The 144,179-nt window shown below is 39.8% G+C and overlaps 6 protein-coding genes and 1 non-coding gene across 11 annotated transcripts; 3 read left to right on the forward strand and 4 right to left on the reverse strand.

Annotated features, from left to right (window-relative positions):
• Positions 1-35,043: 35,043 nt before the first annotated feature.
• armc1 (armadillo repeat containing 1) lies at positions 35,044-47,662 on the reverse strand. Its single transcript, XM_066662423.1, has 7 exons — positions 47,456-47,662; positions 44,262-44,470; positions 42,771-42,862; positions 40,572-40,761; positions 39,576-39,692; positions 39,417-39,491; positions 35,044-38,396 (listed from the first exon to the last, which is right to left on the reverse strand). The coding sequence occupies exons 2-7, from the start codon at positions 44,421-44,423 to the stop codon at positions 38,205-38,207; spliced, it is 828 nt and encodes a 275-aa protein (XP_066518520.1). The 5' UTR covers positions 44,424-44,470; positions 47,456-47,662; the 3' UTR covers positions 35,044-38,204.
• A 395-nt stretch (positions 47,663-48,057) lies between these two features.
• mtfr1 (mitochondrial fission regulator 1) lies at positions 48,058-55,842 on the forward strand. Of its 3 annotated transcripts, none has more exons than XM_066678080.1 (8): positions 48,058-48,119; positions 50,009-50,112; positions 50,650-50,748; positions 52,609-52,727; positions 52,800-53,038; positions 53,334-53,586; positions 54,220-54,388; positions 54,638-55,842. In XM_066678080.1, exons 2-8 carry the CDS (start codon positions 50,077-50,079, stop codon positions 54,683-54,685), a joined length of 963 nt encoding a protein of 320 aa, XP_066534177.1. In that variant the 5' UTR covers positions 48,058-48,119; positions 50,009-50,076; the 3' UTR covers positions 54,686-55,842. The 3 variants fall into 3 exon arrangements, with proteins under 3 accessions (XP_066534177.1, XP_066534176.1, XP_066534178.1); XM_066678079.1 differs by lacking the exon at positions 48,058-48,119 and adding an exon at positions 49,460-49,594; XM_066678081.1 differs by lacking the exon at positions 48,058-48,119 and adding an exon at positions 49,460-49,594 and having other exon boundaries at positions 52,812-53,038.
• An 866-nt stretch (positions 55,843-56,708) lies between these two features.
• On the reverse strand, positions 56,709-89,799 carry pde7a (phosphodiesterase 7A). Of its 3 annotated transcripts, XM_066662431.1 has the most exons (14): positions 88,586-89,799; positions 69,336-69,396; positions 66,619-66,651; positions 65,918-66,007; positions 63,860-64,011; positions 62,854-62,917; positions 62,101-62,196; positions 61,152-61,252; positions 60,931-61,062; positions 60,726-60,817; positions 60,347-60,491; positions 60,111-60,207; positions 59,491-59,571; positions 56,709-58,695 (listed from the first exon to the last, which is right to left on the reverse strand). In XM_066662431.1, the coding sequence occupies exons 1-14, from the start codon at positions 88,721-88,723 to the stop codon at positions 58,487-58,489; spliced, it is 1,491 nt and encodes a 496-aa protein (XP_066518528.1). In that variant the 5' UTR covers positions 88,724-89,799; the 3' UTR covers positions 56,709-58,486. The 3 variants fall into 3 exon arrangements, with proteins under 3 accessions (XP_066518528.1, XP_066518538.1, XP_066518533.1); XM_066662441.1 differs by lacking the exon at positions 66,619-66,651 and having other exon boundaries at positions 65,918-66,004; XM_066662436.1 differs by lacking the exon at positions 66,619-66,651 and having other exon boundaries at positions 88,586-89,798.
• A 5,609-nt stretch (positions 89,800-95,408) lies between these two features.
• dnajc5b (DnaJ (Hsp40) homolog, subfamily C, member 5 beta) lies at positions 95,409-101,143 on the forward strand. The gene is made up of 5 exons (XM_066683109.1): positions 95,409-95,901; positions 96,584-96,706; positions 98,932-99,145; positions 99,439-99,613; positions 100,689-101,143. Exons 2-5 carry the CDS (start codon positions 96,600-96,602, stop codon positions 100,772-100,774), a joined length of 582 nt encoding a protein of 193 aa, XP_066539206.1. The 5' UTR covers positions 95,409-95,901; positions 96,584-96,599; the 3' UTR covers positions 100,775-101,143.
• Positions 101,144-101,576: 433 nt separating this feature from the next.
• trnay-gua (transfer RNA tyrosine (anticodon GUA)) lies at positions 101,577-101,664 on the reverse strand. The gene is given in 2 exon segments: positions 101,577-101,612; positions 101,628-101,664. It is a non-coding gene; the product is annotated as a tRNA-Tyr (tRNA).
• Positions 101,665-104,275: 2,611 nt separating this feature from the next.
• Positions 104,276-112,648, forward strand: trim55b (tripartite motif containing 55b). Its single transcript, XM_066680353.1, has 8 exons — positions 104,276-104,395; positions 105,456-105,625; positions 107,705-107,882; positions 109,375-109,470; positions 111,011-111,244; positions 111,385-111,407; positions 112,109-112,233; positions 112,378-112,648. The coding sequence occupies exons 1-8, from the start codon at positions 104,276-104,278 to the stop codon at positions 112,539-112,541; spliced, it is 1,110 nt and encodes a 369-aa protein (XP_066536450.1). The 3' UTR covers positions 112,542-112,648.
• A 3,541-nt stretch (positions 112,649-116,189) lies between these two features.
• crhb (corticotropin releasing hormone b) lies at positions 116,190-118,826 on the reverse strand. The gene is made up of 3 exons (XM_066641183.1): positions 118,735-118,826; positions 117,894-118,169; positions 116,190-116,945 (listed from the first exon to the last, which is right to left on the reverse strand). The coding sequence occupies exons 2-3, from the start codon at positions 118,126-118,128 to the stop codon at positions 116,692-116,694; spliced, it is 489 nt and encodes a 162-aa protein (XP_066497280.1). The 5' UTR covers positions 118,129-118,169; positions 118,735-118,826; the 3' UTR covers positions 116,190-116,691.
• Positions 118,827-144,179: the final 25,353 nt, after the last annotated feature.

Raw genomic sequence — 144,179 nt, forward strand, 5'->3', positions numbered from 1 at the left:
CTCAGCTCATCTGAGCAACACTCATAGCCATATGTGGAGCTGCAGGAAAACAGATGCTGTTTTTCCATTTGTGAAATCGAGTTGTTGGACCGCGGTCAGCTGTATGGGCAGCATGAGGAGAGAGGGGGCATTAAAAGGGACAGTGTTGTTTATGCGCAGCTTTTCTATCAGAGCAGAGGAGCAGGCGGACCCTCACAGGCCTCAGTGTCCAGCGTCCAGCAGTGAAACAGCACTGTGACCGGACGCTGGCAGCCATCTGCTCCAAGCTGCTGTCTGTACATGCCACTACACATCAATACACCAGCCTGAGATGGTCAACAGCAACTCATTTAGACTCTGACGGGGGTCCGAATATTTTCAGTGCAATTATGCTCATGATATTATGTTATTTTAATATGGAATGCATGCACCCACTGCTCAATGTGGGTTCAATGTTAATTATTTTTAAAAAGCACTGACCAATAGAATGAGACACAAGATAGAGCAGGCAAATGTAAGCCTAAGGTCTCCATGCACAATGTCAGGAGTGTGCCAGAGGGGTATACCCCCCCCCAGCATTGGCCTGTGGATGAATGTTCTCTGGTGTGAAGGAGCGCCATCATATGTTTTCAGTGTTTCTTCATTATGTCCTTGTTTATGAAAATACAAATACTCATTTTGCACTCTTCAGTCAACAGTGTGTAAATATTTGCTGCCCCTCTCCTTGTGTCAGATGCCACTAAATCAAGCCCCTGGTCCAGGGCTACCATGCTGTCTGGAGTGGAGCGGCTCTTTTGTCAGTCATCTGCTGATTCTGATGGACAATACGGGGCACCGCTGTCAGGTGAAGCCAAGCCAGACACGAGTGGGACGAGTCCTCACTGTCCCACCACATCCCCTCACACACTCCAGACCACCCGCTTTGAGCTGACACCTGTCATTCACACACATGCAGTGAGGTCAAAGTGAGTGGGTGAAAAGAGCCTGACAGAGTGCACCACACAGATTTATATGAGATTTGCTCACTGACACGACTTTTAACCATGCCCCACATAAAGAAATAGTCAATGACTGCGCATTTAATACAATTATATTACCACCACTGGCCATCATGCTGAATCAATCACAATATACTATGGTTGTCAGGTAACATTTTGTTTCCTATATATATGGCTATATTATCACATATTATTATGGGAAACCCACACAGATACAGGTAGGACACATCAAATTCCTTATAGACAGTGACCCAGATTGACCCTGGATTTGTGGCAGTGAACTAACTGCATCACCACATAACAGCCATCTTACAATGCCTTCAAACACGGACTGAACCTATCAGATTTCAGAAGTAGGAACTACCAGTTGGAATCGAATAATAAGGTTGGAAATGAGCACTTACAGTAAGGAGAATCACGGCCAACAGACCTGAGCCACCCATTTCCTTCTGGCGACAAAATTCATTTACACACAGCGTAGAGTACAAAGCTGCAGTTCTTATGATGAACATAAATTTTAGGCCGCGTGTGCCTGTGGTCATGTCCGACTAATTACAGCTGGCTTTCCTGACTCCTTTTTCCAGACTCTTCCACTCTTGGAGGAGGGGAAGCGGGGATAAGGAGAAGCTACGATGTTTTATTACTAATCGGTATAAATTACACCCATCAATCTGCAGAGGCTGGAATTAAAAATCTCATCTGACAATGCGATGTGAGCTCATATATGAATCAAAATGATTTAACACAATCACCCAGGCGCCCTAAAGCAAACATTAACATCCAGATCAACTGGTTTACCCCCACCACACCACCAGCAGCAGCTTTGGGTAATTCTGGAAAAGAAAAAATTGGTTAAAGCCTTTAAATTAAATTTAGGTGCTTTCATTTCACATCTCCATATTATGATCAGAGGCCAAGCCTGCTATTGCTGCAAATGAATTCCTTTGTGTCTATTTCCTATTTCCAGTTCCACGTCCTTACAGACCCATAGCATTCAGGTATGGACTTTAAAAATGGACTTTATACTGTGTCTCAAATATTAAAGGTACAACAAATTTTTTCTTTGACAGTAATTCTGAAAGTGAGGGCAAGGAGGTGTGGCGCTATTGCTGGGCCAGGGTGTAGTGAGACTATACATGTCACATGTTATAATTCCACAAAAAAGGGGGCACAGCAGAAAAAGTTTGAGAACCACTGCCCTTTCATTCATTCATTCATTGATTCATTGTCTGTAACTGCTTATCCAGTTCAAGGTGAACTATTGCTCTATGACATGAATATACTTAAACCTGATATCTAACAAATGCCTTCCACACTCTCAAGGCAGAGCTGAGTGCCCCGGTGTGCGGCAGATGGCCGTGGCCTCACTGCCTCGAACTAAAACACAATTAGCAGCAGCTACAGCTCTGCAGCTCTCAGCACTGAGTGAAATGTCATACACTACACTTTCACCGCTGTCTCCGTCATGTCAAATAAAGAGATGCAGCAGAGAACTCTGACAAGCAAAACAAACAGGTGACCTAGCTAGCATAACTAGCAACATGTTTGACAGCTGCTTGTGCTCTAAAGGGGGTACATCTATTGATGTACTGTATCTACTGTATAGTACTGTATAGTATGATCATTTTGTACTTTCCTGACTAGTTTTCTAATACTTCCATTCTACTCAAGCTTACTCAGGAGTAAAGTAATTAGATTTTAGTCAGTTAGATTTTAGCAGAGGTATGTACATTAGCCTAACCACATACTCCACGAAAAAGATGGTTACTGACCTACTCAGACCTAGTAAAAGGAAACCTTCACTACACAATCAAGTTTGTAGAAAGCTGCTCATTCATAATTATTTTCAGTGCTCTGACACTGTAAAGAACGCAACTCTGCTCCACAACTCAGCGCATGGTGTAAAGGGCTTTATACTTATTTTATAGCCAACACTTGACTTTGAATTTTATCCATGTAAGCATACTTTTGTTGGAGTATGGATTAAAGCTGGTCTACCCTCTGCTGGAGCCTCAGTTTGGCCTTCACCTGTGATTAAAGGAAGACCTGGCAGTGATTGATGAAGGCCATGAATAAAAATATAGTTCATAACGATCAAACAAGCTGTTATTCTATGAGTGGTTTTACAGAGTGTGGCGTTGGATCTGTGCTGTAAAACGAAGGCCTGAAAGTGACAGTGTTTAAGAGCCCTGCCGCATTCCACTGTCGACAGCAGCTCTACTTCTTTTTACGTACCTCATGTTCTCAATTAGCTTAATTAATCTAATTATTGGTTCAAGTGCACATATTTAACATTTGTAAAAAACGTTTAAGAGCCGATGATTAAGAGGACGCTGGGACCACCTCAGTAAAACACAGCGGCTGAGAGTACAATGGAATTTGTCCAATTAATCAAATAAGTGCAGCAATTACATAAATGAGCACTCAGAGGAGCAGGGTGAAAGGACAAAGGGGCTTTCAATAAGCAGCCCACTCTTTACATCAGCTCTGAACAGCAGTATATACCACAGAGAGCAGCAGACCAGTAATGGCAGCCCTCACCTTTTAGTTAAAGTCTTTACATACATTAAAATGAAGGTTTGACAAAGTGTAAAATGTAAGTGAGTTGTCACCAGTTAAACATGTCACACTACACCCAAACATTCATTCATTCATCTTCTGAAACTCTTTCATCGTGTTCAGGCTCATGGTTCCGAATCCAGAGCCTAGCTGTAATCATTATCAGCACAGGACAGGAACACACCCTGCACAGTGGGTCAGTCCATCACAGGGCATCACGCACTCACACAGTCATTTACACACCTGTGTCTGTGTAATCACACACAGACAATCCACATACCAGCCTGTGTTTTTGCACTGTAGGAGGAAATAAGAGCACCTGTGCAGACACACCAAACTCTTCATAGAGAGAGAACAAAGGTGGGGACTGAACTGATCCTGAAGATGTGTGGCAGTGGTACACAGAATCTTCCAATTACATCAACAAATCTCTTTTATTTTAATGAATGGCTCATTTGTAATGGCAGGTGGTTTATGATACATTCAGTGTCTTTATATTAATATCGTGCTGAAAGGTTTTATTGACCTTTTTTATATAATGTATATGTAACTGTTTGAATGCTGCCTAGAAAAATCTCCTTTTTTACTATATTTTTTCAGGTGACATTTACTTGAAGACATACACAACAGTAACCTCTGATCATTAGGAACCTGTCAGAGAGTGGTTCTCAGAGTCAGAACCAAATCGAGTGAGGCAGTGATATAACTCCCACCTGATGTAGTAAACACTACAATTTAGCCATCTTTGTTCAGCACCACATTTTTAATAGAAATAAAGTATGCTTAATCTCTGCATAGTTTATCTCTGCTAATTGTAGTATGTTAATTATAGTAAGGGCATAGAATAAGCATGGACAGAAGTGACGTGTCCCCACTAATATTCAGTGATTATTGAATTGTCCCCACCAATAATTTGATCCCCTCCAAAAATAAAAACCTGTCAGTGTATCATTAACCAAAAGTTGCAGAAAGGGTTAAATCACGTTTTTACTCGAGTCCTACCTCCCCGTTACACATATGACCAGTGTGATTGGCTGTGCCTTTCCCTGCTGTCATCTGAGTCTCTGTAGTTTGGTTGTTAGCAGCGCCAAAACTGGAAAACTTTCCAGTTATAAGCAAGTATTTACTCTGTAAGATTCATGTGCAATGTGAGTGACACATGAGTGTCAAAAGTAAGTGAGAATGGCAGCAAAAAAGAAGACTTTTTTAAGTCACTTAAAGTCAAGTTCTCTAATGAAATGAGTTCATCATAATAACAGCAGGCTAAAATCATCTTTAGCATAAAATAACATAGTTTGGAAATGAAATGCACAACAAACTGCTAATTGTATGTTCTCTTACATTGCTGTTTTATCACAAAACAAAGGAAAAATACAAATATATATATTTATTTATATATCAGAGGCACTTACTCTAAGACTGCAAGGGAAGCTCAGCCTCCCCTAAAATGTCAAAAAATATGTGATCAAATATATACTGTTGTGTGTACATGTCATTGAATAAATATGCACTACAGCGCGCTCAACTTTTGTTCAGAATCAGCTTCTTATCACTGGTAAAGACGCGGCTTTCCTCTCAATCATTCCTGCAGCTTCACAGTGCTCTAAACAGTGTGGACACTATATATTATATATATATAAACAGGCAAGGGGGTGGGGGGCGGTGGGTTCATAGGTCCCCACCAATGTCAAGAGCAAATCTACGCCATTGAATTGTAGAAATACTGAGTGCATCTGTATGGCCAATGGATCTGATAAAATGGGCAATAAGTGTTTTTTTGGCCAGGCAGTGTATACAGATGTGGATAACATACAGCTCTAATCAAGTGTGCTAGCAGATTGTAGCATGTAGCAATTGTAGGATTTTTTTCCCATGTTTCATATTTGTTTATTGACCATGTTTTGAAATGTATACGCTGATCTCAAAGCTCTACTTGCTCTACCACTCACAGTTCCCTATATTCAGTGTCAGCAACTAGTGACCAGTTAGTCTGTTTGATGATTTCTTCTGATTTCATCATCAAATATTGAATCAGAATCTCCCAGCCTGTAGTCAACCGGGAAAAAAAAAAAGTAAAAATCATGATGATTCCCAGTCATGAAGAATTCACTCAACTGGCGTTTGCCTGGATTTAAAAGATGGTGCTTCCATTTTGAACTTTAGCAGTGGAGCAAAAAAAAAAAAAACAACAAGCCAGTCAGGCTGCTTTATTTTCACACATCGCTGACATGAGCTGTACCTCAGATATAGTAGATATGTGAGAAAATTCTCCCTTGCACATTTCCTCTAACACACACAGCCCTGAGAAACACAAGGCTCCAATGCAGGGTACAGCCACCACAAGTAATTATTCAGCAGACCTCACAAGCCGAGCCCAGATCAGCAGAAGAAACAAAAAAAACCCACACTTGATAAATTAGACAGCTCCAGGTCTAGAACTGGGGCAGAGCCTGGGTACACATTATATGAGCTAAGGTAATATTATGCCTGTTTTGCGATATATAGCATATGAACAAATGTTTGTAAACACCCCTTATAATTACAATTACCCCTTCAACGCTGCAAATTTCCCCATTGTAGTTTCGATATATTGTCAGTCAGCATAAAACATTTAGCTGAAACCACAGACAACACATGAAGGCCAGCAAAGGACACAGAAGTTCAGGAACTCAGAATTGCATAAAATATATTTTTCATCTTTTAATACCAGAAATATGCACTATTTCCTTTTTAAAGACAAAAAAAATCTTCTACATTGTGTAGCACTGCTGCCAAATGCTCTGAAGTATCAGCACTGGGCTGTGAGTCAGTAATATAGCAATGTCTGGACTGGTAGAGACCATACTTGAATGACCTCAGTAATGCAAATGTAGCTGAATTCAATCAAATGCTCACAGCAGTGTGTAAAGCCTACCTAGCAGACTGAAGGCTGTTAATGCAGTAAAGCAACAAAGAGAATATGAATGTCTTTCATTTCAGGAAAAAAAATAATGTACCACTTTTAGTAGCTAATTTTAGTGATTAGATTGAGGATGGTGTTTGTTACATAAGCCTCATTGCTGTGACTACATATTTGTTTTTCATCCACTTGGGTGTCCCGGACACCAGCAGTCACCAGTGCCCCCACATTAGTGACATCATGTTCCTCATTTTCCCCCAAACAACTTGACGGACCTGGCCCAGTACGAGCGGCTGGGACGAGGAGACAGAAAGAAAAAAAATCACAGTTCAAAAGCAGTCAGATGGAAAATATGGAAAACAGGGGCGCCTGGCCACGGCAGTGTGTCTTACCCCCAGTCCCCCTCCCCCAAATGTCACCCCCCCAAACAACCCCAACATCCCCCACCTCAAAAATACCCCCCAACAACCCTGAAATTCAGCAAGCTGCCACAGTTTGACTGACAAACTGACTTTTGGAGGGGCCCGTGCCCATTCCAGTCAGAGTTTATTGAAGGTGATTTTGATCTCCTCCATGAGGCCACAGCAGTAGCCATGCCATCTGTCACCTTGATTGCATGGCCGACTCTCTGGGGGGGGTGCTATGGCTCCTGATCGTTTACAGATTGCACTGCTTTCGCCTCCATAAGGACCACATGCACAGAGCCAGATGGTGAGCATACACGCTTATTATGAGTCTTTATCTCTGTGCAGGAAGGAGTGGAACCATTAGGTCTCCCTCAGGAACTCCGCTCGGCTCTGCAGCCATGCTGTTCTTCCACAAATACAGTCTTCTTCAGCTGTCACGGCCCTAATAAAAGAAAAACAACAACCACAACAAACAAAAAAACAAACAATCATCCATTCTGAGCACCTCGCACGCAGGTAAACATAAGCGAGCCGTTTCCGTGGCAAAGCAAGGATTAGTGTTGATGTCCGTCTCCATAGTAACCCTTCCGTGACATCAAAAGCTTGGCATAACAAGCCAGTCATTTATTATGTGAATTAGGGCCTGAGCGTCTCTAGGGCCGCCTAGAGTAATGAGGGAAATGCATGGGTGCACGACTACACAACAGTATCCTTTCTTACACCATCACTCCTGAGCTGCTTACCATCAACTGCTACCTGGGATCAAAACATTATTTAACCCTCGCAAACTGAATAATGGCACTCTTAACCTGTCTAAATCCACCATGTCTGCCTTTGTCATAGTACAATGCATTTGCATTCAGAATTGGAGCTACATATCCATGTATTCTATCTCTGTATCTCTGTGCTCTATTTTGAAATGTTTCTGGGACAAGTAGCCTCATGCCTTTCTCTTACAACACAGACAACATCTGATACGCAACCATCACAGACAGCATGCTCCAACCCTTGGCATATGTGCAATATGACCTGAAGGGTGAGAGAGGATGTGCAGCGAGAAAAGAAAAGACCATCAACACACATTTTTCATGCTTGTTTAGAGCTCAGTCCATTTGTTTCAGAGTTGAGTGAGGCAAATCATACCATTTGGTCATAAGAAATACTAATTAAAGGCAAAGCCTTGAAGTCTAATTGCAGTCCAACTGCATAACTGATCATTTGCAAACAGTCTGTTGCTAGTGTGTTAGTGCTACCACATATCAAACATTACCCCCTTCAGATGATCAGGAAAATGAGGGTCTGAATTAAATATGGCCCAGCTACATGTTTTCATGTCTTTTAGCTAATCATTTTGACTAACTTCCTGCCACCGCCCTTCTTACGGCATGAGGTCTTCTGTTTGTTCTTGTAATGAAATCACTCAACACAGTTTATAAAGCAATGCTGTAAAAGCTGTGTTTTAACTGATTCATTCTGCTCTCAAGGAAAGTCATATCTGCTACAAGGGGTCAGAGCAGTGTGAAGCCTGGTGTACATCTCTGTTCTTTACCATTCCTGACTCTGCAGCCTGGGGGCAACATGGCAATGTGCTGCATTTTTAGGACAACAGCCGGCGATCATCACAAGCCTGTGGTCACAAATGTGCTTACGGCACACAGAAACCCCTTTACAGCTCCCTATGTCCAACACTGACCTCTCACGGACCGGCTCTTCAAAACTGTCCACTTTATCTAGAGTCATACTTAAAATACAGCCACCGTTGGTCAAATGTTGTGTTTTGTTGATTTTCTAAGATAAACAATTTAAACAATTTAAGCACAAATGACCGTTTAACCCAACCATCAAACAAAAATAGCTCCCAAGGAAAGAAGGTCAACTGCCCCTTTAGGGCGCCATATTTACCTGAACAGAGACCAAGTGCAGATCCATGGGAGGCTGTGGAAACTGCCCCAGGCCTGACGCTACAGAGCCATAATGGAGCAAAGGTGTCGCCCAGAAAACAGCAGTTAGATTAACCTCAGAACACACTGCCTACAGCATGCCAACCTCCGCCCGGATACACACACATACTGCCTCCAGAATGCCAGCCTCCAGTCAGGCACTGACTTCAGTATGCCAGCCTCCAACTGTACTGCTGTGTGGAGCCCATACCTTTCATTTCCTGAATACATTATTATTTCATAAATAGGTCTATTTAATGGCTTTTAATTAAGAAAAAAAAAGTTACTTTAAAAAAGGTACTTTGTAGCTAGTGAACATAGTGATTAATATTTGTGGAGGAATTGTGTTAAAATAATGTAAAATATAGGGTAGATGTCATTGAGGATGTGCACATTTGATGTGCAGGTTTGATTGTTAGCATGAAAGCCAATTTTGGACCAAAGTACATTGCACTGCTAAACACAATAGTAGCTTAGATTCTGACAGGTATCTGACCTTTTATCTATGTTTACAGAAAACTGTCTGATATAAGCAAGTCTATTTGAGATTAGCAAACAACTTGATGGGGTTTGAGCCAAGCATGTGATGATTTGGGCATAATTCCATTACTGTTAGCAATGTTAGCCTTGTGGTTAATGAAAGAATCATGTAAGGTATGGGGGAAAGTTGAGTCAATTTTTGGCCAAGTCCATGTTTCTGACTGAATACAGAAGGCTATCAGTTTGTAATGACTGGAGTCGTTAGCTGGTGCTGGTTCGCGATGTACATACAGTCGTTAATCCACTTATCCTTTGTGCTGTGGTGGATTTGGAGCCCAAACCTGCTGGTAATTGCATCAGGCCAACAAGGGCCACTCAGGACCCTCCAGTCGAAAGATTGCGAGAAGAGCCTTAGCGGAGAGGAGCCGAGTTACTTAGGAGAAGCTTTTGCGTGTGTTTGCTCTGGAATGGGCCAACAGTGCAGACACTCCTCAGCCTCTCTCACCCCACTGCATCAATCTGTTCCCAAGCTGTTCCCACATTTTGGTGAATTTCCCAGGCTAATTCTTTGGCACAGACGGAGCGGCGAGCCTGATTACTTCAGTGTGAACCCCACAAGCCTTTCCAAGCCTCTCCATTCCGAGGACCAGAATCTTTCCTTTGTCTGAGGCCACTCGAATGTGCAGACTCTGATTTCGGCAAATTGTAATTACGGCCGACTATAAACAGAAAAGAATCTTGTTTTGCCCTGCCTTTAATTACTAACACATATTCAGTTTAAAACAAAGGTGTAGAGGTGCACTACAACATAAAATCATGACCAGCTGATGCCTTTGTAGCTTTCAGACACCAGCAATCACAAAGGAACCCAACGTCAAGATCATAAAAACCTACTGTTTCAAGGGCAGCCACACAGACGTTTTATAGAGTGCAACCAGACACAAATCCAAAAGCTCATTATAGGATATGAATTTGAAATCTTTTCTGGCAATACATCCACACCCCCCAGCCACCCACCCCCTTCTCTTTCTCACAAATGGCTCCCTGCAAATATAACTAAGCTGTAAGACAGCTGTGTCCCATTAAAAATGTGTGATGGTTGCTGATTTCCTACAGCACATGGTCATCAGGCCAAATCTACAGCCAGTAATTAGGGAGATGAAATGTTTAATTGTGCTTTGATTCTGATCAAAATTTATCTGTCATCCATCCTGTAATCAGATATTACACTCCCAAATCAATGTCAGCAGAATCTCGGCAGCGCGACAGCGGCCACCATGACAGACAGACAGACAGACAGAGTCTGAGTGTTACAGAACTGCTCCAGCTGCCTCTGGCTCATTTTTTAATAAAAGTTAAATAAACAAACCCATTGGTTGTGTTTCTGTTTTTGCTATTATTCTTTAAACATAAAGTGCTCATCCCTTACATTTTTCTTTAATTTTTTTTCCTTATTTGATTATTTCCTACCTGTATTTAACCCTTAGAAATGCACAGGCTTTACCTATTGATGCAGGTACATGTAAATAAGCTGTGCTGCAGTTGGTTGCCCCTTTATTGTGCCTCTTTCAATGCTGAAACTCTCCTTATATCTCCAAAACAGAACTGGCAAATATGAATGAATAGCAGCTATATATGAATGTGTACATGTCTGTATATACGAATGGGTTGGGTTTTGTGACATCACAAAAACAATTAATTCAAAATGGTTTGCTTTTGCTTCATCTATGCTAATCTAAAAGTATGCAAACCTGTTAGCGAGCAGCTTATTGTGCTATGCACCATACAGGCCTGGTCTCTCTTCTGTCCACTACAACTCGGACAGATGGACGGCGAAGGCAGATGAGTGGGAGAAGGTCAAGAGGAGAAAAACAAAGCTTTTCATGCCGCATGATGGAGTGTGATATCTCTAAGCAAATGCTGCCAAGAGCCCACAGCCGTTATCAATGACAACATGCTCGAGGGGGCACCCCGAACCCGACGGGAGGAGAGGGGAGGGCTCACTTAATGCCATCAGCTCCAGTCGCACGAAAAACAGCACGGTGCATGGGATGGAGAGCTTGTTACTGCTGCCTGCTCCAATCCAGGGAAATCAATTACGAAGCACTGCATCGGCAAGTCAGCCAAGTAAACACCGTGTTTTACACGCCACGTACTTTCAGCACAAACTGTACTGTACACTACCCCAACCATGGCAAATGATGAAGCGCTAATCCTGCACACTTTGCCAATCTTCAGTGAACTGGGACAAATTCTTGACTCTGGCACAAAGAACTCCACTTTGAACAAAGAGATCACTTAGCATTGTGTTAGAGATGGAATTACATTCTTATATTGAATGAATTACGTAGCTATCATTTGTTTGAAGTAAAATAAAAGGGTATATGCATGTGATCTTCTATTGCAAGGATGTAGCTACAAAGGTTTGGGGCCCCTGGGATGCCAGGAAAACCCAGAAATTTCTCAAAACCTTGAATAATTCAACCCTGAAAATATTATAAAAGATTTGTCACATGCAAAATCTTCTTCGTTTCTTGAAGGAGACTGATTCCACTGTTTTTCCACAAGTGAGCACAGTTCTGAGTCTTAATGAAATGTCTGTGATCTGCTTATGTCAAAATACTACAAGGATCAAACAGCACAGCAGTGCCAGCGTGTCAGCACAGAGTTAGCTTGCTCCACTGCTCATTCCTGAGTAGCACATCAGTAGCACCTGATCAAGATAAAACAGTAAAATCCAGTAGTGTGAAACAGGGGCTAGATCATCACAAAATTTGACAGTTCACACTGGACACCCTAGAAAATTCAAGTCATCACTGGACATCCATGGAATCACACAACCCCATAATGAAATGGAGGCTAAATCACTGTATTCTTTATCATGTGTGACTCTGGATTCGTTAATAAGCATTTTAGGAACCAGGTAATCAAGTGAACTTTATTAATTGGGAAAAACTTCTAAATACACCTTCAATGTTTCTTGATCAACAGCAACAAAAATATACCATACTTCATAATAGTGAATCAAAACAATGACAGTAAATTGTTTGGCGATACAGACACTGCTCCGTTACTCCTTAAAATCCCTGCACTCCTACAGTTAACACAAAAGACTTGAGATCATTTATCTCTGTATCAGCTGAGTAAATTGACAGCTAAACGGAAAGCATACAAAACGGCTCAATCGACGGCAGATGAGGACTGTGGGCGTCCGCATATTAATGATTTGTGCTGTCCCCAGGAGGGGCCGCCTCATCCCTGGAGCATTATGGGTGATTATTGTCAATTCAGTGCTGCCAGTTTATTCACCCACACGCGCCGCATGATGCACATTATTACAAAGAAAATACGAGGAATCAGAGTCGGGGCAAGGCTCCAGCAGCAGTTCTTTATAATCACAGAGTCCAACTGTTCCCTGCTGCATTCACTCACCCATAATCATCTGTGTGGAGCTGTTTTTTTGTTTTTTTTCTTACTTTCCAGACAAGCCCCAGCAGCAGAGCATTCTGCTTAACATGTGGCACCCATAATAATCTCCCAAAAAATGAGCACACATAATTTTATCGTCCTTCTGCCACTGATCACTGCCAAAAAGGCCCTTCCTGTTTGTGTAACCAACCTTGGAACGCTCCATTACGCCCACTGTTCTTTAACGTGTCTTTCTTCAACAACTGTTGCATGAGATTTGTCTTCATTGGATCTTTCCTCAGGAAGTCTTTGTACTCAACACATTCACTGTGCCCAAGAACACTGGTGTACAATGGTGGAGCAATTTTTTCCAGTGTTTTTCATATAAATATCTGTCAGTATCAATGTAAATACATACACCTGTATAATATGTAGAAATTATGACATTAACCTGGATTAACCTTTTACAAGATGTATATATAAACATATAACAAATGTAGTGAAATAAATAAAATGCGTAAATTAATTCTACCCTCAGTTTTATACAGTATTTATACAATATGTCATATTATTATTTAATGAAAGTAAATAAAATGAAATGAGCAATGGCCTTATAAGGGAACCTTGTGACACACCACACTACATTCCTATAGACCTCCTGTTTACAGTAATTAATTGGTTATTTCCTTTAAATAAAGCAACCAGGAAATGATTAATCACTGTTGCCAAGACTGAAAATGCCATACAGCATAGCCATACACAGCTAGAAGCTAATTCTAAATGCTTTTACAAATAAATATTATTGATGACCAGTAAAGACAAATATTCTAATCTAATTTCTCATATTGATTATCATATATCACATATTTGGGGAGAGATATGTCCAGGATTAAAGCTGAACTAGCAAAGTGGACAATCACCTCTGTTTCTCAAGGTGTGCACCTTCAAATGTTCTAAAGTGTTCACATTTGAATCTGCAAAAGTGTTCCTGATGTCCTATCACAGGTGGGTGCCAATCAATGCAGCCCTGAGTTCTCTGATTAATTCTATTATCGTATCTTACCTCTCTGATACCAACAATATGGCCGTTATAATTAAAACCATGATAGTAACAGCAGGAAGTCTTTTTTTGGAATTAACAGAGAGTGGCAGTGTTTTCGTGCTGTCTGGTCGACTGAGCAGTGGCACAGCGTATGCCAGGCCTTTGTGCTTCTCACCCAGGCTATTGATGGCAGGAACTTAAAGGCAGGGAGCCTTGATAAAGGGAACAAATCCCCCTCCTGTCCTTGATTTTTGTTCTTTAAGGAAGAACATTTGTGATTTGCATTTTAAACCACGGTGATCAAAAACAATTATCAGCCCCTTCTGCAATGTTTCTTACAACAAATGAATTGGATTACAGGCCTTCATGAGCACAAGCTTCTTCGAGCCTTGTTGCACTGACAGTATTTGAAGTTTCCGTCGGTAACTTCATTACCCGTATTTTGTCCAGAATTAGTGGAGCGTGCTGAAAATTGCTAATGACAGATGTTTCTCCACTCTGTCACACTCCTTGTATCATTTGATTTGGAAAGCAACATACGGTGTTCTGCTCTATCAGTATGTCACAGACTGTCTGCAAACAGCTGGTCATAACTCAGTTCAGTGAAAACCATTACTTTCCAATGAAGTGCTGGACACTTTCCAAATTGTGTTTTGGCTTGGCCTCAGCCCCGGTAATGCAGCCAGTCTGATGCTGCAGGTAGCGAGGACCACACAGAGAGCCAGGATCTTCAGCTGAACAAAGCACATGGCTATGGATGGTAAAATGATGCACAAACCAAAGTGACAAAGTGACAAAAATACAAGAGTTATTTCAAGTCCAATTCCAAACAGACTAGCAGTAGAATTTGCTCTGTGCTATTCTGTATGCTAGTACACTCAATATCACAGATATATAGCAAACCGACCTGAAGGATGTCACAGTTAGCCTGCTGGCAGCACACCGTTAGTGTTGGGACATACAGCAGAAGTTGTCATTGTCAAGAACTTCGTGCCATGACGAGGTGACGACAACTGACTTCCGCACTTACTCTGTTGAAGGAACAACACGACAAATACACTCAATGCTGACCTCCATCATCTGAAAGAAAATAAAATATAAAGCAATTCCTGAATGTTTCCTTATAATATCATACCAATAATTATACAGCAACATTAAACAAAATTAATTTAAAAACATTTTAAAAAAGAAAAATGTTTCCATGACAACAAAAATGCAGAAAACCTTTACCAAGGCCACTATCACCACCAATCACGGCATAGTAAATTAATAACTGACAATATAGGAACAGATTTCTTCTTTTGTTCTCTATCCTGAAGTCATTAATGCATTTCTGGAAATGAGTTGATATATATATTATATTTAAACAATCAAATAAAATATTTTACTCATAACTCATCATTTTAACTTGAATACTGTTGCCTGTGTGTTTTGAATATTGTGACTGCATTGAGCTGCTAGTGAGCAATGAAACATAAAAACAATTCACATCTCTCAAAACAAATACAACACAGTGATTAAACAGACACAACTGAAGTTTCTTATTAAAAGGCCATATACAATGGATTCATTTCTAAAGATTTTAACTAGATCTAACGTTAGCTTGATAGTTTAATTATAGCATGTTTTCACAGGCATCTCTACTTTATGATATTTAGTCCTTAATATTCCATGCCTCAATGGGAATAGCAGCAGATTTGTCACTTTCATGTTTAGTAGTTTCTTGTGTCTGGGTTCTTTGAATTTCAGGAGACTGTCTACATCCCTATTGTAAACACAGCTTCAGTAAATCCCTGCATTTGGACTCTGCACTGAGTCTACAGTGCTCTGACAGATTGCACATCAGTGAGGGCTGCTTAATCCAAATAATTAAGACACACCATGTGCAAAACCTCCAAAGGCATGTGTTGTTTTAGTAGAGACTTAACACCTTTAGAAGAACATTTTCCTTGCCTTCAGGGTACCCACAAGCTACACTCAGATCCTTCTGACTGCTTCTTGTGAATGATCTAAATGTTTAAATATCTCAATGGAGAATCCAATTTATTTCCATTCAAGTTAAAACAGTCCATGGACATATTTACCACTCAATTAGCAATAGAAGAATAAAGATTTATAGCAATAGTGTGCAGTAACTTGGCTTTAACTAATACATGAAAACCCATATTCCTGCTGCAGTATAAGAAATGGTGTATTGGCATTTGCTGTTTCGATCTGGGTGTTTAAAGATTAATGGTGCCTTACCAAAACCTGCTACCAACAATGCTAAAAATATGCTAAAGCCATTAGACCTAGCATGAGGGAAAAGTACATACCTGAAATGTTTTTACTGCTGTTGTGTTCATAGAATGTTCCCCATTGAAATACACTCAAGTGTGGTTTCTTAATGTTTTGTGGTATATAACATATGCATTTTAATCCTGTTTTACTTTAACAACTACTGTTGATTAGCTTAGCTAACTATAGCCAAGGACATTCTATGATCGAATCTTCTTGTTCAGATAAATGAGTGGAGAACAGCTGCAGTAAACAGTTAAACCAGGACATGGACTGGAGGATGGAACAGTGTAGTGAATGTCTTACAGACTTCATTTTCTAATGCCACGGTGCTTGTAGCTGTTTAGCCTGATGCAGTTTGCCCTAGGCTGTTTCACTTGATGTAGAATTGTACAACAGTTCAGACATTTTGTTTCCTGAAGCCTGAAGCTGTTTTGTCGAATGCATGGAACCTGCCCCTGCAGTGTTTAGATGTCCAAAAATATTCATTCATTCATTCATTGTCCTACATAGCCTATATAGCCTACCAAGAATCACTGGGCACAAGGTGGGAACACACCCTGGAGGGGGCACCAGTCCTTCGCTGGGTGACACACACACACTCACACGTTCAATCATACTTATGGACACGTTTGAGTCACCAATCCACCTAACAGTGTGTGTTTTGGACCGTGGGAGAAAACACACGCAGTCACGGGGAGAACACACCAAACTCCTCACAGACAGTCACCCCGAGTGGGACTTGATCCCACAACCTCCAGGTCCCTGGAGCTGTGTGACTGCGACACTACCTGCTGCCCTATACCAAAATAGGCATCATATAAATCCCAGTGCCTTTTTATCCAGGTATTACATCTACCTTCTAGAGTGGCACATTTCCTCCCTCCAATCTTTATTCTAAGAGAATTCAACCAGCACCAGTCAAGACCCATGGTCATGCCATCCACATTATGTACAATAAAAATGGTATTAATGTAGAATTTCAAATCACTTGTTTAAATGTTCAGTCATGTTCAGATATGAGAATATTAGCGTTGTCACAGATTGTTTATGAGCTTTTATCACCACTATGGGTTAACTATCTGGTCTATGGCCTACTTTATTGCCATTGGATTTTAGCTGCCCATATATTACAACCAATAAAGTGTTAAGAATAAACATATAAGAGTAAAAATCACTCATCCACTTATAAAAGGTCTAGCTTATTATTAGGAGAATTGAATTATCTGGGAAAGTGATCTTTGAAAATTTGACCAAAATGTATCCAGTAGGATTACAGACGAAACTGGCTGGATGGAAGTTAAATAACACTGCCCATGAGAGAGATAATATTTTGAACCCCTACAGTATAATCCTCCAATAGATTTCAGGTCAGTTGTGATGATGTGGTGTGTACCTAGCTGAAGAAAACACATCATGAGCTTTCAAATGGAAAGGCTAATGGGCTCCATTTATATCAGGTATCACCACATGGACACGGATATTGTTGGTGTAGAAGTATATTTTTACACATTATGAAGTGTAAGAGCTGAACGTCATGTTTTAATGTCAATGGCATTTTTAGAGCCAAGCTCTTCTAGACTCCTGTGGTCTCATCAAAAGTAATAGAATCTGATAATGTCACTTACCATAAATTTGTGGTCTTATTAAAATCTCAATTAACAGTGGGAGTAATGGCTTTTAAATGAACGTTAATAGCAATTAGTTGTGGGATTCACTGAGGTCTGGCTTGAGTGTAGTGTGTTCCACAATTGCTTGTTGTTTTCTTGTTGTTCACGCTCAAAGGACAATCTTATCGCTCAAAATTGCTCATTGATGACTCAGTTAATGGTGATTTTCCAAATATTCCTTAGGAGGCAAAATGACATGAGGAAAGTCTGATCTGGATTTTAAAGTGAGCTTTTAGTGAGGTCTCCGCTTAAACTCAATAGGAGAAAGATGTGTGAAAACCCTGGGCACGTTTTCTCTTTTTTTTCAGAGGAGAAATATTTGAGCAGGACACAGCAACATCTTCATCTGATTGCTTTGTTATGAGACACTACTGAGAAAAAAGTAGGTCTTATTCTGTCCCTCCACTGGATTTTATTTGACCTTACAGTGCTTATATAGAACCACCACCTCTTGCTCATCACAGTGGTCTGCCTCAGAGATCTCCCTTTATTTCAAACTGAGGATCCTCCACCAAACACAGCTGATCAGGAGTAAAAGTCACATTTATCTCCATCACAGTATCAGAGTGGATAATGTGCTTATTGTAATCATGTTCCTTTCTCACTACTTTGCACTCTGCTCTCTCTCTCTCTCTCTCTCTCTCTCTCTCTCTGAATCTGAATCTGAAGACTGGTCTGGAGTGTGTGTACGTCCACTACCGAGACACGTAAGCGCTGTGGAAAGGTAATTTAAAAGCGAGTTGAGCCATGACAAATGGGGACAGCTGGCCTAATTGAATCATTTGAGCTAAGACAGCTCAACTTGGTTATCCTCTCTGCAGCCCACAGTGATATTAGTGTGGGAATCATTAGCCATGAAATCATGTCTGCTCTCTCCCACTGCAGCCTTTTTACGACATGACAGCCAGCAAAGAGCCTGCCTTTCATTTTAACACCAATCACAGGCTTTCCTCACAGTCGTGCTGGAGAGTTTAAGGGCTTCAGTATCAGAGTTCTGGTACTAGATATGCATTGTTTACATTTACATTTATTTAGAAAAAACCCTGCTCTTCCATTAAAGTTATTTGATGAGATTTAATTTTGCACAGTTTTGCCATATTGCAGCTATCAGCCAATTATTTAAGCCCTGCTACATGTCTAGTAGGTATTCTAGGTCAAAATCCACATTTTTTAATTTAAAAATGGAGAGAGTGATTTTTATTTCTTTGTAATTTTATTTTTGCATTATGACAAATCTCTAAAAATCTCTAGTAAGCTCCTGTGAAACCTAGTGTCTACCGTGACAGAAAAGGTGCTCTCAGGGAATGCATTCTGTTATTTGTTAGTAATGCCTTGCACTTCTGCATTGTTGTTTATTAATATATTCATAATTTCTAAAACTGGCGTCCAGGGAGTTCATTCAGTTTTAAATCATTATATTTCATTTTTATTTACATTCTAAATATTTCTTTAGAAATAAACTTGTTGTAGACCTACTTTTTCTTTTGTGAGTCTTTTTGGACAAAATATGTATTGTCCGTAAATTTCACTACAGCTACAGGGTCTCAGGATCCTAGGCTCAAACCCCAAAGAGTGTGGGTTTCCTCCCACAGTCCAAAAATACATGCCTGAAAATGTGAGTGTGAGTGATTGGGTGAGTGTGTGATGCCCTGTGACAGACGGGTGCCCTATCCAGGGCGTGTGGATCCATTGCAACCCTGAACGGGACGAAGCGGTTACAGAAAATGAATAATGTGTCAACTTGAAGGAAGTTTAAAAAAGGGTTGCGATGATTCTGAATGACATATCTAAAATAAAACAATCTTTTAATGATTTCATGATAAATTCATTACAATAAAAATACTTATTAAATGATCTAAGAATGTTGCTTAGTAAAAAAAATGTTATTCTGAAGTTAGAATTTCATCCATGAACCATTCTTCCACAGTTATGCTTCACTGTGCATCTATTTACATTACCATATTTACGTTTTTTACCAGCCTGCTAATGGAACGTGCTCTGATCAGTTTTCTTCTCATATGTTTAATATAAAGAGGCTCCAAGGCGCTGGGAAGCGTAGCCTCTTTATAGTTTTGAGGCAGGAAAAGCAATCTCTGTTTTAGGCATTGTCACACTTCAGAGCTCATAATGAGCTGCAATTACACTCCTTCTCGCAGACCGCTCGCCAGTAATGCAATCAGGTGCGCATGATGGGCTCCTCCACATCTCTGAGGAAACGCTCCACGACAGGGTGGCAGAGCAACCCCTAACACCCTCCGGCACCCCCCACCATCCTCAGCATCCCCTAACACAGGCATGCTGCCATACCACCTCCAAACACCCCCGCACACAAGCTGGAGGGTCTGCCATGGAGACATACAACACAATGTTAGACGATGACAGTTAAAACCGCGGTTCAACAAATAAATTCTAATACACACTTACGCAAATACGTACGCAAATATCCTTTACATTTTGTGGAGGTTTGTGATGAACAGATCAATACAACTGATCTTAAACTGTTTTAATTTAATTACAATTTAAAGGGGACATATTATGAAAAATCACATTCTGATTTCGTGCTGGATATTAGAGCGTAGAGCGTAGACACATTAGATTTATACCTAAATAACCCTAGAAAATATGTGAGAGTGCAAAGATGAGGTTAAATGGAACAAAACCGAGAATCATACCGCTGAGTAAAAAGGGATAAAACAAGAATGGAGACAAAAGACAACAAAGATAATGACTAAAAAAAACAGTGTTTCTGCTCCTCACTTATTCACTCCTGGGCACCTCGCTTCTGGAGTAAAGAGAGGCTCATTCTCAGCAGGAGATGATACAAATCGTTCTGAACAGGGCTGTTTAGACAGGGGGAGAACAGAGTTGTGGTGATTGATCCTTGTGGTATTTTGAACAAAACATGCCTGTCACAGATGTTTCATTAAGACCCCAACTGTGTTCACCTCTGGAAAAAGGTGTGTATTATGCCCCATTTACAACAGGTTTTTCCTTGTCCAGAACTGTCACCATTTCACCAAGGATTTGGTCTGAGATCACTTAACAGCTTTAACCCATATGTTCAAGCCTAAAGGAGAACTGCATTCAGAGATCAATGCTGGTATGAGTCCAGTCACTGAGGGCAGCATTTGGCTGAGATGAGCTGGCTTCTGCTGGAGGAGCAGCATCTAAACTTAGCGCCAGCCATCTTCACAGAATTTGTTTGTGTCCGCAAACAGATACGCTACAATTTCAGGCATCAGACATCCTCTCAGCTGATCGCCTACATTTGAGCTGAAGGGGAAAATTACATGCCCTTAATTTTTACACCAAACTGAAAGAGAGTCTTTCCTACAGTGTTTGGGTCCATTTGGTTTGGATGGGGTGCCGCATGACCCCAATGAGACGCCTGCTTTAGTTCTGTGGCATTGAGTGATTCCCCGGAGTTCATGAAGCAAGCTGTGTAAAGAGTTCTATTCACTGGATGAGCATGAAGGAACTCAGAGAGGCGCGTACAGACATACACACACACACACACGCACACACACACCCACCCACCCCCAGGCCCTTAGTAAAATTTGACATGAGCAATTATTGGGACTTTTATGATGACAGGTCTATTCCAGGTCTGAGCCCTGAGAACGAGGAAGAGAAGCGTGCTGACAATTGAGTGGAAAGATGGAATTACCGCTGCTCCTGACTGCTCTCTCTCTCTCTCTCTCTCTCTCTCTCTCTCTCCCCTGAGGGCTGCTCCCCGGATGTTTACACATCATTAATGGCCTCTCTGCGACTCTCCTTAGGAAATATGGATGTGTCTCAGCGCTGGGTGAGAGAGGGAGGAAGCGAGAGCGAGACAGAGAGAGAGGCAGTCTCAGATGAGTGAGACGGAGAGAGAGAGAGACAGAGAGAGAGAGAGGCAGTCTCAGATGAGTGAGAGGGAGAGAGAGAGAGGTGTAAGATTTGATTACTGAGGAGATGATACGCTCCTGTGACAGCGCCACAGAGGGACATTCAATGTCAAAGAGCCGATGAAGTGCAGTTTCACTCCCAGGGTCATGTTTCAGATCACTGTATCTTAAAGATGATAAGGTTAAGACATTTGTCTTATTTTAACCGAGGCTGTTCTTTTTTTAGATAATAACGTGGTTACGGGGCTCTGCGGGGTACCTCAACATAATCCAGTGATTGCTGTTCTCCTCCTCGTGTTGTGGACTACCGTGAGACTGTGTTAGCAGTAGATCCAACAGAGACTGTGGTCGCATCATGTGATTGGGGGTGGTCCTTTGTAAAGAGTGAGATTGGGAATTACTAGATTGAAAAGTACCTTGGGTACAAATGGGGTATTTACTGTAGGAATGCAGCAGAACCTAACCTAAACATAGGAAATATAATTGATTCTTCTATCAGATTCTAACCCTTTCAATATCAAATGGATATTCCTTTATTCTGTAGCTGTTATTCAGTAAAATAACATTTAATTTAAAAATACATCAAACACCAAACTGCAGTATTAGCTTAGGCTTGTATCACAGTACAAACTGTAAATCACTGCATTGGTCGCCTTCTATATAAACAAAATGATATGCTTAAGTAACAAAGTGTCAATTCATGAGGAATATCACCTGGTGAGATTCAGTCTCTTTTCAGGAGGAGGCTGGTGGCAGAGCGGGAGAAAGTGTGGTGTGCCATAGCCACATTAGACGGCAGTGGTAATGAAGCATTGGCAGAAAGTGATAATTATTTTAATTAATGATAATGGTTTTAATGATTCAACATTTTGGCTAATTGATTATGATTGATTGCACATTACCAAACATGGAAAGTGAATCAGGGGGGTAATCAGGGAGATGACAGCACGGGTCAACACTGCAGCAGAACGGGACATACAGTACACATGCTAATCAGCCCAGAGAGATAGAGAAAGAGAGAGAGAGAGAGAGAGAGAGAGAGAGAGAGAGAGAGAGAGAAAGGTTTTGACCAACTTAACGTGTGCAAGGCCATCAATGGTTTTATCTGAAATGCAAAGTTGTGGGTTTGTAATTGTATTAATGTAAATATCAGACGGCCTGAAAGTAGCTCCGTGTTTGTACTTTGGTATTTTTAGAGGCTAACAAGTTGGCTTTGCAAATGAGATGCTCAGTATGAAATATCTGATTCTGCAGCCAAATTTCCCTAGGTGTTAGTATTTGGACGGTTACTACATTTACATGTTTCAGACCAAATCAGTGTGAGTACTCCAAAAAAGATTAGGCAAAATCTCAGTATTATATGTTCAGCTTCTACAATGCCCTGTTTTGCACAACTGATTGTGACGAGGGTTGTGAAATGCAAGTGCAAATTTGGGCATGTTAGCTTAATTTGTTATTGATCACATCACATGTGTGTACTTACATTTAAAACATTTACAAAACTGAGGTTGGGTCTACTTCTGGTACTCATATTCAGTCAGGGGACCTAATCATAGTGAACAGATTATCATCCATTCAAGACACAGGAGTCTGACTACACTTGACCTTTGTGTGCGCAGAGCACACCTGAAACTAAACTTGAAATGGGCATTGGTGAAATCTGAGAAGGAGAGGAGTTCTGGGAGGCTTCGTTTTGGGTTTGGAACCCAGACCCCGCCTTCACTCAGTAGGAGAAACAGCCATGGACCTCTGTCACTTACATAACACTGTACAGCTCAACATGCTTGGAGGAGAACACTAACTGCCAGCTAAATTAACCTAATTGTTGGCAGCAGGGTTGGCAGTGATCACAAGCACCATATATGGACTATTAATAACAGGGTACATAATCTTTTTGCTAGATGTCACTTTTAAAATTATTATATATATATATATATATATATATATATATATATATATATATATATATATATATATATATATATATATGCTTTCATAAATAGCAAGTCACTATATCTGTGAGGAGTTGGTGTGTTGTCCGTGTGGGTTTCCTCCGGGTGCTCTGGATGGATGGATGAAAGTCACTATATTTCATACACTCTACAACCTGATTTTTCAGGTGTATTATTAAGCTGTAATAAAATTAATTTAATGTAATATACTTATTTCTCAGTATCAGAGCAGCTTTATTCTCTTTCTACCAAACATACGTCACCCGTAGCCTCTTCAGTGGTGGAGTGAGGTGTTATCAGCTCATGGTAATTGCTCTTGGTGCCGTGCACTTGGGGTAATGGTGGGCTCGTTGCCATAAGTGGGGGCTCAGAGAGTGCTCCCATTTACACACACTTTTAAGATTCATCACAAGGGTGTCCATGACAGGCGCCACTCATCTGGGCCACTCCAGTGTTACGTGTTCAGCCAATGAGAAGCAGCAGTATTTCCCCAGCCTTGTTGACCTCTGACGGGCCAGACCTGGGATCTAATTGTCCGTTCACCCTTCTCACACGTCCAAGGTGTTTACAGCACCGAGAGGACACTCGTCCACCAATAGGCTCCATCATAGACACCCTGCCCCAAACCATGCAAATGCACTCTCCTTTTTATTTCACTTTGGAGAGAGACAGAGAGAGATAAGGGGAAAGAGAGTGACCCTGCCCTCTGCCTTCTAACCCCTCTCACTACCACTCATCCCTCCGTCCTTCCAGCTTTTAGCCCCTCAGAGGTGGCCCTCCTCTGAGTGGATTGACTGGGTGAGACTTTAATTAATGAAATGTATGATAATGTGATTTCTTTAATAGAATGACATAGTCTAATGGTGTTGTGGGATTATGATTAATACAGTGCTTTACAACATGAAACCCTCAGCCAAAGGCTAAATGAAGTCCCCTTCCCTCCCTGGTCCCCAACCCTGGGCACAATTCATCCTGTCTACAGATCTGTATCAGTGAGGAATCTCAAACACATTGAGATCGTTCAGATCACTGATGACAAAGATCATGAAATCAGAAAATTGACTTGGTGCGAATTCAGGAATCATCAAATTGTTTCTTAAGGATTTTAATTCAAATTAAACACTGTAAGGTCCATGAAGCGGATAAAAACCCCAAACTTTTGAGTAATGAAAGCATCATTCCACAAAGATGGCTTCATTTCCGACTCCAGATTTTTGAGGGTCATATCAAGGAGGAATGAAGCATCCTCAAGATGAGCGGGTGGCTTCTGTGAGGCGTTAGTCACTCAGATAGCTGGCGAATTTGATAATTAATACCGTAATTCAACTAAATCCACTCGCTGAGAGCTGTAATGAAAACTGATGTAGCTACTTAGCACACTGAGCATCACAGGTGGGCCCAAATTAATGCGCAAATAGAGCTAAATTGCCTGTGCTCAGTGTTTTCGTCAGCGTCATTTAGGTTCGGGCGAAGTATCAGTAATTAATTCTGATATAACAGAGTCATAAATTTAAGGTTAAACGCATGTGTTACCTCCAGACGTGGTGACGGGGGGGGGGGGAAACCTCATTGAGGAGTCCCAGCTGGGACCCACCGCTCTACTGTTTTAGCTAAAGCTCAGTTGAGCCCACAGAGACACAGCTAGCACACCAAAGGCCGTCAACTCCAGTTAGTCATCCAAAGGAGAGGCCAGGGATACCTATATACCAAAACACTACTCAGAATCTATTAGTGTACCTTTCCCCATCATCATAAGATAAGTGCATATGATTACGAAGTTAACACAAAGTGACACTCTCTCTAATTGTGGCTTGAACTCTCAAAAATGAGCCCAATGGGATTAGACAGTAAGTTTAAGGCAGAGAGTATTTAGGAGCTCATGACAGTCCAAATAGGGCACACTAAAAGAGATCAATGTGCCGTAGCAGTCAGTTGGAATCAGCTCTGTCGGGGCTGTGTGAATCCGCAGTGATGCCGTTCCGTACCACACACACACAACACAGTAAATCAGAACGTCTCATTTAAGCCTGTTGTGTTGTTTCTCGCCGCACACTGTGCCTGACTCGCTCTCCATTAATGAACACGGTGCTGAGACCAAACCCCAGACAAATCAGAGAAATAATCACACATTTATGAATATTTAATATCATAGTCATGGCAAATAAGGAGAGTAATTAGTGGGTTCCATAAATTTGCAAATTGTTATTTCATGTTAATGAAAGAGCTGCCGTTTTGCTCATGAATTATGCATGTGTCAACAAAAGTTTGACTGAAAGAAACAAAAAAAAAAGGAATGAAAAGTGTAAATGGAGAGCCACATAAACAACGTAGATTTTTAATCTACATACAAAGACCCTCTTGAGTAGATTTACTATAAAAATACACAAAACCAAGTAAACAGTGTGGCATGAACAATTAAATGTGCAACCAGCTAAATGAATGGGAGGTGCTGTAAAACAAATGTATATCTAGGAACCATTTTCTTTTGCTGTAGTGACGAATGTACTAAGCGCATATAGATCTGGATGCACCTCAACATCTGTGTTATGAGGTGTCTGGTTGTAAAATGTGATTCTGGATGGCTAACCGCTAACCGCTAAACGCTAAACACTGCATCTGTTATCATTACTGTGGTCTCTCTCCTACACAGTGGCCGTAAGTCAACTCAAACCTGAGGGCATTACTGAATGCAATGTGTGAGTGGTGAGGTGGGGCGAAGTGGCGACGGGACAGCAAAGGGTTTGAGAGCAGGGGGTTAACGTAAGAGCGAAGGAGGGGTGGGGAGAGTTACTGAGTCAGAAAACAGGGCAAAACAAATCTGTGATCTGGAACTTCCTAAGCACCCACTCAGGGGGGATTAATGAGGAGTACACTGGTGTGAAATTACGTGCCCTTTGAGTCAAGAAAATGGTCCTAGTGGTGCATGACCTTGAAATGAGGTGAAACAAACTTCACCTGATCCACAATTAGCAGGGTTACACAGGGAGGGTGCGACAAGAAGAGGCAGAGAAATTGCAATGCTTGGCGTAGCTAATCAGCAGCCGAGAAAAAAAACCAGCAATTTTTCTCGCAAGAAAAAGAAGCTAAATTTTATCATTTATTTGTTTTCTTGTTTGCTGTTTATTCACATTTAGTTTGTGGTAAATTTCTGTGAAAGTGCTCCCTCAGAACGCCTGATTGAAAGGTGTCTCAGTCACGGCGCGCTCGCCAATCTTTGTGTGCCTTTGTTGTCTGGTGGCCGCCTTCATCTTTGTGTAATTCTCTGTCTGATGAAATGTGTTTAAAGAGATGAATTGGGATCGGAGGAGCCGTCCTGACATGATTATGAAGGATTCATCGGGAGCCATCTGCCATCGTTATGAAAGGGGGTGAGGGTGGGTTAGCTGCGAGAGCGCAGAGACAGCAGACCTTCTGTTCAGCAGCCCTGCCACTAGCACACAATAGACCGGCCTGCATTACAGCACTATTCCAGCAAAAAGTCAAATTCACACACTTTTACACAACACTGCTGAGACGGACATGGTATCAGAAGCTTGCTTCTTTTGTTTTACACTACCGCTAAGCAGCTAATGAAGCTAAAGGCTAAAAGAAGCCTGCACCTATATTATATAGCTTTTAATACTACCAAAATAATTTTATTATCCAATTGTCATTTTATTAAAAAAAAAAAAAGATGAAACTAAAAATGAAGCATTAATACGCTACATTCACTAGGCTAACATCAAAATCCCTCTCTTTAAATCATCTAAACCAAAACTCACACATACTTTTGGATACAATATTATCCCCAAGAACAGAGCAAATTGATGGACTTTCTATTGTGGCGCTGTTTCCTGATGGAATTTAAAAAGAATGCAGTCAAGAATAAATTCTTCTCACTTCCCATTTACTTCAATTTTATTTAATTAATCATTTATACTTTTAAATAAAATTACAATTGTTATTTTTAATACTATGTAACAGTTTCGATAAAATGACAAAAATGGCTAACATGAGGTAAAATGTATCTTAGATATTTTCAGTTCAAATTTTTTGGTCACCTCATATTCCATAGAAACATCTGTAAATATTTATCATAATCACACCTATATTTCTCCACAACTTTGTAGTATAATTGTGGCTTCTAAAACACAGTTATGATCTGAGCATATGTTTCTAAATTCATACAGCTACAAGTTCATTTGTTTTGACAGGGAGGGTATCAATAAAGAGTTGAATTGCCATTAGTGAATCCGAGTACTGGTGTTGGATGCTTAGATATGGATCACCAACACCACTACAACTCGTCCCAAAAGTACTGAATGGAGCTCAAACACTCCAAAAAATGCAGCTGTCTAAGGAACAATGCTAGGGGCTTTATACTCTACTAGCTGACACATGGCATTGGGCATGGGGCCTGCTCCAGAGTCCCACTTAATTTCATGATTTCCTATGGAAAATAAACAAGTAGACTGCACAGAGTTGAACACATTTTTTAGCAAGAAGTTTATATAAAAGTAGCTGAATTCATGAATTATCAGAGCTCTCTGTAAACAGAACTACAGTAAGGTTAAGAGGTGCGCTTTGTTTCTTTCCTGAACTATTCTCACCATATCCACTCTCTGGGAACTGACCCAGGTCTCTGTAACACTGCTGTAGTGTGAGGGGGTGGAGATTGAGAGTGGAAAGCAAGTTCAGGTAGAGCCAGGGTTAGGAACAAATTGAATATACACTCTATACGTCATATTCACACTCCAGTTGGAGAAATGCAGGCGGCAGATGGGCGACATTGCTCATCAAAATGTCCAGTTGCCGTTAGAGAGGAAGGGACCGGAAATGAAGCCAGAACTCTCCCCCTCCGGCACCATGGACTTGGTATCGAGTGAGAATATCAAACATTGTTTTGCTCACACTCATGCTTTCAGCACAACAGTGCTTTGTGTGTGTGTGTGTGTGTGCGTGTGTGTGTGTGTGTATGTGTGTGTGTGTGTGTGTGTGTATGTGTGTGTGTGTGGGTGCTGTGCCTCAGCTCCAGCCAGCGAGTCATCACACAGAGGGATTAATGTAACTGAGGAATGCATTACACAACAGGAGATCACCCTTTTGATTGCATTAAGTCTATTTAGGAGCAGGATACAAGCAGAGCCATATTCAGACTGTGTTAAACAATACCCCCCCCCCCCCCCCCCCCCACACACACACACACACACACTGCTGCGTCTTACATGTACAGAAAGAGAATCAGATGCCGTCTATAAACACTCTGAATCTCCATACAAAGACCCTATGTCCAAAAAGGGCCTGGTGCATTCAGCTGAGGTGCACTCATTGTAGACACAGATGTTCAGCTACATGCTCAGCTTTATTAATCTTCAAAATAAAATAAAAACAAGACCCTCTGGAGCAACTGAACACCAGCTTAAAGGCAGCACAAACAATTCTGGAGAACTACAGTTCTTACTCCCCCTTCCCATATGTGTTCATTCAGAAGAGAGAGAGAGAGAGAGAGAGAGAGAGAAAGAGAGAGAGAAAGAGAGAGAGAAAGAGAGAGAGAGAGAGAGAGAGAGAGAGAGAGAGAGAGAGAGAGAGAGAGAGAGAGAGAGAGAGAGAGAGACTGTTTTTTTTTTCATTTACGGAGCCGGGGCTGTGTTCAAACACCGGACCTCTTTTCCAGCATGCAAACAGACCACAGAGATAGCAAATGGCGAGGAAACCTTCTCTAAAACAAACAAACAAACAAATAAATAAATAAAGCTTATTGGATTGAAATTGTTAAGTACCAAGTATTTATTAGAGAGGTTTAAATCACATTTGGCATCATGCTGAGTCAGTTTGTGGTTCATAGCTCACTGCTTGACCTTACTAGAGGTTTTATGACCAAATGGCATCAAATCCTCACACACACGTTTCAACATCTAGGGTAACGCTTTCCCAGAAAGCTATTTTATCTCACCTTCAAGAACCAAACTGCATAACGGCGCTGAAAGATGTCGTGATCCACCCAAGCTTTGACCCTATCAAATCTCAGCACAGTCTTAATATCTTTATGACAAGCCGTTACAAAGATAAACCCGGAGACAGTCTGCACAAAATAGTCCCCTCAGATGGCAGAGGAGCTCCCCTCGCCCCTATGTCTGTCTCATTCCTCTTCACCATTACAATCCTGCCACCGCTTCCCAGCGCAGGTCAAAGTTATGGGGCTTAATTATATGCCGCCTGCTCTCCGCTTCTAATAACCTGTCATTTGGGGGAATTTGAATGTCACACCATATTGTGGAGCCTTAATGGTGTCCGGCAGATCCACTGATGGGACGTTTTAGGACAATTATAGCGGATATTCAAATCGCAGGTGGGATATTGAGTGGCCCGCTCCCTCCCCCTTCTCCCTCTCTATGAAATGCCCAGGCAGCTCTTGACCCCTTTAATCCAGCGTGCTTGACTTTGACAAAATGAACGTCTCCGCTGCCGAAAGAGTGGAACTGTAGCTCTGATCGCTTTTATTATCCGCCTTAATCCAGATACCAGCTATTTCATCAGGGGCAAGGAAGATATGCATATCATGAATTATTTTGACACGGGGACCTTTTAATTTTCGCCGGCGATATGTCATCCCACCAATCAGCGCTTGAGAGTTGGAGGGGCCGTGCAGCCAGGCTGCAGAGGTGGCATGGAACATCGTTCCCTCCATGCGCACCCCCCCACCCCGTACCCCTCGCAACCACCCCCCCACCCCCCCATGGCTGCAAATCATCCAGGAGCCATAATGAGCTACAGTCACAATTATTATCAGCTCCTGTGCTCACGCATTTCATCAGCACAGTTGGGGGAGGTGGAGGGGGGGCAAAGGGGAGGAGCTTGAAACACATCCACACATCAATACACAGCATCCTAATAACACTGTAGAAGAGCTTGGAGGTGGAGGAGGAGATTCTGAAGTCTGGACTTCAGAGGTGGTCAGTCTGAAGGTCAGCAGCAGATTTGTGTTTTATTCTTTTCATATCTATCTGTCTGTATGCCTATGTATATATCTGAACAAACAAACGATTAAGAACACCTACCTTGTATTTACATCCATTGTCCATTTAAATGAGCACTTTGTAGTTCTCCAATTACAGAGTGTAGTTACTTTCTTATCCCCATTTCACCCTCTTCTTCAATGGTCAGGACCCCCAGAGGACCACCACTGAGCAGGTATGGTTTGTGTGGTGGATCATTGTCAGCACTACAGTGAAACTGATGTGTGTTGGCGTGTTAATGTTATGCTGGTATGAGTGGATCAGACACAGCAATGCTCACTGGAGTTTTTAAACACCTTAGTGTCACTGCTGAATAGTCCACCAACCAAAAATATTCAGCTGATAGCATCTACAAGGTGGACCAATGAGGTAGGTGTCTCCTCTTTGTTGTCAGAGCACATCCCTGTCTCCATGGCCAGCTACACGAGAACAAGCTGACCTTCTCTCATCCCCGGTGCTGACCCCTGCTCTAAAGAGCATCATTAGAGCACATTACACAACAGCAGCGGCTCTATCATAGCACGGCATAAAGAAAAATGTTTCAATTAAATGCCCCCGGGGCCGCGGCTCTGCAGACTGATTGCGTCCGCTCTCGCCACTTTTACGTCCTCAAAAGTTATTTGACATAAATTACAGGTGTCACATCATTTCCCCCGCCAGCACTGGATGTAATTTACTGCTGATCCCATTGACTGCGAGCTGAACTTCCAATAAAATGCTGCCACTGCCCAGGACGCACCTACCTCTCTCTCTATCAGTCCACCATCAGCCCCGGCATTAACCATGCAAATAGTGGCCGCTGTGCACATGACACTTTTATGCACAAATATGCAAGACTCTGGTATCTCCGAGAGCCAGAGAGACTCTTTATCAGCTCCCCGGATCCAGCCCAGGAGATGGAAGGCAAAACACAGAGGATATGGTCACAATAAACAATAAATTAAAGCATGTTATTGTGGGTTGTATGAAGCTGTTTTGTTTGTAGAAGAGGGTTTGAGGGGATCGGTGAAAGTAGCAGTGAAGTCCTGAGAAGAGATAGTCTGTCAAAAGGATTGTCAATTCAGTTACATTATGGCGCAGCTGGTTACATTCTAGAGCATATGAGCCACTTAAAGGCAATGTTCACAGTTTTAATAAAGTAAACTTTTTTATAAAATTCAGAGAATGAATGCTCACCCCTTGCTAGTTCTCTGGTCTGTTTGGCGCACTGGAAAACGTCCTGGTTTTTGTATGCAGCCCTGTGTCCATCAACCGAAATGGCTCAGGAGCTCTCTCTCTGCATTACTGGTTAAGGTGCAGCATCTGTAGGGGCTTGGATGGTGTAGAGACCTCCAGACATTGAAAAGTATGAAAAGAGATGAGAATGTTGCTCTATTCCTGCTCCATAAGTGTGTAGCATTGTCTTACTTTTGCTGTTAGATACAGTATGTAAGAGGAAATGGACACCAAATTCAAGAGACTGCTAACTGCAAGAACGTAAACACAGAACCACAGTGCTACAAAACTAAACAGTTTGAATAAAAGACGAGTTTCTGTGGTAATTCCAACAGAGACTAAAAAGGTACAGACAAGTTAAACAGCCATGAACAAGCTACAGTCAGACTCTTACCCAAACATACCGTTCCATGGGTATGTTTTTTGCTGAGAAAACAGTAGATCTCCAGAATCATCAGTGCTGCCTTTAAGAGGCTTAAGGTCACCAGTGTTAGCCCTGAGAATTATTTACAGTAATACTGATTAATATTCTTTAATGCATATATGGTTACAAACTTTTGGCCAAGGAATGAATGACTTGCATCACAAATAAACAATAAATGACTGCAGTGGAATGTACAGTAAACCAGAGCTTATAGTCTATTTGAAATATGACCTCAAGCCATCCACTTACATTGTACATCTGGGAATTTCATAGCTGACTATCGACCCCTAGTGGTGGCAAGTGTCTAGCATCCACTTTGCACTTAGCATTGACAGCAAGCTTTATTTTGATGAGGGCTTCCCTGACAAAAGGTCACTACATGCCCAGATACCCACATATTTTGGATACTCTTGTCATTAATGAATTTAAGCTTTTTGGCCAGCAACTGACCGCATGCTACAGACACAGTAGATAAAGATCGTATTGTTAAACTCTGGGCTACTCCTTTAACACTGTCAGCCAGTAACTGACTGCTCCTACTGTACTGGGCATATGGGCCCTGACTCCATATGGGCCCTGCATTCCAGCCATGAGTGGGTCTTCCAGGAGGCTGACCTACTTCTCTCGCTGCTGGTGGGGCCGGTCAGTCACTTCCAGGCAGAGAAGAGGTGAAGGTTCATCTCTGCTGGATGCCAAGTTGGTGTGGTGCAAGGAGAAGATTGATGGACTTCCCTCCAGCTGTAGGACCTGTTCTTGGTCGGAGTTTCTTCTGAACCTTCAGCAAAGAGGACATTAAAGCAACTTAAAACTTCAGTAAGTGATTATATTTTTACCACCACAGTGTAGCAAAGAATATAATAAAGAAAAACATGAAAATCAGTGACTGTATACACACTTGCATTAGGAGCTACTGCAGTTGCTGCTCCAATTGAAGGGAAGGCCAGTCGCGAGACGTTCACCTACAGCCACAACAAAGCAAATTAGGGTCAAGCCGACTGGTGTGGTCACTGCTGAAGAAAATGAACAATGACCCAACCCGGCTGTAACTGTACTAATATGGCTGAGCTTGTTTTCCCAGGAAGATGCCGTAAGGCAGACAGCAGTGGTGTGCTTTGAGGCCTGCAGTGACCGTGGCTCCTGGTGGACTCACCAGCCAAAGAGCAGTGATCTGACCGATGTTTTCTGCTGCACACAGCTGGCCTCCTGTCTGGCTCTGTGCTAAGTAAGTGGGCTGGATTGGGTGAGTAGTGCCCTATGGCTGTTTACAATCATCCTGATGAGGAAAACATGCCCTCCCCCTCCCACTATGAGCATGTGCATGCTGTAGGCTGCAATGTTTTGGTTGGTGTGTGGTGAAGCCGACTAGACCAGATGCCCCTGTCCCCGGGCCCTTAGTACCAGGCTGAGAGAGTCCACACACACACACACTCCTCCAGCAGATCACACCCAGGGCTAAACACTGCAGGTCATTACACATCAAACCCACTGAATTTAGACCCTCAGCAACACATGACTAAAGCATCATAGATTTATAGCCTGTTTCCTTGCCCACTGTTCAGAAATGAGATGAGCGCATGATATTCTAAGGCAGTTTAAAGGGGAATTATTATGAAAACAAAGTCACTTGCTCAGTGAATGTACACGTTAATATGGGAATCTGGAGCCCACCAGCACACATACTGTAAAACAGGGCCACCCAATCAGTTTTTTGTGAGCTGCTTAAGCCTGAAAATATGTGATAAAACGAGACGTTCTGATTCTGTGCTGCTTCTTACAGAGGGCAGACATTTTCTGAGTCTCTCCAGTCATATAAGGAGAACGGAGTGAAACCAGCTAAAGTCCAGGGCTTCTGCTGCTCGCTCCTCGACTTTCAGGCTGAAAGGAGCTGGGGCTCATTCTTATTTAAAGGAACAGGTGCTAAAACCTGTCATTCTGAACAGGGCTGTTTAGACAGGGGAGAACACTGCTGCGTTTTTTATCCTTGTGGTAACTTTAACCAAAGCATATCACAGAGCCAGAACTGTGTGGAGAATATGTCCCTTTTAATTACAGTGAAACGCATCTGACTTATTCATATATAAAAATCTGATTGAAAAACTAGCATATATATTGATATACCTGAAAACACACACACACACACACGTAAAAACATAAGAACAGTTAGCTGCAATGTAAAAAGACTCATTACTAACAACTAGTGCTCAAAGTATATCAGTTATTCTGTTAAATTGGGATTGGGGGGGGGGGGGCATGAGAACAGATGGTAATGATTGAAACGGATTTTCTACTGTTCAAGAGTTTATAAAAATAATTTCATGTTTTTGTTTGTTTGTTTTGGGGTTTTTTTCTTGTCTCGTTGTAAGTGAAGTAACTTTTGTGATGAAATGGGTAAAAGTAATTAAATCTATCCCCAGATCCCCTGCTGCTTACAAGGCAGCATGTCAAGGGAACATGTCAGACTCTGATTAAAAAATGTATTTTTAAAAAATATCAAGAACTTTATATATAATATAAAGTTTAATAAAAAAAGTGTATATATTTATATCAGTACTTTTCACATTTTATCAAGTATTCTTCTTTAAGACCAGCCGCATTCCAGCCTTGATGTGATATATGCTGCTGTTTCATATTTTCCCACACATATATAATGTAATGCTGACACTAACATTACAATCAAATATGAAAAGAACCATAAATGTTACACCACAGGAAAATGCATTTATTCCTGCAGGCTTAAGGGTTGTCGTAATATGTAAGTAATCAAATGCTGCTTTAAAACATCAGTGAAATCAAAAGCAAGTATCTATATATATATATATATATATATCTATACCTATTTATTTCTATATTATAGAGTATCGTGTGGGGAAAGCCATTTCACTCCAAAATTGTTTTAATACATTTATTGCACAAGAAGAAAAAAAGAAAAGAGATCAATGAATTTGTTCAAAAAGAACACACTTTTGAGAGTGGCTCGTGGTATTTTTAAGAGAAATGGGTTTAATATTAATGTTTAAAACTTGGGGGAGGGGAAGAAAACAAATAAACAAAAAAAAAAAAACACAGTGAACATATTCTTTAATCTATTTAATAACTGCCATTAATGTGAACAGGCAATCAGTCCATGTGACCTGATATTTTACACATATAAACAGCAGATATGCACTATACAGGAGAAGCTACTACATCTACAAGGTTTGCTACAGTCTAACAGTCTTCCTGATGATGTCATAGAAGATACCCAGGGTCAATCTAAAAGCAATGAACATTAATCCACTAGAAGAAATTATGGGATTTAAAAACAACTCAAGCACAACAGTGTGAAAAATGTAACAAAATTAGCCAATGCAGGACTTGTGCGTAAGAACAAAAATGACCTAGATGTTCTACTTTATTATAATACTGTTGAGCTCTTCCTCTTTTCTTTGTACATAATCTCATTTATCAAGGGATGGTGATCAAATTTACAGACAATTTACGTCCGCATAAAGACTTTGGAACACTTCAATGCCAATCCACATGGATAGACTGTGATTTACAGTAAATGGGTTCAAAATAAACGTCATGGAAGTAATAAAATGCAAGAAATATCATTTAAAAGAGACTTACTGCTAAGACCTTTCTAAATAATATTGAGCTAACCTAAAGGAAGGCCTGGCGGTGGCAAGACTACACTCGTATCCAAAAGTGTCTGAAGGTTGTTTTTGTTGCTTTTTGAAGGATGCCAGAAAAGAACCACTCTTTGTTCCCTGAAGAACTTGGTAGTGATTGGTCCTTTAAGAGAACAACTCTATTTATCACCTAAATCCTTATCTAATCTGTCTGTAGCACACAGCTGAGTACCAATGGGTGGACCACCAGCTTGAACCTTTATAATTCCAGACACAAATAGCAAAAAACCTAAGTGAATATATATATTTTTTTTTTAATAATCAGCCAATATGCGCTTCAAATATTAGGTGACTGCCATATTGGGAAATAGAACTAGGAGAGAAACAAATGGCGAATTAAATTCAAACAGCTGAAATAATAGCAAACGTAAAATATTGTTTTATTGACTTTTACTGTTAAAACAATGTATTATTTACGTTTCACTATAAATTCCCCGTCTCTTCTTTGAGGTTCCCCAGGGTGTGACATACCATCTGAGAAAAATTCTCAACACTTTGTGTACAGCTTCACTATACTGATATAGAAGAGTTGAAAAAAAATGTAATACTTCATAGTGTTTATATATAGTTCATATTCAATGTTGGCCCACAGTTATTCATTCAGACCATAAACAAAACGGCCATTTCTAACAGTTTAAGGATTAGAATCTTTGGTGGGTTAAATTTCTGTGCACAGCTATGGTAGTATCCACAGTAAAATCAAACACATTCTACACTTACAGAAAACAGAGCTTAGGTTTAAAAATGCTAGCATATTCAATTAAAAGAACCAGTGAAAGTTTCTTGAGGGACCAGCGGTTTTTCTGTGAACCCTTTTGGCCCCTTTAAACGTGTCAGATAATTTGGAGCTTTTCTTTCTCTTTCGTGCAAATACCAAAACCAAGTGACACTTCCAGTAAAGACAATCATAAATATAAATGTACTTGGAACCGTTTTGTCATGCTGAGATAAGCAGGGTCTTGAGCTTTAATGCAATGTACAGGACTCTGATCCCTGATCCAGTCTGCACACCTCTGAGCGGAAACACCTCTCCTCCACTTACGAGAACGCTGAGAGACATGCGGACAGTTCATGAGCTACTTCTAGATTTAAAAGACACTGTTGGCTGGAGAGATAAATAGAGGACACCGAGTTGCTGTAGCATGCAGAAATGACAGGCACCAACCATGCATTTGGCAAATGGGGTGGCATACATGCTCAAAAACGAGCCCTGAATAAAGTCTGTACCCATACAAATTTAAATATTATTTCTAGAACTAAGAAGACCAGACCTGACCAGGATTAATGCTATAGGATTTGATGAAGGAAATCATAAGACATGGGCAAGAACAAAACAAAAAGCCACACAGGAGAGTTAAGCCATCAGCTTCAAAGTTATTGGTGGATAGAAACTCGAATATGTCTCTACAGGTGACTCATTAGATATGTTACTATAGTGCTTGGCACATAACCTAACGAGAGATTACATTAGAATCCCAAACAGTCCAACAGCATGTAGGGATTTCCCTTTTTCTGCACATAAGCTTTCTCACTGATACACTAGACCAGCCATCGCTGGTGGTTCTCCCATTCATTCATTCAGTTTTTGTATGATTAAAAACTCAGGAGCAAGAAACCGATGGCAAGTGATTGCACATCTCAATGTGAAAAAGTACAGGGAGTGCCAGAACTTTCAAGACTTTCAAGAACAGAAGTGAGAACCTTTGAACTGATCTCGAAACGAATCACAAACTGCAAAGCAAAGGCACACACGCCAAAAAAGGATAAGGACTCAAAGAGAATGGAAGAAAAAGGCATCAAAGTTAGAGCATGCTTTGAAACGTCCCCAAAGGGGTAAAGTGAATTTAAAAGGATTATCAAATTATTGGCAAAAAGAGAATAAAGATGATAAAAACACCCAAGGGTTGAGATGTAAGGAAAGTACACAAAAAAATAATAATAATCACCCAAACCTCATGCAAAGGAAGAGTTCCATCATACAAAACTGACCCATCCCCAGAATGTTTCAGCAATCTGACAGAGCACCACAAAATTCCCCAACAAGAAAAAAAGCACAAATGCGGTTTGGTTTCAGAAACGTGGACCCATGACGAGGAACTGAAGCAAACCGTCTTATACACATTGGCCTTCTGACCAAAACCAAAAATGAAACCAAAAAAAAAAAAAGTTTAAGAGAGCGAAGCTACAGAGGAGACTCTCGTTCTGAACCCGTCTTTGTTGCTCTATGGCTTAGTGTCTTTTGTGTTGTGAGCACTAGATTGAAGTTTTGCAGCAGCCTGCAGTAGTGTTACTGAGCCGGTTATTGCAAGATAAACGTGGCGATCCGGCACGCGGGGACTGGGGGGCAGCAGCAGCGGGAGCAGAGCTGGGTTTATTAGGGGTGGTTATGTACAGCTGTGGGTCACCAGTAGAAGGAGCGAGTGAGGAAGTTAGCAGCCGTGCTCAGCCAGCCAACGCCGTCCTGCATGGAGCCCAGTCTGGACACGGCCTTGTGCTGCTCCTGAGCTGGACTCTCGTCCTCTGGCAGGTAGTCTGGCAAGTCCATGTTCTCCTCCACCACCACGCTAGAATCTTCTTGGAATGGCATAATCACCTGCAAAGACCGCGAGAAAATAAGCATGATAATGAGGAATAGGAATGAATACAATTTAATGGGTGCTTAATATGGTTTCAAAAGGAAAAAGCATGGTGTCTAAGAGTTAGAGAGTGACCATAAAAAAGACGGCACTGGCCACTGGGGCCACTACATCAATGAGTGAAGTGGCCAAAATTGGGAATTTTATTTCACTAAAATATATAATCATCAAACAGATATGATACTGATAAAAAAAAAGTCACTAAATAAATCAAAATTTGAGGTACATATCAACGCTTGTGCTAGCTAAACGAAGTAAAGAATTATTAAACCTTCTATATTTTTTGGATAGCAATATTTTCTACAAATTCCTCATAGTATATTATGGACTAGCCATTATGAGATCTATTAAACCTGTCCACTGTATTTTTCAGTAATCATCAGAACTCAAGACCCAATGATGTGACACGCAGGGACATCACGAAATCAATGATGCCATCTGCTGTAGAGCAGGGGAACAACACACAGGCCAGTGGACACTGCTGCCACAATCAAGGCAGTAGTTCATGATTGTGTAGCTGCAAGTAACAAATGCCCTTCCAGTTCTGCTGGAAAGGACATGTCTCTTAATTACCACAGAGTGTTTTAACTCTGTGTGAGCGTTTTACAGACCTCCCTCTTTGCACTGCTGAAGGTGCAGATTTCACTATTATTAGGATATATATCCTTATGTAATATATATGCTATAATTGTGACAACCACAATACATTTATTTGGTTAATGTAAAATTCTGGGATGGTATAAAATAAAATGTTATAATGTCTACTGCAATCACACTTCTTTTCTCTTTGACTTGGGGGGGGGGGGTATATACATAAATAAAAAAGATGCACAATGGCACCTTATTATTTATTTTAATATATCGACAAAGGTTTTCTTCCCATGGGCCCTTTAGGAAGCAATAGTCTTTTCATCTCCTCATAGCACGATTTCTGCCTGCTGAAGACTGATCCACAAAGCAATCCTGTGTTTGCTCACCTCAGAGCCATCTTCTCCCTTCACCACCTGCTGTGCTTTCATCACTTTGGTTGATGCTATGGCTGAGCCCAGAGCCTGCAGAAGGAAAGGCAGGGGTCAATATGATGCTATAAATTCAACATAGTCACGTAAGCAAGTTTTAAAATAAAGGGAGCTCACCTCTGCCTTCAGGTCAGAGCGGATCCTGACCACACACCTCTTAACAGCCATCTGGAAGGTAAAGCTGATGACTCCACGGATTTTCAGCAAAGCCTCCTCGCAGAGACTTCGTCGACTCTGAGACACAGACACACACAAATATTGAAACTGAGATCTTCACAGAAAACACAAATATTGAAAATGAGGCTTAAAATCAAGCTTGCAAAATGTGAGGTCAACAAATCCAACTCATCCACATGTTCGACAAAATGAAACCATCAATTATGGCTTCTCCTACAGCCTCGTGACATGATAAACCACTGGTCAGCAAACAGATTTGACCTTGGGCCAAATATTATTCCATCATAAATACTGGGATTACCCCACACTGGGGCAGGCAAAAGGACTTCAGAATTGCATTGAAAATGTCTCTTACATGTCCAACTTACAGTAAAACTTTATTGATCCCAGAGGGAAATTCAAGAATTATGGTATTAAGCAAAACTACAGTTATCCTGTTTTCATGTAAATACCACAGATCTGTCAGCAGGTATTAGCATGAGCTTTGTAGGCAAAACTACAGATGTAATCATGTGTCAAAATGATCACATCTCAAAACTTCTAAACAGGCAAATGTGTGCATTATTTTTGCTGTCTTTAAAAGAGCTTCCCCTACATGTGCTTTTGAAATTGTGAAGGATATTCAAACTATATATTACTTATAGCTTCCACATAATTTTACCAGAGTTGAAAAAAAATGTTAAGTGGGCAGGAGGTTGCTTGTGGGCTGGATATGAACACTTATTCTGATGGTAAAATGCTCTGATGGAATCAGATCTGTGTAGATCCAGTTGACCTGTGGTAGCCTGCTCAGACTCAATCTGCACTCCATGCTATTTGACTGACATTTTTAGCAGGGGTCTTCTGCTCACATAGCTGTTCTAAATGACGGCAGACCCCAGGGTAAGAAGTTGATATAGAGAAAGGCTTTCGTCTGCTACAGTTGTCTGTCCTTACCGAGTCGTCCAATCCGTCGATCTGCAGCACCACTGTCTTAGCTCGCTTGTTGGAGGAGCCCAGGAAGAACTGGGCCTTACGACGGCAGGAGGCAGCTGCTTCTGCTTTCTCTGCTTCAGCACTGCTGGAGTTCTGCAGGATCTCGTAGATCTCGGAGGCCAACAGCTTGGTCTCCCCTGGAGATGTTCCCCTAGGGAAACAGAGATATTTTTAGAAGAGATCAATAGATATATGTTTTTTTGTTTTCTAATTTAAGGTCATTTTAATTGTTTGGCTTTTATAAAAACCCAGATTGTTCAACTTCAAATATAATAGTGACAGTCCTGTTAAAAGAGTATTAGCTTTCATTATGATACATGTCTGCTCCAGAAAGCTAAAAAGGTCATTAATCCAGTACATGGACAGTCAGTGTACATTCAAACAGCATGAAATCTATAAATAAAATCAATGTTATCAAGCCATGCTTAGTTGATGGCAAATTCAATTTAAGAAGGGATTGTTAATTTTAAATTTAAGTGGCACTTGGGTATCACTAAAAGTCTTAGCCTAGCAATGCTTACTGCCTCCTCAGCCTTTTGTCCCACTGATCAAATGACAGCTACTTTGACAGAGACAAATTGAAATCGTGCAGTTAATTTACACTGCACTGTGTCAAAGCCCTTACGCCAGTGAAACCTGGTCATTGACCTAAGGTTCCTGAGATGCCCTGAATGTGTGGAAAATGGACATGGTGTCAAGGCTGTGCTGCCTAGGATGCCCATGATCTGCTCTACTCTGTTTATCCATACCAGAAAAATTCAGGTCACACTGCCACATAAAGACTTAAATGCATCAACCTTATATCAACCTAGAAATAAAATCAAGTAAAACCATTGCTCAGTCTGTCTTTGTGATTATTAAAGGGAAATCTACGATTGTGGGGAAACACAGTTCTCTCTGATTGTTTATATTCAGAAGCTCTGTCTTTTAAAGTGGGACAGTGTGTTTAAGAGGAAAAAAATGACTGTTTTTGGTAAGCGGCTGAAGTAGAGCTTGTCTGCAAGTTTTAATTAACTGTTTAAATTACCACAGAAACATATTTGTAACTCAAGCCATTTAGTTTTTTAGCACTCTGCAGTAATGCAGTTAGCCATATCCCGAGATTGGAAACATTTGCACCTTAAGTGATCTGAAAAAGCATAAATAAGTCTATATTACCCACCTATGGAGCCAGAATAAAGTAATATCCTCATCTCGGTTCATGCTTTTCAACGTTTGGAGTTTTCTCTGTTGTCTAAGACTAACATATCGGACCTCAACTGTTTTTTTTGGGTTTTTTTTTTTTTTAAGTGTTTTTTATATATAATCGTGAACGTCACCTTTAAAGATCACTGTGCTTTAAAACACATATACATACAATATGTAACAATTTGTTATTGACAAAACATGAGGATGCTTCATGCATTAAAGACAGGAAAAAAACACTTAAAACACAATCTCTGAAACTTTTCAGCATTGTCCTTTTGTTGACTGGGCCACAGATGACCTCTAGCCAAAGACACCAACTTCCAATTTGGGAACATGGAGCCTATGAACCTGCAGGCAGACCTTGACAAGTCCCACTCTAACTGAAGTGACTGGTGGATCACAGGACCAGGAGAGGGGCTGCCCTTAGAGCAGGAAAAACGCAGTACTCTGCCAACTGCTGGCACTTGTGTCTGTGAAGCTCGATGATAAACAGCAGTCACTAACTGTCAAAGGGCCTACAGACAATTGCACTTGCTCAAAACAACTTGAATGCAGCACCAAAAATACCAACCAATGGACTTTGTCCCTCTTTAGAGCTGAACCACTTGTTTCTCACACTGCATTCTGAGAGTCAAAAAGAATTTGCTGATATCTGATTTTCTTAGAAATATTCTAAGCCAAATAAGGGTAATATTTTCTCCTGGAAACACAAATCCTAAGAGCATGTCCCATTGTTCATTAAAGTAGGACACAACTCTGAATTGCATTTTGCCGTAGGCTTCAACAGCATTTTTTCATCATCATATTCATTTAGGTTCAAAGCAAATAATGCTCGTTATGACAGGGCCACATTACAAGTGCAAAGATATTATGCAAAGCACACACTTTTTGTCAGAACAAAAGGAGGGGGATCATGTTTTCTGTGGTAATTGCATTCTCCCTTTTTTTTTAAACAGATAAGAAAGGACTTACTTCTGCATGACATTCTGCAGGCTCAGCATCATGCCCAATTCGCCCTTCAGCTTCTCCCTGTTGGCACGGCATTCTGCCAGGTAGCGCACCGCCTGGTAGGACACAGACATTCAGCAACGGTCACACAGAGCCACACCACTGTAGACCCAGTCACCACTGTGTTTACATACACAGTAAAGCAACACTGAAAACTACTTGTTTTGGGAGAACTGAAAGCGCATGCCAATAGGTGACAGTTTACAATCCTGTACTTGAAGGACCTCCCAGTTATTGATTCCAGGGACCATATCACAAATCAATATCATTATGAAGCAAATGTTTAAAGTGCAGACAAACAGGACACTTTAAAATATAGAATGATCTACGCAAACTGTGGGACAATTTAGTTATAAGGGCTGCAAAAGAAGCAAATTAAATAAAATGCAGATAATTGATAAGAAAAAATATACTGTACCACTATTCAAAAACTGATAAATCAAAGAATTTATGTAAATCCAGGCAAACATGTGGCTGTCCCTAACTTTATACAATAAATATGAATCATTTTGATCATTTTGCTTCTTGTATTCCTCATAATTATAACAATTCCCAGCATCAACCACAATCTAGCATTAAATGCAAGCTATACAATCTTTATTCAATTATCCATATCATGATACACCATAAAAAGAAATGTGTATGCTGTTTATTTAGACATACTAGTAGATATTTGAGTAATTATGTATTAAAATATTGCAGTTTATGAATAAATTTAATTAGTATTTTTTTCTACAACCAGCAGTATTTTTAGTATAATACCTAATTAGTATCTAATTAATAGTATTTTTTCTACCATTTTGTAATGGAGGAATTAATCAGATTTAAAACATCAAAACTTCTAAAATGACCAGAGGTATTTGGGCTTAAAAGAGTGATAACATATTGCTACTTTTCTTTATGAAGTAGCTGCAGCATCACACTCTCAGACAACTCTTTTTATGTTAAAAGGAAAAAAACCTCTCCCACAGTAGTATTTTCATGGGATTGTGGCAGGATCCACAGGAGTGATGTTTGGCAGCATTAAAGAGATTTGGTGCCAATTAGAAAAACAGATCTAACACCATTGTTCACACCGCCTGGATGAAGAGAACAGAGCAGACGCCAGCTGTTCCCAGTCTGAGTCTTATGGAAGAGGCTTGGTAAATGCCACTAGATGGCTGAACTGCACACTCAGAGGGAGGGGTCTCTCTCTCCAGCAAAATTCACTGGAAAATGTAAACTATTCTGACAGCACTGGACAGCAGGAGACAATCATGTGACAAGATGACATTCTCTACTGGGGAGGGCTTTGACCCCTTTGAGCTGAGCTGGGTTGTTTTCAGTGTGATACAATGAACTCAATGTACCTACAGGATACATCTAGATTACTTCAGCTACACTGCTGAAACATGGGAGCACTGCTTTATGACAAATGAAAAGAGAAATTTAAATGATAATCCAAGATGTTCTCACCAATAGTGCAGAGTAGACTACTTGCGGGTTGGGGTGGTCAAGGAAGAGGATAAGGCCTGGTAAACAACCTTGGTCTTCTACAATGGCTCGTCGATTCATGGGGTCAGCAGCTAAGTCCCTTAGCTGATTGACCACAGCCAAGGCATCTGGCTCCCCACTCATGGTGTGACCACTATCAGTGCCATGTACACCCAGAGTTTCTCTTAAAGCTACAGTTAAACACAAATAAACAGAAATGAAACTGCAGTCTTCTTCAAGGAAACTAAGTGCTTTTTGGTGATTACAGGAGGACAGACTTTTTGAAAGACTTATTTGAAAGACATAATGATACATAATGTCAGGGCTCGCTCTCAAACGAGATTCACCAGAAAATGTGAGCTATCCTGATAGCAGTAGACAACAGGAGACAATCATTACGAACTAGAAAGACACAGGGGGAAGTTATTTAACCCACTAATCAAATATCAATATATATATATATATATATATATTCAACAAAACTGCAACTATGTGCAACATCAATCGCTGTGAGTTACTTTTCTATTTTAACATTTTGTGGTTTCCACAATACGCATTGACGAATGAAAAAAATCCATGGAAATAAAGTTTTTTTTTTCTCCTTACATGGTTTCCAATATTTTTTTTTTTTGTTTTGTTTGATACTGACTGACACTTTACTGACTACATCAATCTAGTAACCTACAACAGTCACATACAACAAACATTACAGCATGTCAGCAGCCCTGGATCAAAAGCAAACAAACAGCAATGTACACAAACTGATAACACCACAACCAAATAAAGGGGTTAAATAGAAAAGCTGCCCTCAGACCAACAGAGCGATGTAAATGTGGTTGTTATTTTTATGAAACTGTATTGACGAGTATGAAATGAGCTTTCAAAATATTAGAGTATTAAATTAATAAGACAAAAAGCATAATGAAAACTACTGTGTACCCCACTGTAACATCTATTTATCATGGCAATTCCTCTCATTTACTTTTGGTCTACCCTTGTCTTTTTATATTGGTAAAGGGTGCTATTGCTTCAGTGTGGCGTCACTTGTTATTTATGCATACCACATATTTTGTACCTGTTAGATAAAATAAATAATACAGATTATGATAATGAAATATTCAAACAAAGATGTTAGGCATATAGGCTCACAATAATACAAGACTATTTGCCTTCATAAAGACAAAAAGACTCATGTTTTAGAATAACAATGACAAAGGTTGTTTGTGGAAAGCAGCTACACTGCCTGGCTGCAAGAGTGTGTGTGTCTGTGTTGCCCTGTGAAGAACTGACGCCCCCTGTAGGTTGTATTCCTGCCTTGCTCCCAATGATTCCAGGTAGGCTCTGGACCCACCGTGACCCTGAACTGGATAAGCGCTTACAGATAATGAATGAATGAATGAATGAATGCCTGGCTGCAAAATATCAACTTTCCGATTTAAATAAACTGATATTTCAGCTGGAAACAATTATTTTAACCCTAACTAATGACTATCGGTTGCTTCTGATTTCTCTAACACCCAGGTTGGTAAAGGTATACTATGGTCATGGAAAAGACGTTACTGTGTTTCAGAGGAGTCAGTTTACACACTGGTGTGAACCTTCATCTTTGCTGAAAATAAATGGTTGTTAAAACATTTAGGAACAACCGTGACGGCAGACAACTTAAATGTTTAATGAAAAACAGTAGAACTTTGGGTAATGACTAATATGTTTAATAATGAAAGCAAGAGCATTCCCAAAAACACACTGCAACAAGAATTCAAAGGATTGGGACTAAACTGCAATTTGGCTGTAAGAGAACCTACTTGTTAGAGAGTCTAATTGGAAAAAGTTCATGTGCTCCTATGAGTCTTGATGGTCCCTCTATTCCAGAGTAGTAGGTGCATCAGAAAAAAAGGGAAGTGTATGAAACAATGTTCCCAACATGATTAATGGCCACTATACAAGCCTCTGGCATAATGATCTGGGTTGCTTCAGCTGGTCACGTCCAGGCTCAGCAATATTATGTAGCAACAAATTTAATTCAGCTGAGTAATTGAATATATGGGACGAATATTCAGGTTATCCCATTAACGGGATAACCCATTAATCCTTCCCTGATGGGACAGGGATATTCCAGGGTGACAATGCCAAGATTCATCAGATCAAATTGTGAAAAAGTGGTAATAATTTTTGCCCTGGAATTGGCCCCTAGAGTATCCTGACCTTAAAGTTGCCCTTGGTAAATTAATTTTATTTATTTATTTTTAATCTAGGGCAAACTATAAAATATTAAGAACAAGCTTTAAAAATTATTTTAGTATTGGCATGAAAAAGTGCTGTCTGAAACGATTTAAAATAAAAGTATTCCAGACTGGAGTGTGTGACTTTGTTGTGGTGGTTTGCCTGCCTGGCCACCGGAGGTCGCCTAACTAATGTAATTTCTGGAATTCTGGTTGCTTGACCTCTGGCAGAAAGGTTGGTGAACTACAATAACACAGACGGGCACTTCAGTAAATTTGCCTAAAGCACCTTTAACACCGTTGCGATATGCTGGACAAGATTTTACGCGAGTTGTTTAACTCTCCCTTCATCAATACAAGATCTAATCCAAAAACGTATGCACCTTTAAATGGAAACGGCTGTGGAGACAATGTCACTGTGGATTATTCTTGGTATTAATTAACATCAGTGTGTGACTTTGTTTTGGTCTACGTGGACTCTGGGAAAGGGAGGAGGCTAGCTCACGTCTTCAGCTGAGCATTAGTCAGAGCTTGCCCTTAGTTTTTAGCTGACTAATGTTAGTTTGAAAAATAAACAGAATTGATCAGCATCGCTTAAACTTTAATTATATCCGCATTTCGCTTAAAAACATATTTAAGAGACAGCAGGACGACTTGACAGTTAACCTTGGACACTTTTCAGACTCTTGTCCAAGAATAACTTGCCCGTAGGTTCTTGTTGGAATGTTCAGTTCTATCATAAATGTGATAATGTATATGCTTCAACTTAAGATGGAATGGAAATTTAAACTAAGGGTTAGACTAAAAGCTTCTTTCAACACACCCGGGAGAAAAGCTGTTCTTTACAACGTTAACAAGCAACAGAGCTAAGCTAGTCAAAGCTATCGAAACTAAACGAAGAATGGCTAAGCTACAGCTTCCCCATGTTAGTGCTAACACACTCCAACAAATTACCTCGTTGCTCCGCGCTGTTGACGGTCCCAAACACTCCAAAGTACCGTTGATTATGATCTACGGTTGTGTCTGCGATAATGCACGCATTCCAAAAAAAACCGTGACAGCGCAAGAAGAAGAAAATGAACCAGCGTTAAAGAGAAAACCTTCGTTTGTCCATGTCCAGCCCCACTTCCATGAAACACTGTCGGCACCTCCTGAATTGGGCAAAACTGATTGGACAATAACCATGCAACACGGGCTTTGTCCAATAGCAGGTGCTTTTATTAAAAACATCAAAGAAGAACTTCTGAAATGTTATCTGTTATACACAAAATCGCGCTTTAAAATTTCTGACAGAGTTTTGACTGCTTTTTGAACGTAGTGTAAACGCTTTTTTTACAGTGACAAAACACTATGCGACGTAAGAAGCACAACAAATATGTTAAGTAGATCTAGACAATATGATTGGTCTATTCTGCCTCTCGTCACTCCAATAACATTGAGTATATGTTTTAAACCCCGCCCACTTTGAAGATTGTAGAAACCAATTGGCTAGAAACCGCAGTTCCCGCCGCAAAGCACACGACACAGTTGTTCGATTCTAGAACATTTGGAGTCGACTCCGACGCTAATTCAGGAGGAAGGGATTCAGTTGTGTCGATTCCACACTTGCCTACTAAAGGTATTTAGCTAAATAAATACTGACTTCTATGCAACTATAATGTATTATATTCAGTATGCAGTTGACTTATCTATATGTGAGTAAAACACAATATGCTCTTTGGTAACCACATTACACACTGTTTGACTATATATATTATATATATAAATGTCAGTACTGTAGTTTCTACGTAGTTCACTATGCAGGGCCAATTAAGCAATTTGAGATTAAAACTAACGCTGTGTCCGAAGCTGTGCCACTCACTGTATAGTGCACTATTTTGGGGTTCCGCCATTTTGTAGTAGTGTCCGAAAAACATAGTGGACAATTTTCAGTGCACTCAAACAATCCCAAAATGCACTGCAAAAAAAAAAAAAAACATGTACACTACCTGACACTAGCGGATAGAGGATAGCCATAATGCACTGCGTTGTTTGGTAAAAACCTGCATGAGTTAGTGTTAGTAATCGTTCACTATCCCCCTGAACTCAGTTTCCTATAATAGTGCACTTATATAGTGATTTAACATAGGAAATTGGGAATAGGGAGCCGTTTTGAACACAACACGACATCTAGAAAAGGCATGTGACATAAATGAAAACGCAAATGTATTTGCTAATTAGTTAACAAAAGTGAATAAAACTGAAAAAGCTCATTCATATGAGAGGGAAATATAAACAAGCCATTGGTTACAGATATTACGTTTACTTTGTTATCCACATTGTCTGAAGTAAATTAGCTAGATCTTTAATGTGTTGTGGAAGAATTATGTTTGAGAAAGTCTAGCCCCATCCCAATTGACAGTTCACAAAGTGCACACAAGGACTGCAAGGATATAGCGTTTCTCCTTTCTCATTTTGCCAAAGCACCCTCTATGCGCCATTACTATAACTTTTGACAAAGACCACAATAATGCAGGTTCAGCACAAGCATGTATTAATTATTTTCTTGAAAAAAAGACGAGGACAAATCAGAACCAACACTTGTGTACATCTGTATGTCCAACCTGGCAGAGACAGAGAAAATGATTGATATATGAATACAAATGCATTCGTTTATTAATTGAACTGAGGTGTATTCCGCTTGTAATCTAAAATGAGAGTCTGCATTTTTATAGACCATACAATTCTGTCTGAAACACACGCGACTGAATGAAGCACCCTCCGGGCTTTTGCACTGTAGGTCTGTAAGTTGTTGACGTTAATAAAGTGTACACTTTGAGGAGAAGAGCAGGACTTAAGTCCCTAGTTGGGACAGGGCCTTTGTCACCTGAACGCTTCTGTCTGGAATCGAGTTCCAAAAACATCTAGGGGTCGATTCTCTAAAGCCAGTAAGGAGGAACCGATTCTTTTTGGGATTATCTCCTAGCCGAAGGAAAAGTTCGTTAGCAAAGTTTATAACGGAGCTAAGTGGAAAATGCTAGTACTTTGGCGATAACAGATTTTATAAGTCTCCAGCAACGAGTTAATATGAAAACTAGATGAGTTACTTTGTCGGTAAGTTCATTTTCAGCATAAATATCTCACTGTTACGCTATTTTTAAGTTTTGTTTTTAGTTTGTTACAGAGCTCGCCCGTTGTAGCCGGGTTGGGCTGTATTCTGAGGTTTGGAGAAATGTCTGTCGTTGCTGACCTCATGGGGCTAACCTAACAAACGCTTTTGTTCCTATTTCAGTATCTGAATCTTTCACAATACCTTGAATAAAATGAATTTGTTAAACGTTGCCCTCTCCTGCTTTTCTGAGATTAGTTAGAGTGGGACACGAAGACCTTGAACCAAAGAAAACCCAACTTATCTTGACATGTTCATGTTTATTATCCCATGATTTATCCAGACATGTCGAATATCATATTTTTATGTCTTCCAGGTGAGTGAGGATAAACGTATATTTTCTGCGATTCTGTTTACAGGTTTTCAAGTAAAAATGATCATGAACAAGAGCAGGTCTGAAAGTCCCTGTAACTGACTCAGTCTGAGAATGAACAACAATCATGCAAGGATAGAAATGGACCTGGTAAGTTACACTTATTTTAGTTCTAGGTTAGTTGTATAGTTTTATTCAGCCTTTTTTTGGCTTGGTGTAAAAAGTCATAGACCTCACATTCTGGCTGGCTGATCAGTGAGTCGGTTTAAAGAATTCTACCTGGGTATTTTTCCACTCCTTCAAAGTTCAGTCTTTGAAATTTGTTGCCATTTCTGCGTCTCAGGATCCAAGATGTCTCAAACATTTAACTGTGGGGTGGCTATTTCCCATTGTTCTAAGTACATCGGCAGCTAATTGGTTTGATTTTCAAAATTTCCTTTCCATAAAAATTGCTTCTTTAAGGTTACACACCCTTTCAGACCCACAGTATTGAACTGTCTTCAGCAGAAGGAATGGCAGTAACACTTATAATATTTATACAAACCTGAAGCAAGAGTGGAGCTTGGTTTACTCTTAACCCCACTGTAAATGATGTAAATAAAAGGTGGTCTGTGGCTGCTTTTTTTACTGTATATGCTGTGATTAAAATTGTGATGTGTGGATCTGATCATGACTCCCAACTTCCAGGCTTTTGGATCAGCAAAGCCTTATGGACCCTCTAGGAGCATTGTTAGAAGAATTGCCACAAACCTCCCTCTGGCACCCTGCCCTCGTGTCCACTTTCAGGTATAGCCGAAAATTCCCTCGTCTTGGTGTAATGTAGTGTAACCTAGAAATGGCAGTGTAATGGTGAATTGCCTGTGAATATCAAGTGTATTTATTCAGCAAACACACAGACAGACAGACAGACTTTTGCTAATTTAGTTTCCACCTATTGTGAAAACAAAAGACCAGTTGCACATACACAGCATATATATTCTCTGTAAAAATGGTATGCTGTGGACCAGCAGGGAGTGCAAGTTCACCATATTTAATGGCAAAATTATACAGGAGAAGCGTAAGGCAACCCAGCAATGGATGGCGCTCTATCACTAGAGAGAGACTGCAGTTCCAATACAAGTCAATATTCTAACATTTATGGAATGTTTTATAGCATTTAATATGGAGCTGCAGCATTTAACTAAGATCCTACTCGGCGTGTTGTCCTTTCTGAGGTGTACTTTAGAAGCACACAAAGCGCACACTTATTCTTATAATTTTAATAAATATTCTGCGCTTTTTGTATGTATTTTCAAACCTAATACATTTCTTCCTGTCGTCTCTTAATCTGGCCTATTATCCTGACATAACCTTTCTGTGTTCTGTTTTAATGTTCCATGTTCTTTGCTGACCATAAACAGAAGTGAATCATGGTTGTGGGGTTGATTTATATGCACAGAAAATAATCTCTTAGTGCCTAACATTTAAATACAAATGAATTTATAAATCTGTCACCTTTGTTTTTTTTTCAATCTCTTTTTCTCTCTTCTCTCTTTTTCCTGTATTTCCAGCTGTCCCCTCTCTATGGAATGCAGCTTGTCTGCTGTAGGTCAGTTTATTGCCTACCCGTCTGACATCACATTGTGCTGAACTTAGGTTTGCTGGATTTGCAAAATCTGAGGCTATTTGCACTTCTGAAATTGCTTGAATGTCAGCATCAAGTGTTTATGAACAATGGGGGAAATAACAAATGTTAGAGGGTAATGTTCCCCGCCTGGAGCTAGTTGTTTGTGGCTTCATGTGGTCTATTTAATTATGCTAATGAAAAGCTGACAGTATAGGTATACACCTATTCTCTGTTATAGTACATACAGCTTGTGGTGTAGATGAGTTAAAAGCTTCTGTGGTTTTTGGGAAATAGCTTCCAGATCTGCATAGTCTGTGCCTACACCTGGAATTCTTTTTGTTTGGGGTGGAGCTTTACAAAAACATTGGTGTTCATCATTTCTGAGTTGAGCAAATCCTCACATTATCCATGAGTCATTTTAGCTCCTCCCTCGTGAATGTATGAAACACTCAGCCCTCAACAATTTGTTGAAGAGTAAAAAAAATTGAGCATATTATTCATCAAGCAGCATTACTAATACACTGTGTTCCTTAGTTCCAGCTCTAGGGGGCGCCAAACTAACACTAATGATTTCTCAGGCACAACGCTATTCAACTCAGACTTAGTTAAATAGGGGATTTAGAGCAGAGAATATGGTGCTGAGGATGGGCTGGGATTAAAGAGTATTTAATACTTAAATAGGAGACACTGCATAAATGTTTACAAATACAATATTAACATGTGGCCACTTTTTAAACAAAATCTATGTAGTTAATTTCCTAGAGGTCAAACCTTCATATCTAGAAATGTAATGGTTGTGTGGTTAATAATTTTTTTTTATCTCTACTTGATTCAGCAAGGATGTTTGTTGGGCTTCAAGGTGAACCCCTGGCTCTGTTACTGTTATATGCGCTTTGCTTTGCTAACTAAAAGCAACATTATTCTAGATTGGCTTTTGCAGTTTTGATTCTACTAAAATTTTTTGTGTTGTTTTTCTTCCGTTAGTTGCTCTTCTGTTTCTGTGCAATTGAAAATCTAACTGATTGTGTTTAAATATGTAGCTCCACCCTTTCACTGTTGGAGCTGGATCAGGCATCCTAGGCACTTCAGGAAGGCTTGTAGCATCGCTGGCTGATGTAGGCTGGATCGACCAGGAGAACGATGTGTCTGGCAGCAATGGGTAAGTCTCAGTTTTAACATGAGCATCACTGTAATTAATGACTTCCCGTCTGAGGACTTGTCTGATGTTTAGTTTACTCTCCAGTTGGGAAGCGTGCTCAGGGCTGGCTTTCCGCACTCAACAGAGGCCAACTCTCCGCCGGCAGCGCTCTTTACCCAGCATTCACCGGGTACAGCCTTCCCCACAGAGCCAGACCGTGGTCAATGATGAGGCCATTCAGAAGATCAGTGTTCTGGAGAGTGAACTAGCCAAGCTGCGAGCCCAAATCGCTCAGATTGTCCAGGCCCAGGAGCTGAGCACACATGCTGCAGGTATGAGGGATTTTTCTTTTATTTATTTTATGTTTCCTCCCCTCACTGAATGTTCTGTCTCAACAGTGGTACGGCTTTTGATTTTGCATAACTTGCTATTTAAGAAAACCCAAACCATTCCATACTACATACAAAATCATTGTGTTCAGTGTTTTTTGAGGGGAATATTTTTGTGGGCCTCTTAAATAACTGTGTTTATAAACTAGACTTAATCCTTTAATTGTATCAGTGTTCACAAGCCTGATTGTCCATTCATGAGGTTTTAAGGTTGTCTTCCATATTTTTATGATCCTAGCTTCAGCTCCAGGTTGTTCTCCTGCACCTTCGGCACCTCCTCCTCCACCCCCTCCTCCTCCACCACCACCACCTCCACCTCCAGGCCCCGGCATGCAGAGAAGCATCTCTGCTATTGACCTCATCAAAGAACGGCGCAATAAGAGGGCTGACCAGCAGACAGATTTGGACCCAGGGCCGAAGCAGGCAGAGATGCCCAATATGTTAGATGTGCTGAAGGACATCGGAAAAGTGAAGCTGCGCTCTGTTAAGAAGTTCGTATGAATGTAACTTTTTATACCAGCTCAGCTCTCATTAAGATATGAGGACTTGTATAATCATAAACTCAGAGAAGGTTTCCAGTGTCAGTTTACGCAGTAATAACTTCAGCTCTTTGTATTAGCAATTTTTTGAACACTATTATTATTATTATTATTGTAAAATTGACCTTAGGAGTGTAAATGTACTTTTCAGCCATTTTGAATTTATTATAAGTTGTACTTCTGCCCCACAAACTGCACACCAATAAGGTCATCGAGTCCTTGAGTTAGTAGATTATGCCAGTTAAACTGGTTTGCTGATGTAAGGTGAAATCATTGAACTGACATCTTCCACGTACGTTGTGAGAAATTTATCACAATCCACAATTTGAGCACATTAACTATGAAAATGTATTTCTTTTCTTCATATTTCCATGTAAGTTGGCTGAACTAGATAATTATTTCCTTCCTTTATTAACTGCGAGTAAATAGCATGCCCTACATAAGTACACGTACAGCTCAGATTAAAAAAAAAAGAAATTACTTAATGCTGCCCTCTAGAGGCTACAGGGAGAGCTGTCCTTTAAAACAATTCTAGTGTTCACCTAGCTGCAGAAACTCATCAATGTGTTTGGATCTCTGCTGCAGACGCCCAGAGGAAATCCACTCTAAACCCAGTGAACCTGCCGACCCGGCTGCTCTCATTGCTGAAGCACTCAAGCGCAAATTTGCCCATCGTTACCGCAGCGACAGTGAGTGTGAGAGCAACTTCAGCCCCCCACCTCGGGAGTCAAAGCCCCACTCAGAGACTGCTGTGGTAAGAACACCCTTCCAGATCCCAGCTCCACTTTAAATATCTCAACCTCAGAGAGAGGCAGAAAGAGGTTTTGGTTTTACTTTTTTTATTCTTCTTTAAAACACCATCATTTGTGTGTGTCTCTCCCACACACCCACAATTATACAGAATATATCATCAAGCACTACTGTTTACTACACTAATCTGTTTAATTTTCTTGAGCAGTATTTGCGTTTCTGCTCACATGCCATTGTTCTTTTGTCTCTGCAGTTTGGACAACACATGTTAAGATCAACTGGAAAGAGAACCCTCTTCTGATGGTCAGTTTTGTAAGCTGTTATACTGGATGCCAGTGTTGCTCATCAAGATGCCTTATCCTTTGAACTGTAGAGTATTTGCTGTGTTCCTAGGAACGGAAACACTGGTGTAATAACACTTAGCATTCTGTCTGTTTTTTATGTTTAGTACAAACAGAATTATATATCAGTGTGTATTACACCTTCAAAAGGGTTATATCAGTTTGTACTGGTTAATTGTTGTGCATTTCCTTATTTATGCCAAGTTTCTCCAAACGTTGGAGCATAAACCAAGAGTGTTAAGATTTAGAATTTGATTTTATGATTTGGAAAGATTGAGTTCTGCTTGAATTCATAGCTGCAGGAAAGTATAAGGGCTAATGCTAAGAACAGCTACCTGAGTGTGTGGACTGTTAATGGACATGCTTGGTATATTTTACTACACTAACACTACAGAAGCTGTCATTTCTGGATTTAAATACGTGGTAAAGAATGAGCACTTTCTACAGATGTCAGAGCTGTTTTTAAGCTTGTGAGAGTCTTAATTTATAAAGTTGGGGGGTTATTTATAGTGGTTTTAGATGTTAATCATTTAGTATTTTATTACGATGTCACTTGAATGATGTAGCTGCTTCTTTCAAGTTTGGGAAACGTTCCCTACATGCCATGAGTCATGAGGATAATATCTTACAATGTTTTTCCTAAAGTCGGTAACATCTGCTAATACCTCAACAACAAAATTTGCCTGGGATTGGTTTGTTACTGTTTGTTAATACAGACAGAATGCTCATAATAATCTATATAAAATTAAGTTCAGTTGTTGTGTCAGAATTATGTTGGTGCTCATCATGTACACCTTAAAGTGGTGTTCAGCTGACCAACAAGCTAGTTATTTATACCCTGTTGGCATTAGTTGTTTTCCGCATTGTTTAACTGTTGCCATACAAGGGAATAAAGTGCAGTTGGATGATGAGCAGTATAAGATCGTGTAGCTGATGTATTCTTGAATGTGTTCATGCTTAACTGAAAAGACTAACACAGGATCATCAAGGGAATCATAAGTTTGGAATGAATGTATGTTAAATGTGTATAAATGATATTGACTGCCACATCTTGTTCAATGTGCTGTTGAACTGGAAGGAATTTCATGTTCACTCAAACCTAATAAATGTTTGTGAGCTACACCTTTTAAAAATGTTCGTGTTTATTGGAAGAGACCGTGTGTGTGTGTGTGTGTGTATACACGTCTCGATGGACCAGGATTTTGAACAATCCAAAGATTCTTTTCACAATTCTAACAAAATTTTGAAGAAAAAAAGGCAAATTCCTTTAAACTCCACTGTTCACAATGGTGTGTCGACAAGAGATTACCAACTGTAGTGACTTTAGTGAGAGTTTGAACACGATTAACATACAAAGCCACATTTTGTTTATTCATTGAATGTTGCCTTTTGTAATGTCCGCTTCCTGCTGGGCACATTTGTGTTTTCCCTGCTCAGGCCGGAAGGTTTGTTAATTAGGAGTTGGAACATGCTGTGAGCAATGTACTGCTGGGAAATATTGAGTCCTGGTGTTGCAGTGTAGATGGTGTGGTGACATGTACCACCTACCTGAATACTGCTACAGACCATGTATATCACTTCATGGTAACTGACAGGCTTTTACGTGAAAGCAAAAAGGTTAAACGCCCAAAAACTGCAAGTGTGAGTGAGAAAAATAACTGACCAAAATAGGTTGGAATGAGCAGAGAAAGTAGAGAGCTTGCACAGTAAAAATAAATAGAAATTTACAGTTCCCACAGTTGCTTGGGGTGTAATGAAAAAATGAGCTAAAATTAGCTCAGTCATTTAGATTGGTTAAAACACCACTGAAACAACACCCCCCCACCCCACAACGGATGGCACAGAAGATTCATTTACATTCCAGTAAAACGGGTGATGTAGGGGTGGCATCACAGATGTCTTCAACTACTGATGGCAACAACTCCCACAGGGCTACATATGTTCTAGTCGTAAAAGAACTCGTCAGATCGCTTGAAACATGGTGTCGATTTTTATTCATCAAAAATGCAACTGAAACGAGCACGTATCAAAATTCTGTACGACAAAAGCCTTTACAAAATGGCTTGACACTGAAGTCTTCTCCCCAAAATGGCTGTTACAACAAATTGTAAACAGTTTTGAATCAACAGTCTTACAGCACTTACAACAAAAAAAAAAAATACAAATCAGCTAAAATAAGAGGAAAAAAAAGAAAACAAAAGCACCCGCTCTCTTTCAAACCAGAAAGAGGAGCACAAAAACAACTGCGCCATCTGTACATAGTTTAAAAAAAAAAAGAAATATGCCAAAACAAATAACGATGGAATGTTCAATGTTAAAAAACTGAAATCAACTTATTATCCATATATTAAAAAACAACCTTCTGTCTTTTTTCTTCTTCCACAACAAAAGGCAAAGGGCTGAACAATGCACTGAACAGACATGATGCACTTCAATGAAAAATACAAGCTGGTTTGGTCACTTAGCTTTGTGCATAGTTTTAAGGCATCTTTTTTTAGCAGTCTTCTGGATAGAGAGAAAAGATAGATAGATAGAGAGAGAGAGAGAGAGACTGTGGTTGAGAGACATTCTGAAAGGGAGTCTACAGACTATCTTTTACAAAATGGTAGGGAAGGGGACAGCTACCTATGAAAGGCACCTTTAAGCTTCCTCTGTTTTCTCCCAGCTGATAGATAAGCAGGTTGGCGAGACCCTGAGCGAAATCCATGGAGATTCTTGTCAGCTACATGTCCTGTGTCAGGATGTTTGTTCCAGGGTTTTGGGGTGGTGGGTCGGGGTGGTCTTCCCATTGCGGTGGTGTCGAGTGGGGAGATGAAGGGAAGCTGGACCCTGGTCCTTTCACAGCTGGAGCTGCATGTCCGAGTGGCACCTTTTTATTCCCTCTGGAGTACAGGGAGAGATACACAACGGAGCACAAAATGGCATTTCATATGGCATCTGGCGCATCAGACTGACTTGAGGTGGAGTCTCATTGTTTTGTTTGTTTTTGAAGTTTTTCTTTTGTTCAGTACATCAGCAGTAGGACAACAGTTCAAAAAACATGTAAAAGTGGTTCTTCACATCTGTGCTTAAAGGCAAAAAAAAAAAAAAAAAATCACAGAACCAACATGATTCATTTATAACAATGACGACAAAAAAGACATCTGTAAACAGTCTTGGTAGAGGCAGCAAAATGACTGGGCTCTTCACATTTGTCTTTTTTCAGTTGTGTACACAAGGAGGAAGATTCATTTGCAAAGAAGAATAACAAAGAAAAACACTGACGCGCGAACACACACACACCCACCCACCCACACACGTGCGCACGCACACACATACACACCCACCCACACAAACAAGCTTGCATGCACGCCATCTGTTGGTGCAGTCGTTTAAAAGAAAACAACATCCTCTCATGAATACTCTCGGTGTTTTCGTCTCACTTGCGAAGCGGTTCAACATGTACCCACCCCCCAGTCTCTAGCAAAATGACCAAGCTCAGTTCTCAAATTCGTAACGCACCCCCAAATAGTTTAATAAATAAAAATATAATGACTTTAAAAGATAGAGAATGAAAGTGTGGGGAACAACGCAGCAGTAGCCGAATGAGGTATCCATGTATTGCTCTATGTCAAAGGGAAAACAAGGGGTTAAAATTAAATAAATTAAATAAATCAAAGGATTCAGTGGTTGGTTTGAGATGGGAGGCGAGCAACTTGTGATGTGGTTTAAGGGTCTGGGATAGGGGTCCTGGCCCACAGCTGGGGGTGCAGAGCAGGGCATCAGGAGTGGGGTCTTCCCTGAGGTAAGGCTCTGGAGCTGGGCTCCAGCTCGCTCTCCGGCTCCTCCGAGCTCCCGGATGCCTCCGGCTGCAGGGCATTCCAGCTGGCTTTGTTCAGGCACAAGTGGCCCAGCATCGTCTGAGAGAGCCGTGTGTCTGAGAAACGAGCCCACTCAGCAAACAGGGGCTCGACTACATAGGTCATGAAACCTGCAGAGAATAAGGATATGGGGAGGGAAATAGGGAAGAAAGGAAAGAAAGAAAAAGAAAAAGTAGGGATGAGAAAGATAAGATGGATTAGGGTTAGAGAGAAAGAAAAACATAATTTCAGAGGAAAATTATATTGCAATTTCACACAACAGTCCTCCTCCCAAGAAAGTAATATGGAAGCATCTGGAGGAAACCCACGCAGACACTGGGAGAACACACCATACTATTTGCACACTAATCTTCCCTGTAATAAATCGGAAAGCTCTCCCACTGCCCATGCTTTTTATCTCAACATTTTCAGTGACATTTTCTCTCTTATCATTGTTGTGCTTGTACTTTTTTTGCACCTCCCATTCCATGCTAAATTTTTGGACTTCATGTAAGCCTTGATTCAAAAGGGTCCACCCATAAAAATGACTTATATTTCCCACAGCCTGTCAGAAAACTGGATTTTACTATTAAAGGACAAGAGGTTTCAGATTGTTAGTGTAGGAGCCAACAGCCGGATAAACAGGCCACTGAAGTGGATGGATCATAGGAGATATACTCAGTGTGAAAGACAATGCACCAGTGTTTTCATGGCCCTTTAAATAAGTCTCTTTATTATCAGCTCTCTGCTGTTCGTCTCTCAGCGTAACCTTGTTTTGCAGAAAGTGTTTGCTCCAGTTTACGCCACTGTTCTCTCATGATTCTTGAGCTCATCAAGTGAAAACTTCTAACACATTGCCAAGAACACTGTGCTTGTCCTGAATGTGCGAGAGCTGACAGCAGTAGTCCAGGATACCAGAGTCTTACCAATCTGAACATCGGCTATGGAGTTAGTCTCGCTGTCGCACAGTGGGCTGACTTCAAGTTTGTGCTTCTTCTCAATGTCTCCTGAACAGATGGAGGGGGAAAAACAAAATTCATTATTTCAAACTAAGGTTTGTGAGGGTTTTGATGGTACATTTTAGTTTAAAAACAAATGAGCAACTTATGTTTAAAAGCTTGAGTGAAAACTAGAGACTTAAGAGAATCTGATAATGAGTTATTAGCATATTACAAGGTTAACATAATGTTATTTTACTTTCATAAAAAATCATTGTACAGTCAGTAGCACTTATAATGTCAGACCTGCCGTTTGATACTATATCAAAAGAAAACAGTTCTAAAAGGGGTTTACTTTAGTGCAAGGTAATGTTTGCAGCTTATAAAGAGCGTACATTACATTAAAATTTATATTATTAAAGGCTCTATATTTAAAGCTGTGTACAAAATGACACTACAGGGGTATAGCACTGCAATAATTGCTATGCATGGTCATGAAAAAAAAAAAAAAACACAAGTGCTGACTCCAATGTGACCCTCTCTAAAGCTACTGAGAACAGATGGCCTAAATATAGTGTAACCATTTATTTGAAAGAGAGTGAATGTACCTTGGTGGAAGAACTCCTCTGTCACCTTTTCACTCCATTGTTTGCTGAGTTCCCATGGTCTACAAGGGTTACAAATATCCGCACACTTCAGGGCCATCTACACCCACACACACACACACACACACACACACAGAGAAAGACAGAGACACACACATTCAGGAGCCCTAGATTGTAAAGTGCAGAAAATATCTGTGCAGCATGCAAGTTTTTCTTCTGTACGGCTGGCGTCCCCTCACCTGTAGGATAAAGTGACGATGTGAGGGGTTCCCCAAGCACAGGTCCTCCTGGTCCAGGTGTGTCCTGAATTTGGACAGGTATTCATTCTGCCTGCTGATGTCCGTAGCCAGGATCAGAGAACCCAACTGCCTCTCCATGTTCAAACTGAGCAGAGGAAAAAAAAAAAAAAACTCATTAGGTTGCACACCCTTTAATGGGAATGGGCTAGTAATACCCTAAAGCGTGATCACTAGTGAGAGCAGGAGAGTAAATCTCTTATCTCAAATTTCACTACAGTTCAATTCAAACGTTTATGGCACAAACAGTTTAGCTGAGAATCAGTCAAATTCGTCACCACCTAATGTCTTGTTTTATACCCCAAGTAGCATGAGAAGTTACCTGTCCTCTGCTGGAAGATGAGAGAAGAGCTCGGTTTCTCGGAGCAAACCCACTGCAGATTTCCAGTGGTGGTTTTCCAGAACTGAGGTATTCTATACAGTCAGAGACAGTCACTAAGACAGTGCTAAGACGGTGACAGTGGATTTCTGTATAGTTGCTTTCTGATATTTGACATCCTGCAAAGTGAATAGAGTGCTCTTCTCACCCTGTACAATGTGGCTAGGTAATGGTTGGTTTTAATGAGGAAAGGCTGATTGACTCCTGGGTGGTCCAGATCATGAGTGGCCGCTGCCAAAAGGCCCAAGAGGATATCACAGGAAGTGAGGGACTTGGCAAGCTGCAGAGAAAACAAACACAAGTAAGATCAGATGAAAGCTTGGTGAGATCATGCAGAAGACATTTACACTATTTCTCCTGTGATCATACCTTGGGCTCTTTCAGGTAACAGTGCATCGCCTGGGTTACATCTGCGGCGTGAACTGCGTTGTGGTAAGGATTATGATTGTGGTAGTCCTCTTGTACCAGAACTGCAAACAACAAAGAAATCATAAGATGCAGTAAATTCAGGTAAAATTAATTCACTTGGAAGCAAGAGAATACTGAATAATGTACTGGGCTTGTCTCTTAGCTCTTGGCTCTCAGTCAGGCTGTATATAACTGATATGTTTTAACAATCACAAGAGGGTATCCCTCCACCTCCTTTCATAGTTAAATTAACAAAACAACAAACAAAATCTTTCTAGACATTCATTACAAGTTTACTTTTCCACAGTTTTCCACTTTTCTTAGTTGTAGTTGCTAACGCACTTTGCTACGGTTCTCTACAAGTCATTTCTCATATTCTTTGTATAAATATAACACAACTGCCTCAAACTCCATCTTCAGTAAGGTCACACTGACTTGCTGATGTGGTATACATTATTGTGAATAATGAAAAAATGTCTATATATAAACAATCACTATGATTGTTTTAAAATTAATTTATTAATAAAAATAAACAAAAGTTAATGTAAATTATAATCTTTTTTTGTTGCTAGAATGTGAAAAGAATTCAGACATAAGCTCTAAATTTGTTCAGCTACAAAATGAACAATAATGCATCCAAACCAAACTAAACAAGCCTGTGTGCCCTTCACGAATCACTGGATATGATCTGAATAACCTCAGAAAAATCCTGTGAACGTGTTTACAGAAAACATTGACTACCAACTTCTAGTTTCAGAATTGTAGTTTCAATGCTAAACTACAGAAGCAACGTTTGGACACCAAATACGTCTTGGTTCATCAACTACATCTGAGGGAAGTGGAAAATGGTGTAACATATGCTGGTCTATAAAGACATTTCTGTTGAATGTGATCATATAGAAAAACTTACCTAAAAAGCGATGCACTTTAACCATGTCTAACTGAAAGAGCTCAATTAAACCATAATGACTCAGCAGATACAACGTCAAATTTACAAGACTGTTTCCTGAAATCAAAGAAGAGATATAAAATGTTTCATATATATTTAATGACAGACTCTCATCATCTGAATACACTATACATTATATATTAAAATGTAACCTGTAGAATGATATTATTTTCAATTATTTTGACATATTAGTGTGCAGAGTAGTATGCTCAGTGTCATTGACTGACCACAGTACGAGGAACAGTTTATCGTGGTCTGTTATCTTATTAGTTTGCTAGTTTTCAAAATACCATTGATGTTTTAAGCTAAAAAAAGGTTATATACTTAAGTTGATTTGGTTTATTGGCATTGCTCAGCTCTAACATACACCATATACAGTGACACCTTATGTACAATCGCTTGGAACGATCTAAAGAGATTTAAGTTCCGTGCTCAAAACTGAACAATTGTGTCTACGGTGGGTGTGGCTTAAAATGGGTGAATTTAGTTCATAATAGGTGTCCAAAAACGTAAAGGTAAGGTCACACACTCAAACATGCGTTTCCTGACCAGTAGATGGCAGAGCTGACCAAACATAGTGCAGGAAGACAAGCTCATACACTGCGACTCTTAAGGGGAATACCAGCATGATGCATGGAACACACACAAACACACACAGATTCACTCTGCCGTGACAGACCTGAATGCTCTTCAGAGACATTTTAAAGCATTTACCATTCGTCAGTCTGTCGAAGAGGAAAATGTCAAAATTCCAGCTTCCAACCTTTTCCAGCATACACTGAAAAAAGATACAAGAAGCAAACTATGAAACGCACAGGAGACATGATTTTCACAAATAATTTAACATACAGTTTTTGGTCAAAGTCAGGGACAACGTCCTATTATTTAATTTCCAATCCAAACAGATTTTAGATAAAAACTTTTCCAGTGTCAATAAAAAAGCCTCATATTTAAGCATAATGTTTTAATTGAAAACTTGCATGTTTATTAGGCACACACGGACTCTAAAATAAATAAACCAATGAACACTCTCTCCTAGAGTATATTGTGAGCAGTAGTAAACAGCCAAATGTGTGATAGCAAACAAGCCTACTCAACATAATCAACGGTTTCAGAAGGATTCTTAGAATTGACCCATGGCACTTGTAACTGTAAATGATTCTATTAGAAGTGACTTTCTCACTTTTCCTTGAAGTTGGAAGCAGATCAGCGTTTCAGGAACGGGTGAAAAGATCTTACAATAATGAACTTCAACACTCTGTCATCTTTTAAAATGCAAATGATACTTTTTCTATCAATTTTGCAGGCCATTTATATTTCAGAAAACAAACAAGTGTAAGACTATATAGTTCAATGACTATTCCTCAACATTTTGGAACAAAAACCCATCTGTTGTAAACTCAGTGACTACCAGTTTCTCATTAGAAATGCATCTGCAAAGGCACTGCTGAATCAACTCATTCCCACAGAAAATGTGTCAGAGACCATTAAAAAGGGCGGACAATGTGTTAGAACTCACAAGCCAACACATCCTTTGAGAGAACATGAAAATACATAGAAACGGCTGTGTTTATCAGCTTTGATTTCTTACATCAGAATACTTTCAATGTGCATCAGCTCTGCACAAACTCACTGCCTATGTAATAACAAAGAAAATCGGGAAATGATATCTGAACTAAAATTAAATAGGTTAACCATGACAGCTCTTGACTGAAATCACCTTGGCTTGACCGCAGTAGTCCTCGTCCAGGATGTGAAGGGGGTTGAGGTGTGGCACTCCACGGAGAAAGCGCGAGGACAGCAGGTGCCGCTGGAAACTGAAAAGTCTCCGGATCCTCCGAACTGGAATCGATCCCGCCGACTCAGCACGGGCTGGACACACAGACGAGGACAATCATGACATGACATCCCAATAGGACAGATGCAATGTCCTGAACTTCACCATATGACTTTACAGGAGTTTTCCTTTAAAAACAACTACAGGGTTGGACAATGAAACTGAAACACCTGGTTTTAGACCACAATAATTTATTAGTATGACGTAGGGCCTCCTTTTGCGGCCAATACAGCGTCAGTTCGTCTTGGGAATGACATATACAAGTCCTGCACAGTGGTCAGAGGGATTTTAAGCCATTCTTCTTGCAGGATAGTGGCCAGGTCTCTACGTGATGCTACGTTTCCTGACTCGCTCCTCCAAAACACCCCAAAGTGGCTCAATAATATTCAGATCTAGTGACTGTGCAGGTCATGGGAGATGTTCAACTTCACTTTCATGTTCATCAAACCAATCTTTCACCAGTCTTGCTGTGTGTATTGGTGCATTGTCGTCCTGATACACAGCACCGCCTTCAGGACACAATGTTTGAACCATTGGATGCACATGGTCTTACTGGTGCAATGTGCAATTAATGAAGATTGGCCACCAGGCTGGTCCAATTTAACCATGAAACCTCCCACACTAAAAGGACAGGTGTTTCAGTTTCATTGTCTAACCCCTGTAGTTCCTATCAAAAAGTCTATAGAAAATTTTCTATAGCAGTGACTCTCTCAGATTGACATCATCTGTTATAATCAGGCCACAATGATTCAGTCAGTATCTACCCACAACCATATGAATCTATGAACAGCTTTTAGTTCTTCCACCAAAAAAAAAAAAGAAAAAGAAAAAAAGAAAACCCTGCTCATGTCTCTCATTCCAGAGACTGGAAGACTGAAAGCAGTCATAAAAAGCTGTTATGGTAAATAACCTGCAACTGCCTGAAAGGAATTAAAGTGGATTAAAGTGACTGTGAAAAGTGATTGATTAACAGTGCATTCTCATGAAGACAGAAATGTGGTTGCCAGTGCCAGAACGCTGACGCAGCAAGTTTCTCTAATGCTCTGCTGCCAGGGCACTGAAGTTAAAACCTCTATGCCTGCTGGAGCATCCAGGCTGAAACAGTCCAGTCAGGGAACAAGGCCCTTAACTCTTGAAAACTATGTGGTGTTGCTGGAAATAACTGCACAACTATTTGAGGCATTAAAACCCTTTAAATCAAAGTTAATTTATAGAGACTGAGCTTTCTGACAATATGCCACATGCAACACTGGGTGTTGTTCAAATCACTGCATGCAGAGAGTGGCAATTTTCTCTTGCCAGTATTGTACACTGCCATTTTTATCATTGATTTGTAGCCAATCAGATGATTAACAGGATGTTTATTTAATTCCAACAAATACAAATTATATAACATGACCAGACATGCTAACAACTTTTACACACGAGTGTAGCTTACTCCATCTGAAATCAGCCTCCTCTAAATTACCCTACATTGCAGTGCAGAGTTCAGTATTAACACTGGACCAAAAAATTAAGCAAGCAAAGCATTCTTTTGGGACAACGGTACTAAAACTACAAACCCAGTCTTTTTGAACTGCTGCCAATACACTGTCATCAGACAGCTCAACACGCTTGGAGGAGAACATTAACTACACAGTTTTGTTGTTTTAGCTTACAGATGTTTGCACTCATTTGTAGCAGTGGGTATTAGACAAAATGTTGGTGAAAATGAAGGATCTGGTGATTGAAGTATGCTAAAACTTTTATTATACTACTACTAATAATAATAATAATAATAATAATAATAATAATAAATTAAATTAAATAAAAATTTATATTAAGTATAAACAAAAATATCTATCTATCTATCTATGTTCCTATATAATGAACATATAAAACCATCATTTGATTGGGGTAGGATACAAAAGTGTTACAAAAGTACCTAGCTTTGGTACTTACAGTGCAGGGTCCGGAAATCAACCCCCAGGTACGGGTGCGAGCCTCTTCGTTCAGGTTCAAAGCCTACCTGGCTTCTCACTCTCACATCTCCTAGAAGGAATTAACAAAAAGGCCCTCAAGAGATCTGTTAGCTTGATCAACTTGCACTTTCTGTTGCTGACCCAAGGAGCAGGGCCCGAGCCTGGCAGTGGAGGTACAGAAGGCACACACAAACACATGCACGCAGCCAAAATGAGAAGGTGGTGGGGGTGGGGGGTGGTCTCTGAGGCAGAGGGAAGTGAGCATGCAGCTCCATGCCAGGAAGAGAAGGCATTAGTATTCAGACTGCCATGAGCGAGGTGGACACAGGGAAAGAAAGACAAGCTTGTGCCTCAGTCCAGGTCAGAATGGAGAGGAAATCAGAGGGACTTCAAATGAGGCAGGCCAAAGCTCTCAGGTCACATCTGTTAATTTTCATTCAATAGGCCTTTTCACGATACTGTTTTTAGGCAAGAGATAGAAAATATTGAAATAAAAAGAAAATAATAAATAAATAACTAAAAATAACTTGTATAGACTTCTACTGAGTAATGGCAGCCTCCAACATGTCAGTCACTACTGATTATTTTACATGTGCAGTAAATAAGTGAATAAACAAATAAATTCAAATAGGAGAAATCAAAATAAAATAAGGACAGCCTCCCACCAGTACATTTACTTACTTGATAACAGCTGTTTGAATATTACACAAGCCCCTATCAAAATACCAAAACTGTGAATTACAATTACATAAAAAAAACACTATCAAAAAAAGAAAAAAATCAGTCAAACAAAGACAGACATGAGTGTAAAAAACAGCATTCAAAGTTTTGACAGAATGTACAAAAATGTAGTAGCACAACATCACACATGCAAACAGGAAGTACCACACATTAAAAACCAGACTAAAGCTCCTTGAACATGCAGTAGGAGGGAAGCTGCTGAGGTGGAGAAGCAAAAGGGGAGGAGGCACATCCCAATTACAGAACCAAAGCAACATTTTTGCTGTTCTCCAGCAGCCCACTGGGGGAAGTTTCGCTAGTTTCTGACCACCTCCTTGATCACAGAGGACATGCTGTCATTTTGTAGTTAGCAACAAGATAAACCATGATTCAAAGTACTTTGTTTTGTTCCACTATGGGAAAAATTAACTCTATTTTCTTGTGTGCTGTGTTGAATCTGTGAAGTTATTGGATGCATGCTTTACTAACCCCAATTTTACACTGAAAAATGTTTACATACAGGCTAAAAGTCTGATTGAGAACATTCAATATAAAAGATTTTAAAATAATTAGCTAAGTATTATATAATATATATTATATATATAAACAAACAGACCTGGCATAATTGGGGTAAATCCCCACCCCCATTGTTAACATACCCATACAAAGTAGAAAACTGTGTTGGCTCTGATCCAAAACTTTACATAGTGTCATATTCTGTCCGTTTATGGACTGGATGTACAAGACAGCATAAATATGCCTGTGTTCTTATAATCACACTTGACACATTTCTGAAAAGGTCCCTATTTTCAGCTGAAGGAGCTTTTCCCTGGTCGTCAATTAAATGACGTCAATGATATGTGAAGAAGCTTTGCTTATTTGTAGTATGACTGCAGCGATATTCCGATTGCTTTAAATGACGTCATAGTTTAGATGACTGCAATAGAGGGAACATGTTAACAAAAAAATATATTTTTGTTGACTTTAAGGTTCAATAGCAGTAATTTTCTACAACAGCATCTTTCCCCATAGAGAAAAACAAAATAGATGTGGGTGCCTCTTCAAGACATGTTGCAGACTACAAAATGGCACAATCTCATTGGTCTATTACTGTATATTTACAACTTTAGGAAATGCTGACTTTTTGAGAATGCTGATGTCTGGTTGCTTGTGAGTGTTATATGTTTACTCTCTGTTCCTCTTATGAGCAACATTGCTTGCTGGTTTTAGCTGCATACTTCACTCTGAATCAGAGAGCACTATTTATCAAACTTTTAAAGAGTTTATTACACTTTTCTTTTAAAATGTAAGGTATACAGTACTGTTGGTGCAGCTGAGAATGAAGAGCTTAAACTGAGCAATGACACAAAAACCGAAACTAAATTTAGCAAAAATACAAAATAACTTTGATCTTCATGCAATTGTTTCTGAACTGAGGTGGGGTTCAAATTTGATATGTAATACTATAGCATTCTTATTAATAGACAGACATATTAATGCTGGTGAATCCCCAATAACATAAGCTACAATTAAGCACGGGCCAGAAAAAATCACTTAACTGTTTTCCACTGAGCTTAGTGTAGATGTGGAAATGAGTAACTAGAACAATACCAGGTCGAAAGAGAATCTACTGCAAATAGGGTCCCATTTAGATACACGATAAACTTGGCCTTGAAGTAATAGCATTAACTAGAACAGCATCTCTAGATGGCAACTGTAGTTGCCATCACGACAAGTATGCATTTTCCTATCTGGCACAATACAGATTTGAATCTATCACCACTGCACCATTCTAAGAGGTCAAAAGACCACTGAAAATCTGGAGAGGTTCCAGGCTAGAGTGGGTGGTTTCTATGTTAATCAAATCCATGCTAATCAAATCACAAACTTTCAGACTAAAGCAAAATAATTCTGAGTAGACTTAAACTGGATTCTGAGGAAAACATAGGCTATGAGGATTTGTAATCGGCAAAAGGGCTTTATGGCAATAGACTGTTAATATTCGTGCAACTTAATATAATTTACATATGAAATGTTTCAGAATGAGAGTGTGCTGTCCTGTGAAGGACTGGCGCCCCCTCCAGGCTGTGTTCCTGCCTTGCAGCCAAAGATTCCGGAAAGGCTCCGGACCCATGTGACCTTGAACCGGGTAGGTGGTTACAGACAATGAATTAATGAAATTTTTTAGTTGGGTATTGTGAGTCAAATTCTGATTGTACTGTACATTAGTTAAAGTAAATATTTGACAGTATTAACTAAACTTATAGAACTTATAGAACAATAGAAATATATATATATACACATACATACACACACGATAACATATATATATATATATATATATATATATATATATATATATATATAAGATTACATTCAGCCACAAATAACATTTTAAACTTGATATTTGCTCTACCGTGTCTTTTTGAACTGCTGCCAATACACTGTCATTAGACAGCTTATATATATATATATTTTTTATTTATTTTTTTAAACAACGTTGAACATTTTTAAATATGTACTATACCGCACTGTGAAGCTTTTATATCCTACATTCAGGGTCCCCTTCAACAGTGATTCAATGCCCAGTGAGATATATATGTTAAATAGCTTGTTTTGGATGACTGTTTGTGTAGGCTGATATGTGAATGTGCAAGAGCAGTAGAAATAGTGCTTACCTAGCATACGAATGTAAAGAGCGGTTTGATCTGAACTGTCATAGGAGATTGCGCCACGTCTCTGTAGAACAACAAAAGGATTGGGTTAACAGGGATGTATTTACAGAAAATTGCAGCAAAGACATTTTAATGGTTAGATTTGATTTCACACTTCAATGATTAAAATACGCTAAATAGCACAAGTGGATTTGTGGACAACAACACATAATGAATGCTCAGTCAGCCACTGACCAGAAACGTAAACAAAAGGATGATCATTTTCTAAATTATCTCTAAAGGTGCTGTTCATTGGGGCAATAGCATGTGTGCCTTTCTCACGAGTACACTCCAGTAGATTGACTGATTAACAGTCAAGGATTGGCCATCACCTTGCAAGCAATCCAGCTTTCAATGTGTATATACACACATATACAAACAATTTTGTGTTCATACACTGTCAATGTTCCAAATGGGGGAAAAAAAAATCCACAATTGGTTTGATGGAACTGTGTAATAAGTGTGAACTTTTGAAATTGTGAAAAAAATGTGTTTTTTCAGTGTCCTGAAAGAAAAAGAAAAAAAGAAAGAAAAAAAAAGTTGTCTTTATTAATGAACTAATAATCTAATTTATCAATGAATAAATATTTAATAATAAAGGAGGCATAAATAATGATTTTCTAGGTCTAAACATAAACACACTCTTAACCCTAACAGCCCCAAAGAATTAGGAGAATTAGCAGCTGAACTCATACAGGGCCATTGTGGCCTGTAATGTAATAATGCTGTTCAATGGTGTCCTAAAAATATCGGGAAATTTTGTCTGGAAATGTGTTTGAAAACAAACAAACAACACACAAGCCACCTTTAACCCAACAGGAGCACACACTGATTGCTGAATTAAACACGCCTCATCTCTCCCATTTAATCTGCGCTCTTCTTTCTTGCCCTGCTACACTGAGCCATTCAGTGATTAACACAAAAACAGCAACTCACACCTCCGCTGATGAAGAGCAAAGCACGCGACAGAGGATGAGAGAAACGAGAGAGAGAGAGAGAGAGAGAGAGAGAGAGAGAGACACTGACTGGGGGAGTGAGTGTGTGTGTGTAAGAGATAGCGCAATAGAGAAAGGAAACAGTTTTACGTTTTATGAACAGCACTGGCAGAAAGACGCCTGGAGTGGGTTACGAAAGACAGGGCTGGTTACGAAATCATGCTTGAGAGAGAGAGAGAGCGAGAGAGAGAGAAAAAAGCGATTGTGCTTACACTTGTACTGCTTTATTTTCTTATCCGTTTAAATACACACATCTGTCCTAATATGGATTATTTCTGTTGATACTAAATACAAAGACTGACCTGGTTTTTGGATGTTTTGCTATGGCAATGGTCATCAGCACAAGTATCCAATATAATTATGACCATAATAAGAGCCACAGTGACATCAGCATGGGAAACTGACCAGTTGTGTCACTAAAACATTGTATTATTTTAAAACAGAATGGTAGGTTTTGATGGACACGAGTCTAGACTGGCAGGGTATAGTGAACATGGAAACATTCACAGCTTTCATTTTAATCAAATGAACAAGAAAATATTGCAAATTTTCAGGTTGATTAACTGATTAAAAATTATTCAAAACATTTTAGATAAAATATGTAAAATTACAAAGAAAAGCCTACTATAGAAATACAAGACTCCCCAGCCCAAAAAAAATCCTTCAGTTCTATGTACCAACTGCTGTTGGGTTGAATATATTGAAAGACACTTTTAATTATGAATTCTCTAAGATACACGTCACGTGTTGTATTACACATTTCTAACTCGCAATGGGCAGGAGCATATGCAAAAAGTCATTTTTATTTCTAACAGCTGTTAACAATATCAAACTTTTTAAAACAAAGAGAAAAAAACCTTTCTAACGACTATAAAATCCCACTGTACAGTGAGAGAGAAAAATAGACGAGGATGGAGCTCTTCAATGAATCACTCCAAGCTCAAGATTGGGCTTGCCTTGTGCTGGCTTACCTCTCCATCTACAAATCACACACTCTTTCTTTCTTTGTTTCTCTCTCACTCACACACACACACACACACACACACACACACACACACTTCAGTACAGCGTTTAGATGGCTCGCCGTGGTGTCCCCAGATGGCATACAATTCAGCATTTGACGTCAATGGACTGAACCAATTTGCATACTTGATTTATAGCCATTATCAGTCCTCCTCTTGCTGCAGGTTTCTTTTGAATAAAATCACAGAACCCTTTAAAGAAATGCACCCATTTTTCTGCCACAAAATACAACATTGAGTTTAACATAAGGTGTAAGTATTATGCAACAATTATATGAATAATACACTATATGCATAATACCATTCTGTTCTACACAGGCTTGCTAATTGTTATAACTCAAACTCTCATTAATTCTTCTTACAGTCTTTTCAATTACATATGAAGCAAGAATTTGGCTAGTGTTCTAACAATACCAGCAACAGACATATGCAAACAAGAATCATTGTAAAAATAATGTCTTATTAGCCTTTTCTGGCGTTTTTTCTACATCCCTCTCAGTCCCATGAAGTCCCATGGAGCAAGATTTGCAGTTCTATTTGCACTTTTTAATTTTGGGGATTGCTGCAACAAAATTTGTCCCAAAGTATATAGGAGAGTGGCCTCAAATGGTTGCGTCATCTCCAGGGATCAAACCAATGATTTCCTGATGAAAAAGCCAACAATTCAAATTATGCACCACTGGGGAGTTCCCGGTGGTCTATATTCTATATTTGGGCATCTTTGCCATCTATGGCTTTTTGTGAAGTTGCACAAAACAGGCACTCAACTGTGAAAGCACTCATTTGCCTATTTAATGTTTCAATGTACTAAGTGTGTGAATTCAAGTATGGGGACTCTGCATTCATTCTTTAATGCCCACCCATACCCCACGGATTAGAATCAGGTCAGAAGTTTTAAAGTGGTTTGGTTTCAGTCTGAGAGGCCCCTGGTCTGTTTGCGACTCCATTTAATTACCAATACAACAGATAAACCCTAACAAAAATTGCTTGCCAGAGATTAACGGCAGTGGGCCCACTCCCTGCCAACACAAACTCAGTAATAACCTCATGTGACATGTGACATCAGCACCTATAAGCGACAGACTTCATCTGCCATGGGAAGCACACGTTGAGTCAGTCGTTAGGCAGTCACCCGTGTTTCTCCATCAGCGAGAGCAGTGTTTACACACATCCCTTGGCGTTGGGTGTGTGAGTAATCACTCACAGGAGGCCAGGGAGAGGAGCACCGTCCATATGGCCTCTGCTCCCGACTGGCAAGGGTGCAATAGGGTGGCAAGAGCTGAGTGCTGAAGGTCTGTGGCCAACTAGAAAGAGCTCCGCAATAACACAAATGTTCTCAGCAGGTTGGACACCAGCTGACGACGACACACCTGTGACTTTCAGGATGACTAGTGCAGCAGAGGGGGAAAAGTTGCAAAATAAACCAAATTATTGTGCACATGCCTCAAAGATCTGACTGATATATGTTTATACTAACATCAGCACGGGGGCCAGACAACCATAGCAGATTTTTAGATTTAGCAAAGCACTTAACTGCACAGCCCAAGTGTATTCAAAGTTTTAGACACTTCTCTTTGGTTGCTATTCTGTAACATGGAAATGAAAACAACAGAACATGTAATTTAACAAGCTACTGCATACTATGCATCTCCAAAATAATCAAAATAAGCTGTCACAATTGCAGCAACATGTATAAGTGAGGAAAGAGCAATGTGACGCTCAGTGACCGAGAGCTACAAAAGGAAAGCATGGGCGCAAACTTTTATAAAGTACATGGGGAATTTCTGCACTGCTTTGAGGACTCTATTTGAACAGGTTAACCCAGCGCTACTTTATAGACCCACATGCCAATTGCTACACAACATTTGGATGTGAAGCATGTTGGAGGCTCTTGTGAAGAGTTGTACGTAGAGGGTTTATACTCTGGCCAATCAAGAAGTACTAATCGGAGTCCACCATAGCAATGCTGCTGAAACTAAACACACTAACGTTACATCTGCTCATATTCATTTAAACATGTGTATGTGTGTGGGGGGGGGCAATAACAATGATACTTAAAAACACACATACAGTAAAGCCAGATTTATACGTTTGTGATGCTCTGCAATTACACCAACACTGAATCTCAAACATCTTCCAACACACTATGTAGCTAGTACACTGTAGTAGTATAGTAGAATTACCTTTATAAATCTTTAAAGCACACTATTTAGGGAGTATGTTGTTTGGGACAGAGCAGATTACATGAGGTGCCAGGAAAGTAACACATACAAAGCCGGCGCATTTTCCCCACGTTGATATCGCAGCTCGTTGTGTTATTTTTTCCCCCCGGAGACCTCCATATTTGCCCTTTGTTCAACAATTTTATTCATCCCTGAAGCAAGGGTGACCATATTTGAGTTTTCAAAAAAGTCGATACGGGGGCAGGTTGGCAGCACAAATGTTTCCATAACCATGCATATTTAATACATAAACAGATACTCTTCAACAAGATAAATAGCAAATGCCTTTTTGGACAGATTCCTTTCCATTAAAGTTTTTGCCCTAAGCAAAAATAATAATATTATTGTCATTTCTTGACAGTTTATTATCATTGAACCTGTTATTTTCTGCTCATATCAATCTTCAAAACTGAAGCCCTGTATAAAGCGAGTTGTTTACACCAGAAAACTCAAACTGATGAGTTTACCTTTTAACTGTGTTTTTTGAATGTTACTAAAAGCACGACATCTTATCAACCTGAAGTAATACAGACTTGATAAATGATCAGAGCATCACTAGGATCCAGACATATGTAAAAATACTTTTCATATTTTAAAAGGTCTGGCTGATAAAACGTGCTGTATGTGATTACTATAATTCAGTCTGTCCCCTGTTCTCACTTTAATGATCCAGAGAGTTGGCCTTCTGAACTAACTTTCTTCAAAGTTAATGTTAAACAGAAAAGCTGCGCAGATGTAACTTGATTAACTCATCAGAAAGTCTGTAACGTTCAGGTGTGTATTTGTGTCGTGACAGAAGTGACGACTTTCAGTTTTGTAAAATATAGAGCAGAAAGTGAAAGGCTGACACAGAAAAGCTTCCAAATACGAAGAGGAGACTATGATAAATTACCTTTACAACTTTCAACAAATTTCTGTTCGAGGCTCCAGTAAAACAGTGTTGTGGAGTGGAGCTCAGCTGAAAGTGATGTAAACACAAGAAGGTGCGATCCCTTGAACACTTGATACCAGCACGCCCCTTTCCCTCACCTAAAACAATGTGATCATACAACAATGAAGTGCACACTTCAAGAAAGGGATTAGGGCTTAATGTATTGTAAGAATTGGGATGAGAATTGTGGATGGCAAAATCCTGAACAGTTTTGGAGATTTAGATTTTTTTAGGTCACGAAAAGAGGACGTATGGTAACCCTACTGAAGCCCACATCATGTGTAAGGAAATATCTTGCTATGAACTTGCTTCTGTGTGTGTCTCTGTGTATGGAGGACAGAAGTTCATGTTTCTGTACTTCTTCAGTTCTGCATAAACAATGTCCGTCTGACTTCTGAACAATCGCAGTCGACGCGACGAATAGTTACATTTCTGGAGAGGTGCGCGTGAGGCTACACCGTAGGCTACAGTGTAGGGTTCGCATCGACACGTAAGTATAAATTTGTCTTAATAATTAGAATCTCTGCTGTCTTGTAACACTGAAACGATGCTATTTTCTGCAAAGTCAATGGTAAACACAGCTATTCAAATTGTAACTGTTGTTTACCGTAAATGGAAAAAAAAAATGTATCTGTCTATAGTTAATCCTTTGTATTTCTAAACGTGAAATTGTAGTTCAGTCATGATCCTCAGCCCTTTGTCAAGCAAAGCTTCTGTTTTGTACCCTTCTATGTCATACTAACTTCAGGACTACTTTGCAGTTTCACTTAAGGAAGATGCGGTAAGCCTCCTACTTCACCCTTCTTCTACAAGCCACTGACCACAATCAGTTGGCTTAGAATATCAATGCTATAAACAAGGCTGTCTGATCGTAAATCTGGGCTGAGATACACAAACATTTGTTTTGCATTTATGAGATTGCATTTTCTACCATTAGTATAAGCACTATAATTCACACTGTTTATATGCTTATATACATGTAAATCATTTACAACATGGACAAACAGGAATCTTTGTAGTAAAGGTTAAAAAGCAATAGCATAATCAAAATTCAAATAAACTTTTCCTCAAATATACAGATATCAGCGGCCATAAGAAGGGTTAAAAGCTCTTGTCTATCTGAGTAAGTAAACCCAGTAGCATTTGCTATTCCAAGGTGACTACAATGGTTGAAGCCGAGCTGGAACAAAGACAACAGTGTCGCTATTAAACCATGTGATTTCTGCCATTTAATTACAGGTATTAGCCCAAAGCTCTTCACGAGTTACCATTTTGGGAGAGCTAACCTTAAGACCCAATACATACAAAAGTATGACCTATATAAAAGTGAAAAAAAAAAAAAAAAAATGTATACAACTCCAGTATATTCATATATAAAATTGTGGCAAAAGACCTATATGTTTATTCTGGTCAACTGTTGTAATAACAACAACTCAGTTTTTATATTATTTGAAAAATATAGCTGTACTTTTTATCTATATATAGCAACGATCCTAAATTACTTCCAGCTAAGGAATAAATCTAATGCAGCTATATCCAAAGTAAAAAAAAATATTTCCCTGAGTGGATTAAAAAAAAGTCTTCTCAAAACATTAAAAATTAAGACAATATATTTCTTCTGTAAAACGTTCATCTCAGAGATACAGGCTTTGCTAAAACTGCTACATTCAGTTACCTGTTTAAACCTACCTTCGAGAAAATCCATCTGACAAGAATGGCAATTACAGACCAGATTACAGCTATTCCCATTGGACCTTATAGACACTGTGGATCATAGTCTTGGTCGGTTTGACTGCGAGTGTTACTGTCTGTGTCCGTGTGTGTGTGTGTGTGTGTAAAAAATATTGAGAGAGATTCTGGGCAGCCAAAGCTGAGCTCAAGGCCCAGACAGTGTGCACGCTGAGCTTAGTGCAGCTGTCTTAGCCATGTTGCTGTCACCTGACCACACAATCATGGGATAGGCGCCATGGATGGACACAGACATACACAAACCAGTTGCCCATGATAGCCTGAAAGCAGCCCATACTCTCCTGTTCTCTTGTTTAAAAACACACAAATCCCCTCAATAAAGCTATCATTATGGAGATTTCCACTAACTTATGTACTACTGTAAAGTATCAGGTCAAAACTCAAAAATGGATCAGGTAAAGAATGCTTCCAATATGTACTCATTTGACGTGTGTCATAAGATGCTGTGCAAGAGACACCTTCATTCATTTTGTGAAAAATGCACAAAACGTTGAATAAAACCATTCTTTTAAAATCTAATTTTTGAGTATTTTGCTTCTTATGTCCTGCTGTTGCCATTCTTTACACTTAAGTGTGGAAGTTGTGTATGGAAAATGCTTCTGCTAATTTAAGTTCAGTTCTTGAAGTTGGTTAACATTAATATTCTGCTTCTCACAAAAAATATATATAAAATTTCAAACGCATTCAGTGATACAGAATTCAGTCTATTGTGATTTACTAATTTCCATTTCTCCTTGGCGGCTTCTTGAGAGCTACACATACTCAGAAACCACAATGTAAAGTTTTGGCTATGTTAGACATGCTAAATGATTACTTTTATGTAATCAAACAAAAAAGCTGCAGTTCCTTTCAGAGGGTGCAGCCAAATGTTGCCACAATGGCAAAATGCACCTATACTTATTATGCTAGTGACAGTTGTTTCCCACAGAGAGCTAAATACATAGACTCACAGATACATGCACACACACTCACCCCCTCCAAAACCCCCCACAGCCGCCTAGCGACAGCCAACCACATCAGCAGTCCCATTGACGCACGAGGTGGGAGGGACTGGCAGAGAGAGAGAGAGCGAGCATGCTAGGGTCTCCTTATCAGCACAGCGAGAGTGCAGACTGTACACTCTATTTAGTAAATAAAAGACTGCCGGCACCTCAAGGCTTCATAATGAAAGATTTAGGCTCAAGAACATGGAGCATATTTATTTTTCATTTACCGTGCTGTGACTGTAGGGACCCATATCGATACACTCCAGGTCTACAGCAGCAAGACATTACTGTACCATTTTAAAAATACACACAAACATATCAGTAAGACATTAATAGAATTATCCACAATATTCAAACCCAAGTCCTGTAACAATCATACACATATCCTAATAAAACCATGAATCACCTTGGCCCAATTTCCACTTTTGTCATCACGGTTTCTTAGTTGAAGATTTCAGAGTTCAACTAAAGGTCGAACCGAGTATAAGTCCAAAATCATTTGCAAGCAACAGCCTTGGCCTTGTAAAAGCAGCCTGTCCCAATAACAGGTGTGCTACAAACACACCGACCAAATTAGGCCCCTGCGCAACCCTGACATCACCACATACATCTGTGGAGGAGCATTTCCACAAATAGCCCCAAGGCAAGTTAAGCGAACATGCCTCTGAACACCACTGCACGAGCCTATGACTACGACTCAGGCCTTCACTTACTGCTTCTATCAGCCCACAAAGCCAGCTGATTCATTTAAAGCAAGGAAGGTTGATGTGAACACTAAACTGTCATCTATCTGAAAATACTTTTTTTTTTTTATTATTAAATTTAAAAAACCCACACCCATTCACCCACCTACCCACTACTATTTACGTTACACAGACATGTTCTTTGCTGAGCATGTATTCCCATCAATGTCTAAAAAACAGAAGCCCATTTGCTGTATTCACATGCTTAAAGACACGAGGTACATCACATACAAATAAGTGATATGATGCTGTACACCAATACTGCAATTACTCTTTATAAAAGAAAGTCCAGATCTGTTTTAGTAATTCAGATTTTGTAACTCTGATTTAGAAGCAAATTGCCACCATTTAAAAGTTGGAAAGACATTGTTCTGAATAATGTAGACTATCATTAAATGATGTAGAACAAAAATGTAATCTTTCAGATGGTGATTTTATAATAAAAACAGACCTCAAAATAAAATGTGGCCTTTTTGCCCTAGTGAAACACTACCTATTTTCCCAATGTTTGGCATCTGCCACAACTGATTTAGCAATGCAGTAAAATGACTTTATTCGCATATGCACGCAACCATTTTGTAGGACTACTTTTTGTCTCATTATAATTAAATAAACTTGCTCAGTGTCTTTAAAGCACAGATGATGTCCTGAAATGTTCAGTAAAGCAGATTGTGGCTCGGATTATTACATATACCCAGTCATGGCCTTTACCAACTGTTGTGTATCATTGTTAAATTTAACAATGTATACATGAACTGAAGATGAACTGCAAACCACAAGTGTGTACTTTTGGAAAAGGTACTGAAGAACACAGCTGCAGACTCCCCCAGCTGAACAGAGGACGTAAGAGTGTCAGGTGCGTCCCTATACCTCCAAACCTAGGCCAAACCAAACCCCTGACAATGATCAACTGAGACAAGTCATCAGTCACAAGCCATTCCAGAAGTTTTGCCTCTCTCCTGGAGGCCCTCAATAAGTCCAGGATGTCTGCTGGTCATTAACAGCAACATAAAAAAAAGAGGGGCTGCAGCTGTGGTCAGAAGATAAAGTCACTGGTTAGTGCTTGCTGCTTAGGAAGCCCCTGACTGCAATTCAAATAGACCAACACACTTCATTACAACAGAAAACACTAATCATCAAAGCACTTCTGAGTGAATGAGTAAGCTGTTTAAAATAAGCCCAGTGCCCATCACATGGATCACACTACTGATTACAGCCGTACAGCAGACTTCTGTGCCAGGTGTGACAGATCCAGCCACAAGTCTGGATTTTCTACTATCCAGTGCCAAGTTTGCAACCTTATAAGTAAAGTACAATGCTAAAGCTGAGTAGTGTTAAATTGTGGCCCTGTCAACGATGGAAGGCTGAAAGATATATTCTTCTTATACATACAACTTAACATTTGAGTGCATTTTTATAAATACATGAACTGCATTTGCATTATAACTTATATTATAATAACAAGTGCCATTACAAGCATTAATGCATATTAATGCAATCCTACAAAAAGACACTTGTCCACAGTTCTCAGCACTCTGCTCTTTGAACTGTGCTACATTCACCTTGTATGGCTCTACAGAAAAGCTAGCAGTGCCATGCTAAGGTCATCTGGGGCGGGTCACGTCCTTTCCTTCAAGTCAGTCCACCCCCCCCCCCCCCCCCTTAGACCGATAATGGTCAGAAAAATATCAAGTTGTTATATCTTGTTTCTTCCTCACGTCTAATTGCAGGCACGCTAAAAAGGGAAAGCGTCCACGACAGTACAGGCAAACAAAAGAGGAAGCCCATCCGATTCCCATTCATTCTTATCCTTAAACTGCAAAGATTAAAGTGGTAGAGCTCAGCATGGCCTCATAAATTCAGAGCTTCCTCATGAGTTATAGCACGGCGCTGCGAGATGCTGCACAGCACCACTGCACATTCCTGTAAGCTGCAGGGCAGAAAAGCTGCTTTTGCTGTGCAGGTTTATACGGTCAAGCAGGTCACACTACTCACAAACCTACTGACTGAGAGTAACCCTCAAACTCAGTAGTTTTTAAAACCAAACACAGAGCACATTCTGTGAGAAATTAGTGGACTTCACTAACAGTCGACTCTGGAGAGAAAATACTCAAGAGAAGTGGCATGCCAGTTCTCTGTCAAAACACCATCTATTAATATCAGCACCTTGAAAACATCTACAAACACTGAACTGTCAAACATGTTTGCAAACTTTACAATATCTAGAGACATCTGTCTAATGCAACGTTTAAGACATGCTACAGATATCTTGCAATCCTAGCAGCTGTGAAATTAATTGCTTGTCACATCCTGCAGCCATCGTAGTCCAGAAACTAAACGTCCCCACTGATACAACTGAATCTTCCAAGTCAGTGTCATCACTGGAGAATTTCAACAGTTTTGTTGTAGCAATAAACACATGCAGGACTGCCTCAGCTTTTACTGGTTGTAATAGAAGTGGCAGTTAATTTGGTCTATGGACATATAATAAATAGCAGTCCAATACTACTGTCAGAAATATCACTGGTCAAAAATCCTGATTTTATAACATATCCCGAAACACAATGAATTAAAAACACCCAGATGGCACCAACAGAGATGTTGTAGAGATGATGTACACAGAAATTCATGACAGTTTCAAGGAAAGGTGTGCTTTGACAATTGCGACAACTGTAAGACTAAATAATGACAAATGCATTTCTGTCCATATTTGTATTGGCAACGATATGGAATACAGCACTGGCATAATCTCCTTATTATAAAAATTTGCTATCTTTTTTCCTGGAGAAGCTCTTTATCATATCATTTTGGTTGTTGACTGACCAAATGCTTCTCGTTATGCTGGAGTTAAAAGGGAATTACATTTTTTAAGAACTGAAGCTAAGTACCTGGTACAGACAACTTTTACACTAAACTATTTAATCTTAAAAAAAATATGCAATTTCTTCATGCAGAATTTTATTACAAAACATTATTTATTTAGTTTGTAGGGAGGAATTAGAGCAGCACATTCCTGCATTTTCATTTTGCTCCTAGTCTGAAACTTTCTCACATGTTATTTGGGTAATTACATAATTATGTGAAGAACATGAAGGAGGAGGTCATCATAATTCAAAGGCTGCCTGATTACTTAGTTTCTAGGGTGAATTCAATACTATGTTTTCTGATATGACAGGATTACTCAAGGTCATTGAGTCCCCATGAAGCTCGACCAGCAAACAGATGTCCCCCTGATCTCCAGTCATGTGCTTTTAGATGCAAAGCACGGCATGTATCTCATTTACTCACTCGTATATATTTAGGGACTGCTCCAAAAGGGGTTGCTGCTGAGAATCACATCAATGACAATCCCTCTATTGTTGTTGTGGTTTTTTTTGTTTGTTTTTTTTTTTGCGAATTAGCATTTGTGTATTAAGTATAAAAGAAATGTCCCAACTTGATATACAGTATTGATAAAACAAATCTAGGAGTGGTCTTACTTTAAAACACACCTTATTTTAATGTGTTAATAAAAAACTGTGTCAAACCAAACTACACAGATAACTGAGGAAAACTAATTTCTCAGAAAACACCATGAAAAATGACCATGACTTTATATTATGAATGGCAGCTTTTATTTTTTTGTAATAACTTAGCACTTCTGTTTTCTGAGGCACTGTCTGGTTTATCTTGCCAGCAAACTCAAATAATGTAATATATTCTGCAATATTGCATTCTTTGAAATAATAATATGTACCAAAAGTTACAAAATGTTTGCTGATACAAGTCTTTAGCACCTTTAGTTAGGTAATATAACTGTAGCATTATTTCAAAACTCAGATTTTTATTCTCATTATCTATTAACAGTTCCTCTTAAATAAGAGAAAAATTTGTATTTTTATGGTCATCTTATTGACTTATTTTGAGGGTGCAATTACACGTTTGTATCCTTAGTATACATAAATGTACCTGTGCATAACCTTTTTCCCCCCAGTGTGCATGCAAAAGCAACTAAATTATTATTTGATGTCTTTAAAATTGATACTACTGCTGATGTGTAAAAAAGCATGTTATGTGAAAGTGTGTAGGCTGAACAGTTGCAGTAACAGTAGTTTGCACACACAAAACAACTTGTGAAACACTGACAACCGAACAGCTCCTTCAGCATTCTTACCACATCCTGAAACTACGTCAATCCAGCAGCTCTGCATGAAAACCTTATCACCTCGGTTAAGATAAACAAAGTCAAAAGAACGCCCTCCTATCACCCTCCCCACATCACCAAACTCAGCGCATCAGGCCTGCAACTCCACCACTCCCTCTGCCCTACTGGACAACTGACATTTTACTCTACAAACTAATACATTAATTACTTAATGCAACAGGCATTTTGGCTAGCAATTTAAACACAAGAAATTCAAATCAAAAGAACAGGCTTACAATATTACTGATGGTCCTCCAACTCATCTGCTGTTATAATTGTAAATTAACTTTGTGAACTAAATTTCTAAAGCACATTTAAATAGTGTTTCACACTCTATCAATATCTTAGAGAAAATACATGATATGAAATTTCTTATGGTCAAGCAAAAAATGTCAATGTTTTTACAAAGGTTTATTGAAATGTAATAGTTGGGACTAAATTATTATATAATATTCAGGAAAAAATTAAAATGAAAACTACAAACGAATTAACTTTTCCAAAATACAACAAATTAATAAAACAAATGTTAAATGTAAACTCTTGTCTGATGCCAGACATTTTAAGCAGTTATTTGTCAATACCGATAAAATTCCTGTATGATTTGTCATGTTCTGAAAGTCCCCAGAGCCACTTTGTCCTGCAACTACAACCACGCATGGGCTGTGATATTCAGTCAAGCATTTATTTCCCTGTCATGTTCCACAAAGCGCACATACAGAAAAAGTGCATGGGTATTTTTAAAAAAGCTCACACTGGCCTGATACAGGGCCTTAATTTCTACCAAACTCCTTTAACTAAAAGCACTGAGGAACTTCTGTGCCATGAAATCCTATGATTCAAGGGCAAAACATGCAAGACAGGTAGTGAACTAAGGCACATGACCACATCCACCAGCTCCACCCAAGATCCAAGACAGCTACAGTATCATATCTCACAGATACAGATTCTTTCAAGATGGCAGCTGAGATATTCTAAAATAACTTTGTCCTTTCGTTTTTTGGTAGTTTGTTTTTTCTTTAGAGCACATGGGCATGTGAAACATCTTTTTCCAAAAAGTGGTACATGTATAATTCTATGTGGATTAATAGCAGTGGGTAATACAAAGATATTCCCTCTTTATTGTGGAGCTTCACTAGCTTTTGTGTTTCAACAACAAGAAAGTAATATTTCATTAAAAGACATGTTTGATACAATTGCAACACGGATTCCAGTTCTCCATTTTTACAACATTCAATAAATATGACATCAAGTTATACATTTAAGTTATTCAATTAATACATTAACAATATTAATGATCCCATACTTCGTGAGTACCATTTCTCTGTGCTAAGAAAGTGTTGTATACTTTCTTAATCACTGTGAACATGATTGTAAACATTATATATACACACTAAATAAAGCTTAAAAAATAAATTCATTTCAACTTAGTGTTTTTAGCAATCACCTGCCTACATGAGCGCCATACCTAATATTCAGCTGTATTGCCCATCATTAATTAACAGGTATTATACAATTACTTAAAAACTTTATATTGATAAGCTTTCAAATTACTTACGAGTGCAGTTATGAATACAAATAAATTAAGTGAACAGAATTTCTAAAGAAAAATTTCTAATAGAAATGCTTTTAAACTCTAACAAAGATACATGACATGACATTTTTTCATATTTATCTATGCATCGAAATGGCAGTTTAAAGAAGTCTCCATTTTGACTGAACTTTTGTCAGGCGTCTTGTGCAAAACATACTGAACACCACCCTGTTTGCGAGAATTGTTCTTTCACAAAAGAGACTTGTTTGAGAAAAACGTGTGTGAGAATAAGAGTGCAAGGGTTGAAAGAGGTCAGAGCGACAGTAGAGGAAGAGTCTTAAGAAAGCCAAAAGAGAGAGAGAAGGGGACAGAAAAGAACGAGTGAGAGACAAAGATAATGTGAGAATGAAAATGAGACAACGAAGAGAAGAAGAAAATAAGGATGACAAAGTGAGAGAAGACAAATGCAGTGAGGAAGACAGAAAACAAGAACCAGTGAGAGAGAGAGAGAGAGAGTTGTGGCCATCTGTGATGTTGGCTGCTGGCCAAACCACTGCCCCTAAAGCCCAAGCACATGTTTAACTGTCTCCCTTTGCAACGGTAGCCTACCTCAACCCTGAAGAACACAGCAGCATGGAGCAACCACACACACTCAGACACAGCAACAGCCTCTCACATTTTACAACTACTGCATACACACACACACACACACACCAACAGCCTCTCACACTTTACAGCTGTGCGCACACACACACTCCACCGCAACAGTCACTCACAGTTTATGACTGTGCAGACAGGGAAACACAATGTTTACTAAAAGATAATTGCTCCACACAGCTTGCAAAATATGCACTGGCCTTCCCTCAGCCTCAGATCAGACCTGCTTCTCTCCTTTAATGGCACAGATTTGCGCATCAAGACAGCTGCATCTGCACGAGTGTGGTTAAGATCAGTCAGATATGATGACTGACTGTTGTTGCATCTGTAAACACACACCAAACTGTGGCCTGTCTAACAAAGTTTATAAACTAGGGGTTGGTGATATGGGAAAAACACAACATCACAATATTTAAAGACATTGCTACATGTGGTTTTCTGAGGTTTGAAAAGTTAATTCCCAACTCTACAATAATATAACTTTTCAAAGTGGCACTTTCCAAAATATCAATACAGTGAAAAAAAATGTATATATCTAGATTTACGCTGCAACATTTCCAAAATCCATAGACAAAGAAAAAAATTATGCACACACCTTTTAATGAAATATTAATATTTCAATACTAGAGTTTGATATTTGTTAATATGTTTGAAAATATGTTAAATCTTATGATGATGTAATTTATCACAACAATAGAATCACACACACACCATCTTTCCACCATCTTTAAATTTACATATGGCATTTTCATCCAAATCAATTAAGTAGTAGGCCCTAGCTTCACTAAGCCCACAACTTAATTTACAGCCATTGTTTAAAATTGAGTAACTGCTGGTTTACCAGTCTTTTGGCAGTATCTAAACAAGAATCAAATCCGGTCAAACAATCTCTGTCATTGTAAGATTCACAATAATAAATACATATAAATAAACCAGGCAACACCAACACTGCTCTTGGAGGACTGCTTTTAAGTTCCAACCCAAATACACCTTATCTACCAAATTATGGTCTTTAGGAGCATCTAAATGCTACTGTAGGATTTTGGTTGGATGAATATGCAGGTAATGTGATGCTGTAAGAAAACACATACACTGTATAAGTATATGTTGGTCCCCCATTGTAAACACTGCACTAAACTAATTACGCTTTCTTTTCTACATCTTCTGTAACTGCTTCATCCTGATCAGGGTCGTGGTGGATGTGATGCAGAAACACACTGGGGACAGGGAAGCTGTCCATCACAGGACATCACATATTCACACAGTCACTCACATGTGAAGAATTTCACACATTCACCCAGTTATTGCTGAAAACATTTAAACAGGATTAATCATGCTCTTTTGTTAGGAATCATGCCGTTGATTTATGTTCTGATAATATTGCTGGGAGCTTCAAAAAGATGCATTAAGATGTTTCAGGGTGCATCTTTAACAAAATCCAGTCATTCTTCCCACATCTAAGTTGGGTTTAATTAACTAAAGTGTTCAAATCTAAAACATGAAATAAGCCTAGTCTTGGACATAACTCCAGTGCTAAATTAACATTTTAATTTAAAATGCAGCTAAGCCTGTGTTATGAAAACTTAACCAATTAATCGTTAAAATTAAAAATATTTTAAAAGGATTCCACCATGTTTGCTCTGTGCTGGCTGATTTTGCCTGACATCTCTAACTATACTTTGTCTTCTGTGACTGATAGTCCCAATGATTGCACCACAACAAGGACCTACAATTAATTTTGCAGACTTAGGTCAAGGCTAGTTAGATTAGCTTTTATTTGGCTTTGCTGTACATATAATCCTATAGAATAAAGTTGATTTCCTGCTCATGAAAGTCTACCTCAGCTAAACAGCTTGCCATGTTGTTCCTGCATAACAGGTAGTCTTGAAAGCTGGTCACAGTGCACTGATCAAGAACGGGGCCAATAATGTGACCTCGGAGAACAGGCCATTTCACCATCAGAGAATTGCCATACATGCATCCTTTCCTTATGGTGGCAGCACAAAGGCCTGGACAAGTCTGGGCTTGGACACTAGGGCTGTAGAGCCACTCTGTGGGTCTACCACACATTCCACTGACGGATGAAATTCCAGCTAAAAGCCAGGGAAAGCCTTGGAGGCTTTCCCGTTTATAGGCCTGGCTCACTGGGCCAGAAAGCACCGTGTCAGTCATTTGGCCTGCACTTTCAATACTTTAGAAGTGCAAGCACCAAAGTCAGATCATTTTTTACTTTAAACACATTAATATAAACATCTAGAACGTGGTAAAAAAGTGGTGCAACATAAGACGGGATAGGCATTTGAGATACTGGCCTGGTGTACAGTCTAAGGCTAAAGATACGCTTGCTGTTAACTACAATTTTGCGTATGCATGGTGGCTGCATTGCTTTCCTGTGTCCTTTGGTTTGTCTGTTGTATGTGTCCCCAGAAATGAATGCTACATTAGTGCTGGGCGGTATGACCAAAATTTTGTATCATGGTATTTTACAACATTTTATCGGATTCACTGTATTTGACTTTTTTTTCCCCATGCATGATGTGTTAACCACATTGATTGCGAGAAGAATTTCTGCAGTAGAGTGGTTAAGTGCACCCTACTCCACTGTCATGAGAATTGTACATTGAACAAATAAAATTCCACATTAGTATTACATGTAATACAGGTCTGCATACTTGTCAATGGTTGTATTGCACTGAAGAAGTCCCAAATATCTTCGTTAAATAACAATATTTAAACAAATAAATAATAACAATAATGAAAAATAGCAACAATGTGCAACTCCAAGCAACAATACTATTGATACTTTAGCTCAACAGCATTTGCAGTAAGTGTTTATTTGGTCCATATTCGACCTTTTAAACCCGAAGTACCTTCAGACAACAGACATGGCTCCTTTTTTTGGCAAATTTCTTCTGGGTCATTATCTTCTACTTCAGTGTCTGGTACAAATTCTGGTTCAGAACTTCCCCTGTCCATTTTCACCACTCAACAACTCCACTAATACTTGCGCTTTGTTCCATGCATCTTTAGCGGCAAAGCAACGAAATACGTCCCCTGTGAAACAATTTACCACCACGCTGATTTCCTTACATGGTTAGGCTTTATAAACCAGTGTTGCCATAGACCAGGGTTGATAAAACAGTGTTAAAAATTTTGTCATAACAAAATGTGAACCGGTGTGAACCGGTATACCGCGCAGCACTCAAAATGGCAGACACTGGCTGTACCAGAGATATATTCGCTATTGTCACACAGTCTTCGATTTAGCAGTCTTACACACGGTCTAAGAAGGTGCTGCTGTCATCGCATTTTGGCCAAGATCAAAGAATTATCCAACGCTTTATTTTCTTAAGTCTCCCTCTGTTTACATTACATAACCCGGAACATATTTATGGCCAGTGTTCTCTGCTCTGCCCTCTAGTGGAAGCCTCCAGGAACACGTCACACTAGGCAAGTATGTAAAAGGTTAACAATACAGCCATTGCAAACTTACATCTAAACAGCAAGTATTTCTCAAGACTAACGAATCTTGCCGAAAAGCTTAAGTCTATTACTCGTGACTTACAACAACCAATCGGAGGCTTTAGTCATTTATTTTGTGGTTCATCTCACCAAATCTATTAAAAAGACAGATTCTGCTAAAAATATTTTGCACTGTGAAAATGTTTGCAATTATGGCTGCATTACCTTTCTGATTCGTTGTCACTTCTGTTGATGATCATCATTAGAGTGTAAGACAGGCTGGATTTGATTTTTCTCAACAGGTGAACTCTAATGGTTCGAAAGTTTTGCAGCGGACACATGGGAGTGATAAACCTAGTTTTCAGCACTTTGTCAGCACAAGCTGTGAAGTGCAGTTTGCCACAACTTAGCATGGGTCAGGGCAGAAACTCAGCTGAAAACTACCCTGATCATTACATTTGCCACAGGTCTGTAATTCTGTTCCTCTTCCAAAGAAACAGTCTGCAAGACGGGGAGATAAGCAACTTCTATTTACTAAGCAGAGTGTGTGCAGGAACGTTATGTAGGGCCATTTGTTTTGCCAGGTCAATGGCAAGAGACCTTTAAGAAAACATCTGTCCACTTCAGAACACTTCTATTAGCGAAGGACAACACTTAAGAGATGAAGCCTCTGGAGAGGCACTGGGGATAACCAACACACACACACACACACACACACACACAAAGCATTTACCTGTGCCAGTTGTCTTGGGTCTGGGGCTCCAAATAAAGAGGAGCTGGAGCTGAAACTGATTGCCCCTCTCCGGCTGAGAACATGCTTGGGAACCGGCCTGTCTAGAGGCAAAACCGGTAACTGATAACATACTTCCATTGAACACTACCAGCGCTGGATCCGGATCAAAAGTTTAAATAAAAAAAAAAGAAATGTATAAATCACTTTTTTTAAAAACGAGGAACATAAAAGGGAGGAATGGCAAGGAACTTCAACGTCGCCGTTATTTTAAATTATTTAATCTTGAATGCAAAGAAAAAAGAAAGAGAAAAGAGAGGTGAGAGATGTTCAGGACAAGTACTTCATGATTTGTTCGGATTTCGGTGAAAGTCGCACGGATTCTGCCCGTGTTTCCCCCGTCGTCCCGTACTCCATTATTATCTACAGGGTTTTCTGCGCTCGGGCCCCTTTCCTCCTTTTCTCACTCAACTCGGGGCCTGCGGACGACGAGGCCTGTGTCTTTCTGATATCTTTTAAAAAGCGCTTCCTCATTTTTTTCTTCTCTCTCTTTTTTCTCGCTCTCTGTCTCTCAAGCTCGACTTTCTCCGTTTCTCAGCCGTGCCTCATCGTGAAATGGCTCCTACGACGCGTCAACACAAAAGGCATGAGCACTTCACATCGGCGGAACGTCTGCAGCACATCGGCAGCAGCAGCGATGCTGGAGAAAAAAATACAAATGCAGTTTAAAACGGGGGAAACCCAAAAGAACCGAGCAAACGTGCGTCGTTTCTCCGAGAGCTTCTTCGCTTCTCGCAGCAGGTGTGCAGTTCTCGTTTATGCAGTCTCCCTTTCCCTCTCCGTGTGTTTTAACTGTCTTACTTCAATGCAGACTGCCGTACTTCACCACGCACCGGAGCTCATTCGATGCAGCGCGGCGTCGGCGGAGCGCTGAGCAGGCAGCGGCGGCTGGAGGCAAACAAAAGCTCAGTGTGCATAGAGCTTGGCACATGCTGACTGTATCAAACGCCAGATGAATGGAGTAAAACAAAACAAACGCGTGGAGAACACCTTAGGCTAGCTAACTCAAGCTTCCCCCTTAAAAAACACAAAAACCACCACAGAAGCTGCAGCACCTCGCCAGAGTTGGAGCTGTTGGCTGAAGCGCGCTAGTGCTGTCCGATTCGTGAAGGAATCATTTTAATGAACCGCCTCATTTCAATGAATCGTTTGGTATGAACCGAATAGAAGGTATAGCTTAATCGTTTAAAACCTGTGTAATACATATAATATTTGTTACTTATTATATATAACGTCTCACTGTTTGACCTGAAATAAATAATACCTTTAAATACTACACTTCATGAATTACGTTTTGATTTGTGTATGTTTTATCTTTGAAAAAGCAGCATAACTCTGGATTTTAAACATCAGACTGTAACTTTCAAAAACACTCTGTATGTTGTTTTACAATCCTAAAGTATCTTGGGGTTATTTTGCTAAGTACAATGAACTGTGAGCGGAAACCACACACACACATAATTGCGGCGCCATTCTAGACACCCAAGGACACTTTACAATCAACACAGAACGCCAATCGAGACACACACACACACACTAACACATAGATCCTAACTGCATTTCGTTGTTTTGAACTTGTACTGACAAATGACAATAAATAGAGATATGTATCTAGACCCAGTATCTTTAATTTAACCTAACTCAAAATGAAGACAATACACAGTAAAAAATCCCTATTAAGAAACTAATTCGTGCGTTTGGTTGATTGAAAAGAATGCTTCTAAGGAATCGGTTTAGGAAAATGAATCTAACTTCCCATCACTAAAGCGCTCGCGAAAGGAAAAACGTCCCCTCTGTGTATCAGCCAATAAGCGCGCAGCTGTTCATTTAAAGCCGCTTTTGATAGGACGAGGTCTGTAAAGGGTTTTGCGATGGGCGCATTTTAAGGGGCGATTCCACGGCTGAATTTATGCGAGTCTTTCACCGACTGCATGGGCCTCCGTGAGGGTATTCCACCACAACGGGGGTTTGCCCTGCAGCCGGTCTGCATCACTGCCTGTGAATACCTTTCCTTCATGAGTCATCCGCTTGTTCGTGAGCAGCCAGCCTCGTCTAATGCGAATACGTTTATACAAAGCTGTATAAACGCATTAAACGTGTTTTTCACAGGCCTCGATGGATGTCTACCCACTAACACATAAATTCTACCAACCCAGAAACCTCTATTAAGCAGTAAAATCTGGTGACTTAAGATGCCACAGCTATTCAGTTGCTTGCATGTTTCAAATGACCTCTGTAGAAAAGCACTGAAGCAGCCCTGACCCCTAAGGTCAGCTAGCTCAAAAGTCATGCTAACGCCAAGCATCAACTAAAGGATTACTGTGAATTCTATTTCTGTATTACAGCTAGATTAGGCCAGAGGAGAAATCATTCATTCATCATTCATTATCTGTAACCGCTTATCCAGTTCTGGGTCACAGTGGGTCCAGAGCCTACCCAGAATCACTGGACGCAAGGCGAGAATATACCCTGGAGGGGGCGCCAGTCCTTGACAGGGCAACTGGAGCTGTGTGACTGCAACACTACCTGCTGCACCACCGTGCTGCCCAGAGAAGAAATCAGAAATTCATAAATCATATATCAAGACCCAATAATTCACCATCAGTAAACATTAATATCAGATCTCACTAATGCTCCTAATGTCAAATGCTCATCATCTTTTTATAATTCCAACAGCTTCTGTAAAGAAGGTTATTCCTGGAGCAAAAGGGGACAAACACTATTAATATCTTTGTCATTATCCATTTTTGCAGAAATTTAAAGCAGGTGTCCACAGAGCATTGTACCTGAAATGCGCTAGACTCAATAGTAATACATATTTGGGCCTGTTCAGCATGCGTTCTGATCCTGAAAGACTGCAGGCATTAGGCCTGCAAAGCTTAACATTTGTGCTGGATTTGAAATATCTGGAGGCATTTATATAATGCTGTTGAAATCACAACTGGGGTCACATTTTCAGTCTTTTGTGTTATGCACCAAAATGTTGGTTGGCTTTCATTACACCAAACCCACGAAGGTTGCATTGCTACAGGGTTTCACAACTCTAAAAGAGGAAAATACTGAAGTGTGCAATGATGTGACCTTTTGGGAGTTTGATAACCCTCATTTAGAGAAATCAATACCATGCATGCCTGTAATCTATTAATCCAGGGCTAAAGGTTTATTGATTTGCAGTATCAATGGCTTTCTTTAGATGGCATAGGTGAGATGAATTCTCATTTATGTCACAGCTGATTGGAAGCCAAAGCAGTGTCATTTCTGATTTGTTTGTCCTGAATAGCCCCAAAGACAACCTGTGGGTTTGTTTACTTGGTACACTTTCATATTTGCATATTGGATAGACTGAGTTTACTTGCTCTGATCCAATGCGTACAGTGAATGTTGAATTGCTTGCACTTTAATTCCATACACATGGGTTTTGTTTTTGGGTGCCCAAGTCATTCATGTTTTCATGAAAGCATGACATTAATTGTACATCTTGACTTATAAAAATATATTAGAGCAGCCATTGTTTGCTCATTCACCAGTTGATTCTTATCTCCAGTCTCTTCATGGTTGGTTTACCGTTATAGTTTAAACTAAGTACGCTATTCAGCAATCTAATCCCCTCAACTTCCAGCAATGGACAATAACACTCATGCATTGTTTTTGCTTTGTTTGCCCAACAAATGCTTTATGCACACAGTTACACTTCACATAGAACAATATAACAATGACTCATTGTTATCCATGTAGGATCTGAGACTCATTTGGCTTAACAAATTAATCTTTGTCATGCCAGCCTATGTTTTAAGTGCTCTTAAATGGAGCAGAAATGAGATATGGTGTTAGAAGGCTAGAATGTTTTAAGTTGAATTGCAGGAGACTGGGGGGACAATAGTGAAGTGTACCATGGCAACAGTCAGGCTATATGCCAGGAGTGGGTACAATGACTCCCTCCCACCTCCTCCCCAACAGCTTAGAACACAATTCAGCACAACCCAACCCCCTGCCATGCAATCCTAAGCCTTTTCCAGGCAACCTGGCAAAATGGTGCCAGATCAGTTTCACCCTGCCAAAAAGCTAAATCTATAGAAGTACATGTGCCAAATAGTACACAAACCCAATTATACATTAAATACAAACTTTACGTACATGTTTGAGTGCACATTTCTGCATATGTATGACTAGTATGAAATATAACTGAGATGAATTATGCATCACACTATATTATGTACGTATGGCTTGGTGCCATTACTGTAATCCATTGAAAATAAAATATCTATTATTTTGAATACTTTTCCACCTCTCATTTATTTGTAGCTTTTAGATAAATAATGTTTTGACACAATGCTTCTTGTGTGAACGTGTTGCCTTTGCCGATATAAATGAAGTGCCATAATCTGCGGACCACAAATTTATAGTAACCAACAAGCTTTATTGGCCTTTCTAATAGACAGTCAGAAAATCATACACTCATTGACCACACATAATCCAGTTTCTTAACAACATACCTCATCAGTCAGCTTCCATCTACTATGCACAGCCTTTTATAACAATGTGTTAGCTTAGAGTCACATCGAGTCACACGATTTTGTTGAAAGAGTCGTTTACTTATATCCATCTGAGCAGCACAGTTTCAACAAAATCGTGTTTTATTGTAAGAGATATAAAGAAGGTGGAAAATTATCATTAAAAAAATGAGCGGCCTGCAAATGTCAGAAACGACCCTCAGGGGATAAAAATTTGACGAGTTAAACATAGGATATGGGTCCTTTAAAGTGACTCAGTAATTAGAATGTGTCACATACGTCATCCGCTACAGTCTCCATGTGTGGTTCATTTGGGACTTCTCTCATTTCCCAAGCAGGACAAAGCCATTTATTAATGATTTGTTTCTGAAGCACTGTTTGCTATACACTCTGTTCCTCTGAAAGACATGCTTTGCGAGAGAAGTCCCTTGGCGGGCTCTGGGGGGAGGCTGACTGTGATGAGAGGAGCCAGGCAGCACACCTGTTAATTCCCCCTGAGACGGCAAGTATCCACTTGCAATTCGACCTGCGCTATGTGCTAGTCATCAAGAGACCATAAACACTGGGAGTGCCGGCATAATTGATAGTGCTTGTTTTACGTCAGCAGTGGCAAATGGCCCAATCCCAATTCAGTCTCTATTCATTTCCCTTGGCCTCATCCATTTGGGGAAAAAAAGACTGGTGGTTATGAAATGCTCCTATTTAGGTGTCACTCTTTGATGTCCATGTTATTTCTTTCCTTAAGACGTAAATGTGTGCTACTAGGGTTAGCCAGTACACTAATTTCAAAGCCACTACCCAAAATCTTGGCAAGGCCTACCATTTATAAAAGACAGCTGAACACCCCTATTTGGTGAACGCTTCCAACTTGAAATGAGTAGTGGCTCAGCGAGAGGCTCTTGTGTTGATTGTGAGGGAGGAAAAAAGAGTTGAAAATAAGAGTACATTTCACACAGTCAATTCATTTTAATAGAAAAAAATGATTAGGTATTATTTGCTGATGCATTCGTTTTTTTCAGTTTGTTGTTTTTAGTTGTTTGTTATCTTCATTGAATTTACAAGGTATTTTAGAGGTAAATGCAAGTACATACATACATACATACATACATCTTCTTTTCCATTTCAGGGTTGCGGTGTAAATGCAAGTACTAAAATATATTTGTTTCCACAGCAGTGGTTCATTCCATAGGCCAAGAATGGGCTGAAGTAAAAGAGAATCAAATTAGAAAACGGAATGGAGGTTTCAGCAGCAGTTTGTAAATACATGTGTTTTAGTGCCACCTAGTGATAATACAAGGTCCTTACATCAATTTAACCATCTAAGATATATATATATATATATATATATATATATATATTCATTCATTCATTCATTATCTGTAACCCTTGTCCAATTCAGGGTCGCGGTGGGTCCAAAGCCTACCTGGATTCATTGGGCGCAAGGCGAGAATACACCCTGGAAGGGGCGCCAGTCCTTCACAGAGCTATATATATATATATATTGAAAAATACATAAAATAATCATTATTAAATTGGTTCTGTTAGCTATCCATCCAAGGGCTATACAAAATGTCATCAACAACACTAGACTAGTCAGAACAATTTCTGAGATATTATTTCCTATGATACCTGCACTATTGGGCAAGAATGGGTTATTATTAATTACATGACTTGATATATGCTGCAGAATATGGTAAAGAGAGAGAAGAGACATGTGCTGTTGCATCTGTTGCATCTGTATATCAATATGTATATGTAAATATCCAGTACCTGAAACGGATTATTAACGGAATATATATATTCAAAAGAAAATAAGTGAATAAACAGGAGTTATAGATGTTCTATATAACATTACAGAAGAATTGGACCCTTAACAACAGTTCAGGACCTGGCTGACCATCAGGTAAATGGCATTTAAAGCTTTGAGAAATAGAACCTTTACTTCACATCTGAAACTATCTGCAGCTATTTCTGTCCATTTGTCCAGTGAGAATGTGACTCAACAAATTGGATTCTGAGACCGCCAAGAAGCATTTAATGAGGAATAGTTTATGTAGTGTACTTTGTTGCGTATGTTATTGTTTATATTTTATTACAGTACTCATTAAAGTTCTGTCTTGAATGAGTAGGATATATCACACTGATATCAGATTTGTGACATGTAGATTTAGTAAAGAATAATGTAATTTGATCAAAAATAAAGTAATCTTGCTGGTGAATAGTTGTCAAAACTATAAAATTGTTGTTTAGATAATGTGTGAATTTTAAATCAGGTATTTAGCAGCGATCTATTTATCTCTCCATTTTCTATATTCACATTGTAAAGAAATATTGCACACTAATACAAGACACCACAAGATGGAGCTGTGGTATATCTCTAATGAGCATAGGCCCTCCAGACACTGTTACATGCACAATATGAGTTCAAAAACATGCAAACACCTGTAAATTGGACATGACTCACGTCATGCCTTCTTTATGTTATTATAGGCTCAATACTAATCTACATACAACGCTCAGCTAAATATCATAGTCTTCTCCTGTACATCAGTGATAATACACACTGAAACCCTATCAAGACTGTTGGCAACTATGCTAGGCCTAAAGTTACCTGAGCTAATGACTAACTCCATGTATAATTCATTTCCCCAGTAATCTGCTCACATTTAGAGGAGCAACCCGACTCCATTGACCTGTCTGCAGAGCCTAAAAGAGAACCTTCACAGTATCTGAAGTTGGGTACAACAGGTAAGAAAGCGAATGGCTTTCTATGGGATTAATCCTGTTTTCATCAATGTTCTGTTTTGTTATGCACTTATTTTTGGCATGCGTTTGGGTGGGGAGTCATCAGGATTGTGTAATTTGTGGATTATAAAACATTCAAAATAGGCTCACTAAAAGATGGAATTATTCAGAGGAGTTAAATGAAAATTACTTATAAAGTTTCTGGGAATTTTCACCACAAAAATGTTAAAACATACGTAAACTATTATTTCAATAGACTCTTTAGTAAACTATTTTGTGCTGCATTAATTTTATGTGTCTCAGAATATAAAATGGCCATCATATAACAGTCAACAATGTACTATGTTCAATATATACTTGTATTTGTGCAACTGTATGATTTTCTTTGATCTATTTATTTTTTAAATATATCTAATGGAAAGATCAAATTCTCAGTTCTCTTTTTGATCGAGATTGTCCATCAGCTAAGACGGTAGCACTGGGGCTACAATTGTAATGTAATAGTATACAATAGATTTTATTACTCGTTGGTCACATTAGCTTGGTAGCTTCAATGCAAAGCTAAGCACGCATAAACCAAACACCAAACACGCCTTAGTCAATGTTCTATTTGAATTAAAGGGACCAAAAATATGAACTGGACTTTCCAGCAAATCATTCCTTTAATGTCGTATTTGATGTTTAGGTAATGGTCAGGGAATATGGCTGAACAAAGGCAAAGGTCCCTGTCCACTTCAGGTGAGGCTCTGTACCAGGTCCTCAGCCTTGACAAGAACTGCACCCATGACGACATCAAGAAATCCTACAGGTGAGGGAACTGGGAGGATGTCAGTTGTTTAAATGACTCTGGATTAATTTTGCTATTTTGTTTGCTTTAGTGGTTTTGATAGTCTCTCTCTAAATCTCTAATCTCTAAAAATAAAACATTCATGTGGAACAGATGGCTAACCTTATTTTTACTTCTTCTAAACTACTGAGTATACTGTTGCCTGTCTGATGTGGTGACAGTACACTTGTCTGACAGCGTAATGGCTGTTACAAAATGACTGCAGACCCACTTTCTGACTGAACAGTTTCTACAGAGATGGAGGAGAGACAAAGCAAAGTATTACATCAGAGAAGGCCAGAAAAAGAGTTTAAACACAGAGAAATGAGCCTCACAAATGGCTCACTCACCTAGCAAAACCACTATAACTAATATTCAAAAAGACGTTAATATGCAGTTGCAGAGAATATGGATAAGAATATGGCAGAGAATGTTTTGCTTTGTCTCTCCTCCATCTACTCAGAGAGCCTGCCTCTTCTAAAATGATCAAGAGCACTAAAACACTACAGCAACAAGTGGGCCAATTCCATAACACGAGTTCACTTGAAACCCTCCAACAATTACTGTACTTACGTGTACTAATTCATACTGCCTTTAAGAGCTAATCTAACGTTAAGCATTTTAACAGCGCTTGTTTGTGCTTAATGAATATGTAATCATAGCAACTTTTCCTGAGGCCATTGGTTTAATCAAAAATTAATGAGCGTGCGTGCATGGAGCATTATAAAATGTTGATGAGAAATGACAGTTTTTACTGTAGCACTACGCAAATACATTACATAAAGATGGCTATGTTTATTTAATGTTTTTTTTAAGCTAGTGGTTTTGAAGTGTTAGGGTAACCATGGTCCCACTCAGGTTTATATAAACTGTGACTGTTATAACTTGTTTTGACTAATGTCTGTTAGTTCTGTAAGAAAGCATCATGATGTTGTGATACTGCTGTGCAGAAATGTTCATTTAGCAACAAAATTCATAAACAGCCAGCACTAATCAACTACCCAGACAAAGCATGATCATTAGAAATCTGCAATGACACGAGTATTTTTTTTAATTTGTTCAAAATATCATAACATTATTGAATCTTGAACACAGTATTGAGAATCAAACCAAACCTTATTGAACATTGTTACACCTCTACACTGGAATTAAGAGGCTAATGCTCCAAAGTAATGTAAGTCATTATTATGTCGCCTAAATTATATTGTATTAGCCTTGTAACCCAAAGCAAACCCAAAGAATCAAATTTCAGAACACTACAGTGCCATCACCCTCTCGGCTTAAAAAAAAACTATCAAATAAAAAAACACATAACTCAAATGGTATTTTTGGAAAGGAATTAATTGAACTGAAATTGGTGTAGGGCTAATGCAAGTTGAAGATTACAATGATGATATTGTAGACTCATCTGAACTCACCTGATGTAAAAATAGCAAAAACAGCAGTTGGTGTTGCTCTCCTCACCCTCGTGTGATGACATGCTGCCAGAGCTGCTAACACGGACTGCACACAGTTCTGCACAAGTCGTTTGGCAGGTTAAAGTTAGGTGTAAATAAGGCCATCTGATCCACAGCAGACAAACATCTGTCTGAGACCCAAATGTTGCTGAACTCTTATCGTAGAACACTGCACAATATTAACCCCAACATATGCTGACAAATCAGTGTCTGAAAGCACAGTGCACATTTCAGTGATTTAGATGCATCTTCTACTACTTAAATGTAAATACCCCATACATGCATTCTGTGTTTATGAATGAAAACCAATGTTGTAATATATGGAACTCTGTAAAAAAAAGCATTTTGTAAATCTACATATTTGATAAGGTGCTTTCTCGAGTAAAGTTAAAGAGGGGCATTGCTGCATATTTTCAAACTGCTGTTAACACAACAGACTTAGACAACTCAACATGCTTGGAGGAGAATGCCAACAGAACTGTAATGAATTCAGCAATGCATCACCTAAGAGTTTTAGTGAATGCCGAACACAACGCTGCACAATGGCATCTGAACATCATGTCTGTTTTTAAATGTATCTAAGATCTATCTATCTACCTGCATAAATATTTATCTAATTTTCAGTAAGAGTGGTTTGTGAATTTGATTTCATCTAACCATATCATGATGTGTTATGCAACTGATTTTTCCTCATCCCAAAAATCTACAAATTCTATTTTGGAAACTTCATGAATGTCTCTATTCTTGTAGGAAACTTGCTTTGAAATATCACCCTGACAAGAACCCAGAGAACCCTGAAGCAGCTGAGAAATTCAAGGAGCTCAACAATGCACATTCGGTGCTGTCTGACATCACAAAAAGGAACATCTACGACAAGTACGGCTCTTTAGGTCTGTACGTGTCCCAACAGTTTGGAGAGGAGAATGTGAACACATACTTCATGCTTTCTAGTTGGTGGGCCAAGGTGAGATGCCCAGTATAATGTCATGCATTACATCCTTTAACAAATCATGTTGTTAGTGAATTTTTGTTGTTGTATAGTGGACCAGCAAGTGGAATTTAAGGTTTCTTTTTTTTTTTTTACTATATATAAGAAGCTTCACAATGCCTCTATTGTTGGATGCGTTGCGGTTCTTTTTGTATGACTGTGCGCACACATTCAGAATTCAATTCATAAAGATTTGTGTGTGTGTGTGTGTGTGTGTGTGTGTTTGTGTGTTTGTGTGTGTGGTTATGTGTATACATGCTGACCTACAGGGTCTGTTTGCCATCTGCGGCTTGCTGACAGGCTGCTACTTCTGTTGCTGTCTGTGCTGCTGCTTTAACTGCTGCTGTGGGAAGTGTAAGCCACGGACCCCTGGAGAGGATGACACTGAGTGTTATGTGTCTCCTGAGGACCTGGAGGAGCAGATCCGCACTGATGGGGAGAAGGGTGAGCATATGTGGACAGAAAAACATACAGGAATTGAAATATATTTGTATTTAGATAATGTTTTATTTATTTGATACATATCCAAAATAGACATACATAATAAAACTGGACAACTTCTTTCAAAAATTAGCACTCTGTTCCTCCTGACAGGTATTTAGATATTGTTGTGCTGACAGGTCAACTCAGGTTAGGGGAAACACTGGACAATGGCTGAATATTGCATAATGAATAAGCGATCCGTTGTTGCTTTATTAGAGGAAAAGAAATTTTAGAGGAGCAGACTTTGATATTGGCACATAGTGTGGAGCTTAAAATACATGTTTTTCTAAACACAATCAGACACCCCGTTAGTGACAATAAATAGACTTGATATGTCTGAGCCAGATGTTTGGATATAAGCCATTGTTTTTGTGCCAGTTAACTGTAGGAGGTTTTTCATGTCTGCTGAAGTCCCTCACAAAACTGATAATTACTGCCTCTGAGTCATTTCTCAAAGTGAGTTTTCAGACCAGTTATTTTTGGTTATCACACGCTAATAAGAAACAATCTGTTTGTTTTGTCCCTTTGAAAAATATAATTCGTGACAGAGAGGACATCAAACGCAAGCCTTTATAAGTGGCTTTTATGTCATATTTGCCCACAGCTCTTCCTATCCAACACTGTATTTGTGTATCTGGCTACGGCAGACGCTGGCTAACGTGGTGCTGCTTCTAAATATATCGACTAGGAAAACACCACAAAGGACAGTTTACATTGTGACTTGCTCTGAAAAAATCACTCTGAACACCAAGTGCTATGGCTTCAGGCTCAGAGAACTTTTTCTGGGCAGGCAGCAAGCATCAAATAATCTCACAAACTGTGGGGAAAGCCAGCAAATAGTGGGCTGCCCTTCAAATTTGGAGACATAGTGTTCATTCCATGGGAAATAAGAGCTGTTGGGGAAGACCAACGACAACGTCCTTGGATTGAACAAAACACTTTCCCTTTGCCGCAGGATGTGCTAATATGGATGATTCTGTCGACTAAACTTATTTAGTTGATCACCACTTACCTCATTTTTTTTTCTCTCTTGCAGATGGTGAAACTCCTGTTATGCATCAGCCAACCAACGCAAGTGAGAAGACTCAATTGATTGGGGATGGACACCGAACTTACACCTGAAAAGACATTATAACTGGCACAAGATTTACAACAATTAATCATTGACTTCTTTATCTGTTTTATTAACTGTGAAATATCATTTTCAGTGCACCTCTTAAAATAGAACATACTGTACACAGACAAAGCCTACATGTATGTGTCCTAACTGTAGACTTTATCATTCAGTGCTGTCTGTACATAACTGCTAAATAATTGAATGTTACTAGTCAGCTTCTGTGCATATGATTATTGTGCATACTTATAAGATGATAATATGTTTGATGACAATGGTTGATTATATGATTGATTCATGTTCAGTATATTAAGAAATAAAATATGCTAGTTTTCATGTATTTCTGAAATGTATTTCTACAGTTTGTCATTTGTTTTCTTGATATCCTAAGTGTAAATAATTTAAAATATAGGGAACAGGTTTAATGATTCTCCAAATTTTGTGCAATGTGAGCAGTGAAATTAGACTAGTCAGTGACTTTAATTTGTAGTTAACCACATAAAATTGATTTGTGCTGGTTCTTACCAGCAAAAACGCGAAGAATGGACTTGCTATAGGAAAACGTTCAAGAACAAATCCATGAACCTCAGTGATGTATGGCGACGTGCTGGGGTTTCTATTTATGGGAAGTCAGATACCGAGTCATTCATTCTCACTATTGGTGGATCAACATTAACATATTTTACCCATTCTTGGTTGTTTGTTTATATTGGAACGTGATTTTTGCGGTGAAGCATGTCTAGAATACAAGAATGTAAAACACACAACACAGGTCCGCAGCTCTGTAAAGGGCAAGTAAAAAACATTGCCTCCTTCGAGCCGGATTCGAACCAGCGACCTAAGGATTTCAGCTGTAAGCCACTACAGTCCTCCGCTCTACCAACTGAGCTATCGAAGGGCGATGCGCAAACTCTGTTTTTTAGAATATTAAAATAAACAATCGCTCTGTCGTTTTTTTTTTGTGGAATGAAATCCTGTCCCATTTTTATGTTTCTTACGTATTTTTACAGACTAACTTTGTTAAATATTCACCTACCGTTAGCACTGTTAGCTAACTAGATTACTAGCAGGCCATTTGCCGCAAGTGTATGCTCACAAATAAAAATAACCGAAATTAGTTTTACCATACATGACATTAACAGCTATCGCTAATATAACAACTAGACGACTATATTTAGGACAAATCCTGTTCCTTTAAACTTTAGAATCGAAGAGTGTTATTATAGCTACGGTAAATATGCTTCAGTTTGTCAGTCTGATGCTACACGGTAACGTACATTTTAAACAAACAAGCGGCCTGACAAAAAAACAAATTTAAAAACGTGTAATGCTCTTTTGCAAATACTCAAAACTACTGTTTGTCCTGCTTCTTCCACGACGACGCATCATAAACTTTATTAATAATTAATTTACGATACACGTTTATCTACGTAACAAGTACTGCCTTGCGGAGCACACAGACAAATGAAATGGAATAAATACATACATACATACATTTTCCTTTCCGCTTCTCTATTTCAGGGACAGCGGGGAATTAGCTCAAATGGTAGAGCGCTCGCTTAGCATGCGAGAGGTAGCGGGATCGATGCCCGCATTCTCCAATATTTATTACTTAAGTGATTTTTTTTATGTTGCGTTAATGTTACAGTTTGAACTTGGTAGTTGCAAGGGTAAGTATCTGAAAACCAATCAGTTTAACAGCACCTCTCTGTCTCTGACCAAAGGAGTGTTCTCGCCGGTCCATTTCTTGCCAATAAAAAAATATTTGCGTCTTGCCAGTCAAACAGAGGCGGTTCTCGTTGCCGTAGAAATCATGCACGAAGTCGTAATCATCTCTAGCTAATGAAATGTTCTCTTCAGGAGGCCGTTCTGGAGCCCTGGTCGTGGCGTCCCTTTAAGATGAATTAAGGCTTAATAATTAGTGGGAAAACGTAAATAAGTCATGAAAATGAGATATTTCATTTGTGTACACAGCTTAAAAAGACGTTTGAAAAATATGCTGTCATGGGTGCACTGAGGCGTCAGTACTGTGCTGTTAAAGGTGGAACTTCAAGTAACTAGTTTTTATCAAGCGGTTTGTTAACCCAGAAAAACCCCCAAAAACATATATGAACTAAAAATAAAAAAGTAAATGATACAAAAATATATTGAAACATATTGAATAATAAATAAATGCACAAAATGTAAAAAAATGCAAAAATACATAAAATATAAATTATATTATTACCCCCACCCCCACGCCCAAAAAGTCACCTAAGCATATTAGAATGTGAATACATTTACATTTAAATAAAGGAATAATCTCAATGTAAATAAAATATTAATAGGAGTAGGCCAACTTGCAAATCTACTGAATTTACTGAGCTCAAACATACATGTTTGGGTGTGAAATTTTACCTTAGCACTACATTACAGTTTTACATATTGCATTTTCATTTGAATATTGCTACTGATATACATACAGTGGGGAAAAATATGTGGAAAAATATAGTGTAACAGAGGGTAAACTCTGTTTGATTTTAAGAATTTACTTACTGTCTGTGCTGGAATCTGCTATATTTTCTGTGCTAAGCATAATGTAAACAGTTTTTTCAAACAGGGTTTCACAGGCACTGAGTGCGCTTGCTTTAAAAGCTACATTCAAGCCATCTTCTGGTGTGAGCAAAGCCTATGCTAGAACACTCTTCGAAAGTGGGTATTTTATAGAATCGTCAGTTTGTGTCAAACCAGAGGCTCAACAAAAGGAAGGGCAGAACTCAAAGTTAAATTTGCTGGCAGTTTGCTGTATTACTTAAAATCAAAGTGAAGCAGACCACAAAAAGCAAGAAATTTAATATATTTGTAATGGATTTGTGGAATAATTCAGTTTGTAGTAGGGATGAGATGAGACTGCAAGGCTGAAACCATCTAAAAAGGCCTAGAACCGCCTCTGGGCTGAAGTTACTTAAGAGTCTTGAACCACAACTGCTCAGAAAATATTTTAATCAAAGTACAGTTCAACAACCCCCAGCTGATTGGTGTTCCTCAGTGATAGAGCACTTGCTTAGCATGCAGAAGGTAGTGGGACTGAGGTCCATGTTCTTCCAAGCCTTCTTTTCTTAATGTGAGATGTGCTTATGAAGACATTATTTTATTGCTATCATACTGACCTACTGATACATTTAGTATGTCATGTCATTTGTCATCACAAAGTCCAATACAATTCTTCTTCATAGAATTCATTGTATTCTTCCAATACAATTCTTTCTTCATAGATGTGGGTCAGCAGCCATGGGCTAGCATTCATATATGGTGAAGTAAACATGGAAACTGACGTGGAGGATTCTAAAAACAGCACATTGGTGGGAGGCCTAAGTGAAGCCACATGATCTACAACAGTTAAGCAATGGAGGAGGCCTGATTTGACCACAACACAACCACAAAGAAAGTTGGCTACTGGTTATTAAATAGATTATTATTTTTATTTATTATTATATTTCCTTGCGTGGGTCACATCTACTCATTCTACAATGGACCGTTTGGAGAAGCAACTCATCTGTCCTATTTGCTTGGAGCTGTTTACAAAACCAGTAGTGATTCTTCCATGTCAGCACAACCTTTGCCGGAAATGTGCAAACGACATATTTCAGGTAAATTCTTTTTTCTTTCTTTGTTTAATCTTTGAAGATATTTTTTATTGCATTGATACTAGCCTGAAGAAGTGAAGGTTAAACATGCAATACTTTGGCTGTCTTGTTTATCCAGCCAGTAAGACTACCTGATGAAAACATTTATGAGCAAAGTCATGTAACTGTAAACATTTATGAGAAAGGAGCAGTTATATTTGAGCAGGGTAGTCTTTAAACTGTCATACTTCAAGCTCCTGCAATAATTAATGTGAAACATACTTTTGAAATCCTTTATACTTATGAGGTTTTACAGAAAGGTATACATTTGATTCATCATGAGAGTGTTGGCTATGTTCCTTGAGAATTTTCCTAAACACATTATTAGGTGTAGTGCAGGGTGTTATTTGATTAATACCTCTCTTCTACAATAAGTTATCCCTTCCAACCAATAGCATTTTCTTCTCACAGTGGAAAGATGAGAAAAATCTGAGGATTTTTTAAGATCTAAATCTTAAAGACTAAATCTTGATTTTCTGTATTTTTCTGATGGGAATAGTTTTGTTCCTGGATGGCTCTTATGATTTCATATATATATTCTGTTTTTTCACTTATATTCTTTGATTTACTCTTTAATTATGCCAATGGATTATAATATATATTTATGTTCTTCAGAAAAATCTGCTGAAAAAAATGAAAAACTTGACTTGGCAAATATGACTCTAAAATAAGAGCGGTCAATTAATGAAGGTCTCTGACTTATATATTTAATGAAGTATTCTTTGCTCATCATTTTTTCTGCTCAATCCATTTCAAGGTCACAATAGTATTCTTTGCTATATTTTTATATTTAAGAGAATAAACACACGTCCAGTCTAAGAAATGTCAGGTAGATCAGGACTGCTGAAAAATGGGAATTCTATTTTAAAAGGTGTGATATACAAATTATAAATTGGGCAAATTTCACAATTTCATTTAGCAATATTCCGTAGTGCACATGGTTTTGAAATGTGAAAAATATGCTGTTGTGCAATAGTTATTTACTAACACAATTCCACCCCATCCCCCCACCCACTTTCAACAGGCTTCTAATCCTTACCTTACTGCCAGAGGAGGCACAGGAACATCAGGTGGCCGTTTCAGATGTCCTTCCTGCAGGCACGAGGTTGTGCTGGACCGCCATGGGGTTTATGGGCTGCAGAGGAATCTCTTGGTGGAAAACATCATCGACATGTACAAACAGAAGTCCACCAGGTCAGAGTGACTTAAGTGGACAATCCTGGAAGTTGAAAACAAGATGTTCTTATCATATGGCCATAACACTATAACATCTTTGTTTAGTTTAGTTTAATTATCTACTGGATAACAAATTATGAATGCTGTGCAGAAAATGTCTATGCATATTTTTGAAATGAAAAAAATGCATGGAAATCTTCTTTATCAGGGATTGTATGAAATTGCTTTTTTATGATATCAAAGATATATCAGTGGTATCTGTTTATGTGGAGACTATAATTGTATACTTAAAAAATAATAGGAGTGATGCTTATAGATATATTAGATATAAGAAATACATTCTTCATATATTTTTGGAAATGAGATGTTTGAACATGAATATCTCCTGGTGCTTATTACTCATTCATTCACTTATTCACTGACATTTTTTCATTCATTCATTAATTGTCTGCCACTGCTTATTCAGTTCAGGGTCACATTGGGTCTGGAGCCTACCCAGAATCACTGGACACAGTGCAGGAACACACCCTGGATTGAACGAGTTTGTGAGGAGTTTGCTGTGTTCTCCCCATGTCCCAGTGGGTTTCCTCCCACTGTTCAAAAACACACATCGGAAGGTGGATTGGCTACTCAAAAGTGTGTGCGTATGTGTCACCTGCAAAGACTGGAGCCCCCCAGGGTGTGTTCCTGCTCTGCGCCCGATTCCGGGTAGGCTCCATACTCATCGTGACCCTGAACTGAGTGAATGAATGAATAAAAGTAGTGCATTTCATCACTGTGTCCATGTTAAATGATACACAACCCCTATTTAATGTGATAGAACAACAATATATATATATATATACAAAAAAGATCTTAATCATATCAGTGCATGTCTTCTTACTGCTGTTGCTGTGCACAGATTCAGTCTCATTCTTTTCATGAGAAGTTTTCCCAAACCCTCAGGGTGACCACCCTTTCACCTTTATTTGCTATGCAAACTCAGGGGGTATTTTGGTCTGTCACTTTTAATGCAATGTTCAAAAGCCATTTTTCTTCTCTTGCTTTCCCTTCCTCAAAAATCTCAGCACAAAACACTGCTTTTAAGAACTCCCCAGGGCAGTGCTATTTAGCCCCACACAGCAGCTGTTTGACTTTGTTTGAGTTAAAATCCTTTCTGAATGACATAAAGAAGTCTTTTATATTTGAAGTGTTCTTACTTTGCAACAAGACAGCAGACTCTGGATGTTGTCCTAGTGCCGCTTCGGAAAGTAAAATTTATGTCTGAAAAAAATTACTCATTTAATTTTATTATTTTTTACTTAAAAATAAATTCATTTCACTTGATAGTGGTATGATTTTAGAATGTAAAGATTATTTAAGCCACTCCCCACATAGCATTGACCATTGTATGGACTTCTGTGATATCACAAACAAATGAATATGTTAATAAATATCTGCCAATTCTGCCCCTCAGCTTCTCCACAAATCCTTTTTCCAGACTGAACTAACTTTTGAAAAAGGCACAGCCAACCAGCAGCCAAAAAATAAGCCTATCATAAGAGCTCAGCGCAAATCAGTTACATATTCCCCATCTGTTTTAAAGGCACAGTAAACAACTGCATAATGCTAAGGAATATAACAGTTTCAATACAACTACAACAGTTGTAGTACACATTATATTAATTAATTTATAGTATACACTAGATATTTTGTTTCATAAACATTGTTTAGCTCTTTTTCAAAGTCTTATTAATCGGTGCTAGGTTGCCCTATGTAACTGGGAGTAACAGCCTGTATAGTGTGCAAGGTGCTAGTAATTGTAGTTTCAGTTGTATATCATAAGCTTTATTGTGTTGGAAGTGTCTCCAAAGGCAAAGGTAATTTTGTGGCTGCCTTCCGTGACCAATGACTGAGGGCTACCCAACAGCATGCAGGCCACACACCTCTATTAATCAGATAATCATTGTGCGATTAATGCTCCTGCTCTTACCTGCTGATGGCGAGGGAATTCTCTGCTTTCAGATACCATACCTGAGCACAAAGTGTGCAGATTTTGATTAGGCAGTTCACCTTTTGACTTATGCTTTTAATAAGTTCCTTATTGATGTTCCACAGCAGCAAACCGGCTCCACAGGGGACAGATGACCAGCCCATGTGTGAGGTGCATGAGGATGAGAAGATAAACATCTATTGCGTGACCTGTGCAATTCCTACCTGCTCCATGTGCAAAGTGTTTGGCTCTCACAAGGACTGTGAAGTGGCACCCCTCAAAAGTATTTACCAAGTTCAAAAGGTACTACCCTATACATAAAATACCCATATGATTGTAAAACTGTTAGTTTGTCTGTTGGATAACTAAACTATTTTATATAAATATTTAAATTTGTCTTAATGTTTGTAGACACCTGTTTGTCTCCCTGTTTGCTGTGAATAACAGCCTCTACTTTTCAGATAAAGCTATGGAGTCAATATGAACACATCGCTTTGGATATATATCTGAATATAAGTGTTTTTTGTGTTAGTTTGATGTTACATACACTATAGTGCCAAAAGTATTCACTCACCCATCCAATTCATTGAATTCAGGGATACCATTCACTTCCATAGCGACACGTGTATAAAAAAAACAATCACCTATGCGTACAGACTGCTTCTACAAAATTTGTGAAAGAATGGATTGCTCTCCAAACTTCATGTGGCCTTCAGATTAGCTCAAGAATAATGCACAGAGAGCTTCAAGGAATAGGTATCCATGGCAGAGCAGCGGCATCCAGAATTTAGAGTGCAATGCAAATCATTGGATGCAGTGATGTAAAGTACATCACCACTAGTCTCATAGAAGTGGAGATGTATTCACTGGAATGACAAATCATGTTTCTCTGTCTAGCAGTCCAATGTGCCAGATTGGCTGTTGCCAGGAGAAGGTTACCTGTCTGACTGCATTGTGTGAAGTTTTTTGGTGGAAGGGAGATTATGGTGTGGGGTGGTGTTTCAGGAGTTAGGCTCAACCCCTTAGTTCCACTGAAAGGTACCCTTAATGTTTCAGCACACCAAGAGATTTTGGACAATTTCATGCTCACAACTTTATGGGGACAGTTTAGGAATCACCCTTTCCTGTTCCAACATGACTGCGCACCTGTGCACAAAGCAAGGTCCATGAAGACATGGAGTAAGCTTGATGGGGAAGAACCTGACTGACCTGCACAGAGTCTTGAACTCAACCGGATAGGAGGAATTAGAGTGGCAACTTCGAACCAGGCCTTCTCATACAACATCAGTGTCTGACCTCACAAATGCGCTTCTAGAGGAATGGTAAAAAACAATTCCCATAAACACACTCCTAAACCTTTTGGAAAGCCTTCCCAGAAGAACTGAATCTGTTATAGCTGCAAAGGGTGGGCTACATCATATTAAACCCTGTGGATTAAGAATGGGATGTCACTCAAGTTCATATGTGTGCAAAGGCAAACAAGCGAATACTTTTGGCAATATAGAGTATTTATGATTATTCTGGTAATAGATAAACAAATATTAAGAATGCCTTTTCTAAAGTGGTGATTAAATGAGGAAGCAGTAATTTATTAGTCATTTAATTAAATCTTGTTTCTAAGATACATGAAATATTGAATTGAACACACAGTCACACTAGCATTTATATATACTGAATACGTTATTAACATTTATGAATGATAGAAAGGATTCATAAGTCAAGCAATCTCAAACTTTTGAATAGTAGTGTTTTCATGTACTTCCGCCTTGTTGCTCATGTGTGCCATCATCTCCAGACAGAGCTGTCGGACGGTATAGCAATGATGGTGGGCAACAATGACAGGATCCAAGGCATCATCAGTCAGCTGGAGGAGACCTGCCGTGCTATAGAGGTGAGTTGCCCGGTGTGTGGGTCAGTCCCTCTGATACAGCCAGTGAGGGTAGCCAGGTTATTGATGGGGAGAGTGATGACCGTTCCTCAGACAAACTAGCGCTGGAGCTAATGAGACAGGCAGGTAGGAAGCTGGAGCACTTCCAGGCCCCCACAGCCTCTCCTCTGAGGCTCCGTGACTGACAAGCAAACCAAAGTAAGCTGTCTGTATTGCGCATATGGCTCACCACAATCCGTCGTAAGTAAGAATGAAGGTTAGAAACAGTCAAGGGCAAACAAGATGTCATGCTTTTTGCCTTTTCATTAATCTTGTGTGGGGTGGTAGGTGCTGTTTTTTTAGCTTTTTAAAATATGTTTACTATTGACTCTTTATTTAAGTATATGTTTATACTTAGTGTGATAGAACAATAAATGTTTTCTGTTATTGTGTTATCAGATTAAACAGGACACTGTTGTCCTATGTGTGTGATAAGTCTGTGTTTTGCTGATTGTTTTCATCCTTACGTAGGGTAAGTGTTGTTGTGGGTTTACTTACCATGCTGAGGCTATGCCATGGTTAATTATCCTGAGATTTAAAAGAAAATTTTGGTTATAATATTTGGTTACAACTTTCTTGGGTTACAATAAAAAGTAATGGCATCATTAAGAGTGTTGCCCAAAGACTCCTGCTTGTATAGTGTGTTGTTCTTGATTGAGTAAGGCAATCCCATTTTGTTTCATGTACGGCAGCAATATTACCCATTATGCCAAACTTACTGCTACTTTTTATTTAATATACTCAATAAAGTAATTTGGTTCTATTTATTATCACAATAAATCATAGTATTTAAAAGGGCGGCACGGTGGTGCAGCAGGTAGCGCCACACAGCTCCTGGAGGTTGTGGGTTCGATTCCCACTCCGGGTGACTGTCTGTGAGGAGTTGGTGTGTTCTCCCCGTGTCCGCATGGGTTTCCCCCCACAGTTCACAAACGCAGGTGGGTTGGCAACTCCAAAGTGTCCGTGTGTGTGACCCTGAATTGGATAAGCAGTTACAGATAATGAATGTGTTTAAAAGATAATTTGCCCACCATAGCTTTTTATTAAAATGTAACAACCTTTAATCAATGAGGGGCACGGTGGCAGCAGACAGCAGGTAGTGTCACAGTCACACAGCTCCAGGAACCTGGGGTTAGGGGTTCAAGTCCTGCTCCGGGTGACTGTCTGTGAGGAGTTTGGTGTGTTCTCCTCATGTACACATGGGTTTCCTCCGGGTGCTCAGGTTTCCTCCCACAGTCCAAAAACACAGGTTGGTAGGTGGATTGGTGACTCAAACAGTATCCATAGGTGAGTGCATGAGTGTGTGTCCATCCCTCTGTGAAGAACTAGTGCCCCCTTCAGGGTGCGTTTCTGCCTTGTGCCCTGTGATTCTGTGTAGGCACCGGCCCCACCGCAACCCTGAACTGGATAAGCAGTTACAGACAGTGAATGAACCTTTAATCATTTCTGGACTGAGTGATATTAAATTATGGAACTGCATGAGTCTTGACATTCTGTCTTGCAGGAGAATGGCAGGAGGCAAAAATCCCAAGTATGTGAGAAGTTTGACCAGCTTTACACCATTCTGGAGGAGAGAAAGAGGGACATGAGTCTAAAAGTAACAGCTGAACAGGAGGAGAAGCTGAGCTATATACGTGGACTGAAGAGAAAGTATGAAGATCATCTTGAGTACATTACCAAAGTCGTAGAATCTGGGATCCAAACGATGGATGAACCTGAAATGGCTCTTTTCTTGCAGGTGAATACATCCCATCCTAGTAAGTTTATTGCCAGTGAGAATATAAATTGTCAGGATGCACTAATAAAAAGTTAACTGTGATTCAGTTGAATATTTCAGTAGATCAAATGCTTTTTGTTTGTTTTTTTTTTCATTTTCAGACTTCCAAGCCATTGTTACAGAAGTAAGTATATATACATCATTGCATATTACATAGTGTCAGACCATGGTTGTACGATATGGGTAAATTAAATTACTTGAATGCAGTACTGCTAAGTATTTAAATTTTATATATATATATATATATATATATGGGGTGGCACGGTTGTGCAGCAGGTAGTGTCACAGTCACATGGCTCCAGGGACCTGGAGGTTGTAGATAAATGTCCCGCTCTGGGTGATTGTGAGGCGTTTGGTGTGTTCTCCCATGAGTTTCCTCCGGTTTCCTCCCACGGTCCAAAAACACACATTGGTAGGTGGATTGGTGACTAAAAAGTGTCCCTAGGTGTGTGTGTGTGTGTGTTGCCCTCTGAAGGACTGGTGACCCTCCAGGGTGTGTTCCTGCCTTGTGCCCAAAGAGTCTCAGTAGGCTCCGGACCCACCGTGACCCTGAACTGGATAAGCGGTTACAGACAATGAATGAATGAATATATGCAATATATAAATATGCATCAATACTTATTCAAAGCATATCTTTGATGTGCTTCAAGATGAGTCTGCTGTATAGCAACAAGAAACAAGAAAAACATCAAATCAGAAGGCAAACGTTCAAATGATTTGTGAATGAAGTGTTATTACATATTGAGCCTTTTTATATTTATATTTAATTTATATTTCTCATCTTTTTTATACTATATATATGTATATATGTATTTGACCTGCCAGGATTGGTGAAGCTTCCAGTAAATCCCAGCTGGAACAAGTGGAGCGTGGTTATGAGAACATGGACCACTACACTGTGAATTTTAGAAAGGAGACCAGAGCTCTGCGTAAGATTGATTTCATTAAAGGTACATCTCCCTCTAACAATACAATCAATGCTTTTAGGCTACAATTGTATTTTTATTAATAATAGACATTTCCAATGGATATGTGTTAAATTTGGCTTTTCAATGACAATTGGTTCTATCTTAATCTCATTTGACTGTTTGCAGATGAGGAGGAGGAAGTGGAAGATGGGGTTGGAGCTGTAGAGGAAGGTCACACAGAACCAGCTGCTTCTGGTGGCGCAGATGGAGGGGGGCTTCCTTCTCAGTCTGTTCCAGTACCACTGTCTCAGCCCACCCCAGACATACTCAAGAACACAGGCTCATCCTAGCTCCTGATCTGCAGCATTCAGATTGAACATAGACAATAAACATACATGCATAATGTTGCCGCTATTGAAATGGTATAACTATGTAAAGTAGTGCAATATAAAGGTGTCAGAAAGTATAAAACCACCAAATTCAGCTGAGTTCAGAAGTTCAGATATAACAGCAACAATATGCATATCAGTGTAATGTAATATATAATTAATTGTACACAACTGTAAATGCCATGGGACCTGTAACAATAGGAAACTAGATTTAAAATTAGAGAATATTTCACACATATATACAGCTGAATTTCTTACTGAGACGGAAGGCTTTTTTTCAGTTTATGATTTAAAGATGGCACACTCTAAGTGGCAAAAATAAATGTGAATGGTTCTTGAAACACATCTAAGATTGGTCATGTGTTTTTGCGTAGGGAGTGTTTTTGCATGGTATTTTTATTGTTGGCACTGCAGCAGTGTTTGGATTATGAATGACATGATGAACATCTCTAAACATCTCTTGCTTTCATTTTTTTTTAAATAAATGTAGTCAACGTAGTAGTGTCGGTACCCACTGCAATCCTCGTCAGATTGGTAACAGAAGATGAATTAATGAATGTTACAGTATTTACACTTGCAAACCTGATAAAAAAATTGTAGTGTACAAACTTTGTCACGCTATGCACATTAAGAGTATGTTACTATATTCCATTGTTTTGTGAAGCACTGTGCAAACAGCAAACATCCGAGATCACCCTTGATGCGTTTAATTTCAAGCCAATGACCATTAAGTAAAAGTAATATTAAGTTTAAGTCTTTTGTTGTGCTATCAAACAAATATGATACTATAACAGTTCAAAAGAACTTCTACAACACAGTGTCATATTCTACATATACTTGCAAATTAAATATCATTTCAGTATAACTTTACTGTGATGAGTGATCACAATTTGATGTGTCCTACAATTTTTCATTTGGTTGAATGTCTATTTGACAAGAACTTTGTAGCCTAAAGATGATCCTACCTACCAGCACATGTAAGGCTACAAGAGTCCAATTGTGGGCGGAGCATGGAGCTCAGTTATCCATCCGTGGAGTGAGGGATGCATGAGCAAGGATCATTATAATTCAGTGGAACAATGTCTCGTGTTCTTGTCACTTGCCGTGTCATCAAACATGCAGACCCTAATCTTTTTGGACAAACATCACCCTTGGCAGATCGGTGTGGAAGTAATTTATCATGTTTTGCGCTCACAGAGATGTCCTCTGGCACTTAGCAGTAAACAAGTGAAGACGCGTCTCGGTGGCTGAGCTGAAATAACGAAGCAGGGATCTTGCGTAATCCATACATTCTGGTCCAGTGGAGAGTGCTGGGTGACAGGAGGGGGTGCACTGACTCCTTTCACAGTGAATTGCACCCAGTATAATGAGGTCCAGCCAGTAGAAGCACCCCCTCCACCCATGGTCATTAACGCCATCCACCTTCCTCAGCACCGTGGCCCTGTGTGGAGAAGATGTGTTCTTATTCGTGCTGATTTGGGGGTTCTATTTACAGAGCAGGGTTTCTACATTAATTTGGTAAATTAAACCAAACATGAAGCCTTTGAAATGGCGAAAAAAGAAGGACAGGAACATATGAGGTTTTTTTTGACTGAACTGCTTCTCAAAGCAGAATGAAAATACAAAAATTCAGGGTTGAATTTTTAGATTTGAAGCACCTCAGAGAACTTGCTTGTAACACTTTCATTCATTCACTCATAAATTCATGTTTGGAAACAACCACAAGGATGTGCAAAAAAAAAGTGAACACTAGGTTAGATTTGGTATTTTGGCTCCTGGACATTTACAGCACTGTCCTGAAATCACAGGAAAGGTGGGGAGGGATGGGGTGGTGTCCTAATATTTCTCTAAAAATAACATATTGCAGTTTCTGCAGTGGTGAGCCTGGAGTAGCAACGAGAGGCTGTATTCTTCCTTTTATAGCTCAATTAAGCATCACAATGATTTTGAAGCTGTAATTTTAAGGTAAAAATTCTACCCAGTGTTCCTTTAAGGTAACTCACTTTTAGTAAAAAAAAGAAACGCCACCAGGAAGATGCTATTCTCTGCATAAAAACCAAGAAACCATGTATCCTTGTTTTCCCAATATTAATATTTCATTAGTTTTAGCCAATATTGTTTTGAAAGCTGGTATTCCAGTATGAAAAAAAAAGAACTGTATGAACTTTTAAAAAGTTGAATTACATCACACATTCAAACAGTATATACACAGAGAAAACCTATTTCTCAATATTGCATTACATTTTCTGTTTGTAGTTTGGGCTACCTCTTTGGTTTATGACTTTATTTTTAGTGCTTTAGAAGGACCCATGACAGTTCAATGTCTGCTAGAAGTGTGAAAATATAAACTTTCATTTTAAAAAAGGAAGAGATAAGGACCATTCCTATTGCGGGCTTTCTACTTTTGGCTTACGTTATGCAGCTAAGTGAGAAAACCTGCTTTGTGAAATAGCCTCCTGCATTGTGCACTGTAATGGTTTGTTTATCCTGTTGGCTCCGCTGGGATTTGTGCGCTGGCTTTAAGTTCTCTGGGCATAAGGGGAATGGATTTGCTGTGGCTTCCATGATCTTCTGCTTCCAATAACTTTAACACACGCTTCAGTGAGACCTTACATCCAGCCCTGTCGCCCACAGAAGGCTGTGGTGAGGAGCCCACGGTGGAATTACTCACAGTAGCTGGGCTGATTGTTGTAACACTGGGTCAAGGAGCACAATATAGCCTTATGGTAATTACAATACAGATAGTGTTTAGTACCACAGCAGAATTCTGGGGACTGTTGGCTAGAACTTCTTTATACATTGATACTTAAGGTAACATGATGTGACTTCTGTCTGGAATAGAATGTGCTTAAATGTTGGGGATAATTTAGGGCATTATCGGGACACACCGCATGTCTTAAATGTTGCTATTACTCCTAACCTCAATTCTGTTTCCATAGCATAGGTGTTCAGTGGCACTCATGTCGCTCATATAGTCTCGATCGAAAAGTATTTATCAATAGAATGGAACAACCTGGAAATGATGCACATGACCCATCACATTAGGAGTGATGGGGCTCCATCCAGCAGGTTTTAGATAAATGTAACAGTAAGAACCTGATGTCAGTAATATTCTTGTGCCTGAATCAATCAGGTTCTCACAGAAATGTTCCAAGCTTCCTCAGATATTTTAAACTACTACCAATCTATTCAAACTACTACTTTGGTTTTAGAAGATATGCTTGGTTAAGTTTTAGCCATGTTAATATGTTGTATTAGTAATATCCCATTATTTGTTTTGTTTAGCCACTGTACGTGTCCTTTATGGGATTTAAAACCAGTGAAATATTATTTCATATTAAATAGACACAAGGAATGTCCTGATCAAGCCACAAATGGGCATCACATCCTCTACGCTTGTGATTCTGCTCACAAGATGATGATGATGATGACGATGATGGTAAAGGGTTACCGTTTTATACTTTCTTTTACTTCCCCGCATCCAAACAAGCACCAGCTTATGAAGAATCAGCTGTTATCCTGAATCATTTGTATCATTTTCCATTTATTTACAACAGTACATCAATAATCTGGACAAGAAGTGGCCAAAAAATGTCTTTTAATGTTTTATTGAAAAATATAAATATAAGACATTCTCCTGCACAACAGAAAATCACTGTTTGCTCATTATAGTTTATTAACAAATTGAAACAATGTACTGTGTAAGGTACAATGCAACCGGATAGTTTTCTCAGATAAAATATCTTAACTTTCAGTACAGTACTGTGAAAATATTTTATTTTCCTCCTTTTGTGTGTGTGTGTGTGTGCGTTGTGTGTGTGTCAGAAAAAACAAACGCATCATTGCATTTATGCTACAGTTCTGATTCAGCACTTATACAACAACACTGCCAAAGTGAGGGGAGTTTTCATGTTTTGTTTTTTTTTCTGTTTTTTTTTCCTCCCCACCCCACCATCTTTCTTTTCCGTTTTTCTCTGAATTGACTCTATACGGATGGATGGAGTACAGTAGTAGTAGTAGCAGTGGTAGTAGTAATAAATGGATGGAAATGATGGTGGTAAAGCAGCGTAAAAATGTGTTCTTTGGCAGCTGGCGCTCGCCAGGCACGTCTTTACTTCCCAAAGATCTCCATCATCTTTCGGTTGCTGTGGGCTTGCTGTGCCAGCTGCTCAGCTCGGGCCATCTCCAGAACCTCTCGCAGCAGGTGGAAGGTGAGGTCCAGGGAGATGGGGGGCTCCTCTGAGCGCCTGGCTCTCTCCTCCTGCTCCTCCTGCCGCTGCTCCTCCTGCTGCTGCAGTTCCTCCTCCTGCTGCTGCTGCTGTTCATCTCGTTCCTGCAGCTCCTCCTCACTCTGCTGAGCCTGCACTGTCAGAAAAATAGAGGAAGGCTGTTCTTTACAGGTTCTTCAAAGGATCGCTGTAATGCAAATTTGCTGTAATGGTTAGCCTTTATTATATCGCCACTGTCCAATGAAAAACATGCATCAGTTTTTAGTTTGCTACTGAACACACTTCTCCTATAAAGTTTCTAATTTGGAGATATATGTTTTATTGGGGAGTGATGCAGCAGCCATATGGTCAATTTTTATACATGTAAAGGTTTGGCACTATTTGAAAATGCTATGTGTGGGAAGGCTTTTGTTTACCAGGGCAGAAAAAAATGTAAATATACCCTGAAAGATACAATGGTAGTTTAAAGGTTCAGCTGTACTCCCTAAATGTCCAGTTGTGCTCCCAAATTATTATTTTTTTCTAGATAGAATGGTGCAAATTTTACTTTTAAAAAATGTTCTTTGAACGATGCCATAGAAGAATGACTTTAGGTTTCACTAAATAAATAAATAAATTAATAAATTAATAAATACATTTTTGTTAGCAAGGTTACACTGGTAAAGAATTTAAGGTTTATTTTGAAAGGTTCTTCAATCACTTACACATCCTTATATATATGTAATGAGTATATTACATTTTACTCATTCATTTTCAGTTGCTCATTTCTTGTTAGCAGCAGCTCTGTGACTTCTGGCTCTGGAGGTTTTGGCATTTTAATGCATTTTAATGCACAATGCTTTAACTGGTGTACGGTTAGTCTACTCTAAAGGGAGCAGGAATGGTCCCAAGGTCCTACTGTGGACCATAAATGTTGCACTACATTCACTTCGCCATGGGACCAGGTGCTTATTCGCTCCCTTTTTAATGCAAGATGATACATATAGTGTTTATGAAATCTGTGAATTTACATACAGAGGCTGTCCCTCAGTGAACCTGCAGACCCTTCCCCAGTGAGAGGATCACCCCGGAGAAAGCGTAGTACCTTTTCTTCTCATCGTGTGCCCGTAACTTTCCGCGCCGACATTGCCCTCGAGCTGCAGCTGCACGGCCCTCCTCAGCCACCGCCGCGGCTCCGTGTCTCGCTCCCGATTCCCCACACGGATGAAATACTCCTCTCCGAGTCTCGCGAGCACCGGCCGGCGATCCGGAGCCCCGTGAGCCGCCACCAGTGCCACGAGCAGTACGACGGCGGCTGCTGAGAGCACGCGGAGCTTCATCACTGTTTTTATAGAGACAGGGAGGAAGAGAGAGAAAGATTCTGAAGACAGAGAGAGAGAGAGAGAGAGAGAGAGAGAGAGAGAGAGAGAACTTGGTCAGTTTCGCGCTCTCGTGCGCAGTGGACATAGAGGAGTGTATTAGCTCTGCATGAAGCTCGATGAGTTCAAGTTGCAGCGTGTGGTAAACTCCTTCCTCTCGCGCAGGGTTGGAGCTAATGCGCGGTCTCGAGTTAAAAACGAAAGACTCATCGTCTGCTTTGGAGACGGTTACGCACGGGCTGTGAGCGCACACGCTTTTACGCGCGGCCCCAGCGGGTGATCTCCAGCTCTGCGGCGGTGCATTAACACCTAGAAGAGTTGGGTAAAGTCAGATAGAGCTGAATGAGCCCCTGTGGTGTGGCGTTAACGTTGTAAGAAGCTGAATTTACCGTGCGTAAAACCCACCGCGTGACAGCAGCGTGTAGACAGTTTAACTTAAGGTCGTATCGGTCCAAGTGGACTTTATCAAAGCCTGTTCACCTTCGTCTGCAAAAGAAGCCCGCGCGTCATCAGCGAGAGTCCATTAAAGCGAAAGAAAGCGCTAGAAGGAAAGAAAATGGTGCGTACCTGTGCCAGTGGTAAAATCCTTGGGGGTATATTTTGCACCTGTTTAGCAATCTCCTCCAGCTGTGGCGGGTGGACCGAGGAGTTTGAGCACTTTCTCCAGAACAGGGCTGAAGTTTGGGGGCTTTATATAAGCAGGGGATGCGACTTGTGTCACGCAATTGGCTGACTGGAGTCTGCGCAGACGAGACAAGAGGATCTGAATGAACGTAAGCGAACAGCTTGCTCGGCTTCTGAATGAGTCATCGAGGTGTGTGTTTGTGTGTGTGTGCGCGCGAGAGAGAGGGAGAGAGAGAGAGAGAGAGAGAGAGAGAGAGAGAGAGAGAGAGAGAGAGAGAGAGAGAGAGAGAATGAGTGTACCTGGAATATATTACTTTATGGGAAACAAATCCTGTTACCAACTCACATTGTGAGGACTTGTTTTCCTTCTCCTCCTTCCACAAGCTGATCTCCAAAAAGTAAATCCTAAAATTTTAAGATGGAGTCATGTTTTAAGGTCAAGGTTAAGATTAGGTTTATTATAGTATGCATGGTTAAAGTTTGGGTCAACTAAAATGTATACATATATAAAATTGTATATAAATTAACTCTATATGATGACCCCACATTTCACTGAAAGAATGTGTGTTTGACAGAGAGAGACAAACAAAGAAAAAAATAGAAACAGAGAGGGGTGGTTACAGAACATATTCCAGAAAGAGAAATATACTATAGAATCCTCACATAAAGTGTACAATCCCATTTTCCTCTCATGCATGCCCATGTTTATGTGTCAGAAGATGCTCATTTGGGTCAGAACCCCCCACCCCCCTCAACCCTCCCTCAACCCCAAAGGCAAAGTGCTCCTCTGCAACTTTGTGTTATGACTTGAAAACCGTAATTGTGCAGCCCTGAATGAATATGCATCTCTAATTAGAAAAAGCACAATCTAAGTGGTTTTAATTGGAGCAATCAATTCCTGGATGTTGAGTTAAAGAACTGCAGTTTGCCAGAGTGTATACAGTGTAATGGACTTCATTAAAGCACAGAGACAATGTCAGATGTAGATGTAGAGAATGTTTTGGCGACATGGTGACTCCTCTGCCGGATAAATATGTGATTGGTACGGCAAAACAGAATCAGTTCATTAGATTAACATTCAACATTTAGTGCCCAGCAATGGAGTTTACTCTTCTTTGGATTCTATGCACAGAGATGTGGCCCATTACAAACTCCTTTCTGAATATTGAATACAGAATGCTTTACTTTCAAGACCCCTCCAGTGATGAGCGTTAACAAGTCCTTGTGATGCTGGAATAAGAGTCAAAACCATGGCTGAGAATTTCCCATTTGGAGCTGAATTATCTCAAATACACTCTCAAAAACACAGATTCAGACATCATTGTTTTACCTAACAAACAATTTGTGGGATGCGGTTTTCAAGCTGCAGGTGAGTAGTGAAGGGGTGGGTACATAATGAATTGCAAAGGTGTAGAGTTACATCTAAGCCACTTTTAAGGCATTAAGGGATTTGTTTCTTGGAAATGACTTCTAAATATATATTTCTAATGCATTAAGATTAGTTTGTAGGGATTTAAATGATTGCTGGAGGGAAACTTTAAGGTTCATCCATTATCGATGTCCAGGTGTGCATGCACAGCTTGTATAATTTCCACAGAGCAGCAGGAAATGTAATAATATCACCATGTAAACTTTGGCTTAAAGTGGTGTACATCCCGCACAGATATTAGGCAGTGGAGCAGTGGAACGTTGTACTGAACACTTTTCACTTTCGTATGATTGTTTAATTTTTTTATATCTGGACATTTCGTAGCAAAAATCGACAAAATTGTAGCCACTCTGCACAAATGTACATTTTGTTATTAAGCTCAAATGGATGTTTAACAACATGTGATTAATTCATTCATCATCTGTAACTGCTTTATCCTAATCAGCATTGTGGTGGGTAAGGAGCCATTGCTCACAAGGCAGGAACACACCCTGGACAGGGACCCACACATAACACTTGTAGTGCTTGTTTTATGTGATAATAAGTAGATTATAAATTATAGATGAACTATGAAGTATGGAGTGATATAAGCTTTGGAGAAATGTGGAACATCAGTCACAGAATCTGAGAGCAAGAGCTGCAGATATTCCTCACACACAGTATCAGCAGAATATCACCAGTGTCTGCTATCAGTGGATCTATCTATCTATCTATCTATCTATCTATCTATCTTACTCTGTTTGTCACATTTTTCCTCCAGCATTTCTCTCTTTCTGTCCTACTTCCTGTTCTCTTTCCATCTTTCTTTGCTGTCTGTCTTTTCTCTCTTGTTGCCCTCCCTCTCGCTATCATTCTCTCTCTCTCTATGAGAGGACATTAAGATGAAGATGGAACACTTCGACCTGACTCATACATAACTGCTCTCTGAATGTCAGTCAGAACCTATGTCCCAAAATGTACATGCACACACACACACACACACACACACACACACACACACTTTGAAATTGAAAGGTGAAGGTGAACCTGGAGGCCTTACCCAGGACATTCAGGACTGACCCAGGCACTCCTGGTTAAATTACCTGTTTTGGTGTTTTTCTAAGTGAAAATAAGCAAACTATACTTTAGTCAGTTAATTTCACATAATGATATATATTAATTAATTAATTCATTCATTCATTCTTTTATTATCTGTAACCGCTTATCCAGTTCAGGGTCGCAGTGGGTCGAGAGCCTACCTGGAATCATTGGTCGCAAGGTGGGAGGGGGCGCCAGTCCTTCTAGTTAGAGTTAGGGTTAGGGCACATTTTATACTTTCATCATGTTAAGCAACTCCAAGTTATTTTTTAGGAAGCAATAATCAAGAGCTATCCTCACTTTTACATATGACATATGGGATATAAAACTGATCCCTTGGTTGTGTAGATATGACACTTATGTGTACAGGTACTCTGTATTCTAGAGTGTTAAACCCAACTTGGGAAAGTGGAAATACCTCCAACTCTATCCTCCTGCGCAGGTGTTCCTCCCCTTGAGTGCTGATATCTCCTGACTCTGACGCAATAGCACTTCTCTCTAGTGTTTTGGTGCTAAATAGATAAATAAATAAATAATTTTAAAAAATATTATTGCAGAGAAAAAAGTAAGGTAAACCTAAAAGGTAATTACATTCCATATTTGCAGAGGAACCCCAGGGATAATAGTGTCAAATGAGGGGAAAATGTGGATCTTTCCTGAGAATAATGTTATTAAGGATAATGACCGCATCCATCTCAAGTTGGAGCTGACAGTTACAGAAGGCAGCAGCCATCTTGATTCTAATTTTGGCTCTTTGGTATACCTAGTCTGTCAAAAACGTAGGTGTTAATTTGCTCAAACTTACCCCTGTGATTCACGCTGGGTAATTAATTATTAAATTATTCAGCAGCAAGAATTTGGCCTCTTGTCTTCGCCTTTTCACCTCAAAGCTGGGGAATTTAACAGAGCTCTGAATCTATTGGAAGTGCATTTATCTCTCAGACTTATTGCTTTTTGTCATGTGTGGGAGAGTTCATTTTGATTTATTATGTGGGAGCTCAAAGCAAGTGGCAGGGTCAAAAGCTCAAGTGTTCCCGTGTTAGACAGACCTGAGCGCTTTAGCCCTGCCCCGTGGTGCCAGGGTCTAGCCTGAGACATTGAGGCTTTCTGACACAAATCCACAACACCTCCAGAAATGGGGAAATGTGCCTGTGGTCGTTGATGTCAACGCAATTTTTAATTATTGCTCTAAGTATCCTTAAGGGGATCACAAACGTGACATGATGCAGCACAGAAAATGCTACAGGCCTGGGTTTGCTAAGTTGAGCGGCTTATTATCATCATTCTTGCATTAGGTCCTGGACGTCATTATTTCTAAGAAGTCAGGGCATAGCTAAGTGGTTCATATTCAAATTGTTCAGTGATTAAATCAAACTGGTCAGAGGAGTGAAGCTCTTTATGAAAGTTAGCTTCCATTCATCTGTCTCTGACGAAATGTGATTTCTACCAGCATTCTGTAAAGCTTGTCCTCTAATAGTAGCAATAAATGAATGTATATAAGGGGAGAGCATGAACAGGAAATTATTCCTTCCAATTAATGTTGCTAGCTTAGACTTCTCAGTCTTCACTGAAACCTCTTGATCAAAAGAAACCTCTTGATCAAACCCTCTATTCCAATTAATTAGAAATAGTAATGTTAGTCAAAATACCAAGGGTGTGTTTTTAATTTTTAAACTTGTATTATGATGTGTGCATTAAAAGTGTCATATTGTAAATACACAAACTCCTTATGAAAGCCACTGACATACAAAATGCACTCAAATTTTATAAATTTCTTTATATTCATGATGTTGAATGGGAAGCCATAAAACGATGTATATGTAGGCAGAGCATGGATTAAAAAAAACATGTTATGTTAGTGAAAATAAAATTGACCAGAATTTGTTTCATATTATCCGCATTCAGTCTTACGTATCCAAATGTTCTAATATGTACAAAGCCCCAGTGTTACAATACATCAGCCAAAGAAGAACATAAAACTCTTTAACATAAAAACTAATGATATTCACTACACCATTTTTTTCTCTAATCTTTTCCACTCATTGCCTGGCCTAAAGGTCCACTTCATTCTCAGATGATTGCATTGGTTTACCTTGTAAATATCACTCTCTGTTTCAGTCACTTGGGGGTAAATATCAATAAAACTTGCCAACATTTATAAATAGGACTTTAAAAAGGATTGCCAGTCCTACTAAAACCGTGTTTAGTCCAAAAAACTTAAAACAACACAGGAATACACAATGTGTAAACAGCACCTAACTTTACCAATGCCGTTGCTCTGTTTTTCAAAGCCAGCGATTCTTGTTAGGGATGGGTTTTTTCAACAGCAGGGAGCTCTGACAGTGGAAAAGTGACAAGCTTTAAGTGTGCCGAGCCGTGTCGAATCGAGTCGAGTAGAGCCAGACCCATGTGGTGGAAAAGCACCATAAAATCCCCCTCTCACCCCTGAATCCAGCAACACTGGGAGGATGAGAAGAAGCATATGCTTGCTCCCAAAGACATGATGTTTAAAGAACACCAAGGTAATGTAAAGGTTTTTTTTTTTACCAACTATTAATATTATTTACAAGACTAGAAACTGTCATTAATTCTACTAGTGCTGAAATGCATGTGCTCTCAGAAGTTATTGTCCACTGAAAATCCAGTGAATTTCTGAGATAGCCTCAGTTTCATATGACCACATATCCATGCCAGCAACGTTTTTTCCATCTCAGCCTTCAGTTCCACTCTCCTGTACATAGTGAGTTGATAAAGATGTCTGTTAAACTAGCGAAAGTGAGAGAGCAGCTAAGGTCAATAGCCGAGCTCCCTGAGGCCATGCAACTGTGCCCATCCTAGTCACACTGGATCAGTGATCAGCTTCTCAAACCCTGAGCAACAGACATATTACAATCAGCAATTTGCAAGTACACACCATGCCTGTAAAGGCTGAAATGGGAAGGTGAACTCAGAAGGGTGTTGGGAAGGAGTCCAGGGTGGCTTATGAATGTATATGAAGCCATATCCCCCAAACTACCCCCTACACCTTGGATAATATAATACCAGAAAAAAGTGTGGAGATGGGGTGGAGAAATAAGTGAGTTCACTGGGTATATATAGGGCTGAGGGGAGGTGTTCTGGTGTGGGCCTATACTCCCAAAATTATGTTATTAGATAACTTCAGTTTGCTAGTACAGATCACGCCCATATGATCATGTGAGATGGTAGAGGAATAGCATTAGGTTGAATAAATTGAATGTCCTTTATTGATTATGAGGATGACAGAAATTCTAGATTGAAGGGGGGTGGTGTGATTGGTAGTTTGTGTCCTCAACGTGCTGCAACAATAAAGGGTAGTGGTTGTGCAATATGATAGAGTCATGAGAGTTGATTATAAGACGGCAAAGATCTGGCCAGCATGAAATGGATTAGTAGATGCCACGAAAGTCATCAAATACTACAGAGGGGCAGCATTAATGAATATAAATGTCCTTAGATGGCAGGTATGCTGTGATGGTGCCAAGTGGCACAGAGGGAAACAAAGTGGAAGTGAGAAATGGAAAGGTGATCTTGAGGGTGCCAAAAAAAGAAGCCCCAAAAGGGGAACTGACACAGGAAAAGTGAGACAGAGAGAAGGCAGCTCATCAAATGGGAGCAGACCCTGAAAGAGACAGAATTCGAATGGTGCTGAGGAGCTCAAGCATGGTGGCAGGGTAGACAGTTGACTCAAGAATGGAAGCGATGCCTAAATGGCAAAAAGCAGGTGCCAGGTGAGAGGTAGCATGTGAGAACATTAATTGATTTAGAGGAAGACATCCAGGAAAGAAGTTGCATCCGGTGCTTGGAGTGCTGGGCAGGAGGCTGGTCCAAGGCATTGCCTGAGGAAAGAGCATGAGCTAGAAATCGGGGTCTGGGAGCAGTGTGGCTGCAAAAGGGAGAGGTCAGGTTGAAGGCCCACTACAGCTGGAGGAGACTAAGCGAACTGTATCTTAGGAGGCAGGGTGTGGTGCAATCACTAGATAAGAGATATGGACAAAGGTCCTCAGTGGCACTAGCTGGAAAGTTAGAAGCTGGGAGCAGCATGGCTGCTGAGAGGAGAGGATGGGACAATGGTCCACAACAGTACCTGAGGACAGAGTGAGGGCTGAAAAAGTAGAAGTTGGAAGCGGCATAAACGGAAAGGAGAGAGGTTGGTTGAGGGTCTGTAGTAAGAGAAAGCACAAGCTACAAAGCTAAGGCTGTGTAGCAGGAGAGAGTGCGAGCCATACAAAAGACACAGGGCACTGCTTGTTAGTGAAGGGAAGGGCATAAGGATGAAGGTCCACAGTAGGTTCTGAGGAGAGCACAACCTGTGAAGCTGGAGGCAGGGGCTGGTGCTGCCACAAAATCCAGGGGCTGGGACGAATGTATAGTATAGTTTGCATATGTATAATATAGAGTGTTATAGTTTGTAAAGGAAGAGTCAGGGTGTGGCAAAACCACAAATGGGAGGGGATTAGGATGAAGGGCGACATCAGGAGAGAGGACAGGCTGTAAAGAATGAGTCAGGGTGTGGGACAGCTGCAAAGGGAAGATAAGATTAGGGAAGCACCTGAAAAGAGGATGAGCTGGAAAGTCAGAGACAGGGAGTAGTGCAGCAGCAAAATGGCAGGGGTGGGATGAAAGTCAACAGCAGCATCTCTGAAAAGAGAGCATTAGCTGGAAGCGGGAGGGTGGGAGAAGAGCAGCAGCAGAATGGCCTGGATGAGAGTTCGCAGCAGCACCTGAAAAGAGGAAGTGAGAGTTGTAAAGTTAGAGGCTGGGTATGGCACGGTCACCAAGTAAAGCAATTGGGACGAATGTCCACAAAGCACACAAGCTGTCAAGTTAGAGGCAGGGAGGATGAGGGGAGTGCAGGATGAGAGGGGATTGATGTCAAGGAAGTCGTGCAGTGATTAGACTGCGTCAAGTGCCCAGGGTGCTGGGCAGGAGGAACCCCCAATAGCACCTGTGGAGGGGTGCGAGCTAGAAAGTTTGAGGCACTGAGCGGCAGCTGCAGCAGGAATAGAGAGTGGGATGATGAAGGGAAAGGGTGGGATGATAAAGGCAGGGTTTTAGATGATGAGTAGAGACAGAAGGAGAGAGGAGGAAGGCAGGTCAGGAGAGAACAGGAGGAGCAGAGAGGGGCTGTGTATAAATGAGTGCAATGCTGTCTATCAAGGCACTGTTTGGAACAAAGGGGCCGAAGCAGGATGAATGCTTAAACATGCTGCTTGTTTTCTGTTTCAACATTTTCAAAATGTGAGCACTGTAGGTGAACTAGTGCCCTACTAATGTGCAGAAATATTGCAGATTCCAAGTCATTTTCTAATGCAGTTTAGGTAAAAATATTATTTTTTAAAGCAGCCCTCTTTGAGCAAGGCACCGACTTGCGAGACAGCGAAGACAATAAAACATTGAGGCTAATGCCTTCCAACTCAAGATGAAAAGCGCTCCAGCAAGTGCTTTAAGTCAGGAGTATGGAAGTCATGACATCATCGCATTGCTGTACACTGGCCGTGGAAGTGTGAAATGGAAGTTTCCTCTCGTTAGCTGAATGAGCAAAGGGGACGCTGTTGTTTCGGAGCACGTTATTGGAACACCGAGGCTATTAAGCAGGAGAGGAGGAAGTGGGAGGCTCGAGGCCACACGCCAGAGGAGGAGGTAGAGGTGGGGTTTCACACAGGTCACAGCTAGAAGAGAAGCAGAATAGTCTGTGTGCTTCAAAGCTTGTAGCAGTGGGGAAGCTGGCATTATAAGGCTGATCGCGCTCCCCAAACATGAGAAAGTCCCATAGTGGTTTTCACCAGAGATAGAGGAAATGGGAGGCTCGAGGCTATGGTTTCACTCTGCAATGCTGCGCGAAGCGGGAGGAGAAGCAGGAGAAGCTGGGTCTGCACTGTAGAGCTGCACTGCACTGTGGAGCAGTGGGGAAGCAGGCATGACAACAGCAGATTTGCATTCCCCAAACCTGAGGCAGTCCCGCACTTTACCTGGAGATAAGAGGAAGTAAGGGGAGACTTGGCATGGGAGACAGATGAGGGGGTTCACTTAGGAGGCCATTCACAGTAGGAAAAGAAACAGGAGAGAGCAGAGGCCGCGTGGATCAGGAGCAGGAAAGACCAAAAGGCACCACAGAGTTTAGAGCAGTTGGAGCGGGAAGCAGGCGCGGAAACGGCCAAACGCAGCCCCATATAACTGGCAGCCCCATATCTGTTTAGCCGGAAAAATGGGAAATAGGAGGCTTGCTGGGCTTCATTGATGACCAAACGCGGTTCCCAATATGAAGCAGAGGATCCCAGAGCGGAGGTGTGAGCTTGCATTGCGAAGCCGTTGAGTCGCAGGGTATATATAGGGCTGAGGAATCGAGTTCAGGTGTGGTCGTGCTCCCAAAATTGTTATTACATAACTTAAATATGTGTGTCTGGCCTTATCAATCATCAGCGTTTAGGTGCTTATCTGTCAGTACAGCAGTATAAATCAACACAAAGACACAACACTGCAACATGCATCTTTGTGTTGGGTGTTATTGGTAGCTTTATTACAAGAAGGAAGTTTCACAGAAAAATCTAACTAGGCATATATTATTTAAATGAAGTTCTGCAAGACAGTCTAACACAATGTCCCTAGTATACCTGATCCATCTAGTTCCTAGATTGTTTATTATGGACTGAGTAAAGCCTGCATACAGTTCTGAAAGAGTGGGAAAGAAATTTGGGTCTGGTGGGTCTTGTCAGTAACATTTAAAAAAAAACTACCAATCAGACACACAGAAAGCTGAAGTAACAATTAGACTTTCATAAAGAAACTGAGGTGTATCACAGTAAATAAAACATACTGGTGGCCACTTAACACCTCAGTACTTCTTCTCTCTTCATAAACCATACACTAAATAGTTATTGTACTGAACTAGTTTCAGTACAATTTTAAGTTGGCACAGCTCAGCTTGCTTTGGTCAGATAGCAGTCAAAATAATGTTAAATGTAAGTTTTCAGATGCCTTTAAATAACATCTTCACAGTGTTCATTCTGATGTTATATTTATAGTATTTTAACACTGGATTTTCACTTAGTATGAAGGATAAAATGCTGAAAATATATAATATTAGTTTATGGATTTGAAAATAACCATTACATGCATTCACACAAGAACTTACTTGTTTCACAATGGGAAAAATTCTACACAAGACATTTTTTCTAAATGAAAAGAATATGTAATATACATCTGTATTGGTTTTCTAACTGTTTAACGATAAACTTAAAAAGATACATAGCAAGTTGTAATATGTAGACATGTGCTGTCATAAAGTAAAACCAAGTATCATGTTCTAATTTTATCTCATTTTTTGTAACAGCTTCAACCAGATCAGGGCTGCAGTGAGAGCCTACACAGAATCACTGGGCACTAGGCAGAACACACGCTGGACATGGCCCCAGTCTACCACAAGGCGGGTCACGTGCTTAAGGAATCTTATCCCTCATTTTCTGTGTTAAAAGACACACAAACAGATAAGAGATGCATCTTTGAACTCATTTATTCCTGAGATTTTTAAATGAAAAATTCACCCAAAAGTTGCTAGTGAGTTAGCAATGTATTCAAGCAAGTGGCTTTAGCATTAGCAGCATTTGACATTTTTTGACCTCCATTGAATTAACTATTTTCTGGTTTTCCACAAGAACTACAACATGGATCTTTAAGGTGGATGACTGCGTATGCAAACAGATGCCCACATCTGTGTTTCTGGGTGTTTTTACTTAAAGCAATCTCAACTAAATCTAGGTCACAATCACAGCTCTGACAATAGCCATGTCTCTGATGTCTGCCCTTATCATGGAGTATTACTCAACTGACAAAAACATTCACAATTGTCACTCGACTGTCTGTCAATGTGTGTGTTCATGTAGGGTTTAGTGAGCTATCCTTAGTGAAGCCTACATTTTGTCCACACATCCCATGTCTATTGCATCAGCCCCTGTCCATCCCTATGTGGGTCAGTGAAGAATGGTAAGTTGGCCCACATATAATGAAATATACTTATGAAATCTGCATTAAAATGTGTGGTGTTCCATTGTACAGTTTTAATGATAACAAATATTTGCACTTTGTATAAGCACAATTACAGACTGTAGTCCAATTTTTGCTCGGTATACCTTGTTAGCCCCCATTCGTCCTGTCATTCACTGCTCAGGACCCCAAGATGATCACCACAGATCAGGTATGATTTTGAGTGGTGGATCATTCTCAGCACTGCATTGAAAGTGACGTGGTAGTGTGTTAGTGCAGGTAGTTTTGCTGGTACAAGTGGATGAGACACAGCAGCACTGCTTGAGTTGAGAACCCTCAGTGTCACTGTGGGATTGAGACTAGTCCACCAACCAAAAATATTAATCCAGACATACCCAGCTGTCCTATGACCACTGATGAAGGATTAGAGGATGACTAAAAGTGTGCAGCAAGAGATGAGCTGCTCTCTCTGACTTTTCATCTATAAGGTGGACCAGAAAAGTAAGTGTGTCTAATAGATTGTAAAGTAAGTGGGTACAGGGTTTAAAAACTCCAACAGCTTTGCTACATCTGATCCGCTCATACCAGCAAAACATGCACTAACACACCACTATGTCAGTGTCACTGCAGTGCTGAGAATGATCCAATCATATTTGGATCTTTGGCATGTCTACCCAAGCAGGAAATTGACTTCTAAAACTGTCAGTCACTTTAGAGCATTTCTCAAATCATCATTTATATTTGCACAATATTAAGTGCATTTCTCAAAACCTTTCATACAAACAGAACCACACAGTGGATTACTGGCAAATGCCTGTAACTTGCTCAGAATCCCTAATACATGTCCCAGAATAATGTATTTTTTGTCAATGGACTTGTTTGTGTGAAATTGCCTTAACGAGACTGGACAAGATTCATATTCATGCTATATATTTTTGTACTGTAAGTCAGTGACACACTGTCATTATGAAACAGAAAAGAAAGACAATAATGTTAAGCACAAAGGGGGAAAAATCAGAATTAGACAAATCAGAAATATAAACATGGGAAACACCCTATAGGTAGAGATGTAAATATAGGACTGCATGAGGAGTTACACTGGAGTCTTTCTAGACGTTCTGACACTCCTGTCCGTCAGGCCACGGGTTCTTATCGACATCACGTCGGATATCTTCCCTTGCAATGCATTGTGGAAATAAACTTTTTGAATGCCTTATCCAGCCTCAACAAAAGCATCAACTGTGATGTCCTCACATGCTGCATCCATAGCAGCTAGCAGGGTCATCTGAGTATGTTGCTGGTGATTGGAAATCCACTTCCATGCAGAGTAGAACGCCTCAATTGGGTTGAGGAATGGGGAATAAGATGGGACAAATTCTATCAGCATTCTGTAGTGGGTCGCAAATTATTCCTTGATGGTGCTTGAGTAATGGAACACATGTTTTGGTAAATCATCTTGATTCACATCCCTTTCATTATCAGGAAGATTCCTGAAGTGTCAAAGAAGGCGAGGAGATGTAGGGTATTGTATGGCCCTTTAATGGGAATATGAGTCAGCACACATAATGGCTGCACACATAGTGATGTTCCTGCTGGCCTGGAACACCAACAGTAGCTCTATGGCTGATAATATTTGTTGTGTTTGGTCTTTGTATGTTTGTCAAATGAGGTTCATGAGATGCACCTCTGAGCTATTTTAGAGAACTGGTTGATCTAATGTTTCAAACACCCCCCCTTTATCAGTGAAAATCCTGATTCGCCTGAGAGTTAATCTGTTCAGTAGACATTTACCAAAAATATCAGAAATATACAAAATGTGCTTCACAACTCATCACAATTAGATCAACATTCCTGAGTGTACTGACTTAAGCAGTGCACTAGTGTCTGGATGTTTTGGGGGGTTGAACTGTTCAACAGAGAACCAGTCTATTACATTGTGATTACATGATAAAAGCAAAAGATAATGTTAAAAAAACAAACAGACAGCTGTATAAAATCATCTGCATGATTAAAACAAAGCATGTTCTGTTTGTTCAAAATGATTGAGAAATGGCTTTTATGAAGTAAATTGATGATGTGGAATTTGAACATGAATTTGAGAAATTCAATTCTGAACTGAGAAATGCTCCAAAGCTGCTGAGAAAAACTGTAATAGTTGTCATGTATAAACTTATTGCTGGCGGAAAAAGTCTCCATCCTTCACATTGTGTACAAACTTCCTAAAAACAACCAGAAACAACCAGAATCAGAACATTTCTCAGAAAAATGTTGTATAATTAACATAACATACATAAAAGCTGTTCCCTTCCCCTGAAAGCTGCAAAGTGCTGCTCCTACTGGAAGTGTGCTGGCTTGGGTCTGCTGCTCGAACAACTGGAAACTACTCATATCATTTGTATTCATTTCCGGTTGTATACATACATACCCAGTGAAGTGGCGTTCCTTCTCAGACTTTAAATGTTAAATGAATGTGGAGCAGGTGTGTGTGTGTGTGTGTGTGTGTATGTGTGTGTGTGTTTTGGTGGGGTGGGGTTGGTTTGCAGTCTCTAACTAGAGTTTGTAACCTCTTCGAGAATGTGTCATTAGGTTGTTCCTCCATCAGGCCCTTCTGACACACAATCAATGGTTTGTGGCCTTTTCCAGCATGAGCAAGCACACAGCGTCCTGCACGGTCCTGTCACTATCCCCTCTCACACTCTGCTACACACACACCAACTCTGCTCTCTTTTTCTCCTGCATATTTTATCAGATTGTGCAGTCACTTTGTTTAACACGATGTGGTGTCTCCCATTCTCCTCTCAAGGGTACAAGTGTGGGACAGCACACTTCTTAGCATGAATCTGTGCCACTAAAAACACTGAATATATTGAGCTGCTGTAACAATTCCAATTTATATTCTTTAACACTCATACCACATAATGTAAGTCTCCCATAAGACAAAATAGGGTCTGTGCCAATTATTTCATTCATGTGGCCTCTCCAGGTCCCAGACCTCAAATGCACTTAACTTCTGAAACTACATTGGAGGTGTGAAAAGATTTTTGTTAAAAATCCTAAAAGCAAGTATCCTAAACTGAATAGAAGCTGTAGTGTAAAATCAGAGAGTGGTCATATAGTATACGTTTTGGCTTTCTGTCCTAATTATCACAAGTGATTACAATATAGAGGTTTTGGCAGCATGGTGGTGTTGCAAGTAGTGTCGCTATCACTTGGTCCTTGGGTTGTGGTTTCGAGCCCCTCTCCAGGTGACTGTCTGTGACGAGTCTGGTGTGTTTTCCTTGTGTCTGTGTGGGTTTCCTCCATGTGCTCCAGTTTCCTCCCACAGTCCAAAAACACGTTGGTAGGTGGATTGGCGACTCAAAAGTGTCCATAAGTGTTGATGTGTGTGAGTGTGTGTCACCCTGTGAAGAACTGGTACCCCTACAGGATGTGTTCCCGCCTTGTGACTGTCTGTGAAGAGTGTGGTGTGTTCTCCCTGTGTCCGCATGTGTTTCCTCTGGGTGACTGTCTTTGAGGAGTGTGGTGTGTCCTCCCTGTGTCTGCGCGGGTTTCTTCCGGGTGACTGTCTGTGAGGAGTGTGGTGTGTTCTCCGTGTCTGTGTGGGTTTCCTCCGGGTGACTGTCTGTGAGGAGTTTGGTGTGTTCTCCCCGTGGTCGCATGGGTTTCCTCCGGGTGCTCCTGTGTGTACTCAAAAGTGTCCATAGGTGTGAGTGTGTGTGTTGCCCTGTGAAGGTATGGCGATCCCTCCAGGGTGTAGTCCTGCCTTGCACCCAATGATTCCAGGTAGGTTACAGATAATGAATGAATGAAAAAATGATTTATGTTAATAATATAGGACTGTTTTTTGCTAAGAATTAAGAACCACTCATTAGCTGAAGAATCTTGTGGTCGAATTGGTTTTACTTGAGATTTTTATAGAGCCATACTCTGACATGTACCCCTTTTGGCACCTTTATTTTTAAGAGTGTTAGACATCACAGCATGTCAGATTCGTAAACAAATATATTACAAATAGGTATAGAAGTTTAAAATAGCATCTGTCACTTACAATAAAAAGTGCCATGAATTTTGAATGTTTGGTTATTTACACATTCAACTCTGTCTATTGACTGCTGTCACCTGCAGATAACATGTCTTCAGTCTAGATAACAAGGATAAATCAGGAACGCACAGTAGGCAACCAGAGAAAGCACCTCAGATGACACTCTTACCCTTTTGTTAGAATGAAAAAAAGAAAAGAAAAAAAAACAGTTGACTTTCTCGAGGAGTCACAGGATGGGAATGCCGACGCCGACGTGTATAATTAGCCAGAGTGAAAGTTTCAGCCTTCACAGATGTTTGAAGAAAACTGATGCAAATTATTCTTAGAACAGTGCCATTAAAGAATAGCATAATTGAAATGTGAAAGGTCCCCCTCGCCCGCTCCATCCACATCATTATGAGGCTACTTTGACACCTACTCATACTTCTTCATCAGATATAGTGCTGATCACAAAGCTAAGCAAAGGCCTTCCTGTCTCATTCTCTGCTCTAATTGGTGTTCATTAGCTTCAGGAACGATGCTATCAGGCTCACTTTGAGCCTCTTTCCCACTCAAGTGATCATCACAAGTGATCTTGCCCATGAGTTTGATTAATACCATTAATTAATGACCATCATTAGAGTGGGTAATTAGAAGAGAAGAACTTGGAGCTCTTCCATGACTCTCATTTTGTGCAGTTTTGTGCACAGTACATCCTCTTAAGTCTCTGAAAGATTAATAATCACTTCTGACAGTGTGAGGATGCTAATTCAATTATAAGAGACAGGACGAAAAATCTCTGAAGACATACCTCTGAGAGCTTAGCCAAAAAAGGGTACCCACAGAGATTATCAGGCACATTTTAAAACTTTATAGCACAGGTTTCTCAAATCTCAGCTTAAGTCAAAGACGACCATTGGGTTCATGAGTTTGCGATGTAAGTTAGCCATTTTCAAGAGTTATTTGTGAGGAATAAAACTGTCCACCTGAATAAGGGATAGTGATGTCACATGAAAACAAGCAGGTAAATGAAAAACAGGCATTTCCTACTGACAGCAAGGATGCATTAAAATATTCTAAAATTATTATGTATTACTCGTAACCTGATACTATAATGATGCTTCTTTTTGACCTGATACTCTAGGATTGTTGGATGGAGGATGGACTCACATGATCTATCTAGATTAGGCAAACAGGGTCAAGCACCAGTCTGTGAAATTAGAGAAAATTAACCTATCATAGTCATGCACACGCTAGACGCCCCTCAACTAAAATAGCTTCAACTCTGGACCCTGCAACAGTGAGGGCCAGACTTAAAGGCCCCTCAACAATTTTCTCATCATATTAAGTGGTCTGTTTATTTTTCTCTCCTTTGCAAGAATCCATCAGCCTAAGTGCTGGCGGCGACATCTCGTCCAGGACGTCAAGTCAACCATCAATTAGAGGGAACCGTCAGGGAACTGAGTGTTTCTCCAGGTCTGAGTTTATCAATGTATGACTTACAGGCTCCTGCGCTCATAAGATGAGTCAGTCCTCCTCAGGAGAGCTGTATACACATACCTTTATAGTCTGAGCCAAAGGAATTGCTCTCTTGAACTTTCCGCAACTTTTAACACCACTAGAGGAAATAGTGTTATGTACTATACAAAATGAGGGCAGTATATACAGCAGGGAATCGATACTAGAGACCATCCACTCACTGGAAGCTGCTTCACCCTATGAAAATGGAGGAAATAAATACTGAGAATTGAATTTTCCTGAGCCATCCAGGCTCCCTAAAATGAAATAGATTCACCCTATCTTTGGATGTGTTGGTATTCTCAGTGGAACCGCACACGCTAAGCCTTGTCGTGCCAGCTTAGATTACCACAGGGTAGGAAGTACAGGTTGTGAATGGCAAAACATGTGAGTGCCTATTTTCAGAGGGCTGTACTTTCGCACTATGCATTAGTTGTTCATTAGAGCAATTACTCCAGATGCTGTTTATTGAGTGTACCATAATCATGTCACAGCACAAGGTAACAAACAGCACAGCTTACCTAAGGTTTCTGCATATTATTCATGATGTGAAACGAGAGGTGCACTTTAGGTGCATATTTTGAAGACCTGATTAGATTTAGCTTAATTACTTAAATCAGCCCTAGCATGAACTTTTGATCCAGTTCAATATCATGCATAGAATTAAAAAATCATTCAGGCCTGGAGGACAAGGAGTAATATGTTGTTCCTCAATTTAATGGCAGACTTCCACTCCTGTCCACTCCATTACAAACACCTATCTTGTTTGTCCAATTTTCAAATGTAATAGCAGAGACAGTAGCTCATTCGATGTTGCTAGCAAGGTATAGAAAATAGACAATGAGTGTAGAAACAAGTCATTTTACATTGATCTTCTTTTTGTTTGGTTTTGGCTGCTTTGTAAAATACATTCTGGTACCTATTAAAAAATATAAAAACTGTTGTTTCAAATTTCTTCCATTGCAACTTAGAGCTTTCTGTGATGTCTATACTTTTCTTCTATATCGTGTCTTGGGAGTGTGTGTCTGTGTGTGTGTTCTGTGATTACCCCACACTGAAGTTCAAAAATCTCCCTTAGTGTGTGGATTCAGCAGAGGGTCCGTAGTAATTAAAGAGCAGGCTGTCAATTTCTCCACATTACTGCAGTTCATTGGACTGTGCTATCCACTCGTCCACTGCTGCATCAGAGGGATGACCACACAGGAGCAGCCCAGCAAAAGGCCAAGGCATGACTCATGGCCAAGAAACTTCATCAAATCCATTTCACAGAACTTTGTGTGTGTTGGGTGGTGTTACATGGTAGAGCTACTTGATTGCTGTTAAATCCTTTCCTGAAGTGGGAGTCATTTGTGTTATGATGAATGTTTCATCGAATGGGAGAAGAGCCTGACGTTTTGAGTTGCTATGGAATAAATGGACGGTTGTTGTTTTGTCGAGTTTAGTGGCAGTTTGCCCACAACCCGAGCAGGAGAGTGAGGAAAAGCAGGCATGCGTGGCTGCCAGGCCCTCTCTGCCAAGCAACTCGGGAGCCTCCTGACAATGTAAACCTACATCCAACTCAACCCTACTCTTGAGGGTTCATAATGACATCTATAAAGCGGAAAGGGAGTTGGCATGCAGCGCTTCTTAACACTCTTCAAAGCAATGAGTCACCAGCTTTTATTTATAGTAGCAATGCAAATGAGGCATCTCAGCCATCCCCACATCTCTGCAGCACCTTTTTTTTTTTTGACAGTGACTATGAGTAAATTCATTACAGCATCCTCAAAACGTCTCGAGCAGCCCAGGGCAGGTTGGGCTGACACCTGAGAAGGAACTGTAATTCCAGGTTGCATAAACTAAATTGATAAGTGAGCCCATGTGTTGGTACAGTGTAAGACGTAAACACTTGACGCAACACACTTAGGGCCAATTAAATACAGGTCTTTAATTCCACATATGCAATCTACAATACTCTTGTTTATTATGTCTCACAGGATGGGAAGTGTTTGGTCAGTTAGAAGGCGAATCAGTTAGAAGTGGAAACTGGACAAATGCTTCTGCTTAAATAGCGCAAAGACAGACGTATCACAACAAAGTTGAAGGCTACACCCACAAAGGTAAAAGCCAGGGCACTTAAAACACAAGGCAAACAAGTTCCCATAATAAATAAAACATTATCTGTAGCACATATTGTTCAGTCAAATCAGAAATCAAAGCCTTGGCTTGCTGCATCCTATCGGAAATTCATATACTTCATATGTTATCAGTTTGCTCCAGTTACTGACTATTCATCCTGTTCCCACTTTGCTGAACATATAATATACTGTTCACTTGAATACCTTGAAGGGGATAAAGAGAATTCCTTTGAATGAATCCTGATGACATGAAGATTTTATACAAAGCAGATGTGAAAGGAACTGCCGAATCTAACTAACCTAAAGCAAACCAAAATCATATTTTACCTTAAATAAAATTGTCCATAAACTGAAGGGTGCATGGACATGGGTGCATACTTGTGTACTTTCTTCTATTTCTGATGAAAACTGAAGAAAGAAGCTTTCTTTTCCCAAAGCTTAGGTTTAATAGAACTCAATTAAAGGACACTTACAGCAGAGGTGGCTCTGCTGTTCATCAAAAAGTTTTTTCCCTCCTCCACTCTAGCTAACCCCACACAAAAACCAATTTGAAACCCACTCAGAATGATCACACTGACCTCCCCTGTTTTTTTAACTGCTGCTCCCCACGGGCAAATAGCACATCCGTCTGCCTTCCCTTAAGGAACATTACGAAACCAGGGCACTTCCCCTGCAGTAATTGTAGAGGATTCAACCACCTTTTTGAAGCTGACAACAAGGAGCTTGAGCCACTGGAGCCTCACATTTATTCCCTGAGATACTGGGAAACCAAGGCCTTCCAATCCACCCCCATGGTAGAGAGAAAGAGAGGAACAAAAGAACAGACAGACAGAGAAAGAGAGTGAGAGATAGATAGATACTGGAGTGATTTTGAATAAGAGAAATTTTTGAGTCACTCTGACATTTACAGTACAGTGATGAGCCTGTCAAATTCTGAAAATGCTCATCCATCAAACCCCCTAGAAGATCATCTTCTATCATGCTGTCAAATGCATCTTTTGTGCAGCCTTGCTGTGGTAAACTATACAGTAACAAGCCCAAATACATCCAAGCTTGGGAATTCCAGACAGCAAATATCCTTCTCGTTCTCTCTCTCTCTTTCTCTCTCTCTCTCTCTCTCTCTCTCTCTCTCTCTCTCTGGGTTAACATGAAGCTAGTCAATGGGAACAACTGTAAAAAGCTTTTGCAAGATTTTCCCATCTTAATTTTTATTGACCCATGATGGAGTACACTGGAAGGCAAAGTACTGTAAAGGTACCTTATTGTCACTAAAGCTACAAACAGTATAAATGTACTTTTTCAAGGTACAACAATGGTTTTAAAAGTCCCATTGTGTTCCCTAAAGGTACAATACATACTTCTCCAGAAGTTTCATTACAGAGCTGTGTAAAATAAAAGAAATCCTGGAGATAAAATGGGGAGCGTATGAAATCAACTTTAAAATCTACAATTAATGTTGAATTATCTATAATTATACTCCCTATCTAAAGCTGTTGAATATGTATACTTGAGGGTACCACCACAGTGACAGTAAAAGGTACCACTACAGTGACCATTTTTCTGAGAGTGTGTGGCTGATTCTGATGTAAGAAGGTGTTGGAGGGCATGTATAATTTGGCAAAAGGCATTTATTTATTTATTTATTTTGTGAAATGTTTACGGAGGATTTTTCCAGGATTAAAGAGACCACTCTTTACAGCCATTGGTTCTAATTTTCAAGGTCTGCAAATCCATGGGTTAAAGTTCACCTCGGTGAGATAGCACTTAATCACTTCTTTCTGCTTTCTCATGGGCCTGCATCCTTTCCCTTTCAGGTGTAGGGCCTTTATCTCCAGGCAAATTTTCTGCATTCAGGCTGACCGCGGCTTGTGCTTTCTCCTAGTCTTTGGTCCAGTAAATAAAGCAGTCCTATGAAGTTGCATTAGCAGTTCAAAAGAGAGCACAGGTAACTTGCATATTCGTTTTTAGGGGTCCTGAATAATATGTCAGATTTTTTGTGGTTTTGATATTTAAACAGCTGGGTAACAAATGTGACATGAAAATTTCTCTCAAACTTGCTAGCTGGGTATGTAGAGTATGTCTGAGCATGCATGCATGTATCATCTGGGAAAAACAAGTGGGACAAGCGTTCTGGATAACAAAAACCATGTCTTGCGCAACCGGAATAGGATGTTTTGCATGCATGTAATCTGAATTATTTATAGTCAACCAGAGTGGCACTGGATTTTACGCAGTTGGGCATCTGTCATGTTCAACCAAGTGATAGTTTAGTGAGCAGGGCAGCAATTAGCAAATGTGACGGCTTGTCGGAGACAAGGCTAGAGGCCACACATTCATCACTGCCAGGCATTGATCAGCGATACTTGGGGCGCCAGCATCAAAGGCCAGGTGACGTGGGACCAAGACCTGAATGCTCACTCAGTGAGGCCTGTCTGCATCTACAGGGGACATAATTGCCCTGCTTCACAAGAGATCACATTGATGGAGTTGGCTTCATTTCAGAATGAAATTGATGTTCTTCTGCAGATTCTTCAGTCTGTGAACTTTGGTCCTTTTAAAGGTTTGACTGGAATTTTCAGATCGTTTTAATTTACCTGTTACTTACAGTGTACCTTCCCATAACATACACACTGGTACTTTAACAATTGGGGAGTGTAATTTCCCAGAATTTATGGTGTAATCACAGTCTTTGTTTTAATGTGTTTATTCAGCTGGCAACCTTCACTTGCATTCTAGGGACTTATTTGCTTCTAATAAATCATGTCTCGTACTTCATTGTATGGTTCTGAATAATATGATGAGCATTGGCTCTGTACATTTGAAATGTCCTCCCAGGTCTGTAGGTTCAGTTCTTTAATGAGCTCATGACAGGTTGAGTAGAGAAGATGTTACCTCTCAAGTGCACATCTATGGAAGGCTTGTATTATCAACCAAGGAAAAAACAAATGCAGGGATATAAATATATAACACACACCCAAAAAAAGAACTTTCCAGACCATCCTCTTTCTGAAAACATGAAGAATGTGCACACACACACACACACATATATATATATATATATATATATATATATATATATATATATATATATATAAATATAGTACATGTCCATGTAATTGTGTGTGAGCTATAAAATATGAGTTATGGTTCTGCTTTAAATAATATGTGGTTTAAACCGTTCAACAATATGATGTATTCAACATTAAACACTTTTAAACACATTGACTTTTTCATTATTTGATACATTAAGGCGCAATTTATAATTCTGCGTCGTCTCGATATGTAATTACACGCGTCGACGCAGACCGCAACGTCAGAAGTCAAATGGACATTGTTTATGCAGAACCAAAGAAATACAGGAACATGAACTTTTCTCCAAACACAGAGACGCAGAAAGCAGCACATTCATATGGAATGCCATTGGGCTCTAAATTATATGCTACATGTTAACATGGAGAATCCAACACAGTTAGAGACCAACAGTGTTCTATACATTCATAGCCCATTAACATGTACATATCTTTCTTGTGCATGTTAACACAAAATTATACCCTACGTGTTGACATGGGGAATCCAACGTTTTTTGAGAGCAGGTTACAGCGTGGGGTTCACATCTACACGTTGCTTACAGCTTAGGATTGACGCAGAAGTATAATTTGGGCTGTAGCCTACAGCATAGCCTGACGCACACCTGTCCAGAATGCGTTACATCGACGCAGACTGCAACGACTGTATTTGGTCAGCAGTAGGATGGACATTGTTTATGCAGAACCGAAGAAGGACAATAACCTCTTCTCCACACTATAGAGACCGCAGGCAGCAGCAAGTTCATAGCAAGAGATTTCCTCAAACATGTTGAGGGCTTCAGTGATAAATAAAAATGTTGCACAAAGGTTTGTATTTGCTGCTTTCCTGGAACCTCGTGTAAACTATGCTCTGTAAGAAACCATGACCTACTTCCTAAATATAGTACACTTTAAGGATTTATAAAAGTGGTCTACTACACCACTATATAGCACACTATTAATTTAGAGGAAGGAGTTCGAGATTCAGCCGTAGTGTCGTGGCAGCCTCACCTCGGCCTCAATCGCGAGTAAGATAAATTATTTTAACGTGCACTTCCACAATAGAACAGCACTTGTCGTTTTTAGGTAATTAATGAATTAAATATTTTTATAAATCCCTAAATGTGTCATTATTTCGTGATTAAATATAGAATTGTGTAACTTAATACAGTACAAGTACAAGGAACACGCCCTGTAAAATGTAAGTTACAACTCTAAAATGTGGGAAACTACATTTTAAAATGCTGGAAATTACACATTAAGTACAAGGAAAGTACACCCAAAAACACTGGAAGATACATTGTAAGGACCATGTAAAACACAGTCTGTATCATAAGGTTTTACCTATTTTCCTTTTAAACAAAGGGAAACTATGCTATTTCACACAGAAAAAAACATTTATGACTTTTACAGGGTTAACATTTCTGGATCCAAAGAAAACTCCCGGGGTTCCTTTCTCAGCTGAGGTAGCCTACGAGATTTTCACACTTTCAGAGACATTTCTAACTGTGTTGCCTCTGAAGTCATCACACAAATTAACAGACGGTCTCCTGATTTCGAAAAGTCTTGGAAGTCTAGCACTGTAGCACTCTTGGCTCTTTCACAAGCAAACTGTGGATGAAGAAAATTCCTGTGGCAGGGCAGCATGGACTTCAATGACACAGAAATCAAACTGTCTCCTTTTTGTTTCATATGGCTTTACACTCTTTAGAGGGCTGTATGTGGGTGTAAAGGGTTTTTTGCGAACTCTAGTGGAGGAGTGGCCCTTTGGGATGACAGAACCGCCATAATAACCCCAGTATATATCTCAAAGGGCTAATTTGTCACTTGTCAAATGCAGATTTGGTGAAAAGTAATTTGCTGAAGTTGGGGCGGATTCCCTGTGGTCTGTCTCTGTCACTTAAGACAATGTAGGATGAAGGTATGTTAAACAGCAATTTGATGCTAAAAGCTCCCATCTTCCCCACCACCGCCACCACCACCACCACACACACACACACCAACCAGCCCCTTTCCACTAACTACACAGCAAATTCACCAGTGTTTAATCAACACCATTAGTGTAACAATGTAAACTTGTCAACACTCTCATTGTTAATTTATCACTAATAGTGTTGATTTAACGGTGGTGAATTTTCTGTGTAAGTAGAAACATTCATCAATTAGTGGGAAGGTTTTTGAGCAGTTTTACTGTCTGCACCAATTTTAAATTAGTATATAAAAACTAAAACCACAGCCTCAGTGGTGCAATGTGGGTGTAATTTTGATACGGAGCACTCATCTTGTCCCTTGGTGAAGAAATATTTTTCGCTATCTATATATTTTTAATTATTTGATTGATTACAGGGACCACAAATTAAAGACCGTTTAAGAATATTGTTGTATGAGCCCATTAACTATCTGCCAAGCGGTTCACCCAGCTTTAATAAGAACAGAAAAAAATCCAGTTACAGGGAATTCAGACTACTGAGACACTGAAAATAACATCCTGAAACCTCCCACTATTCTCAGAATGCTCTTTTAGCAAATGTGCTTTCATAAATATTTATTTGTGACTAGAAAGAGATTGTACACTTTGGACAACATCAGAGATGTGATATGGTTACTGCAATGATTTGATAGGACTAATTGATTAAATAAGAGTTTTTATTATATATATATATATATATAAAATATTGCAGTGACAAATAGGGATATCCAGGGATAGTATGCATCTAAAATGAGTTTATATGTCATTTATCACTGATAAATATGTTTATACCACACACCCTGCCCTTACTGATTTTTAGCTAAATTCAGCAGTGATATTTTTTGCTAATGACTGCTGAGTGTTGGTTTTGGCTGTAGATCTGATATTGCTTGGCAAATACTTGTGTTGGATCACTACAGTTTAATATACTACATTAACAATGTTCAAGGTATCACTTTTTCTAGATTTCCCTCTGCATAGGGCCAGTGCTGAAGTTGTGCCCATTGACCTCAGCATGACCTCACTTGTCAGGATAATGCTAGATACTACATATGCCTTAATCAGCTCCAGCTGAACTTCTGACTGGTAAGATATTTCTAATTTGTATGTTAACAGAGGGCTTTGATGACCCTTTCCCTTGTCCTGCTGTTCCTTTTTGCATGTTTTCCCCTTCAAATGGGATTTCTGTGGGCTGCATTTGCAGAGACACAACAGCAGATATTTGCATAATTTCCAATTCTCGTCCTTTGTTTAGGATGGATTATGAGTGTGTAAAAAGTGTGCTGCCCTGGGGCAGTTTGAGGGGTTTGGGTAATATGCATTGTCAGTATTACTGACACTCAGGGAGATTACAGTGACAGATCTCTGTTAAAGCTTTATGAACAGAGGGAAGTGGAAGTGTGCTTCTCAGGAAACGTAGCTGAGGGATTTCCTCAATGAGCGATAAAAATGGTCTTTTAGGTTGTTGTTGCTTTCTTTCTTTCTTTTTTTTTCCCTCAATACTCTGAATGGTGACTGAGCTGAGGGATGACCTCCATTAGAGCTTAATGTCCTTTCCATTTCATTCTGTCCAGACCACAGCAGGAAGTGCATGGCTGCTGCTGAAGCATGTCACAAAAAAAGGTGCAAAAAAGAGGATTGGAATGTCACTTCAAGGACTGGGGCTCACATGCTGAGCCTTTTCCAGGAAAACAGCCAGATTGTGTAGAACTCTGGCCAGTAAGCACACTCCGCTCCCACTCTCTGCCAGTTCTGGTGGTTTGTGAGCGTCCAGACGACCTCAGCTTCAGACATAACCCCCATCTCAGCAGTACTGTATGAACTGATGGAAGACAAAAGGATTAAAATGATCACCGTTACTCTGGTTGCCACATTTAATCCTCTTTTATTTAGGATATTTTAATGTATTTTATTATGAACCTCTTTGGCTCAGTGAAGTACTTGATTTGCTTCATGTATTTTAAATAAGCAACTGATGCTTTTCAGAACAAAAACGGTTGAAGCAGTACAGCGGTTCCTCATACAATCCAAAATTACACATTGGTAGCTGGATTGGCCGTGCACAAGTGTCCATAGCTGCCGCGTGCAGTGTGTGTTCCTGCCTTGTACCCAGAGATTTTGAGTAGGCTCTGGATGCACTGCAACCTTTAACTGGATCAGGGATTACAGGCAATTAATAAATAAATGAAGA

Source organism: Hoplias malabaricus, chromosome 1, assembly GCF_029633855.1.
Source record: "Hoplias malabaricus isolate fHopMal1 chromosome 1, fHopMal1.hap1, whole genome shotgun sequence".
NCBI lineage: Eukaryota > Metazoa > Chordata > Actinopteri > Characiformes > Erythrinidae > Hoplias > Hoplias malabaricus.

Excerpts from the sequence above, each read along its gene's own strand:
- armc1 (XM_066662423.1), bottom strand. The coding sequence starts at position 44,423 with ATGAGTGGGGAGCCAGATGCCTTGGCTGTGGTCAATCAGCTAAGGGAC. Across the intron at positions 40,762-42,770 it reads CTGCAGAATGTCATGCAGAA|GGGAACATCTCCAGGGGAGA; the intron begins GTAAGTCCTTTC and ends CTGTTTCCCTAG. Across the intron at positions 39,492-39,575 it reads GCTCTGACCTGAAGGCAGAG|GCTCTGGGCTCAGCCATAGC; the intron begins GTGAGCTCCCTT and ends TTCCTTCTGCAG.
- mtfr1 (XM_066678080.1), top strand. The coding sequence starts at position 50,077 with ATGAACAACAATCATGCAAGGATAGAAATGGACCTG. Across the intron at positions 52,728-52,799 it reads GATGTGTCTGGCAGCAATGG|TTTACTCTCCAGTTGGGAAG; the intron begins GTAAGTCTCAGT and ends TCTGATGTTTAG. Across the intron at positions 53,039-53,333 it reads GCTGAGCACACATGCTGCAG|CTTCAGCTCCAGGTTGTTCT; the intron begins GTATGAGGGATT and ends TTATGATCCTAG.
- pde7a (XM_066662431.1), bottom strand. The coding sequence starts at position 88,723 with ATGGAAGTATGTTATCAGTTACCGGTTTTGCCTCTAGACAGGCCGGTT. Across the intron at positions 62,197-62,853 it reads CTTCGACAGACTGACGAATG|GAAACAGTCTTGTAAATTTG; the intron begins GTAAATGCTTTA and ends CTTTGATTTCAG. Across the intron at positions 60,208-60,346 it reads ATCGTCACTTTATCCTACAG|ATGGCCCTGAAGTGTGCGGA; the intron begins GTGAGGGGACGC and ends GTGTGGGTGTAG.
- dnajc5b (XM_066683109.1), top strand. The coding sequence starts at position 96,600 with ATGGCTGAACAAAGGCAAAGGTCCCTGTCCACTTCAGGTGAGGCTCTG. Across the intron at positions 96,707-98,931 it reads GACATCAAGAAATCCTACAG|GAAACTTGCTTTGAAATATC; the intron begins GTGAGGGAACTG and ends CTATTCTTGTAG. Across the intron at positions 99,146-99,438 it reads TTTCTAGTTGGTGGGCCAAG|GGTCTGTTTGCCATCTGCGG; the intron begins GTGAGATGCCCA and ends GCTGACCTACAG.
- trim55b (XM_066680353.1), top strand. The coding sequence starts at position 104,276 with ATGGACCGTTTGGAGAAGCAACTCATCTGTCCTATTTGCTTGGAGCTG. Across the intron at positions 109,471-111,010 it reads AGACCTGCCGTGCTATAGAG|GAGAATGGCAGGAGGCAAAA; the intron begins GTGAGTTGCCCG and ends TCTGTCTTGCAG. Across the intron at positions 111,408-112,108 it reads TCCAAGCCATTGTTACAGAA|GATTGGTGAAGCTTCCAGTA; the intron begins GTAAGTATATAT and ends TTGACCTGCCAG.
- crhb (XM_066641183.1), bottom strand. The coding sequence starts at position 118,128 with ATGAAGCTCCGCGTGCTCTCAGCAGCCGCCGTCGTACTGCTCGTGGCA. Across the intron at positions 116,946-117,893 it reads GCACACGATGAGAAGAAAAG|TGCAGGCTCAGCAGAGTGAG; the intron begins GTACTACGCTTT and ends TTTTTCTGACAG.